The 144,179-nt window shown below is 33.7% G+C and overlaps 6 protein-coding genes across 21 annotated transcripts; 5 read left to right on the plus strand and 1 right to left on the minus strand.

The window, feature by feature from the left end:
* The first annotated feature begins 3,508 nt into the window (after positions 1-3,508).
* On the plus strand, positions 3,509-19,595 carry LOC110007746 (beta-glucosidase 12). 9 transcript variants are annotated; one of them, XM_088862893.1, is made up of 13 exons: positions 3,509-3,790; positions 3,877-3,946; positions 4,061-4,119; positions 8,039-8,114; positions 9,932-10,009; positions 10,242-10,329; positions 11,456-11,711; positions 12,955-13,070; positions 13,474-13,691; positions 13,860-13,891; positions 13,959-14,061; positions 19,066-19,174; positions 19,270-19,595. In XM_088862893.1, the coding sequence occupies exons 1-13, from the start codon at positions 3,668-3,670 to the stop codon at positions 19,436-19,438; spliced, it is 1,497 nt and encodes a 498-aa protein (XP_088719019.1). In that variant the 5' UTR covers positions 3,509-3,667; the 3' UTR covers positions 19,439-19,595. The 9 variants fall into 9 exon arrangements, 8 of the variants coding, with proteins under 8 accessions (XP_088719019.1, XP_088719020.1, XP_088719023.1 ...); XR_016052747.1 differs by having other exon boundaries at positions 3,514-3,790; positions 13,993-14,061; XM_088862894.1 differs by lacking the exons at positions 19,066-19,174; positions 19,270-19,595 and adding an exon at positions 17,970-18,363 and having other exon boundaries at positions 3,514-3,790.
* An 8,546-nt stretch (positions 19,596-28,141) lies between these two features.
* LOC18439831 (beta-glucosidase 12) lies at positions 28,142-52,938 on the plus strand. The gene is made up of 13 exons (XM_020670610.2): positions 28,142-28,630; positions 28,712-28,781; positions 28,892-28,950; positions 32,607-32,682; positions 38,311-38,388; positions 38,531-38,618; positions 39,696-39,948; positions 41,432-41,547; positions 42,074-42,291; positions 49,083-49,114; positions 49,221-49,323; positions 52,267-52,375; positions 52,614-52,938. Exons 1-13 carry the CDS (start codon positions 28,499-28,501, stop codon positions 52,780-52,782), a joined length of 1,503 nt encoding a protein of 500 aa, XP_020526269.2. The 5' UTR covers positions 28,142-28,498; the 3' UTR covers positions 52,783-52,938.
* Positions 52,939-59,722: 6,784 nt separating this feature from the next.
* Positions 59,723-72,050, plus strand: LOC18439833 (beta-glucosidase 12). 2 transcript variants are annotated; one of them, XM_011627216.3, is made up of 13 exons: positions 59,723-59,949; positions 63,796-63,865; positions 65,422-65,480; positions 65,621-65,696; positions 65,826-65,903; positions 65,976-66,063; positions 66,720-66,972; positions 67,697-67,812; positions 67,968-68,182; positions 68,273-68,304; positions 69,124-69,226; positions 69,418-69,526; positions 71,650-72,050. In XM_011627216.3, exons 1-13 carry the CDS (start codon positions 59,815-59,817, stop codon positions 71,813-71,815), a joined length of 1,500 nt encoding a protein of 499 aa, XP_011625518.2. In that variant the 5' UTR covers positions 59,723-59,814; the 3' UTR covers positions 71,816-72,050. The 2 variants fall into 2 exon arrangements, with proteins under 2 accessions (XP_011625518.2, XP_088719031.1); XM_088862905.1 differs by lacking the exon at positions 65,826-65,903.
* A 5,003-nt stretch (positions 72,051-77,053) lies between these two features.
* On the plus strand, positions 77,054-89,088 carry LOC18439835 (beta-glucosidase 12). Of its 4 annotated transcripts, none has more exons than XM_011627217.3 (13): positions 77,054-77,220; positions 79,346-79,415; positions 81,172-81,230; positions 81,762-81,837; positions 82,803-82,880; positions 83,406-83,493; positions 84,536-84,788; positions 85,667-85,782; positions 85,956-86,170; positions 86,316-86,347; positions 87,311-87,413; positions 87,551-87,659; positions 88,741-89,088. In XM_011627217.3, the coding sequence occupies exons 1-13, from the start codon at positions 77,086-77,088 to the stop codon at positions 88,904-88,906; spliced, it is 1,500 nt and encodes a 499-aa protein (XP_011625519.2). In that variant the 5' UTR covers positions 77,054-77,085; the 3' UTR covers positions 88,907-89,088. The 4 variants fall into 4 exon arrangements, with proteins under 4 accessions (XP_011625519.2, XP_088719032.1, XP_088719033.1 ...); XM_088862906.1 differs by having other exon boundaries at positions 82,806-82,880; XM_088862907.1 differs by lacking the exons at positions 87,311-87,413; positions 87,551-87,659.
* Positions 89,089-100,083: 10,995 nt separating this feature from the next.
* Positions 100,084-112,178, plus strand: LOC18439836 (beta-glucosidase 12). The gene is made up of 13 exons (XM_011627137.3): positions 100,084-100,250; positions 101,986-102,055; positions 105,217-105,275; positions 105,375-105,450; positions 105,619-105,696; positions 106,297-106,384; positions 107,290-107,542; positions 108,709-108,824; positions 109,081-109,295; positions 109,418-109,449; positions 110,426-110,528; positions 110,682-110,790; positions 111,786-112,178. Exons 1-13 carry the CDS (start codon positions 100,128-100,130, stop codon positions 111,949-111,951), a joined length of 1,488 nt encoding a protein of 495 aa, XP_011625439.1. The 5' UTR covers positions 100,084-100,127; the 3' UTR covers positions 111,952-112,178.
* A 7,170-nt stretch (positions 112,179-119,348) lies between these two features.
* On the minus strand, positions 119,349-134,690 carry LOC18439837 (CDK5RAP3 protein homolog). 4 transcript variants are annotated; one of them, XM_088862902.1, is made up of 10 exons: positions 134,552-134,690; positions 134,304-134,438; positions 131,181-131,275; positions 130,983-131,077; positions 130,707-130,832; positions 130,428-130,577; positions 129,513-130,088; positions 126,733-126,941; positions 121,087-121,219; positions 119,349-119,860 (listed from the first exon to the last, which is right to left on the minus strand). In XM_088862902.1, exons 6-10 carry the CDS (start codon positions 130,560-130,562, stop codon positions 119,738-119,740), a joined length of 1,176 nt encoding a protein of 391 aa, XP_088719028.1. In that variant the 5' UTR covers positions 130,563-130,577; positions 130,707-130,832; positions 130,983-131,077; positions 131,181-131,275; positions 134,304-134,438; positions 134,552-134,690; the 3' UTR covers positions 119,349-119,737. The 4 variants fall into 4 exon arrangements, with proteins under 4 accessions (XP_088719028.1, XP_006850057.1, XP_088719029.1 ...); XM_006849994.4 differs by having other exon boundaries at positions 130,707-130,842; XM_088862904.1 differs by lacking the exons at positions 119,349-119,860; positions 121,087-121,219; positions 126,733-126,941; positions 129,513-130,088 and adding an exon at positions 130,216-130,329 and having other exon boundaries at positions 130,707-130,842.
* Between the last annotated feature and the right edge of the window lie 9,489 nt (positions 134,691-144,179).

Here is a 144,179-nt window from a genome sequence, read left to right on the forward strand (position 1 = left end):
TCTCTTTGAATGTCACTTGCCCCGTCTCTCTCTCTCCCCTAGAGGCTTTTTTTTATTTTAGTCTCTCTCTTTCTCTCTCCCTTAAAGGTTTTTTTTTTATTTTAGTCCCTTGAACCTGATTGATTTTTTTATAACATTTTTTTTTAAATACAAATGGGGGATGGTGTTAGTGGTGGGAATGGAAACCATAATACGATGAATAGGGTTGTGGGGTGCTACGACCGGCTCATTTCTCGTATTTTTGTAGTGTTTATTTACGGTACAAGTTTTCATTTTTTTTGACGTAATTTATAGCCGTATTCCCTCCTCGTGTAATACGGATTTGTGTGTTCTAAGATGGAAAGAATACTAGAATTAATTTCCTCGGTTCCTTTCGCACGAGTTTGTGATGGCGTCAAACGTTGAGAGAGAGGGGCATGTGGCGTGCATGGAGGACATTGAGTGAGAGAGATAGATTTGTCTTGTAGGATGAAATTTCCAATTGATGTTCTATTTTTCATTAAAAAATGACTTTTTTATCCTAAATTATATTGAAAAATACCCGGGGTAGAGGAAAAAAATCCCCTATACCACAAAATTTTTTTGGTGAGGTTAGTCAAATATAGCAGTGTTAGGAGTGCTACTCAGGTAGCGGTATACGGCGGCTTGCAGAGAATGATATGAGCCACATCTTACGGACTTATGATGCAAATAAAAAAGTGAGGTTATTTAATTTAGTTTTATATCATATTTCTTTTAATTTTAGGAATAGGAAGTCTGTTGAGGGAAGTTAGGTGTAGCATGAGTTTTATGTCGTGAGTTTTAGTAGGGCTTGAGTTGTGGTTTAGGAAATGGGTAGTGATTTCATGCAACGGTTGTATCATCGTATAATGCAACAATTTTCAAAAATCATGTTAGGCCCATTCGTTTGATCTAACTTTTGAAATATACACTCCTTTCACTTTAATGAACAATCAATTAAAAAGAAAAGAAAAGAAAAAAAAAAAAAAAAACAAAAGAAAAGAAAAGAAAATGAAACTTAAAAAGTATTTTTTTAGTCCAATTAACATAGGCTGTCCATTTTGATAAGATGCTTAGATCTAGGCCTTAGAAGGATTTTTTTTCTTTTCCATTTTTTTAGATGGATTTATTATTATTAGATGAACAATGTTAAAAAAGAAAAAAATGATTTTGAGTTTGTAATGACTAAGATCTTGAAATTCACCAAATGATGGTCTCTCGTTGTTGGAGGGGTTTAATTTTGACCATATCTAGGGTTCAAATTGAACTTCTTTTTTTCTTTTGGATTGATTATTGAGATGAAGAGAGTGTATGTGCAAAATTTTGAATTATACAAATACCACAAACATGGTTTTTTTGCATTATACTTCAATACAACCGTTGTATGAAATCATTGCCCGAAGGAAATTAGGAAATAGCTTATCTTTTAAGATAAGTGGAAATTGGTTTTTATTATCTTTTAAAAAGAGAAGTTGCGGAGATGAGGATGTTGAGATGGATGAATAGTAAAACAAGAAAGGATAGAATTTGAAATGAATAAATTCGGGAGAATTTAGGATTGACACCAATAGACGATGGGATAAGATAGAGCAGACTTAGGTGTGCCAGTCCTGTGTGGTACTTACCAAGTACAATACCTGTTATGGGATGCGATTGACACCAATAGACGATGGGATAAGAGAGAGTAGACTTAGGTGAGCCTGTCATGTGTGGCACTTACCAAGTACAATACATGTTATGGGGTGCGAGTTAGTTCAAGTGGAAAGACTTAAAAGTGAGGCCCAAAAGTCTGTGGCTAGAAGTAGTTCGAAAAGTGGAAAGAATTAAAAGTGAGGCCCAAAAGTCTGTCACTGAAAGTAGTTCAAAAAGATATGGGGATTTATGACCTAAGATATGGGGGACTTCACGGAGGGTATGACGATGACAGACCAAGTTTCGTGTAACTGACCTCAATTAATTGGGAAAAAGCTATGATGATGATGATCTTTTAGATCGAGAAGATAACATGAGATTTAAAGAAATAGATATGAGATTTATATGGAGAATAGGAAGATATAGATTTCATATTTTGTGGGTTTTATTTATTTATTTATCTTCTAAGTATATTTAAAGAAAAGAGTCGCTCATTGTAAGTAACAGAGAATAGAATTAAATAAAATTAATATTGGGAAAAGATATTTTTGGGCTTGTAAAAAGATATTTTTGGGGTGGATTCCCTTACAAATTTAGAAAGATGTTATATTCTCTGGACTATTTTTATTTTATATTTCTATTTTTCGGATTTATTATTTCTCCCTGCATCAACTTACGAGATGCTGGGATTCATGTGGGACTAACGAAGCAGAATTAATGGCCCTAAAATTTAGAGTTGTCAAGAACTGCAATGATATTCTACTTATGTCATTAGGTGGTGTAAAGACCCTCAATCCACCTTTGGAAATGGAGATACGTCATGGATGAGAACTCCTATTTAACTTTTGGGGCAAGTCTTCCAACATGTAAACATGGAATGCAACTCCCTAGGCTGATAACCTTGCTAAATCTCTGACAGCTTCCTACCTTCAGTAGTGTCCCCCATTTTCCCCTTTTTTTGCTTTTTTTTTTTTTACGTGTTTCTTTCATTGTCCTTTTTGTTTTTGTGGTCCTTGGACCTCTCTTATATTTCCCTCCTGTATCTTTTTCATTCTCTTAATGAAATAGCATCAAAGTTAGAAAAAAAAAAAAAAAAAAAAAAAGCTAAAGCTGGCTTGTCTGTGCAAAGGAGAGTAGAGCCAAGATTTCGATTCGGGTCAAAAGGATTTGTCTTATATGTATAGGCTTAATTTTATATAGCACTTAGTATATCATTTTTTACAACATTAGTGAAAGGAAGTGCTAACATTCAAGAAAATAAAGATTTGAACTTTGGTTTGAGGAAGCCTTTAAAATTTGAAATTTGGCTTCAAACAAGTTTAATTGAATGTTGACACTTTAGAGAGACGCAAGGAAAAAGGGAAAGAAAATAAATAACTAAGAAATAATATAGAAAAATAGAAAGTTCAATTCTTAGAATGTTAGACCTTTTTATTATTTATTAGATGGTTTCTATTTCAAATTGTAAATCCCTACAAGTTGATATTCAGTTTACAGTGGAATTCAAAACTCTTCGACTTAATCTTGATTTCTCCTTGAGAGAGAGTGAGAGTGTGTGCGTCTTAGTTTAGTGGTTTGAGACCTTTCAAAGGTGTTGGGCAACTGTCAAGTTGCATTAGACCTTTTCCAAGCTAGCCAGCAATAAAAATTGACAAATTTATGATTTTTTTTGGAAAAAAATATATAATTACAGTAGTATTGGAGATTGAAATATAGTCTTGGAAAGGCCAGAGCCACAACCTTATAAAAATCACAACCTTCCAATTAAGACGAGAGCCAAATCCTAATTTTGGACAAGGACAGTTAGGGCCCATGCTTTTGACAAAAGTGACAAAAAGAATCTGAAATTCATTGAAATATGAACCCTGACACAGAAGGCACAAGAATAGTTGATAATATGATGAAATAATTTAAGGACAAAGTTGTCATTCTTGATAAAGTAAGGGTCCTCAGCATCTTATCTAGAGGGTGGCCTTCTTATATATGAGGGCCAATAATACTGGTAGAGAGCAAACCCCAAATTACCCCTCTCCAAATGGATTCAAAAAATATATTCTTTCTCTTCTCTTTCTTCTTCTTTCAATTCTCAGTGGCTGCTATTCATAGGAGTAGCTTCCCAAAAGACTTCATTTTTGGCACTGCATCAGCTTCCTACCAGGTTGGTATTACTACTTTTTTTTGCTTTTTGTCTACTTTCAAAAGATTTTTAGTTTCTCAAAATAAAAATAATCTCTGTTGCTTTAGTATGAAGGAGGAGCCAATGAAGGTAGAAGAGGACCAAGTATCTGGGATGTTTACACCCATGAACACCCAGGTATTATGCATGCAATAATACATACATAAGCACATGCATACATGCTGTATGCTACACATACATACATACATACATGGATACTTTGGTGCATGTGAATTTAGTTGTTGTGTGCAGAGAGGATCCAAGATCGTAGCAATGGAGATGTGGCAGATGATTCGTATCATCGATATAAGGTTCGGTCTCTTTTTTTTTCTTCTTTTCTTTCCCTTTTTGTGAATTTTGAGAGACCACATGTAACGTGTGGCCATGAGAATCCAATCAATGTGTTGGATGGTGATGGAGATGGACTGAGAAGTACAGTAGTATCGATGTCCTATGCGACTGGTTACACACTCTCTCTCTCCATCATCGTTCAAATCAATGACCGGAAGATGATGGGCATAGATCATAGTATAAGTATGTTTTTTCAATGGATCATTGTATAATTTTCCTTTTCCATTTATTCTTGATTGTAGTAGTCTTGTAACCAGTAAAAAACGAATCATATGAAGCCCTTTGAATTTTTGAAATTATTAGTACCCTAAATGAACAGGAGTTTTATTTTAAAGTTTTTTTTTGGCTTCTTATCAGTTCTGTTTATTTGCTATTTTTTTGGTTACTTTTATTGATACTTTATTTTTGTCGTTTTCATGGTCTGGTCAATTAAATTATTTTTCATATAAATTTGGATTGTAGTAGTCAGTCATTTATGAGAAGGACAAGTATGGGGAGCTTGAATTTTTCTGAAATTTCTTTCATAGAAAAGAACATCAGCTCATCTTATTTGGGTAAAGCATCTGCTTTACAAAAGGATACTGTTCTTATGAGTTGTTGACTTTTACATGTTGTGCATCCCTCTTGATATATTTTTTAGATGGATTTCGGACTTAATTTTTTTTAGGCATAATAATCTTTAACTTAAAATATATTAAAAAAATTAGAAATTAAAAACAAAAAGATTTTGAAAAAAACTTTTATTACATTGATTTTTTATCTTTCTGGAAGGGCCATCATTCTACGCCTATCTTTCAAGATGGATGTGTGATGCCTCGAGGACGCAAATGTAGTTTTGCGTCGCCCATAAAGAACTTTTCCTTTAAAAAAATTAGGATACTTCGTTAATCATGGAGAACTTTATGTGCCGTGACTTTTGAAAATTGGAAAAGACAAGGAATTAGTCAACCGTCACAACAGGTGGTCCGATTCGATCTTGGTAACTGTAATACAAAAAAATTGATTTAGAGTTGAAAAAAAGAAGAAGTTTATATAAGGTTGCAACTTTAAAATGTAGAAATGAAGATCCACCTAAAAAATTTATTGAAAAAGGTTTTTTTAACATTGAAAAACCCTTTAATTGATCATCTCGATATCGATATGGATGAATATGAAAAAAGAAAATGTTTTTTTGAGTATTAGAAATAGTGCATCTTGCAACACATTATCTAGATCATCCATTTTCAAGATTTTCATAGGCTTATAAATGTACTTGATTTTAACCATTTTTGAAATTTAAAATTTTCTAATTAGATATAAAAATAGATTTTTATATAATATTAAAAATTCTTTACACGAAAATTACATGTTATGATAAAATTTAGATGTGCACCTCAATTGGATTGTTTAAGGTTCAACTTTATAGAAACTACACCCAATTATAAATACCCCTAGATTGTACTTTTTTGGTATATGCCCCTTAATATTTTTTATACCACACTATTAATATATTCTTGCATCCACTCCCCACAAGTGAAAACAACGAGTTCGTCGGTCGCAGAGCGAGACCTGAAAAAGTATTATGGGACTCAGACCTGAAGTCATAGGACCCGGACCCACACCCAAAAAATAAAATGTAGGACTAGGACTTGGACCCATACCCTGGATCAGGTCCTAGGTCGGGTCTAGGTCCATTACCACCCTTATGAAAAAGTTAATTTTTTAAGCCAAAATACCCCATAGAGATCATTTATCTTTTATACATGGAGGGCATAATCAATTCCACTTATTAGATGTCAAATTTGATGGCTTAGGGTGAATCACGAAGTCAAGAATTATATTTTTGAAACTTTGTATCTATTCAATGACACTCTTACAACCACCTAAATTTGAAATTTAAGAGGATATGAATAATTGTGACCTTCATGTACAAAAGATAAATGATCTTTTCGAACGCAATCTCATATTTCAATCAATATTTCTCTCCAAAATGTGATGCTCAACATTTGCTGGTCTGGCATACGTTTTTGGCTTATGATGCTCAAAATGTGCTGTCCAATCTGACAACATGAATGTGCCGAACCGACTTTAGATATTAAACTTGTATCGCTCAGGCACAAAATGTGTTAGAAAGGTTCATATTAAAATTGTACCGGTCTAGTAGAAAATATGCTAGATTGGTGTCTATATTCAAGTTGGCGTATTGGCACATTTTGTTTTAGACTAGCTTAGAGAGATAAAGTAGGAGCATGGTAAGAAAAAGAAAAACATGTATTAAAATAGGGGAATTTTAGTAAAAAAATTGACTTTTTTTACTTTAGAGTGGATGCAAAAAGCTATAGCCCATGTATACCACCAGGCGTTTAAGTAGGGGTGGAATAGGTGTGTCCAACACTCTTACAAAAGGGAGAGATGCAACTTGTTTTTGCGAGTGGAAGGACCCTTTGGAAGGTATTTTTGAATAGGGGGGGGGGCGGGCAAGGGGTAAGAATTTTGAATAGGGGGTGAAAGCAAAGCACTAAGCACTTGAGAAAGAGCACTAGCACTAGCATTAGCACTTGCTAGTGCTGTCGCCGCTTAGCGACAGACTAGAAAGCCGCTAGAGCAGAGCTGTAGCCTTATGAGGTACCGCTCAAGCCAAATAGCGTGGTCTTCGGGAACATGATTTTCTCTTTCAAAAGAAAAGCTAATAAACCATGTTAGAGGTTAATAACATTTTATTAGAACCTTAAAAGTATGCATGCCTTCCACATGGTAAATGCATAGAATTACTTTTAATCATTAGATTTCAAGTTGGATGTTTGGAACTGTGCTATTCATCAGTAAACGCAAATCTAACTTATTTATTGACGCATCTTTGGCCATGCAATTTCACAATTGACCACCAACAGTGATTGTGGCATTGTTGTATAAAAAATAAACATTCTAGTAATATACAATTTCTATAATAGTATTATATATAATAAGATTTCTACTTTCTAATCTGACGCATAATCTTTCATAAAGTGTTGGGAGAAAGTGCTCTTTGACGAAAGGGTGCGGTTTGTATAGAGCCGAAGCTGTAAACAATCAAATTAGAGCCCACCTACAAATAATATTGAGTAATGTGGTTTCAATACTAGAAAGTTTTGTGATAGCTTTAAATTATATTTTTATTTTTAGTTATAAAATTTAAAGCTTCAAAAATAGTGTGGACCGAGCATATCTATGAAAACTGAAAATCTTGAAAATTGATGGTCCAAAAATGCGTTTTCAAAACTTAAAATCCATTTTTTTTCTCATGTCCATGCATCTTGATGTCATGATGATCAATTTGATGACATTTGAGCATCAAAACAACCTCATGCTCTAATTTGATTGTTTAGAGCCTAAGCTCTATATCCCTTGACTAAATAGTAATGTCTATTGAGTATCCTTCCTTATAAATCTTTGCGATTATTTAATAGATGCGGTTTGTATAGAGCCTAGGCTCTAAACAATCAAATTAGAGCCTATCTTCAAATAGTGTGGAGAAATGTGGTTTCAATTATGGAAATCTTTGTGATAGCCTTAAAATATATTTTCATATTTATTTATGAAGTTTAAAACTTAAAAAATAGTGTAGATCGGCAGATCTTTGAAAACTTGAAAATCTTGAAAATTGAAGGACCAAGAATGCGTTACAAAATATATTACTTCCAAAATTTGAAATCTATTTTTTTCTCATGTTTCTGTATCTTGATGTCGAGATGATCGATATTTAAGCATCAAAACTACCTCTTCTAGTGAAATTTTTGAGATAGGTTCAAATTTGATTGTTTAGATCCTTGGCTCTAAATAAACTTTTCTCTTATTTAATTATTTATTTATTTTGTAAAAGTAATATTTTTTTTATTTATTGGAGAATGTTTTTATTTGTAGGAGGACATAAAACTTATGAAAGACATGGGGATGGACGCCTATAGATTCTCCATTTCCTGGTCAAGAGTATTGCCGAGTAAGGAAACCAATTACCTTTGGTTAGGTGGTCTTGGAGGACCAAATTGTTCACACTGCTTCTATGGATTAGTATCAAAGCAGCGGTTTCAAGAAATAAAAAACAAATCAAAATTCACATTGTCTTGGAAATCGCTGGAAGCTGGTGCTTCCAAAACGCATCACACTTGTCGCAAAAAAACATATCTGAAATGCTACGGTTGTGGATGTCATGGCTTTTGGCTGCCACAACTTGTATGAAACAAACATACCCTAAATTACCATAAATAGAAGAAACAGATGGAGCTCAAAAATTTCCAAAAAATCAAAATGGGGTCAAAGACTCAACATCCGGGGGTCTGATCTCAAGTCCTGGAAATTTCAAACTCAAATTCATTTTCTTTAGTTGACATCAAAGATGATCAATGTTACTTCTGTAGCACAATGTCATGCCCCTAGTCGAAGCCCGCCCCGTGCGGCACTCGAAACTTGGGGTCGTTACTTCTATAGCACAATGTCATGCCCCTAGTTGAAGCCCGCCCCATGCGGCACTCGAAACTTGGGGTCGTTACTTCTATAGCACAATGTCATGCCCCTAGTTGAAGCCCGCCCCATGCGGCACTCGAAACTTGGGGTCGTTACTTCTATAGCACAATGTCATGCCCCTAGTTGAAGCCCGCCCCATGCGGCACTCGAAACTTGGGGTCGTTACTTCTATAGCACAATGTCATGCCCCTAGTTGAAGCCCGCCCCGTGCTTCTGACCGTGCGGCACTCGAAACTTGGGGCATGAGAATAAGGTAACTTTCTGGTGATGTTTAGAGAAGGTTTCAGGCCACAAAGATGCCCAGTATTCCAGTAACATATAATACCACTTGGTCCCACCATATACCCTCTCTCTCTTAAACAGAATTATAATTGGTTGAGTTTCAGGGTGAAGTACAAGCAAGAAAGACGCATTGGAAGTAGTTGCAGTCGATGCTTTTTTCTTACTAACTGTATTTCATTACACATCGAGGATTTTTTTTTTAGAAATTGCTAAAATAATAAAATACATATACCAATCACATAACCAAATGTTCTGCATTTCTTTCTTTCTTTCCAAATGTCCCATCTAACAATTCAATCCAATTTCGAAATCGGAAGAAAGCTCCAATGAAGAACAAGATGCCTCACTGATTGCGGCCACACCCAATTGAAATAAAAAACAGCAAGAATCCAATTTCCAAAACTTCTAGGAGCATGGGTAATAGAGAAAGAGATGGTTATTGGTTTCTTCAATTGGTCAGCAAATAGTGTTCTATTCCCCGAAGAAAGCCAAGAGAAAGCTTTTTTGCAAGGAATTTCTACTTTTTGCTGCATGCTCAATCAATAAGAACAATGTTTTTAAACTTGCCTCGGGCCTTGGACTCAGCCCTGGCCCTAATCGAGTAGTATTGATGGATTCAGTCGAGTAGCGTACGGGTGCCAAAAAAGCCCTAAAAAGTAAAACCAGGGCTCAGCCGTAGTGTGCAGGGGCCAACTTGGTCGAACCTTGTTCTGATTTTGTCAAATTGGACTGAGTGAATCGGGGCCCGAGGAGTCCCAACCCTAGTCCTAGTTCTTAAACACTAGTACAAACAAACTAGGGGTAGAATTGCGAATCTAACAGAGTAAGTGTTCTTTATACGTGTTAATATCATCTACTGGCCACTTCACAATTATCCGGAGGGGAGGATTTCTTGTTAGGATCAAGGATGTTTTGTGCTCAATGTTCTATATTTGTTGTAACATTGGAATTATTCATTAATAACTAATACATGAATCTTTCTGGTTCATATTCTTAACGTAAAAATTGCAGAGGGAAGTTTGAAAGGTGGGGTGAACGAGGAAGGGATTGCTTATTACAACAACCTAATCAACGGCCTTATTTCCAAAGGTCGCTCTCTCAACACATTCGGTGTGTGGATATATATATATATATATATATATATATATATATATATATATATATATATATATATATATATATATATATATATAAAAGTTATGTTAGGGTGCTCAAACTATGGAGTAATCCGAAAGTCATTTGTGCTCTTTCTTCGTTACAGATAGGTTACATCTCAACTTTCTTTGCACATGAACTCATTTTACACTTCTCTCTCTCTCAGGCTTGAAACCTTTTGTCACGATGTTTCATTGGGACCTCCCACAAGCACTTGAAGATGAGTACGAAGGGTTCTTGAGTCCAAAGATAGTGTAATTATTGCTGTTTTCCCCCTTGATTAATATTCTATACTGTAACATTTTCAACCTAATGACCAACCTCGAAAAGAAACCTCGAAAAGTTTTTTTTTTTTTACCTCCTTATAATGCATGTGCCTAAAATGGATAACATTCTAGGATTGAACAAAGGTGCCAACTTTTGGACAGTCAGTTTTTTGTGTTTAAGATGTTAAAATCTATTGTTTTTAAGAAAAATAACCATTTGTTGATTTTTAGGTGGATTTCCAAATTTAAAATCCAAGTCCTCATAAGTAGCTCTTTTTTTTTTTTTGATAAGTCTCATAAGTAGCTATTTTTCCCCAAGGGAGTATGCATATTGTATGTAGAGTATGCTATACAAGTTCAAAAAGGCAAAAAAAAAAAAAAAAAAAAAAGAAGAAAACTAACATTTTTCATGGAACAATGCTACTTCTACACAATGCGGCTGGTAATGGGCAGCTTGGGCTAGGCCAACCTTTGCCCTAGCCTGACTCTAATCCCTATAAGGCCAATCTTAGCCTAGCCTTGCCTGACTTGATTGAGGAGGCCCGAGCCCTGTTAGGGTTGGGCTGGGTTAAATCTAGTCCAAGAAAAATAAAGAAAAAAAGAATAAGGAAAAAAGGTATGGGCTGGGCTGAACTTGCCAGCCTAGTGGTGGCCTTGGCCCTACCCAAACCTGCCCCTCAGGCCGTGGTGGTTCAGCCCTAGCCTAGCCCTGCTCTCACGCCACATCTTGTTGCCCATGTCCTAGTTTTTTAGGGTAGGGCCGATCGGTTTGGTCGCTGCTTGGTCCATTGCCACCCTATTCCACAATAGCAAGGGCACTTACATTGTGGCATAGTAGTAATACTGAAGGAAAATGTTTATATAAGCCAACAACCTTGTAGAAGCAACTTTGTAGAAGTAAGGTTCAGGTAATTTATGTCATCCATTTTATATAGATGGTGTAGATTTTACAATATCTTAAAATGCATGTCACTTTTTAATAATGTATGAAAAGACATGTCAAATGTGCATCATTGCAACCTCGCCTTGCTTCTACAAGTAAAGTTGCTACTTTATACAAACCACATCCATATCTAATGCACATGATGGTTTTTTGAAATTTTTTTTGTTTCAGGGCAGACTTTGCCGATTACGCAGACCTTTGCTTTAGTGAATTTGGAGACAGGGTTAAGCATTGGATCACATTAAATGAGCCATGGAGCTATAGTGACGGGGGTTACGGCATTGGATTACTGGCTCCTGGCCGTTGCTCTTCTTGGATGGCAAATAATTGTAGCAAAGGAAACTCAGGAACCGAGCCTTACGTCGTTGCTCATAACCTGCTTCACGCTCATGCTACTGCCGTGAAATTGTACAAGGAGAAATACCAGGTTTGTTCAACAGCTTTGCGCTTTTGAATTGGAAGAATTATCTAAGGTCTTTCTAATTGTTGAGAAAAATGAAAAGTAAACCGGCCATGAAGCTGGTTTCAGAAGAAAAGAACCGTTAGTTTTCTTTACCAAATGAATTTTAAAGCGACAATTTAATTCACGCATTGAATGTTCGATATGTCGACTTGGGCTCAAACTGCTATAACGGAGTCCTCCCAGGCCCTACACAGGCAGATTGGGAATATTTAGAAAAAAAATCTAAAATAGGGGATCAAAATTGGTAAATCGGGTCTGGGTCCACCAAGATCCGGATTTTGATCCAAATATATATGGAATTTGGATCCGTATATACATGGGATTATTCACCTCTGGATCCGGATCCAAGAAGTATACATGCGATCCGGACCAGGATCCCAACCGAATCAGATTTAAAAATATTTTATATTTTCTTTTACATCTACAAAATAATATACAACAAAAAATTCTACATAATATATATATATATATATATATATATAATACTATATAATATATTAATAACTAGATTAGATCCGAATCAGATCTACCTGTACCCAAATTTGATCTGAATTACTATTCAGACCCAAATTTTGGATCCAGATCCAACCCGTCGGATCCAAATATTGGATCCATACCTGGATCCTATCAAGATCCAAAATTAGGGTTTTAAATCCAAACTGGGTAAATTTTTAGCCTATTCTAAAATATACCGGAAACCTAGAGAAATAGGCAATTTTGGGGTTTTCTGGAATAGAAAGGCTAGATTTCGAATCTGATTTGACTCAGGCAAGTCCTGAGTAGGACAGGAAACGGAGCATACATATGGTGCACTACACACGTGTAGTGCATATGTACATACCTATTTCTTGTAAAATATTTAAAACTTTATTCTATTGTCTAATTTATCAAGAGTTTCAATAAAATTAGTGAGAGTTGAGCCTTCACATCTGTCATACAATTTGGATGCCACAATACAAGACTAGAGGCCACGAAATTGGACTATAATGCATGAGAAATGGAAACAAAGTATTTTGCTTTATAGGTGGGAAGAATTGAAATGCTACAAGTGCACTAATTATTGTTTATTTTTCTCTTTAAAATTATTTTGCTATATTATGATGTCATAAATACCCATCCATTTGCTGTTTTCTTCTAAAATACACATTATTTTATTTTCTCTTTTAAAATTTCTGTGATATAAGAGATGAAATATTGTGCTGTGTAGGAATCTCAAAAGGGAGTGATAGGCATAACCCTGGTGTCTCATTGGATGCTAGCCCATTCACTAACTAATTCCAACAATGCAGCTGCTCAAAGAGCCATAGACTTCATGTTTGGATGGTATTCAATAAACCTATAAGGCTTCATTTACAGTTGTGGGGATTAGTTACCGCACAAATTCAATAATTCATAATTTAGTTGAAATCAAGAATATGAGCAATTCTACCATGGCAAAGTATTTTGTTGGGCAATCACGTTGAACATGCATTTACTGTGCAAAAAAGCATGCAAATCGATTTTCTCGATCTCCACATACATGGATCTTTAAAAAATTTGATATCAATCCCAATACTTTTCTTATAAAACATTTTTTAGATCATCCGTTTCAAGTGTTCATAGATCTACGAAATCTGCATCAATTTTCATAGCTTCAAATCCTAGAGTGGGGGTGCAATTCTTTATGTATACATTCAATAATTCAATTACTAAAATAAGTATATATTTATTTATTTTTATATAATAGGTACATGGATCCATTGACCAGAGGAGATTATCCAATTAGCATGAAGTCCTTGGTTAGGAAAAGGTTACCGAAATTCACAAAAGAGGAGTCAAAACTGGTTAAAGGGTCATTTGACTTCATTGGATTGAATTATTACACGGCTAGATATGCAGCTAGTGTTCCATCAAATAATGGGCTTCCTCCCACTTATGATACTGATTCTCGTGCCAACCTCACAAGTAAGCCTTAGGCCTAATATGTGCAAAGAATGCTTCTCTCTCTCTCTCTCTCTAGTTTTTGTCCCTTTGAAACTTATTAATGAGAAATTGAAATTTTCTACTTTTTTTTTTTATTGTCCCCCCTTGGAATTTACTAATAAATGGGATATTTGTGCTGGTTCGTTACAGCTGAGAGGAATGGAGTTTCCATAGGACCTCAGGTATGTCCTCTCTCTCTCTCTCTCTCTCATTTGTTAACAGCACTTCTTTAACTTCATTTTTCAACAGGCGGCCTCAGCTTGGCTCTATGTTTATCCCCCAGGAATCAAAGATCTATTGGTCTATATAAAGGAAAGATACAATAACCCAGTAATTTACATTACTGAAAATGGTAAGTCGGCATTTTTTTTTTTTTGAAGATAGTGTATTATGTTTATGGGTAGCATGCTTTAAACCAAGGTTTAAAAAAATGCTAACCCAAATTGGAATTGGCCAATTTGAATGGAGAATCGTTAAGAGGAAATTGGCCCCTTGAAATATCAGGAACCGACTTGTTCCCCTGACATGGTCAGTTTGCTAGTTCTTTGACAGAAACAACAGGTTTTGTCAGAGAACCAGCTAGGACTGGCCCCAGTATTTTTTTTATTTTTATTTTTCAATTTTCAGTTTTGAATTGACCAGTTTGGGAAATTGGATTGTTGATATGCCAAATCAGGTAAAAAAAATCTAGATGTCTAATTTAGATCATCGATCCATTTTTTTCAAAACTTTGCTTAAAACATTTATGAGACACATTAAATGTCAAATAATAGGTTTTGATATATGCTTAAAAAAAAGGAAGGAAAAGTATATAATAATATGAGAAATTTATTAAAATATACAAAAGAGATGAAACTATTTAATGCTTTACCATATCTTACGAGTTAATTATAAAATACTCATAAAAAAAACACATAATCATGAGTTGTAATAGTTGTCCGGTACCAAATTAAATACTTCAACCCTTGCAATTGTTTTGATAAATTATCTGAATTATCCAATAAACAAGAAAAAAAACATGTGCCTTCAGTTTTTGCCTTCTTATTAGTCGATGAATAAACCCTTATGGCATCAAGGCAACTACCATTCATCATGACCCAAAGAGCAACTTAAGAGATTCTCAGCATTTAAATTTCTTTGCTCCACCATAAAATCACCATGTTAAGTATGTTAAAAGCAATCAATTTTGAGTTTCTAACCTTCTAAATTTGGTTGTAAAAAGCTCGGATTATCTTTGTTTCATAAGGTTATTTTACTTTTTCTAGCACATTTAAAGAGCATAATGTTTATTTTTTCTTTATTATTTCCCTCAAAATTAAAGAATTCACATCCCCAAAATCGTGGTCCTAACGATACTCCTTTATGCAATCTTCAATCTTGTAGAAATTTTACGAGAACTAAATGGACGACATGCTCTGGCAGGCGCATGAAATATTTTAGCTTATATTACACTGTCACCTTTTTTAAATTCTATTGCATCAAGATGTACATGTACTTTGGGAAAGGGACTAGGTAATTGTTATAGGACCCACCACCCCCCCTTCCCCCCTAGTCACCTGGTTTTCATTTCCACGTCGATATCATCCCATTAACACTTTCAAAAAAGCTAACTTCTATGTTATTTGAAAAATTGGTTTTCTCCATTGAATTATTAAGAAAAAAAAATACTTGCACCAGTCATTCAAATAGAAATGACAAAATTTAAATAAACTGAAAAAATAGAAATTAAATAAAAATTTCATGAACTGTAAATTCAATGAAGAATAATAGATATTCAATTGATTAATTTATTAAATCTATTTTCCATAGTTTTTATAGAATTTCATTGATTTTTTAACTAATTAAGGAGGAAGTTTCTATAAGGCCTAGGCTTCATCAAATCCTTGTCCAAAAAACACTTCAGGTAATGGAAACCTTTATGATGGATCTAAACCCAATTTCCAACATCAACAATAAGATTTGAAACGAAAAAAACCGTATAAATGTTGTGGATCTATGAACACTCATTTTTAGGGGTGAAATAAACAGTCTAGATATTTGCCACAATATACATTATGTTTAGAGCTTAAAATCCTTTTTTTTTTTACAACCCTAACGTTCATGCCGAGATGATTGATGTAATGTTTTTCAATGCTTGAACTATAAATTTCGATGAGTTATGAGGTGAGGTTTTAATTATTTTGATAGGGCTGCGGCCCTATCAAACCATCTTCCATTAGTTAATTCAATTAATTAGGATATTGTAAGCGAATTATCTAACTTGCAGAAACATAACAAAGTATCTATCCAGTTAGCATTATCTCATGAACAGACCTAGAAATGGAGACATCGACGGTCTGATGTTCCCAAATGATTGATGTACTATAAACCAAAGTGCTTAAGTAGTTGTATATCGTCCATCAAATGTGATGGATCTCATCTATAGGCATGCACATGATGTACTTGCTTGTGTGCACCATATTAAAACCCGGTGATCTGGATTAGAATCACCTGACCTAGATTAGGTTGGGCTAGTGGTAACTAGGTATTTGTAAGAATTCGTAATAAAAGAAATAGAATCGAAGAAGAGAGATATCTTGAGACCAATCATCAATAAAAGTAACAAAATATTTAAAACCAACATAAGAATCAACAGGGGCTGGTTCCCACACATCAAAATGTATCAAATAGTTCATTTGAAACATGCATAGAAGATTGAAAATGACGTCTTGTTTATTTTGAGAATTTACAAACTTTACAAAATGATAGTTTAAAGATAGAGAGAGCATTAAGATTTTCAAAACTTTATGGTGTCTAAATATCCAATGCCATAATTTATTAATATCGAAATTATCTTGACGGGCAACCAAATACTTATTCTCTTGATTTAAAAAATACTGCATATGCCATAATCTTCATTCACCAATCTTCTACCCCGTAGCCCAGTCTTGAAAAATTATAGAATTAGGTGAAAAAAATAACATTACAATTCATGCTCTGAGTAATTCTACTAATGGATATCTAGTTATAGGAAAATGATGGCATAAAACAAACCTTAGATTTATGAGGCTTGGATGAATTTGGTCTTACCACTATCATGAATAAGAATAAATGAACTATTAGCAATAGTCACATAATTCATATTTTCATTATTTTAAAGGTTGGATAGACACTGTACGTTACTAATCATATGACCTATGGCCCCTGAGTCTATTATCTAAGACAAACTGTCACAAGGAAAAGTGTCACAGGATGACATAGAGGCATAAGAGTTACATGTGTCTGGGAGTGAAGAAGAAGGATCATGTGTGGAGGAAACACAAGTGTTGTTACTTGGTTGTTGATAATGATCACGGTTGCAACGATGGATTTGAGTTTGAGTTGTTGCAGTCTGAGCGATAAATCCGTTGGTTGTTCTGTTATTAATGGGCATTAAGTATGGGTATAATACCAACACATATCCTTCATATGTCTTATATTATTGCAATGATCACATCTAAGATGTCATCTATTATTATGATCCCTTTCACCCTCGCGATAGTTGTTAGGGCTTTTACCTCAAACATTATTTTGAGGCCTTTTTGTAGCATACTTATCATTATTTGCAACTAAGGGAGATTTTAAATACTTTTTTCAGAAGTTTTGAAATCAAGATTCATGATTTTCTTCTTAGTTATGTGTCCAAGTTTAGATTTTTCAAAAACAGAACAAGAAATTGATTTTGACCAAACAAGATAATTAAGTTTATTCAATGAAACAATAATAAATTTCATGCTGCAGTTATTTTCTAAATGAGCCATTTACAAGGAGCTAAAGGGAACTAGAAGCCTGACCTGATCAGCGTAGAAGACGCCTCAATCAGAAACAACTGAAGACCCAAATGAACGTCATTGTTTCTCTCTCTAAAAATTGCCAATTTGTATCCAACAATTTGTGAACTAAATACTCACCATCACAATAACAAGTTACTTTCCGGCAAACTAAATCTTAAAAGTATTGGACCAGTAAATGTTCCGAGAAAACAAGTGCTATCAAAATTGCAAGCCAAGAGCCAATAATTTGCAAACCAAAACAGTTTGTAAAAACACCATTTCAAAGACGAGGGAAGGAACGTATTGTATTGGGTTAGCAAAAAATACATTTCAAAGATGAAGGAAGGGTTGCTTTTTTCTTTATCTTTGTAAACACGTTAAACAACCCAAAAAGATATACCTGAAGATGGTCGTCAGTGTTGAATATTAATTTCTTTTATTGACTATGCTCATTCATTCTCTTTAAAAGATTCATAAGTGGCGGTTTAATTGAACCGATGGGGTGCTTGGTGAAAAGTGGCGTACAATGCGATGGGGTGCTTGGTGAAAAGAGGTGTACATTGTGAAGGGTTGCTTGGTGAAAAAGAGGCTTACAATGTCAAGGGGTGCTTGATAAAAAGAGGTGTACAATGTGATGGACCATGTGGCTCTTCGTAGACCATATGTATAGGCGGTTAATTGAGTCTATAAATAGTAAGACATTATTGTGATGTAGCGTGTGTGTTGAGATAGAAAGGGTGAGTTAGGCGTAAGTGAAAGGTTGTGGTTGCTCTATTGTACTACAACCTTGTGTTCTATTCTAAAGTAATAGTAAAAGTGCCGATTGATTCAATCCAAGTTTCCTATATATTTTTGAGTTGAAACTCTTCTATTTTATATTTTGATTTCTTTTTTGTTGCAACAAATTTCTATTAGTCAGTTCTTGTGACATAATGGTGAGTCACTAAAAAATGGTGAACAAATAGTAATATCTTTTTTGGGTAATTCAACCGAGGAATTAAAGTTGAGATATATAAGATGTAGTGGACTTTCTCTTTTTATCAACGGCCAAGGATTGATCGTGATGCTCTGATACTATATAACAATTTGTAATAATAGAAATAAAGATGGAAAAGATAGAGAGAGAGAAAGAATCAACAAGATATACATGGTTCGATAATGTTGCCTACATCATAAACTAGATTCTTATTTATAGGGATTATTTTGGTTTACCAAATATTTATAAAGTTATAATTCTTGTATTTTAGGGAATGAATCTCACTGTAACGGTCTTATTACGAAATAGGAAACTCAACATCTTGTAATCCATAAGATATGAAACTTCATATCCTGTTGTTATAATCTTCAACAGTCTCACTCCAATCTCCACCAATCTGGGTCGCTACTCGACTTGATGTCAACCGGTAGAGCGGTAGCCAGTTCAACATGTCTATCTGGATTTTGAAACACTGTGTGCTTGCAATTCTTTCACTTCATTTCATCTTCATCAATTCTTTGCTTGAGACGAAAAATAAAGAAAAAAAGAGAAAAAATAACTCAATCTATGGAAAATTTGAACTTTGCAGGGATTGATGAGTTCAATAATGCGAGTTTAAGTCTGAAGGAACAGCTCAATGATAAGATGAGAATTAAGTACTATTCCAAGCATCTGGCCTTTGTTCGCTCTGCCATCAGGTAAATCCAAATGTACATTTGTCTTTGTGTTTGGTCGAGACAGAGATGCAAAATTTTGAAGTCTCACATCAACTTTTCATATTTACTTTTGGCAGGGAAGGTGTTAATGTGAAGGGATACTTTGCATGGTCACTGTTAGATAATTTCGAGTGGGTAAATGGTTACACAGTTAGATTTGGCATATGTTACGTTGATTACAAGAACGGGTTGAAGAGATATCCCAAGAAATCATTTCACTGGTTCAAGAAATTCCTCACAACATAGATTAATCTAAAGAAACATTCACCATTTGTCTCTCTCTGTCTCTCTCACACACATATACACTCGTGGGAGAAAATAAATAAATGGTTTGAAGGATTTACATTATGTTGGAGCTGCAATGAGAACTTGATATAGAATTATATGGAATTTCCATTTCTTATTTGGTTTGGGTTTGCACCCATGTGAGTGATAGGTTTGATATGTGCCACAAAAGGGGCTAAGCTCATCAATTTCGTCCTGTTGCATTTTGCTAGCCGTAATTATATTTAAAAAGTTTTGGAGCTTCAAAATCATTTTTAATGTTAATTTTGGTGATGGTCTATTATGCTTTTTTGGTATTCTTGGACCACCACTTCTTCCCCCTACTTTTTTTTATCTCATTTGCTTCCTTTTTTTTTTAGTTGTTGCTTAGTCATGATGACCTCACCTCTTTACCCTCATGGGGGACAAGTGTCCATGCACTTGGCATTACATATTCTCTATGTGTGTCTCTCTCTCTTTAGTTGCAATTTCTCTACTCTCCCTACATTATATTATTTCTCTACTCTCCCTACATTATATTATTTCTCTACTATATAAGCCTTGGGCAAGAGAGAGAAAGCCTATGGAGATGTATGAATTTGGGAGAGTGAAGGGAGTTAACGGCACTTTTCTTCAACATTTTGAAGGGGGATTTGGTGTATTTTCCATGAAAAATAAACTCAGAGAATTTTTTTGTGATGTTTTATTTTCCTTTAAGTAAGATTGATTTTTTAGAGTAAGATTAATTTAATTGTTGTGTTTTTAGAGAGTTTTCTGAGCATGCAACTTGGAAACTCTGATTGTTTATGATATGGCTGTATCCTGGTGGTGTGCTCACCAGATACCTTATTGCATCTCGATTTTGTACTGGGTAGAGGGTTATCAACACTTCGAAGAAAACATGCTCCTCTCGTCCCTCTAGATCCCGATCTTTTGCTGCCCCATTGTATAACTTCCGAATCTAGATTTCGATTCCTACGGGAGTCTAACTAGCACTAGGAGGGTTTTGTTTTTCCAAGAATAACATCAGAATCCAGATTCCGACTCCTACGGGAGTCCGACTGGCACTAGGAGTGTTTCTTTTTCATGTATAACCTTTGAATCTAGATTTTGACTCATACGGGAGTCTGACTGGCACTAGGAGTGTTTCCTTGTTTCCTTTTCAGTTATAACCTCCAAATCCAGATTCCGACTCCTACGGCAGTCCGATTGGCACTAGGAGTGTTTCATTTTTCAGATATAACCTCTGAATCCAGATTCCGATTGCTACCGAAGTCCGGCTGGTACTATGACGCTCTAGTACAATCCAAGCTTTATCTCGGTCTAGAGGAGGTGCTGCCAAAATTTTTTCCTAGGATAAGAGTTATTGAAAGGCTTATCGAGCTTAAGTTCCACTTATGAGAGGGTCTATCCGTCGTGAGTTGAAGCTATTGACCATGGATTCAAGCTATCGTAAGTTCAAGCTATCGGTTGTGAGTTCAAACTATCGACCATGTGCTATTGGTTGTCAATTCAAGCATTCGGTCATGAATTGAAGCTATCGATAGTGAGGTCAAGCTATCGGTCGTGCGTTCCAGCTATCGACAATCTGTTAATTTTCCACCATGCAACAACCACCACCACTACCCAAAAAGGTAACAAAAAAGCCCCAATAACTTCCTTTTGATATTTGGCGAAGTTAGACCGTGAAAACGGACGGAAAAATTGTAGTTCTAACACTAGAAAACCTGTAGATGATAATTTGCTTTCAACTCTATATATGAAATTTGACCTCCAAACGTAATGCAGATTTGTTAGATATATAAACACTTCAATGGACAATATGGGCATCTTGTTACGTCCAGTTTTAGGGATTGAGGCCTTTTTTCTTTTTTTGGAAACCATGATTGTCGAGGTCACAAACCTCAATTTATGGATTTCTTAAGCATGGGAACCACATTTTTCACCATATTTGAGGTGCAGCTTTATAAGGCAACCTTACTAAATCCTTCTCCTAAAACAGAAGCGGAAACCCTGCCTCAAGTCCGAAAAGATTTTCCAAGAGGCATTTATCAATATAATTCAGGCTGACCACCTTGATGAGTTTGGACGGACGGAGTGGATGTATCATTAACCAGAATTATTCATGATTAAAAGCATAATAAGCCTTTTTTTAGTCTCTTGGTGAGGTTAATAAAACATAGCAGCAATTTCAGATTTTTTCGAACAGTGTGTTGGAAAAAGGGATAAAGATAGATATGTTTTGGAATAGTTCCCAACCTAGTGTATTAAGCAGCGTTTTAAAAATCGCCGAGTCGAACCGGACTCGCCCGGTTCGACTCGGAATTCACGAAAAAGGTACCGGATCGGTTCAAAAACAGGGAATCGTCCGGTTCTAGAGAGAACCGGACGATTCCGCACAGTGACTCGCCGATTCACTGTGCGGAATCGGCGAGTCCGTGAAGAACACGGGTTGCACAGTGTTCTTCACGGATTTTTTCAAATTTGTCATTTTTTGATCATTTTTTTTGTTTTTTTCGGCATGTGATCTGTTTTGCAGGCTGTAAACAGCTTTATTCAGCTTTTTCAAGGATTAAATGGTGAAAAAATTGGTTGTTTTTGGATCAAGAAAAATTCGGGGTTTAGGGTTTCCGCCATTTCTGAAATTTCATGCCAAATAGGGCATGAATCTTTCAAAATTTGTAGGCATAATGATCTTAAAGCTGTGAATCAAAAGCTTTTGTTACTAATTTGTGATAATCGTTGAGAAAAACAGAGTTTTTTGGAGATTGAAGGCTTCGGTTCACAAAAACAAGTAAGAACTTTGGGTTTTTTTTTTTTTCCGCCATTTGATTTATTTCACGGCATATTTTAAACAAAATGAGTTCAAGAATTAGGGTTTTTAATCTTTATTGTGTCTAGTATGATTTAAAATTTTTAATTTTACGTAATCTGGTCAATTACAGCAAGAAATTTGATATGAACAGTGAGATGTCTGCGGAACCAAATTCCGCTGTTTTTTTTTTTTTTTTTCCGCCTTTTGATTTTGTTTTCATGATATATTAGAAATAATGTGTTAAAAATTTAGGTTTTTGATTCCTTATATTGTTGTTTATCAGAAAATATAGTCAATTGGATGTAATTTATTCACTTGGAGGTGAATTTTTGAGTTAAAATCGCTTATGTAAAACGACTGGGTGAAGAACAAATTTTTTTTTTTTTTTTTGTGTGTAGCCCATGATAGAATTTTTTGTAATCTATGATCGAATTTTTTGTAATCCATGATCAAAATGTTTGTTTTTTTTCTTGTAATCCATGATCTAATTTTATTTTTTATTTTTTATTTTTGTAACCCATGATAGAATTTTTTGTAATCCATGATCGAATGTTTTGTAATCTATGATCGAAATGTTTGTTTTTTTTTGTAATCCATGATCGATTTTTTGTTTTTTGTTTTTTATGTAACCCATGATAGAGTTTTTTGTAATCTATGATTGAAGTTTTTGTTTTCCATGATGTAATTGTTTTTTTCTTTTTTTGTAATCCACGATCGAATTTTTTGTTTTTTTTTTATTTTTTTTTTGTAATGCATGATCGAATTTTATGTAATCCATGAACGAATTTTTTGTAATCCATGATAGAATTTTCTGTAATCCATGATCGACTTTTTTGTAATCCATGATCGAATTTTATGTAATCCATGATCGAATTTTTTGTAATCCATGAGTGAATTTTCTGTAATCCTTGATCGACTTTTTGTAGTCCATGATCGAAATGTTTGTTTTTTTTACTTGTAATCCATGATCGAATTTTTTGTGTTTTTTTTTTTTTTGTAACCCATGATTGAATTTTTTGTAATCCATGATCGAATTGTTTTTTTCTGTTCTTGTAATCCACGATCGAATTTTTTGTTTTTTTATGTTTTTTTTTTTTTTTGTAATCCATGATCGAATTTTATGTAATCCATTATCGAATTTTATGTAATCCATGATCGAATTTTTTGTAATCCATGATCGAATTTTTAGAAAATTTATGATTTTTTTTTTTTAATCCATGATCGAACTTTTTGAAAATTTGTTAATTTTTTTTTTTAATCCGTGATCGAATTTTTTGAAAATTTGCTGTACTTTTTTTTTTTTATTTCTTTTTATCCATGATCGAAATTTTTGAAAAATGATGATTTTTCTAAAAGATGTGAAAATCGTGATAAAGTTTTGATTATCATGATGTATTAAACATTTAAACCCAATTTTTAATTTTTATTGTTTGAGTTTGCTGTAAATTTTTTTTTTTTTTTTCCATGATCGAATTTTTTGAAAAATGATGATTTTCCGAAAAGATGTGAAAATCGTGACAAGGTTTTAATTATCATGAGGTATTAAACCATATTTTAAATTTTTATTGTTAAAGTTTTTGTTGAAAAAATTGTATGTTGATGGATTATTTATGCAAAAAAATGCATGTTATTATATTTTCAATACAAAACTGTATTTTTTTTATCTGTTGTTCATGGGTTTTTTAGTTGGAATGACTGATGTTAGCCGGCTCTTTGAAGAATTGTTTTTATTATTAATTTTTTAATGCAAAAAATGTATGTTCTTGATAATTGAGTTGTAGCCATGTTTGGAGCTTGCATTTTGTATTATTCTAAATGTTTGTAATTGATATGTACGAAAATATTATTGTCCTTTTGCAATAACAAATAACAACGAATATGACTACATGAACTACCGCAACATATTATCACTACATATGGTGATTATTTTTCTTTTTGAACTGTCAGGTTAATTTAAACTTTTTACATCTTAATTTAGATCGTATGTTACTAATTTTATGCTTTATTGTAGTCCATGTATGTTGATATACTTATTCCATGATAATTCTATGTTTATCCTTTTGTGTGATGTAAATTAAATGTTGAATGGCGGTTCATGCAGGGGAAGAACATATCAATATTCGCATATTCATTCAAAAAACATGAAAATTCTTAATGGAGTACCCTCATTTTTTATTGAATTCCTAAAAAATAATATTTATAATGAATTTTAATAATTTTTTCGAATTTTTTTTAAGCTTTATTCTGACCGATTCACCTGATTCCGATCCGGATCGCCGATTCGCCGATCCGGATCGCCGATTCGCCGATCCGGATCGCCGATTCGCCGATCCAGATCGCCGATTCGTCGATCCGGATCGGTTTTTGGAAAGCCCGATCCGGGTCACCGATCCGGTTTTTAAACCATTGGTATTAAGAAAATAGAACTAATCATGTTTAAGAAAACAGAACTAATCATGTTTAGCCATCCAAATAGTTCTTAAGTTGATAATGTTAGAAAACTTGTATTTTTGGATATTTGGTCCTTAAGCCCCTACAAATTTGTATTTCAAAACAATAGATAACTTGTATTTCTGGATATTTGGTCCTTAAGCCCCTACAAATTTGTATTTAAAAATAATAGATGTGTTTATAATACCCTATTTTATAGTGTATTTAAAAAGTCACAATTGATGTGTCTATAATACCCTATTTTATAGGATTGCAAAGATGTATACTGCTTCTGACTCTTCCTCTATGGACTCTTCTATTCATGATATATCTTCTTCTTTTTTTTTTTAGGTTATTTTTATATCATGTATTTAAGATGAGTTGGGACATCCCTTGAACCTAGGCTTGTGTTTTTGTAGAGTGTCTATTTATGATAGAAGTTTTTTTCCTTTTGGCATAATTTATAGCCGTACTTGTGGGGTTTTTGGGCACCTCTAGCTTGTGGAATCGGGAATCTCAAATACCAGGATGCCATCCAAGATCGTGCACTCAATTGGTCAAATACAAAGTAGATGAATACAACTATAAATCGAGTGCGAGAAATAAAGCAAATATAAAAAGCATACCACAACAACATACAATTTATGTGGTTTACTCTGTAGGGCTACATCCACGGCCTCGGCAACTAGAAATCCACTATCACAATGAAGATTACAGTTTTGGGTTACAAGAAATAATACCTATCTCTAAACATCGGTAAAAGACCATAACCGATCTTCCCTTCTAAACGCGCTCTCAAGACCGAACAACATCATCTTTCCCACCACAATACTGTTACTTAAAAAATAACATTGAGAGCAACCGAGAGACTTTATACTGTTACCTGAAAAATAACATTGAGAGCAACCGAGATACTTTCTCTCTCGAGAAGTGAAAGTTAACTAACTCAAAACTTATGGAAATAACGCATCTCTCTCGGAGGCCATGTTTTTCTCTCTTGGAGACTCATCTTCATATTGGAGATCCATTCCTATAACCCCCAAAGAGGTGACTCTCAAAGGATGAGTATTATGTCATCATTCACTCACTTATAAAAGATATCACTTCTTGCTTCTCAAGTAAATTAATTTTCTATTCCTATAGTACCTTAATCTTTAGAAGAAAATATGGATACGGTGATTCAGATATCATGAAACCCAATACTACTCTCTCATCTTGCGATACGGAAATATCACTTCTTGCTTCTCAAGTAAATTAATTTTCTATTCCCATAGTACCTTAATCTTTAAAAGAAAATATGAATATGGTGATTTAGATATCATGAAACCCAATAGTACTCTCTCATCTTGCGATACGGATTCATGTATGTTCAAAGACCGAAAGATGACTAGAACTAATCTCCTTGGCTCATATCCCATCAGTTTGAGAGGGAGGGGCGATCAAACATGTGGCGTGCATGGAGGAGGTTGTCGCATGTGTGGCCCTTGCGGCGGCGATGGATACAAGCATGGACGCCTGCAGGTTGCTTTAGCAGAAGCTCAAAGAAAGAGCTTTGTCCATAGACACAAGTCTCACGATAATAACAAGGATATGAGAGGAGCTTCCTCTTCTCTCTTTTTTTTCCTTTTGGTTGGTTGTTTGTGGTTTGGATTGGTGTTTTCTCTTCTCTTCCTTTCTTATTTTATTCCTTTTCGTTGGTTGTTTGTGGTTTGGATTGGCGTGTTTATGTATATCCTTTACATCCTCTTAATGCAATAGCATCAAAATTTTAAAAAAATTAAAAATAGAAAAAAAAAATAAAAAATAAAAAATTTGGGGGTTGGGGCAAGAAGGAAAAGCGACAAGGTTTTGAAAGAGCCACTAAAAGCTGACTCGTCTGTGCAAAGGAGAGTAGAGCGAAGATTTCGCTTTGGGTCAAAAGGTTTGTATTGTAAAAGCGTCTTATACGTATAGGCTTATTTTTATTTAGCACTTAATATATCATTTTTTACAACATTAGTGAAAGAAAATAAATGATTCGAACTTTGATTTGAGAGAGCGTCCGTAATTTGAAGTTCGGCTTCAAACGAGTTTATTTGAATGTTGAGACTTTAAAGAGAGATGTAGGGAGAAATAGGGGCGGCAACTGGTCGGATACGGGTTGGACCCGGTTGGAACGAGTTTATTTGAATGTTGAGACTTTAAAGAGAGATGTAGGGAGAAATAGGGGCGGCAACCGGTCTGATACGGGTTGGACCCGGTTGGACTCGGATATGGACGCCAATAGTAGTTAGTGTCCAAAATTTGGAACCATACCCGGATTTGTCAAGTCCCGAGTTTAGTCGGATCCATTGCCACCTTATGATTATGAATTTTTTTTTTACCTTTTTATTTACCATTATATACCTATGTCTACGAGCTTTTTTTTTTGGCCAATAGGACTATAAATCTTGTCAATATTTTGATAATATGAACACCTAATGCGGGCCTAAAAATACATGTTTGTCATCATATACCCTATAACTACAGGTACGGGTCGGGTCTAATTGGATCCAGACTCAGATTGGAATAATATTTGGTTCCAAAATTTGGACCCATGCCCAAACTTGAGGTTGGGTCTACCCCTCGGATCCGGTTTGGTCGGATCTAATGCCACCCCTAGAGAGAATAGGAAAGAAAATAAATAAATTAAAACTGATATAGGAAAAATAAAAAGTTTAATTCCTAGAGGGTTAGCAACTGATACTAAGTAGACTTGCATCTCGAGTTCAATTCCTAATACTGAACTACAAAAAAAAACATAAAAATAAAATATGAGCAACTATATCCCCTAGAGAATTCACCAAAAAATGATCTCTTTAAAACACCAAAAAAAAAAAAAAAATCTCCTTAAGAAACCCAAAATAAACTCTTATTATTATTATTGCTAGTTACATATAAAAATATAAGAAAAGAACCTAAAACGTCACTTGTTCACTGACACATCTCTCTCTCTAACCCATGAATCTCTCCAACAAAAAAAAAAGACAAAAAATAAACCTAAAGCAAAATAAAAATCCAAAAGAAATGAAAACCTAAATCTAAAAAATAATAAAATACAAATATCTCATAAGCTTTTACAACAACAAAAAAAAAAGATAAAAAATAATCCTAAAGAAACTAGAAACCCAAATAACCCTAATACCTAAAACTGAAAAATATAAAATAAAAATATTAAAAAAGCCATAAATCATCCTCCTGAAGCTTGGAGAAGCTTGACCTTGAGCTTTTTGAACTTATCATTTCAATAATTGATGTTGTACTCATTTACTCGGGTGCTTTACTTTTTTTATAAAACAATTGATCATACACTTGATATCGAGCTTATAGTGGAACTCTAAAATACTCGACTTAATTTTGATTTCTCCTTTAGTGAGAGAGAGAGAGAGAGTGTGAGTTTTATTAGTTTAGTGCTTGAGACCTTTCAAAGGTGTTGGGTCAAAGCCAGCCAATTCAAATTCATAGCAATGAAAAATTGAAAAATTTGGGATTTTTTTGGAAAAAATATAGTTACAATGGTATTCGAAATTGAAACATGTGCTGAAAAGGACAACGGCTTTCTAATTATGACCAGAGCCAAATCCTAATTTGGGACAAGGATAGCAAGGGCCCTTGCTTTCGAGAAAAGTAGCCAAAAGATTCATTCTCATATTCATTGAGAATGCTGTCATTCTGAAGAAAATAAGGGTCCTAGCCATCTTATATGGAGGGTGGGCCTTCTTATAAATAAGGCCCAATGATACTGGTTGAAGATAGCAAACCCCAAATTCCCCCTCCAAATGGCTCTCAAAAATCCTTTCTTCTTCCTCTTCTCTTTCTTCTTCTTCTTCTTTCAATTCTCAGTGGATGCTATTCGTAGGAGTAGCTTCCCAAAAGACTTCATTTTTGGCACCGCATCAGCTTCCTACCAGGTTGGTATTACTACTTTTTTTTTTGTCAACTTTTAAAAAATTTTTAGTTTCTCAAAATAAAAATAATTTCTGTTGCTTTAGTATGAAGGAGGAGCCAATGAAGGTGGAAGAGGACCAAGTATATGGGATGTTTACACCCATGAACACCCAGGTATTATGCATGCAACAACACATACATAAGCACATGCATACAGGCTATATGCTACACATACATACATATATGGATACTTTGGTGCATGTGAATTCAGTTGTTGTGTGCAGAGAGGATCCAAGATCATAGCAATGGAGATGTTGCAGATGATTCGTATCATCGATATAAGGTTCGGTCTCTTTTTTTTTCTTCTTTTCTTTCTCTTTTCGTGGATTTTGAGAGTGCGCTATTATCCATAGGACCACATGTAATGTGTGGCCATGAGGATCCAATCAATGTGTTGGATGGTGATGGAGATGGACTGAGAAGTACAATAGTATCGATGTCGTATGTGGCTGGTTACACACTCTCTCTCTCCATCATCGTTCAAATCAATGACTGGAAGATGATGGGCATGGATCATATGAGTTTTTTTTTTTTTAATGGATCGTCGTATAATTTTCCTTTTCCATTTATTCTTGATTGCAGTGATCTTGTAACTAGTCAAAATGAATCATGTAAAGCCTCTTGAATTATGGAAATTATTAATACCCCAAATGAACGGGAGTTTCATTTTGAAGTTTTTCTTTGAGCTCTTCTCAGTTCTGTTATCTATGCTATTTCTTTTGGTTACTTATGGAAAATTGTTTCAGACGGCGGGGACTGCATTTCTACATTTGTAGTCCCCGAGGTATAAAGCATCCATTTTAAAGATAGATGCAAATAGGCCGTCCTTCTAAAAACATTTGGACTGTTAAAAACAATTGAAACTAATGGTCCAAATGTTTTCTTTAAAGAATATTATTTTTAGTTTTTACTTTTTCATATTCATGATCTCCATGTAAAGGATTACATGTCCTTAAAATTAAGTCTAAAAATCCATTTCAAAAATAGATTTTAAGAGGTGACTCATTTCTACATGGACTCATAGAAGCCTGTCCTACTTTTATGCAAGAACCTTAATAATTTATTTTTTATAGTAGATTTGATCCGAATTTTTATGAAATAAATAATTTTTAACATTGAGATTATTAATCTGTCAAAATAAATAAATTTTATAAACTAGAAATGATATTTTCTTGAAGAAAATATTTGACGCATTGATTTTATTTTTTCTTTGGAGGACAATTACTTAAGGGACCCGGCTTTGGTGGATGGTGTAGATCTCCGGCCCGCATCATAATAGGTGTGGGCTTGACCGTACCAAACAATTTTCCTACTTATATTGATACTTTATTTTTGTTTTTTTGTTGCCTGGTCAACTAAATATTTTCATATTAATTTGGATTGTAGCAGTCCGTCATTTCCGGTAAAGACGAGATGGGGAGCTTGGATTTTTTTGCGAAATATCTTTCATAGAAAAGAACCTCGGCTCACTGTTACTTGGAGACGGCATGTGCTTTACAAAAGGACACGGTTCTTATGAGTCATGGGAGTTTTATATAATTTGCGTCCCTCTTGATATATTTTTTAGGTGGATTTTGAACTCAAGTTGTTTAGCATGTAGAATATCTAACATGGAGATTATCAATATACTAAAAAAATTACAAACTAAAAATAAATTTTTTATTTTTTATTTTGAAGATAAAAGGACTTTTCCTTTGTAAAGAATAGGGTACTTTGGTAATCATGGAGAACTTTCTACGCCATGACTTTTGGAAATAGGACAAGACAAGGAACCAATCAACAATCATGACGAGTGGTCGGAGAGAGTGGTTCGATTCGATCTTAATAACTGTAGCATACCCTATATTTCTAGGAGTTTTTACTACTGAAAATTATCAAATCAAGTTTATTATCTCAAAATTATTCTTAAAAAGAAAAAGAAATTGATTTGGCGTTAAAAAAAGGGAAAATTATAAATACCTCTAAATTGTATAATCTAGGCATATGCCCATTTAGTTTTTTTTTTGTACTATACTATTAACCCCACACTGTTTATTCTTGTATCCACCCCCACAAGTGAAAAATAGGGGTGGCAATGAGTAGGGTCATGTCCGGGTTTGATCGAAAAATATTATGAGACCCGGACCCGGACTCAAACCCAAAACATATTGTGGGACCAGTACCTGGACCCGGACTCAAACCCAAAACATATTGTGGGACCAGTACCTGGACCCGGACCTAAATAGTATTCGGGTCCAAGATTTGGACCCAGACCCCACCCAGTCAGGACTAAATTTTTGACCCATACCCAGACCAGGTCCAGTCTCAAGTCAAGTCCGGGTCCATTGCCGCCCATATAAAAAAAGTTATTTTTTGGATACTTAATATCTCTCGCTCAAAATGTGGTTCAATTGTGCTGGTTCAACACAATCTTTTGGCTTTTGATCATCAAAATGTGTTGTCCAAACCGGTTTCTAACAAAAAGGTGCCGAACCAACTTTTGATATTAAAGTTGTGTCGCTCTGACAAAAAAATGTGTAAAAAAGGTTCATATTGAAATTGTGCCGGTCTAGGAGAAAATGTGCTAGACCAACTTCTATATTTAAGTCGGGCCAGTTTGGCATATTTCATGCTAGACCAGCTTAGAGTGAGAAGTGGGAGCATGATAAAAAAAAGAGAAGCATCGGTTAAAATGGAGGTATTTTAATAAAAAAATCGACTTTTTACTTAAACAATGTTTGGAGTTAATAGCATTTTATTTGAACTGTAAAAGCCTATACACAACCTTCCACATGGTAAATGCATAGAATCACTTTTAACCATTAGATTTTAAATTGGATGGTTGGAATGTGCTCTTCAACTAGTAAAAACAATTCTTACCGAATTGAATGACACATCCTTGGCCCCGAAATTTCTCAATTGACAGCCACCGGTGATTGTAGTACTCTTGTGTCAATAGTAAATAGTCTTGTAATATACATTATCTATAATTATATTATGGAAAAATTTTATATAAAGTTGCAACCTTAAAATGTAGAATTATAGTTGCACCACAAAAATCCACCAGGCAAGGTTGTTTTAATGTTGAAAAACCTCTAATTGATAATGTGGACATTGAGATGTATGAATATGAATAAAAATCAATTTTGAGTTTCAAAAATAGTGCACCTTACAACATATTATCTTGACCATCCATTTTTAAAATTTTCATATGTTTATAGATCTACTTGATTTTAATTATTTTTAAAATTTAAAATTTTATATTTAAATATGAAAATAGATTTTGGGATATTCCTAAGAATTATTTTATCAAAATTAATGTTATGATAAAATTTAAAAGTGCGTTTTAATTGGATTGTTTAAAATTGCAACCTCATAAAAACTAGACCCTTATATTATATAATCATTTCTATGTTTCAATTTTTTTAATATGCATCAACGGGTAAGCATTAGCCACGCACCAGTTGTTGAGCTATGCTAACGCAACTACATCCATTCGTGTAGTCATTGCACAAAATTTGAAAAAACTAGGGTGGGCTGCCGTCATTTTTATTAAAATAATTTAAAAATTACATAACTTCTTAAAAAAAAAAAACGTTAAAAAACCCCATACAACATGGGGTGGCTATCTTAGGCTGATTATGGTATGACAGAAACGGTCATTTACTGGCAGGACCAGCTGGTGGCATCATAGAGCTAGCCGGTTCAATATATGATGGGAATCCGATCGGCTGTAATAATTTTTAATTTAGATTGGACAATTTCAATTCAGATCGGTGATTTTTAAAATTTTAATAATGATTATTGAGTCTTTCACAAATAAATATTAAGAATTATTTGTTTATTTATTTTACTTATCTATTTTTTGAAAGTAATATTTATATGTTTATTCATCTATTTCTTTTAAAGTAATATTTATGTAATATTTATTTATTTATTGGAAAATGTTTTTATTTGTAGGAGGACATAAAGCTGATGAAAGACATGGGGATGGACGCGTATAGATTTTCCATTTCCTGGTCAAGAATATTGCCGAGTAAGGAAACCAAGTACTTTGGGTTAGGTGGTCTTGTAGGAACATTGCTTCTATGGATTAGCATCAAAGCAGCAGTTTCCAAAAACAAAAACACAAACGCGTCAAAATTCACATTGTTTTGGAAATCGCTGGAAGAGCAGCTTTCAAAACACATCGCACTTCCTGAAAAAAAAAAAAAAAATGTGGGAAATGCTACGGTTGTGGAAGTCACAACTTTTGGCTGCTACACTTCCACGAAACAAACACACCCTAAGATTACCATGAATAAAAATAGATGGAACTAAAAAATTTCAACCAAATCAAAGTAGACCCAAGCCTTATCATCTGAGGGTCCATCTTATTAGACCTCAAGTCCTCGAAATTTCAAACTCAAATTCATTTAATTTATTTAGTTGACAACTAAGATGTTACTGCTGATGTTTAGTGAAGGTTTCAGGCCACAAAGATACCGTATCTAGGTGTTCCTGTGGCCGGACCCAAAAAAATAATAATACCACTTGGTCCCACCAGACCAGACCACCGTATACATTCTATTTTTTACAGAGAATTATAATTAGTTGAGTTACACTTATACGGTGAAGTACGAGAAAGTAAGACGGATTGGAAGTAGTTGCAGTTAATGATTTTCTCTTAGTAACTGTATTTCATTTTAGATAGAGGATTATTTTTTCTTAGAAAGTGCTAAAATAATAAACTATATGTACCAATCGCACTACCAAATGTTATGCATTTCTTTCTTTTCCCTAATGTCCCACATAATTGCTAGCTCTACGTACGCAAATAACAATTCAACCCAATTTCAAAATCAGGGGAAAGCTCCAATGAAGAACAAGATGCCTCGGTGATTGCGGCCACACCCATTGGAAATAAAAAAACAATGGGAATCCAATTTCCAGAACTTCTGATAGCGGGGTTAATAGAGAAAGATGTTGGGGTGTCCCACATCTGAGGGGGGATACCAGTAGTATTTTCAATTTGTTGGGAGCTTTTCATGTAAAGTTAGGAGGAGGAGTTGATGAAAGTCATCATCCAATGTAAATAGGATATGACGTGACGGTTTTGGATGGAGATATCATCTTTTACTCTTAGTGAAAAAAGAACCCACTTTTTTTTGGAGGTTATGAGGTACTTGACCCACAAAGCCAATCGCGATGGTCTTGTATGCTCTTTAGTTGGTTGTCTTCCCCTTGGGCTATTTTTTTGGGCGTACTTCTCTTGGATTATCAGAGAAATTTCTTTGGGCTTATCTCTATTGGATTATCAGAGAAACAGAAAACTATCGTTTAGAGAGAAAAAGAATGAGATTTTTTTAAAGAGAAAAATAGGGATAAAGTTATCATTTTTTGAGAGAGAAGAGAAAGAGAGAGAGTTACTATCTCTTTTTTGAGAGAGAAGAAAAAGAAAGAAAAGAGAGAGAAGCTGTTATAGAAAAAGAAAGAGTATTTATGTGGGTTTATCATAGTGCCTCCTAAAGAGAAAAACCTTAGAAGAGAGATAAATCCAGATAGAAAAAAAGCTTTTAAGAGAGAAAAGAACCTTAGTGAGGAAAAACCTAGAAAGAGAAAAGCCTTTACATGAAATCAGATAGCTCAAGAAAGCTTGTTTCTTGGAAGAATATTGTAATAATTATTTTAATAGTGGATCTGTCTCTTTCTCTGGTAGACATATACCTCAAAAGATAAACCACGTAAATCTTGATGCCAATAAGTTATTTGTTTATAGCATGTTTTCCCACTCGTACACACATCGGTTTTGGCATGATTTTTATGTTCCATAAAGTTGGGTTTCATTGTGCGCATCTACATTTGTGAGAGAGGGTTTGACTGGGTGACCCCAACATGTGGTATAAGAGCGTGTTTCTCTTGACTCTGAGACACCGCTCAGTCCTCCTTATCACTGCTCTTAGGTGTAGCAAACCTAACAGTAATAGGACGAGCAAGGAAGAAAAAAACATTGTATACTGACTTATATTTGATCGTCGAACAAGATATTTTGGCATATGTCATTAGTCAGAGACTATCGGTGAGTGGCTACTATGCAAAGAAAGTCTTGACCGACGGATCGTCGGTCACCACCTTGACCAATATTGAATAATTTTAACTACTGTAAACTCACATCGACTGACGATCACACCTTGATAGCCGGTGAGTGTTTGACTGTCGATGGATACTTGACCGCGAATTGACAGCCGATGAGTGCTTGACCGCCGATGAATACTTGACCAACGACATATACTTGACTGGCGACAAATACTTGGCAGACGACGGATCCTTGACTACTGAGGAATCCTAGACCAACAATGGGAGCTTGACAGACATTAAATCTCATTGACCGTTGATGAATAGAAGAGAGGGGAGTGAAAGACATGTAGATTAAAGATGGATTTCAGTATTGGGAGTAGGTTGATATTGCTCAACATGAATAACTTGATCATCTGGAAGCCAAAGATTGAAGATCTACTATAATCTAGGGACTTGAGTAGAAGAGACTTGACCGAAATGCTCTCAGAACTATCCCACAATGATTGGAAAAAATATGTTCCACCATGTGAGAAATCCTTTAAGTCATTATAGGATAAGCTACATGACTTGTACGAGAGGAAGGCGGTTAGAAATAACTCGTTCTTAATCAAAAAATTGGTAAACATGAATTTTAGGGATGAAGGATCCATTGTAGAGTACCTGAATGAGGTGTAAAACATTGTTAACCAACTCGCAACAATGAAGTTGTTCCTAGAAGATGAAGTATAAGCTCTATTTTTGCTCAATTCACTACCAGAGAGTTAGGAGACCTTGATAGTCTTTGTGAGTAACTTAGCCCTGATGGAATAGTGGTCACGAGTCAGGTCACTAGCAGCATGTTGAATAAGGTGATGAGAAGAAGATCCTCTGACACATCCAACTCGTAAGCCCCTGTCACAAGTCGAGGAAGGTTTGGGAATGGGGTGCAAAATTGATTAAACCAATTAATGATAAAGTTAGCTTGAAGATGAGAAAGGGGATTGCGTGTTTTCATTGTGGCAGAGAAGGGCAATCAAGAAAGGTTGTCGGAAGCTCACGAAAAAGCTAAATGAGGACAATGTCAAAAATAGTGGCAGGGAAACTATTGCAGTGGCTATAGATATTGGTGTGGTCGGAAACTATAGTGATGGGTGCATCAATATTGCATCATGTTCATGCAACTCAAATTGGGTTGTAGAAGTTGGGAGCATGCTATCCACCGTTAAGTTACCAAAGTCATATTGGGGTGAAGCAGTCCTCACAACATGTTACGTAATAAATCGATACCCATCATTTCCTTTGGTTGGTCAGAGCCAAGAGATAGTCAGGAACAAAAACAAACAAAAACTATCTCTTATTCACATTTGAGGGTGTTCGGGTGCCAGGCATTGATGCATGAACCTGAGGAACAAGATCCAAGTTGGATGAGAAAGTACTCCAATGCATCTTTCTAAGGTACTCAGATGAAGAGTTCGACTATAGGCTGTGGGATCCTGAGAATAGGAAGGTGATCAGGAGTAGGGATGTGGTCTTTCAAGAAGACATTACCGTTGGAGAAGTGAAGAAGTAAGAAAAGCCATGAATCTTCAATGGTTCTGAACCGGTCATCATTCCTCCTATTGTGGTAAATGAAGATCGGGGAGAAGTGAAACAAGAGGATGGGTTCCAAGAGTTTGACATGCCAGTTCCAGGTGATGTGGAACAGGGGGAGCAGCCTCTTTAAGTAGTGCCACATACAACTGAACAGAGAAGATCCTCTAGGGGATATAAACCCTCTACCAAATAGCGTTAATTGGAGTATGCCATATACACTGAAAGGGGCTAATAAACACAAATGGTTGTGGGTTAAAGCTCAAGAAGAGAAAGAATCCTTACATACGAATCACACCTATGACCTGGTAAAGTTGCCTAAAGGCAAGAAAGCATGAAACTTAAGTGTAGGACAGATCCCTTCAACCAAGAGGGAGAAGGAAGACATACAAAAAGGTACCCTATGGGTCGGTCCTAGGAAGTTTGTTTTACTCCATATTGTGCATGGTGTCATATGTCACACATACAGTTGGTGTAGTGAGCAGATTCATTGCCAATCTTGACAAGGTATACTGAGTAATAGTCCATTAGATATTCAGATATCTCAGAGAAATAACCAAAGTGTGGTTGTGTTTTGGGGGAGGTAAACCTGTGTTATATATATATACATATGAAGATATAGAAGTCAATCTTGAGATACATGCTTACTTTTGCAGGGAGAGCTGTTTCATGGCAGTCCAAGCTGTAGAAGGGTGAGAAACTATTGCAACTAGAGAAAATCCAAACTGACAGTAGGATATGATGTTGAAGACCTTAGTCAGAAACAAACAAGAGCGGTGCAAAAGCATGATTGGAATGTGTGCCATTTGAGCACTTGGTTGATCTGCGAAGATAAATCTGCCTCTTAAGACTGAAGGGAAAGATTGTTGGGTGTCCCGTCCCATGAGGGAGGGGCACCGATGGAATTCTCCATTTGTAGGGGCTTCTCATTGAAAGTCAGAATGATGATTTGTTGACCAAGTTACCATCCCATGGAAATAGGATGTCACATGATGGTTTTGGGTAGAGATATCATCTTATCTTTTAATTGAAAATAGATAGAGATTAGCCACTTTTTAAGAGGTTATCAAGTGCTCTCTTGATTGTCTTTCCCCACTTTGTGCTATTTCTTTAGGTGTACCTCTCTTGGTGTATCGGAAATACTGATAACCTTCTCTTAGAGAGAAAAAGAAGATATGACTTCTATTAAGAAGAGAGAGAAAATTATCTTTCTCTGAGCAAGAAGTAAAAAGAGGAAGTTACACTTTCTTCTTTGAGAGAGAAGAAGAAGAAAGAAGAGAGAGCGAGAAGCACGTTAGAGAAAGAGTGTTTATGTGGGTTTATCATAGTGCCTCATAGAAAGAAAAGCCTAGGAGAGAAATCTACCGAGAGAAAGAGTTTGAGAGAGAAGAACTTTAGAGAGGGAAAACTTAGAAAGAGGAAAGCCTCTAGAAGAAATTTGATAGCCTAAAAAAGCTTGTTTATTAGAACATTGTAACCATTATTTTAATAGTGCATTTGTCTTTTTTTTCTATGGACGTAACCTAAAAAGGCAAACCACTTTAATCTCGGTGCCAGTAAGTTCTTCACCTTATTGCATGTTTTCATACTCATACACACATGTTGGTTTTAACATATTTTTTTGTTCCATAAATTTGGTTTCCACTGCTCACATCTGCATTGGTGCGATAGGGCTTGACTGGATGAGCGCAACAAAAGAGATGGTCATTGACAAATTGATCGAATCTTGTTCTGATTTTGCTAAATCAAACTGCGTGAATCGAGCCTAAGGTGTCCCAACCCAAGTCCTAGTTCTTGAATATTGGTACAAATCCACGGTAGAATTGCGAATCTAACGTAGTAAGTGTTCTTATAGCCGTTAGTATCATCTGCTGATCACTTCACAATTATCCGTGCGGGAGGGTTTCTTGTTAAGATGAAGGACGTTTTGTACTCGATGTCCTATATTTGTTATCTTCATAGAATTTTGGCATTACTCATTAACATAAATTAACCAATATATGAATCTTTAAGGTCCTTATTAACGTAAAAATTGCAGAGGGAAGTTTGAAAGGTGGGGTAAACAAGGAAGGGATTGCATATTACAACAACCTAATCAACGGCCTCATTTCCGAAGGTCTCTCTCTATATATACTATTTTATTTATGCTCTTTCTTTCTTATAAATAAGTTACATCTCACCTTTATTTGCACATTAACTCATTTCATACCTCTCTCTCTCTCTCTCTTTCTCTTTCTCTTTCTCTGTGTCTCTCTCAGGCTTGAAACCTTTTGTCACGTTGTTTCATTGGGACCTCCCACAAGCACTCGAAGATGAGTATGAAGGGTTCTTGAGTCCAAAGATTGTGTAATTATTGCTCCTTCCCCTCTTTAAGACTAGATATCCTATATTCTCGAAAAAGTTTATTTATTTATTTATTTTGTCTTTCTCCCTCAAAATACTTGTGCCTGAAATGAATAACATTCTAGGATTGAATAAAGGTTCTACTTTTTAACAGTCAGTTTAAAGTGTTTAAGAACTTAAAATCTTTCTTTTAAAAGGAAATGAACATTTGGTGGTGATTTTTAGGTAGATTTCAGAATTTCAAATCCAGGCCCTCATAGGTAGCAATATTGCCCAAGGGAGTATGTATATTGTATGCTCTTGGAGTATGCTATACAAGTTCAATAAGGGAGAAAAAGAAGAAGAACGAAACCAACATTTTTAATGGAACACGCTACTACTTCTCCACAATAGGGCTGGAAATGGGCTGGGCTTGGGACATGACCACCGTGGTCATAGCACGGCCCTGCCTTGACTTGGCTGAGGAGGCCCAAGCTCGGTTCCCGCCCTATTAGGGCTGGGGTAGGCTAGGCCAAATATGATCCAACAAAAATAAAGAGAAAAATAACAAGGAAAAAAAGGATGGGATGGGCTTAACCAGCCATTGTGGTGGTCCTATCCTTGGCCTGAGCCGTGGCTGAACCTGCCCTCAGGCCATACTGGCCCGGTTCTAGCTCAGCCCTTCCCTCAAGCCATGGTGACCGGCCCTAGCCCCGAACTCTTGCCACATCTTGTTGCCAAGGCCCTCTTTTTTTAGGGCAGGGCCAGTCAATTTTGTCACTGATTGGCCTATTGCTCGATAATAACAAGGGACGCTTGTATTGTAGTGTAGTAGTAATAGTAAAGTTCATGTAGGCATGCAACCTTGTAGAAGTAAGGTTAGACTACACCATTCATTTTGTTTAGATGGTGTAGATTTTCACAATGTCTTAAAATGCATGCTACTTTTCAATATTGCGTGAAAAGATATGTCAAATTTACATCATTCAACTAAATTGAATAGTATAGAGCATCACATCCTCGCTTTTATAAGTACAGTTGTTACCTTATACAAACTGCACCCATACCTAACACATACAACGGTTTTTTAATTTTTTTCAGGGCAGACTTTGCCGATTACGCAAACCTTTGCTTTAGTGAATTTGGAGATAGGGTCAAGCATTGGATCACAATAAATGAGCCATTGAGCTATAGCGCAGGTGGTTACGCCTTTGGAATATCTGCTCCTGGCCGTTGCTCTTCTTGGGTTGGAAATTGTAGCAAAGGAAACTCAGGAACTGAGCCTTACATCGTGGGCCATAACCTCATTCTCGCTCATGCTACTGCTGTAAAATCGTACAAGGACAAATACCAGGTTTGAGTGCTACAGCATTACTCTTTTTCATTGGAAGAGTTGAGCAAAGTAAACCGACCATGAAGCTGGTTTCAAAGAAAAAAATTATATGTTGTTGGTTTTCTTTCCCAAATGAATTTTATAGTGACAATTTAACTCATACATTGAGTGTTCAAAAAGTCGAGTTGGGCTCAAGCTCAAACTACCTAGAAGGGAGTCCCCCCAGGCCCTACACACGCTGACCAGGAATATTTAGAAAAAAAAATCTAAAATAGGGCTAAGAATGAGTCGGACAGGGTCCGGATCCACTAGGATTTGAATTTGGATCCAAAACATATGCATGGGCTTCGGATACAGATCCGGATGTGGTTCCGGACCCAATCAAATCTAAAAAAAATGTTTTAGATAAAATAACATGTAACAAAAAAATGCTATACAATATATGGGTGTGGTTTCTATAAGGTTGCAACTTTAAACAATCCAATTAAGGTGCACCTCCAAATTTTATATTAACATGTAATTTAATTGTAAACAATTCTTAGGATTATCTCAAAATATAATTTCATTTCTAATTATAAAATTTTAAACTAAAAAAATTGTTAAAGTCAAGTAGAACTATAAACATATGAAAATCTTGAAAATGGATGATCCAGATAATGTATTTCAAGATGTACTATTTCTAGGACTCAAATTTTTTTTTTTTCTTTCATATTATACATCTCGATGTCGAGATGATCAATTGGAGGTTTATCAACATTAAAACAACTTTTTCCGATAGGGTTTTGAGGCGCATATGTAATTCTACATTTTAAGGTTGCAACCTTATATAAATTCTTTTCAAAATATATACATACATATAAAATACTATATAATATAATATAATAATAACTAGGTCGGATTCAGATCAAATCCACCTGTACCCAGATTTGATCGAAATTACTATTTAGATCAAAAATTTGGATCCGAATCCGATCTGTCGGATCTAAAAAATCGGTTTTGGATCCAAACTGGGTAATTCTTAGCCCTATCAGAAAATATACTGGAAACGAAGATAAAGGGGCAATTATTGGTTTTCTAGAATAGAAAGGCCAGATTACTAATCTGATCCGAGTCAGGGAAACCTGAGTGGGGCAGGAAACGGAGCATACATAGGGTGCACTGCACACATTTAGTGCATGTGCACTTACCTATTTCTTGTAAAAAAGTTTAAACCTTTATTCCATTATGTAATTCATCAAGAGCCTTCACCTTAGTCATATAAATTGGATGTCACAAAATAAGACTATAGGCCACGAAATTGGACTATAATGCATAGGAAATGGAAACACAGCATTTTGCTCTATAAAATTGAAATGCTACAAGTGCACTAATTATTGTTTATAGTTTCTCTTTAAAATTATTGTAATAAATACCCATCCATTTTGCTGTTTTCTTTTAAATACATATTATTTGATTTGCTCTTTTAAATTTTTGCGAAATGAGAGATGAAAATTGAGCTGTGTAGGCATCTCAAAAGGGAGTGATAGGCATAACCCTGGTGTCTATTTGGATGTTAGCCCATTCACCAACTAAATCCAACAATGCTGCTGCTCAAAGAGCCATAGACTTCTTGTTTGGATGGTATGTAATAAATCTATAAGGCTTCATTTACAGTTGTTTGCACATATTCAATAATTCATAATTTACTAAAAATCAAGAATATAAGCAATTCTACTATGGCAAAGTATTTTGTAGGGCAATCACATCGAACATGCAGTTACTGTGCGAAAAAGTATGCAAAAATTGATTTTCTTGACGTCCGCATACATGGATCTTTAAAGAATCGATTTCAATCCCAATACTTTTTTATATTAGAAAATATTTTCTAGATCATCCGTTTCAAGGGTTCATAGAACTACAAAATCTGCATCAATTTTCCTAGCTTCAAATGCTAGAGTCAAGGGCAGAAATAAATTGCATGCCATCATAAAGAACACATTCTCTAGTTGGGCATTACGTTACCAAGTATCATGGAACCGCTGCCCTACAAAAACCTCACCCATTTACCATTTTTGAGTTGAAAGTAAAGTGGTGCAATTCTTTATTTACATATTCAATCATCCAATTACTAAAATAAGTATATATTTATTTATTTTTTATATATTAGGTACATGGATCCATTGACAAGAGGAGATTATCCAATTAGCATGAGGTCCTTGGTGAGGAAAAGGCTGCCCAAATTCACAAAAGAGGAGTCCGAACTGGTGAAAGGGTCATTTGATTTCATTGGATTGAATTATTATACGGCTAGATATGCAGCTAGTGTTGTTCCAAACAATAAGCTTCCTCCCACTTATGCCACTGATTCTCGTGCCAACCTTACAAGTAAGCCTTAGGCCTAATACGTAGGAAGAATGCCTCTCTCTCTCTCTCTCCCCCCTTTCTCTCTCTCTATTTTTTTTTTTTTTTTTGACAAGGTTAAGAAATTTAATTTGATGGATTGCTGAAATAGAATCGTAGTACACATTTGGAATCAAAAACATTAGATACAAACAAAGTGGACAAGGTAACTCCGTATTTGGTTAAGCTATCGGCGGAATTTCAGAGGTAAAACAAATCTCATAGATTTTTATCCAAACGACATGAAGACACCATGAAGTTCCTTGCTCATGCTTACGCCATTTTATAACATTGAAGGACTCACCTTCAATTATTATTATGACTCCCACAATTCTTTTATTAACAATAATTTCGAGTCCTTGAAGCAACGAGCAAATTTCTGCTTGATTTGCTAAGGTGGAGCCACATGGCCAACATAAGAGAAGATAATCGTCCCTTCATGGTCTCTTAACACACCCCAATTTTAGCTGGCCTGGGTTTGCAAAGGAACTTCTATCGAAATTGAGTTTGAGAGAGCCTTCCTGAGGTGGCTTCCAAAGTAGAGTGAGGGTAATATCTGGAGGAAAAAAGAGAGCTAGATTCTTCAAATTAACAAACATGTCTACCCTCAAAAACTCCTCTGCTTTCAGTAGTGATAGAGAACCAATCCCAGAGAGTTTGTAAAATTTTGTCCTTAATGTGTTCCAAATCTAAAGAAACCCCTTCAAAAATTCTCCTATTGCGCTCCAGCCATATATGCCAAAAAAAGACATTCTATATACCTTCCAAATACAAATTCGTTTAGAAGGTAAACAAACAAATTGAGATGGTTAACAATACTAATTAAATTTTTAGGAAGCATAAGAGAGAAACCCATATAACAAAAGGCCCAGTTCCAAATATATCAAGCAAAAGGGCAAGTGTAAGAAAATGTGACAATCAGTCTCTTCCTCTTGTTTACACATCAGGAAGATATTAGGAAGAATTCTACCCCTCTTGAGAAGATTATCAATTGTGAGACATTTATCTTATAGAGCTATCCAAAGGAATGCTTGGACTTTCAACAGAATAGACCATCTCCAAACGACATTAAAGAGACTATTGGACCATCTAACCCGATCAAGGAAGAGTAATAGACTTGACTGAGAAAATATTGTCACCCTCACTTTCCCAAACAACCTCATTTGAAACTAGAAGGAGAGATGTAGACGTCTTTAAGTAGCAACAACAGATTTTGAACCAGAAGGGGAGAGAGGTGATAACAGATTTTGTTATAGGTCTGGAATTTTGTTATAACTACAAGCTATGTTCCAAACCATACCCGAGGGAGAAAAGGATACTAATTTGAAATTTTAGCTACAGGAGAAGACACTCTAGCAAAAAAATCCGGAAAGTGGTCTATCTCCTAGCCACTTATTAAACCAAAAGAAGAGATCTTCCCCATTGCCAATCTGATATTTGCTTATAATCACATTTTTGCAGTTGTAAATGCCTTTCTAGATTTGCAAAGAATGCTTACCACCTTTTCCTTTTTTGATCAAATGAGAAATATGATAAAAAACGTATTTGGCAGCTAGGACTTCTTTCCACAAGATCCAGGCTACAGGAAACCCCGACCATCGAAATCTTATGAAAATTGACATTAAGGCCAAGGGATAGTTGGCAACAATTAAGGAAGACACTGAGATTCTTAATCTGAATGGAATCTGCACTACTAAAAATTAAAGTATCATCAGCATATTGTAAGTGGAAATAATAGACCCATTTGATGCCACTTGAAATCCTGACAATCTTCCTTTTCTTTCCACATTTTTTAGCATCTACTGAAACCCACTGCAACCAAAGTAAATACGGATAGAGAGAGGGCATCCCCCCATCTAATTTCCCTAGGATCCTTCAAAAGCCTTGAGGACATCCATGGATAAGAATAGAGAAGTGAGCCGAAGACAAACAACTCATAATCCATGAAATCCACTTTGAGCTATACATCTTATAATTTCATGTAAAACTTGCTAATCAACTCTATCAAAGGCTTTTTTCCATGTCTAATTTGATCACTACCCCAGCTCTGCCTTCAAGGGACTTAGAATGAAGATATTCTTGAGCAACGAGAATGCTATCAGAAATTATTCTCTCTTGGATGTAGGCAAGTTGTTCATTAGAGATAACAAATGGGAGGACAACCTTGAATCTTTCGGCAAGGACTTCAATAATAATTTTATAAAGGCTTAAGAAGAAGCAGATAGGTCTAATATCACCTATCTCTGCAATGCTATCTTCTTAGGAATAAGAAAGATATAGGTTAAGTTAATGCTCTTAAGCTTCCTTCCAATATATATGAATTCTTTGACAAAGAGTAAAAGATCAAATTTCAACAAATTAAAAAATCTTTTAAAAAAGATAAAGAGGAAACCCATCTGGCCTAAGAGCCTTGTCGACTGGAAGAGTAAAAACTGCATTATTTGAAACTTCCTTTTTAAGCTACTCAACTAGATGTGAAAGTAAGATTTGAAAGGAACCCCATCCATTATAACTCCCAACTGGTGGTAACTAGAGAAAGCATCTAAGAAATATTGGATAATAGCATTCTACTTTCCATGAGTATTTTCCTCTGGCTAGGCATATTTAGGGCTGTTATATTATTTTACCTTCTACGAGCATTGGCAATGGTATGAAAATCTTATCACCCTCTTTTAGCCATTTTGCTCAAGACATTTGCCTCCAATATATCTCTTCTAGTCTCAAATAGTGATGTAGATCTCAAATAGTGATGTAGATCAAAACATCAGATTAAGATTTGGTTGTTCAAATTTGTAAATTTTATTTTTGTTATATTTATTTTTAGAGATTGGGTAAAATTTTTATTTTTTATTTTATTAAGGTTAATTTGATAGAGATAGAATTAGTCTAAAATTCTTTGGGTTATTTTGATAAGTTCGTTTTAAAGAGGAGAGTCCGTGATGAGTTATCTTCTATTAGTTTTATCTTTTTTTGTAAGTTGGGTTTTTAAGAAGACAAAGTTGACATGCATGTTTATTGGTAAGAGACGTTTAGGGTCTAGTACAAGACAAAGCTTTTAGTCCTTAGAGAGATAAGGCTTAACTTATTGACGTTAGAGAGGTAAGCTTTTAGTCATTAGAGATATAAAGCTTTTAGCGTGAATAGTTTTTGGTTATCCTTTTTGGGATGGATATAAAAAGAGTCGTACCATTGTATTTGAGAGATAGAATTTGATGAATGAAAAAAGTTATTTGATATCGTAGAGAGAGTTGTTTGTGGGTTTTTTTTTTCCTCTTGAATTTGGTCCGTCGAAATACCTTTATCCGCACATTTTGTTATTTCTTCTTGTGATTTACTTCACGATTATTATTTCTCTCTCTAAATGCAGTTAATTTGTTGGGGTGGTATTCGTTGGTAAATTTTATATTGAGTAAGGTGGTATCAGAACTTACTCGATTCCTATGGATCGTGGTGTTTGTCGATTGGCCTCATGGCTCGTGGACAAGGTGTATGGCTGAGCATCATGACTCAAGTCATCCAACGAGAACGAAACCTTCGAGTTCTCCATAAGATAAAGTTCGAAAATTTAAGAAGTCAAGTAAAAGAACTGATTCAGCGCTTGGCTCAAAATCCAACCCCGACACACTATGATGACGGTAGTGAGTCGGAAGCTGTTTTTGAGAACCTGTTCCATGCGCACGATCTGCGGTGGGAGCCCCATATTTGGGATAATAGATCTTGGGATCTAAGTATTAAAGTTGATATTTGGGAGCCCCATATTTGGGATAATAGATCTTGGGATCTAGGTATTAAAGTTGATATTCCAGAGTTTGCAGAAGGATTGCGAGCAAAAGAATTTACTGATTGGATTGATGAACGTATCTTCAAATACACGGATGTGCCCGATGATAGGAAGGTCAAGCTCATGGCTATTAAGCTTAAGGGCCATGCATCAGCATGGTGGGAGCAATTGAAAAAGACTGGTGAAAAAGACTGGAGAAAGACAGGGAAAAAAAAAAAAATCTAATTGGAAAAAGATGAAGAAAAAGTTAAGGGAACAATTGTTGCCCTTTAACTATACCTAGATGGTGTTTCAGTGACTTCATACCTTTTGGCAATCGGGGTGGTCCATTGGTGATTATACTGAGGAGTTCCTTCAATTAGTTGTACAGAACAACTTGTCTAAAACTAAAGAGCAGCTAGTTGCTTGATATATAGTGGAACTGCGACAATCAATTCAAGACGTCCTAAGTTTACACCCTCTATGGATTGTATCAAAAGCCTATCAACAAGCTTTAACAATAGAGAAGCAACAATCTAGGAGCAGGGTGACTGCAATCACGAGAGAAGATTTGGGTCTTCGAACAAGTCAGTTTCAAGATCGTGGTGCTAGTCCTGAAGAAGTACCATATGGGGGGCATAGAGATGTTGTTGCATCACCTATTAATCGCTCAAATAATGTTGGTCAAGGTACTAGAGTTCAGGGCAGCAGCTCAAGTCTCCGTTATTTCAAGTGCGGGGAGGTGGGTCACAAGGTCGGAGACTGTAGAAAGCCAAATAGCCGTTCTGATAAAAGCAAACAACTCATAATTGTGGATGAGTACCTAGATGATGCTAATGGAGATGATATATGATCCAGTTTGTGACGAAGAGCCCGATGAGGATGATCTTTTCTATGGAGATGTTGGAGAGTCCTTAGTTGTTCGAAAGAGCCTACTAACGCCTAATCAGGAAACCCAGGAGGTTTGGTTAATGACAAATATTTTTTACACCACCTGTAGCATTGGAGGTAGTATTGAAGGCAAGGTGTTCGAGCTTATTATCGATAGTAGGAGTTGTGAGAATGTAATCTCACAAGACGCGGTTAAAAAACTCAATCTCAACACAGAGAAGCACCCCCAACCATACAAGCTTACTTGGTTAAAAAAGGGCAATGAGGTACGAGTAGAAAGTAGATGCAATGTTTTTTTATCTATTCGAAAGAAATATTGTGATGATGTATAGTGTGATGTGGTTGCCATGGATGTTTGTCATCTATTATTGGGTAAACCATGACAATATGATCGGAGAGGTATACATGATGGGAGGAGGAATACATATACTATTTATCAAGATAATAATAAAACTCTCATAAAAAAGAAAATTACACCTAAGCTTAAACTAGAGGAGGTTGTAAATTTACTCTCAATGGTTAACTCTATAGAGGAGATTCAACTCTCATAAAAAATAAAATTACACCTAAACCTAAACCAGGGGAGGTTGTAAATTTACTCTCAATGGTTAATTCTATAGAGGAGGTTTAGAAGACTTGGTTAATGTTTGCTTTAGTGGGTCTTGTAGAGGATTTATATTCTATTATTCCAGAGGAAGTCGAGCCTATAGAATTATTTGATGAAAAAAAAGAGGGAAGCACTCAAAGGAGAATCTATAAGTGAGGTTAAATAAGTCCTCTAACATTCTCAGCTCAAAGATGTTAGGGCTGAGCCTAAACAATTCCTATGGCTCTATAATGACTCATTTCTCGAGGGTTTATCAGTTTTGTTACACGATTTTTTTTCTTTTGAATAGTGATTTAACCCATAGGTTCCAGTATTATGTTTACAACATTTCGATCGCAGAAGGTGATAGGAATAATACAACTTTCATCTTAGTGCAATTTAAAACTCGATGATGAGTTTTTTCTAACTAGCGGAGAATGATTCAGATAAAAAAAGGTGACAGGAATAATACAGCTTTCATCTTAGTGCAATTTAAAACTCGATGATGAGTTTTTTCTAACTAGCAGAGAATGATTCAGATAAAAAAAATACAGATCAAGATTTGGTTGTTTAAAATTTTAAATTTTATTTTTAGAGATTGGATAGACTTTTTATTTTTATTAAGGTTAATTTGTTAGAGATAGGATTAGTTTAAAAATCTTTCGGTTATTTTAATAAGTTTATTTTGAAGAGGTGAGCCTGGAGCAGTTGAGTTATCTTTTAGTAGGTTTATCGTTTTTTTGGAAGTTGGGTTTTTAAAAAGATGGAGTTGACCTGCATGTTTATTGGTAGGAGAAGTTTAGGGTCTATTACAAGATAAAGCTTTTAGTCTTTAGAGAGATAAGGCTTAGCTTTTAGACGGTAGAGAGATAGGCTTTTACTAGTTAGAGAGATAAAGCCTTTAGTGTGAGTAGGTTTTGGTTGTCCTTTTCGATGTGGATATAAAAACAGTCGAGCCATTGAATTTGAGAGATGGAATTTGATGAATGAAAAATAAGTGGATATTTGAGATTGTAGAGAGAGAGAGAGCGCCTTTTGTAGGTTTTTTTTTTTATTGAATTGTTCTGTGTGGGAATACTTTGTGTTTTGTTTTTTTCTCTTGTGTTTTTTTTCACAATTATTATTTTTGTTTATAAACGTGGTTAATTTGTCGAATACTTGACGTTTTGTTTTTTCTTCTTGTGATTTTTTTCACAATTATTATTTCTCTATCTAAATGTGGTTAATTTGCTGGGTGGTATTTGCCAAATTTTGTACTGCATCAAAAAGTCATGCAACTTATTGAGCAAGCAATTTTTATTAATCAGTACAGCTTCTGAAAGTTGTTGATGATCTTGGACCTGATTTTTCCAGCAACTCATGACCTATTAGAGTGGTCTCAATTTTCCCTTTAAGTTGATAACTACTCTCTCTCTCGCGTTTTTTATGTCCCTTAGAAACTTACGTATGAGAATTCGAAATTGGTTTCTCTCTCTATTTTCTTTTTTTATCCCTCGTGGAATTCAATAACAAATGTGAAATTTGTTCTTGCTGTGACAGCTGAGAGGAATGGGGTTCCCATAGGACCTCAGGTATGCCCCCTCTCTCTCTCTCTCTCTCTCTCTCTCTCTCTCTCTCTCTTTGACTAAAGGCCACCACATTTGTTAACACCACTTCTTTTAACTTATTTTTCAACAGGCGGCCTCAGCCTGGCTCTATGTTTATCCCCCTGGAATTAAGGACTTATTGGTCTATACAAAGGAAAGATACAATAACCCAGTGATTTACATAACTGAAAATGGTAAGACTGCTTTTTTTTTTTTGTTTTTTTGAAGCTAGTGTATTTTGTTCATGGGTTGCATGCTTTAAGCTAAGGTTTAAAAAAAGGGTGTGGTTTTTCTAAGGTTCCAACTTTAAACAATCTAATTAAAGCACACCTCCAAATTTCATTCTAACATGTAATTTTGGTGTAAAAATTCTTAGGATTATCTCAAAATCTATGTAATTTTGGTGTAAAAAATTCTTAAGATTATCTCAAAATCTATTTCCATATGTAATTATAACAATTTAAATTCCAAAAATGGTTAAATCCAATATATCTATAAACATATGAAAATCTTGGAAATAGACAGTCTAGATAATGTACTGCAAGATGTACTATTTTTAATACTCAATTTTTTTTTTTATTTTGATCTTTTCAACATTAAAACAATATTTTCCGATAAATTTTTTAGGTGCATATTTAGTTCTACATTTTAAGTTTACAATTTTATATAAACTTTTTTCTTTAAAAAAATGTAGGAACCGGTCAATTTCGATGGAGAATGATTCAAAGCAAATTGCCCCGATAAAATATCGAGACCGGTCTGTTCCCCAATTACATGGCCGATTTGCTACGTACCTAAAAGAACTAATTGGTTCTGGCTAGAACTGGTCCCACTATTTTTATTTGAACTTTTTAAATTTTTATTGACCAGTTCAAGAAACGGATAGGTTGGGATATATGCTAACAAAAAAGAAAGAGGAAAAATATATAGTAATATGAGAAACTAATTAAAATACATGTAAGAGATGAAACTATTTAATGTTTTACCCCTATCTTTTGATTTAGTATAAAATATGCATAAAAAAGACACATAATTATGAGTTGTAATTGTTGTGAACGGATAAAAAGTTAAATAATTCAGCCCTTGTAAGTATTTTGATAAATTATCTGAATAATCCCAAGGGTGCAGTTGGCATACGGATGCATCCGTAGTCGTAGAGGTAAGGTGCACCTTCAAAATTGATCATGGTATATAATTTTGATGTAAAATGTTCTTAGGATTATCTCACAATCTATTTTTATATCTAATTATAAAATTTTAAATTTCAAAAAAGGTTAAATTCATGTAGATTTATAAACATATGAAAATCTTGAAAATAGACGATGTAGATAATATGTTGTAAAATGCACTATTGTTTAGACTTAAAATCTTTTTATTTTTCATTGTCGTACATCTTCGAGATGATCAATCAAAAGGTTTTTCAACATTAAAACTAACTTTTATGATGAATTTTTGAGGTGTATCCGTAGTTCTATATTATAAGGTTGCATCCTTATATAAACTTTTTTCCATAATCCAATAGAGAAGAAAAAACGCGTTCCTTCAGTTTTTGCCTTCGAATTAATGGGTGAATAGACCCTTATGGCATGAAGGAAACTACCATCATTACTTTGATTGGACGGCGATGACCTAACAGCAACTTAAGAGATTCTTGGTATTTAAATTTCTTTGCTCCACCTTAAAATGTAAGTATTTTAAAAGAAATCATTTTTATTGTATAAAGCATGGATTGTCTTTGTTCGCTAACTTTATTTTATTTCTTCAACCACATATAAAGAGCATGGGGTTCTTTTTTCTTATTTTTTATTCATTTTTAATTTTTATTTCTCTCAATTAATACAATTTCGGGTCGTAAAGATAGAGAGAGTTTACAAGAAGTAAAATGACGATATGCTCTGGCAGGCGCCTGAAATCATGTAGCTTTTATTACACCGCCCTCTTTTTTTAGATTCTATTACGTCAACATGTACATGTACCAGTCATTTAAATAGACATGATAAAAATTAAATAAATTGAAACAGAGATGGTAATTAAATAGAAATTCCATGAATTTGTAAATTCAACGAATAATAATAGATATTCAATTGATGAGTTTATCAAATCAAATTGTCATAGTTTTTTCATAGAATTTCATTGATTTTTGACTAATTAGTCCATTCAATTAATTAGGAAATTATCTGACTTGCGGAAACATATCAAAGTATATTCACATGGGAAAGGTTTCTATACTTCCCCTACGGCATAGAAGATCTATGCTTCCCCTACCATCCAGCCGCCCAATTTTGATCAAGATAGCCACTCACCGTTTGATTTTAGATTCGGCGTATCAAAGTATTTTATTTTTATTTTTTTTTATACAAATTGTATGAATATGAAATTTTGTACGTGTCATCTTCTCATTGGGGCGAACCTATTAAAAATATTAAAAATAAAATAAAATATAATAACCAAAATACCCCTTGAAATTTTCAGTGGTATTTTGATCATTTTATTTTATTGAAAATATGTTTTTATATTTTTTTTCTTGTGCGAGTTTAATAGAGGATTAGATGTTCAAAATCTGATGTCAAAATAGTTTATAAAAAAAAAATTAAAATAAAATAGTGTAGAGACGTGACATTGTGATTGGGGTTAATCTTAAGCCCCCATTCAAAATTGACAGTTGGATAAGAGAAAAAATATAAGTTTTATGTTGTAGAGGAAGCATAAGGGGAAATATATAAGTTTTATGTTGTAGAAAAAACACAAAAAGCTTTCACTATTTACATTTGGCACTATCTCATGAACAGACCTAGAAATGGAAACATTCGCGATGCTTCATGTACTATAAACCAAGCGCTTAAGTAGTTTTACATCGTCCATCAAAGCGATGGATTTCATTGATGAGCATGATGTAGTTGCTTGTGTGAATCACATTAAAACCGGGTAATTTGGATCAGAATCGCCCGACCTAAATCAGGTTGGGCGAGTGGGGACAAGGTCTCACTCCTATAATCACGCGATCTCCACCTATCTTGATCGTTATTGACCTTCTGCGAACCAGTACGGCTAGTAGCCAATTCAGCTTGTCTATCCGGTTTTTAAAACAAAGTGTACTTGCAATTCTTTCACTTCATTTCATCTTTTAAATGTTGCAGGGGTTGATGAGTTCAATAATGCGAGTTTAAGTCTAGATGAACAGCTCAATGATAAGATGAGAATTAAGTATCATTCCAAGCATCTCGCCTTTGTTCGCTCCGCCATCAGGTAGATCAAAATGTATATGTGTTTGTGTTTCGTTTCTAGAGAAAGACAGAGAGATGCAAAAATTTATACCTTAAGAGAGTGCTAAATTACATATTTCTCTTGAGTGATTTGCTAAATCTTATAGTTTTCAGAGAGTTCAATTTTACAAAAATTTCTTCAAAGAATATACAAGACTCACATCAACTTTTTATTTTCTTTTCTTTTTCTTTTTTCTCTTTTTTCTTTTTTCTTTTGGCAGGGAAGGTGTTAATGTAAAAGGATACTTTGCATGGTCACTGTTAGATAATTTCGAGTGGACAAATGGTTACACAGTTAGATTTGGCATATGTTACGTTGATTACAAGAACGGGTTGAAGAGATATCCCAAGAAATCATTTCACTGGTTCAAGAAATTCCTCACAACATAGATTAATCTAAAGAAACATTCAACATCTCTCTCTCTCTCTCTCTTATACACACTCATGGGAGACGAGAAATAAATGGTTTGAAGGATTTACATTCAAATGTTGGACTTGCAATGAGAACTTAATATCGAATTATATGGAATTTCCATTCCTTATTTTGGAGGTATGTATTTGCACCCATGTGAGTTGTAAACTGATAGGTTTGGTATGAGCCACAAAAGGTCTGCCCCGTGGCCCCCGCCCAGCCCGAAATCAGTTTCCATCCGGACCATTAACAGCCCTAGTTCCCAACCTATCGCATTCGGAAAATAGAACTAATCATGTTTGGTGGTCCATCCAAACTGGTTCTTAAGTTGATAACAAGCCACGTGCCCATGACTTTCACCACCATGATTGAAAGTCTAGTTCCATATCAGTAATTTTGCATGTTAAGGCTTGAGAGAGCCACTAAGGGTTACGTAGAGACGAGATTTCGCTTTGGGTTGCATGACTTTTAATTTTTTAAAACGACTTACATGTCTAGACTGAAATTTGCATAGCACTTATGCATCACTTTTTACAACAATTTTGAAACATTCAATTATTGCAAAGTCTGGCATCATGAGGCCACTTTAATAATTGTAAAGTACTCTATAAAGCTTAATTTAATGTTGTGTATCGAGTGTAAAACAATTAAATATATATAAGTCCATGTAGAAGTGAGTCACCTTTTAAAAATCTTTTTTGAGATGGATTTTTTGACTTAATTTTTAGAAAAAATTACATATATATTTATTATAGTTTTTGTTATTACGGTTCTACGTAATATTCCGTTATTACCACCGTGTCTGTTTTTTTCATGTCAAAATGGAAATCTAAAAAACAGACGACTTTACCTTTTTTCGGTTGTTGAATAACCGAATTCAAAGTATTTTCGGTTGTTGAATAACCGAATTCAAAGTATTTTCGGTTGTTGAATAGCCGAATTCAAAGTATTTTCGGTTGTTCAACCACTGGAAACGAGATCAATTTCGGTTTTTGAATAACCAAAAATTTAAAATTTTTGCCCTCTTTTTGATATTCTATTACATCAACATGTACATGTATCAGTCATTTAAATAGATTAAAACAGAAATAGAAATTAAATAGAAATTCCATGACTTTGTAAATTCAATGAAAATAATAGATATTCAATTGATTGATTTATTAAATCAATTTTTCATTTTTTTTTTTTACAGAATTTCATTGATTTTTTTGAATATTTAAGCAACTCAATTAAGGGTTTTGTTAGGCTACTTCTACACATAGAGTATATACTTAATGTACTCAATAGTTTTGGACACTTGATACTCTTATTCTATAATGTAGTAACTTTTTGTTCAGGGGTATTTTAAATAATTATTCAAGGGTAAAGTAGAAATTATTAATAAAAACAACAATATGACATCACCGACACGATGTGTGACATCATCCATTCTATCCATCATAATGACAAAAAATACTTTTACTTGAAAAATTTTGCATTACAAATCAAACATTTCTAAGTGTCTAAAATATTGAGGGCTTTAAGGGTCTACGCTACAAATGGTGTAGCAAAACAACAACCCTTCAATTAATTAAGAATTATAACTAAACAATCTGACTAGCAAAAACATATCAAAGTATATTTACAGTTGGCACTATCTCATGAACTGACCTAGAAATGGGAAGATTGTCTAATGTTCCCAAACGCTTCATGTTTAATAAACCAAAGCGATTAAGTAGTTGTATATCACCCGTCGAATGTCATGGATCTAGGAATGGGGTTGAGGTAGCAGTAGTAGCACCACTTGAGCCTCAACTTTCAGTATAAGTTTTCAATCCCATTGACACATTTGAAAAACCACTAGTTATTTCTAAAAATAGGTACGGACCTGTATTCCCCATTGATTGACCCAAAAAAATATGCGATGGATCTCATCAATAAGCATGCACATGATGTAGTTGCTTGTGTGCACCATATTAAAACTTGGTGATTTGGATAAGAATCCCCCATCTAATTTAGGTGACAAGGTCTCACTCCCATGATCTCCAGCAATAAGGATCGCCAATTGACCTGGTGCCAACCGGTACAGCCGGTAGCCAGTTCAACTTGTCCATCTGGTTTTTAAAATACTGTGTGCTACCGATTCTTTCACTTCATTTCATCTTCATCAGTTCTTCGCTTACAGAGAGGAAGAATAAATGGGAAAAAGAAACGAAAAACACATCGGGCCTTTGTTCTCTCTGCCATCAGGTAAATCCAAATGTACATGTGTGTTGAGAGTGAGAGATGAAAAATTTTATAACTTAAAGAGTGAGTGCAAAATCTTTTAGTTTTAAGAGAGTTCAATTTTACAAAAATTTCTCTAAAGAATATACAAGTCTCAAATAAACTTTTCATTTTTTTTCTTTTGGCAGGGAAAGTGTTAATGTAATGGGATACTTCGCATGGTCCCTATAATTTCGAGTGGGCAAATGGTTACACAGTTAGGTTTGACATATGTTAGGTTGATTACAATAACGGATTGAAGAGATATCCCATGAAATCATTTCACCGGTTCAAGAAATTCCTCACAACATAGATTAATATTCTCGCTATCTAAAGCAACATTCACCATCTCTCTCTCATTCATGGGAGAAGACATAAATGGTTTGAAGGATTTACATTCAAATGTTGGAGTTGTAATAAGAACTTAATCTAGAATAATATGGGATTTCCATTTGTTATTTTGGAGGTCTGGGTTTGAACCCAAGTGAATTGTCGAGTTATAGGTTTGGTATGGGCCTTAAAAGGCCCGTTAAATACTGCTTTGCGAGGTGGCCCCGCTAGCTGGAAAATAAGCCCGATAGCCTCCAGAAATCAGGCCTCACCCGGACCATTAACTCCCCTAACTCCCAATAAGGTTGGGAATTTACCCTATCCGGATCCGAAACCGGAATTTCGGATCTCATTTGGATCCGGTTATGGATCCTTGATCCAAATTCAGATTCGGATCTAAATTTTGGATCCGAATGGTAATTTGCATCAGATCTGGGTTGGGTTGGATCCGATCCATATCCAACCCGAATTTATATATATATATCACTTTTATAATTTTTAAAACCGTATCTCTACCGTTCTTCTAAGTTTATAAAACTAATCCCCATTTGATTTGAAAAACCTTAATCTTTCCTCCCGTATCTCTCTCGATATTGAAATCAAAATTGGGGTTTCTCTCCATGCTCTCTCTGAATCTCCCTAAGACTGTAAACCCATCCCTCTCACATCTCTCTCTGTTGAAACCCTCTCTCTTTTATCTCTCGGTATTCTCTCTCATCAGTCTTTGCGCCATTGTTCTTGACCCTTGATCAAATTTGCTTGTGTTTTTTATAATAAAGAACTGAGTCGATCGAAAGAGGCATGGAGCAGAGTTTATTTCAATCCATGAAAACCTGGAGTGTGAGGTTGTCGCACCCCAAGAATTTACAATACTGATATTCCTGAGATGTGACATACAGTCAAAACATATATACATCTTTTGATAGGACAAATTTACACTGACGAATTCTTACAAAGTAACAAAAAAAAAGCTTAGACACAACTACAATATCTTCCAAAGTTGCCCTTGACGAGTACTCAAAATGAAGCCGCAGTTATCCTGAAAAATGTTTACCATAGTTTGATGAGTTTGGCTACTCAGTAAGTGATCATCATAATCTTAAAAATAATCATGGTTGAAAGATATCAATATTTTCCAAAAGGAGATATATTAACAGAAATGCATCAACAGTTTCTCTTTCAATAAATGCATAATTAAGTATAATCCGAATAATTGAAATGCATATAACACTTTAACGGTAGTGCATAATTCAAAGGATTTCACAAAATACCCTACTGGCGTCCCAAGTAGGTCACCTATATACCCCATCAGCGTCTTGATGGGTCCACTTAATCCCTATCGGCGTCCCAGATAGGTCCACTTAATCCTTGCAGGTCCACTTATACCTCACCGGCGTACCGGATGAGTCCACTTAATCCCTACCGGCGTCCCAGATAGGTCCACTTATACCTCACCGGCGAACCGGATGAGTCTACTTGCATACTTAAATTATTTCTAAATCTCTTTAAACATTCGAAAGCAGCAATATCATGTACCCAACATATCACTGAAATCATTAATATGAATTTCACTTAAACCATTAATAATAGTCACTCTCTATAACATTTCAAAAATAACCAATCAAATATTTTGGGCTCAAATTTAGAAAGGTAGCAGTTTGTAAAGGCATTCTAGCATAATTGCCAATTTAATATGTATAGAAAAACTCTTATAGAAATTCAAGAATACGGAATTATCACAATTTATGGGATATCAATCCACAAATTAACATTTCACAACAATACTATAATCAATTGCAAAAATGTCAATTTTTAAATAATAAGCAGTCATTTGCACATGAATTTTACAATGTCTAAATATTCAAAACAGTAGAAAGAAATATCACAATTTTACTAAAAGCAGAAATATCACATTTATTTCTAACAATAGACAAGAAAAATAAATAAATTTATTTTTCTAATTTACAGCATTCAAAATTTCTAACATAGATAAAATATCACAATTTTTATTAAAAAGATTATTTTTCAAGATAATGAGGTCACGTGCGCATAAAATTTATCGTGCCTAAAATTCGTGATAAAAAGCAGAAATAATTATTTCATTTTATTTTTAAAAAGAATGGATTATTTTTCGAGACAATGAGGTCACTTACACACAAAACTTATAAAATAAAGATCCTAGACGGAAATATCACTATTTATTAAAAACAGACTATTTTTCAGAAAGACGATGTCACTTACACACAAAACTGATAAAATAAATATCCTAGACGGAAATATCACTATTTATTAAAAATAGACTAATTTTCGGAAAGACGATGTCACTTACACACAAAACTGATAAAATAAAGATCCTAGACGGAAATATCACTATTTATTAAAAACAGACTATTTTTCAGGAAGACGATGTCACTTACCTAAAATATTTGAGAGGGAGCTTCCGATAAAAATTCGGCTAGGGAGAGGAGCTCACTGTGTTTCGACCAGAAAGGAAAAGATTTCAAAAGTTTTCTAGGGTGGGAGTCTTCACCTCTCGTATTTAAACTCTTACGACTCCTTATTATAATATTTTATTAAGTGACACCTCATAAACGAGGTGTAACCATTACAATACCCCTTATATGCTTAAAGCCCACGTCCACTTGACGTGGCAAGGCAGGAGCAAACAAAAGAAACTTAACCAAAAGATTTTGAAAACAGTGATGGTCCCTAAGGACCATCATGCTCATATAGACCATCATTTATTAAGAGTTTCTTTCATTTTTTTTAGTTTTTTATTTTTTATTTCTTACTTTTACTTTTTTTTAAATTTTAGAATTATTACAGAGGTGGTTTATGAGGAAGTGGAAGTCTTCAATTAGAGAAAGAAAGAGCAGAAGGTGGTTTTTGTCCTTCCACCCTCTTGTAACATGTTATTTTACGCTTTTCCTTGTTCAATAATTGGAAGTTGTCGGATTAAATTTTGTTTCTTTGTTGTTTCACGAAATGTAGATTGTACTAATAAAGGTTCCTTCTGTGAAACAATAAGATCAGGTTAACAAATTTCAAGATACGGGGACTTATAGCTTCAGTAAGGATAAGGCTTTTAATAAAGCAGAATAAAAAATCAAACTTCATGCAGTCGATTTTAATTAATTGAAAAAAGGTTAAAATAATGATGTTGATGAACAAAAACTTAGAATTTGAAACTTAATTTTAAAATGAAAAAGATGTTTAGAATTTAAGTTGAAAACATATATTTTTTTTGTTAAAATTTAAGTTTTGAACTTTAAGCTTTTGACACAAATGAATAAGGCCAGCAGGTCGATCCAGAGCTTGGACTTCCGAACCCGAGTATGTTGAAGATAATTAAAATGGGAAAAAAAAGACATTCACATAAACTTAGAAATTTTTAAAATATGGTTAAATATTCTAAAATAAAGAAACATTTACACTTCTTCCCCTTGATATTATTTAGTTATTTAAAATGGACACTAAAAAGTCCACTCTTCCTTATTAAGATACCACGAGGAAAGAAGAACAGGACACACCAACGGACAACGTTTAAAATAAATAATTTATAGGAGACGTGTTGATAAATATCAAATAAAAATTCAAACCTCTAAATTATTTGAAGATCAAAAGATTTGTTGTTATAATAAGGGAAAAATTTATATAGAATCGAGGCTCTAAAAATTCAAATTAGACCCTACCTCAAAATTTTCATTAGAAGAGGTTGTTTTGATGTTCAAATATTTTCAAATTGATCATCTTGACATCAAGATGCATGGACATGAGACAAAAATGGATTTCAAGTTTTGAAAATAGTGCATCTCGTAACACATTTTTTGATCGTCTATTTTCAAGATTTTTAAGTTTTTATAGATCTGCTTGATCTACACTATTTTAAAAGCTTTACATTTTATAATTCAACATAAAAATATGGTTTGAGGCTATTACAAAGATTTCCAATATTGAAACCACATTTCTCGACATTATTTGAAGGTGCATTTTACTTTGATTGTTTAGAGCCTCAGCTCTATACAAACCACACCCTTATAATAATTAGAGTAATGATCTTATAGGCATCCCACACTCATAGGTGTCGGACCCCAAAGGATCACCAGTCAAATTGGTATGGATCTTTATAAAAGTTATCACATGGGTGTGGGATTTGATTTTTCTATAGATCTATGCTAAATTTAATGGTAATCTTTTGGGTTCCTACACATATGGGTGGAAGAGGGTCCTATAAGATCATTTCTCTGGTAATCCTAATAGGTAAAATTAAAATAATAGTGAATGAGGAGGATAATGGATGTGGACTTTTTCCGGTTTTTTACTTTTTTGGACAAACGACTTTTTGCCCTCGTTTGGTAGGCCATCGGCCATGGTTATATAAGGAGCCATGATGCTGGGGTGCAAATCATACCGAGGACTTGGACTCAGGTTTTGCAATGGCCTTGCACCTTTCTCTCCTCGCCTTCATCTTTCTCTCCCTTATTGTCATTGCCTTCCCTTTTTCTGAGGCTTTAAATCGAAGCAGTTTCCCACCTGGTTTCATCTTTGGAGCTGCATCCTCAGCTTATCAGGTACATTTCTTCTTGTTGATATTGTCGTGATTGTTGTTGTTGCAAGTGTGGCAACACCGCATCTATTATATTGCTTATAGGGTTAGGAATTGAGAATGGGCTGGGGCCTTCGTAGTAGTACCAACGAGTTATGTGACGAAGTCTTAGACTCTATTATCATCAAAGGGTGGGGCTCCAATCCCCAATGACTTGGGTCAACTTCTGGTTTTGAACTAAATCAGCCAACCCGATACTATTTTTTCAAAATAAAGAACAAAGTTTTCACATGTTTGGGCTTGAAATTCCATTTGATTATCAATTTAACTCTAAATGCACTCCAAAAATACTGATAATGTTCAAATCTCATTAAAAAATTGTTTTTTAGGGAGAATCAATTGCGACCTTGATTATTTGGGGGAGTCATACCAGTCCGTTCAGAGCCAGCTTGTCGATTTTAAAACATTGGAAGTAAAAGGGATTACATACTATTATAGCATAGGCATTTTAAATAGTATACTAGCAGCTCATCAACCATTAACCACGACTGGTTGAGTTGTGATGTTTTGCGACTCAATGTTTGTCTAAAATAGTTTTGTCGACTATCAATCACAACCTCAGTTGTCCATTATTGAAAGGGATTGTATACAATGAGACCATTTACTTTTAGTACATGGAGGTCACAATTACTTATAACCATCCGAGGTGAAATTTGATAGCTTAGGCGTGTCACAAAGTTCAAAAAAATTCCTTTTGAACTTTGAGCTTTGTCAATAAAATAAATGCAGCCACATAATTTCACATCCAATGGCCATGATTAGTTGTGACCACCTTGTACCAAAAGTAAATAGTCTCATTATATATTTTCTCTTATTGAAAATGGAGGTTTTCTTTCTTTGTTGTGGAAAAATTATTACTATTACTTCTAGTCTACTAATATTGTTGACATTGTTGTTGTTAGTTGGGTTTTTCATTAAGGGATTTGCGACCTACAAGCACTTAAAAAGAAACAAAAATGTATTTTGATTTAGTTGTTAGGAAGCACCATTAAGGCTTGTGGTTTGTTAATTTCCAGTTGAATTTCTTTCCATGCTGTATTTGTAGTTGAATAGAGAATTCGTCATCTCTGATGCCATAATAAAATATTTTTTATGAATAATTTTATTTCTTATGAATAATGTTTTGACCTGAAATGAATACATTTCATCATCTCCCAATCTATTATTTTTTGTGGATTAAATAATTCTGAATATCCAGTCCTTTTCCCTCCTAGGCACAATTTTTTAGATGGTGGACCTTTTAAATGCTGATTTTCTTAAGGAAAATTGTTTCACGAGTCACCGGATGCATTGCTGCATTTGTGTCCCCAGAGGTATAAAGCACTCGTTTTAAAGATGGATGCAAATGGGCAATCCATCTAAAAATAAATGAAACTAACAATTTAAATGTTTTATTTATAAAACTGTTATTTTTATTTTAAAAAATCATTTAATTATCCATATTCATTATCTCCAATTATATCTCCATAAAAATTGGGTCCAAAAGTCCGTCTCAAAAATAGATTAAGTTGGGACTCATTTCTACATGGACTCATAAAAACCGTCTCTTTTTCTTAATAGTTTTGCTCTTTTTCTAAATATTTACTTTGAAGAAATGTTGGGAAGGCCTTTCATTTATTTCAAACTCCACTATTAAGACTATATAAAAATTGGGAAAGTTTTCTATACTTCCCCTACCATATAACTTACATGCTTCCCCCAATCACAATGTCATGCATTTACACTATTTTTTTTTTTTTTTTAAACATTTTGACACCAATTTTGGTCATCCACTCCTATCTTAAACTCACACCTACCAAAAATATGAAAACATTTATCAATGAAAAAGAAACTAAAATACCTCTAAAAATTTTATAGGTCTTTTGATTATTTTATTTTTTTACAAATATTTTTTACAATTTTTTTTAAAATGTAGCCCATTGAGATGATAGCACATATCAAATTTCATATTCATATAATTTTCAAAAATAATTTATAATAAAATAATCTAAAACGGGCTGATCTAGATCAAATGGTCAATGACTTGCTTGAACTAATTTGGATGGATGGATGAGAGAGGGCAGCAGGGGGATATATAACTTATATGTAGTAGGAGTTATATACAGTAGGGTAGGGGAAGTACAAAAAGCTTTTAATTAAAATTCAATCATTTTGGTTACATTCACATTCAATAATTGTAATAATTGTAATATGCAAAAGCTTGGAAACTTTTTAATAATGGTTTTTATTTTATGTATGGGTATGGTTTGTATAAAGCATCAACCTCAGACAATGCAGGTAACGGCAATAATGGGTAGCCATTGTAATGCGTGATAGGTGAAGAAATTCAATGAATTATTCCAGCACTTTTAATCAATACTACCGACAAGACCATTTTATATATGATTTTATATTTATAATCACTACAACACGATATATTATGAAAATAGTACAGGATGACACCCAAAACGAGGCTGTTGCCATGTTTTCTTAATGACTATAAACAAAATAAAAAGATAAACAAACCATGAGAAATGCTTTTCATTAACTCCAAGGACTTAATACACTACTAAGTGGCACAACCATCATCAATGCAAAGTATAACTTAGGCAAAGTTCTCTGTCAAACTTCGTTTGAGGAGGATCTGATGAGGATGGAGAAGAAAATTTCATCCTTGTCATTATGTGTTTTTCCTTCTCCTCTAGGGTTTCTCCCAGTATTCTATGATCTTCTCTTTTCTCACATGTGCACCCCTTTGTAGATATCAGTCTTACCATTGTTTTTTTTTAAAAAAAAAGAGAGAAAACAAAACAAAAAGAGAAAAGAAAAAAAAAGATATCAGTCCGCTCAATCCAAATTGAGAGACAGAGAGGCTTTAAAAATTCATGTGAAGGTCACATGGTCAGTGGACCCATCTGATTCTCATCTTCCTCTGTTCGGTAGTTGGGCACACATTATCACTTCGTTTCATGCATGCACTACAAGTGCCTAATCAAGCTAAACCCATTGATTAAAAATTTATATTTCTGTAGAGGACATACCATTTTGTTAATTCCAAAATTGTTCCTTGAAAAGTGAAAATTATAATTCCAAAAACAATCCTCCTCTTCATTGAGAATACAAAAAATCACAAACTCTTTGGAAAATAAAAATAATCTATTCTCCTCAAAACGTTGGTTGAAATATTGAAAAAAATATTAAAGGGTCCGGTATGCCATGGGATTATGTACTAACTTATAACACTCCTCACTTATCAAAATGTAACACTCCTCATTTATCAAAATGTATCTTGTACAAAATGATTGATCTATCAAAGTTAACAAATAAATAAATGGATTACTAATGGATTTCAAGTGCCCCCAAGAGATAGGTTATGCCAATTTCATTATGTACACTTTTTCAGATGTGAAAATCCTCTCTGAACACATGTACATGGAGAGCATGCCAACCCCACCTTAAAGGTGGTATGTGGAGGTTTTCCCCTTGCACTAGCAAGCCTTCATCTCCTATGTAGAGCTCTTGCAATTATTATTAGGAAACAAGTGGATGATCCATATCACATGGTTGTCATGATAACATTGTGACCATGTTATAATTATTATTTTGTTGAATCGTTGTTTTGCAATTAAATGATATAGCTGGTTCATGCATGCACCTCTTTCTAATGATTATCAAAGTCTATTTTCAATTAATTGTGGTCGGCTACATAAAATTTGACCTGCCATTTTGCTTTATTAAGATCCATATCTTTAGTGAGACCATAAATCCCCATATTTAAACTTTTCAGATTTTTAACTTAACACATTTTGCTTTTGTTATTGTCGTATAATAGTATGAAGGGGCAGTGAGAGAAGGAGGCAGAGGCTTGAGCCAGTGGGATGTCTTTGCTCACACACACCCAGGTCTACACATTACAATCTTTTTATTTATCCTTCTTGGATGTATCTATTCGTGACCCTTTGGAAAATATGAATTGAAAAGCAATTGGGTATTGTTAATTATGTCTTAATTAGAATTATTTGTTAATTTTTTGCTATGAATTATTTAAATAAAGTTACATCGACCCACTAATGGCGTTCCACTTTAAATCTATTTTCCTAAAAATAAACCTTTGGCCATAATGGGAAGCTTATTATCCCTTGAAATTTGCAACAAGTTTCTAAAAACGTGTGAGAGACTCATCAACAGTTTTCAATTCCGAACCTGTTTCAATTGTAGTTAACATGTGACTGTCAGTTGAATTTCTATCCACATAATGCACAAGGAAACCTTAATCAAATCCTTCTGATTTTTTTTCATGAGAATGACCTTTAGTCCATGGCTCTATAGTCCATACATTAAGCATATTTGCCAATGGGATGCTACAGCATCCACATCACATCATACATGGACACTAAAATGGTGGACAATCATGCCCAATTAGTCATATTATAACGAAAGAAAATGGACGGCTATGATTGTATGATGATTTTTATATAAATTATTATTTCATATTTTTTATGCGCACCTGATTGAGAAGTGTGAACGTTGGAAATTTTAGATATTTTAATTTGTATAAAAAACAAATTATTATTCTATATTTTTAATGTGCCCCTGATTGAGAAGTATGGACCTTTCAAATTTTAAACATTTCAATTTATATAAAAAATTAAATTTAGAAAATACATACAATTACGGTCTTCTTTTTGCTCCACTGTAATTTGAACCGAGGATGGTTGTCATTGACAAGGTCTACATGATGTGAACGATATACCGAAAGATATGGTTGAGAATGATAAAATCTAGATGCAAATATCAAATACTAATATATAATACAGCTAAACCAAATGACAAAAATGCCCTTTGCATAAAAAATATGAAAAAAATAAAGTAACTATGTTAAAAGTAAAATAAAACCAAAAAGAACTTTAAAGTCAAGTAAAACAAAAAGTGACCTTAAAAAATCCAAATAAGATTAAAAATTATAAAAAATAGATCTAAAAAAATTGATTTATAGTGGGTGTTATTTTAAAAAATGTAAAAAATAGGTAAAATATGGATTATGGTAAAAAGCATTCATCAATCTTTGGAAATTGCGCCATATTCTCCTATATTTTACCGTTTGAGGTTTTTGTTAATTTTTTTTATATACCCCGAGTTTTGTACAACTTGAGGCTACTTGGCCTCTGCACTATACAAGTTTGCCAACCTCTCATTTTTGTGTTATTATTATTATCGGTCCATTTTTTGTGCAAACGTCCTTTTGCTGCTAGTGTCCAAATTAAAAAAAATAAAAAATAAAAAATAAAAAATAAAAATAAAAATAAAAATAAAAATAAAAATAAAAATAGACGAAGTTTTAAAAGGAATCCTATGAGGAATTTTGGAAAGAGGACATAAGGTGCGTTGTGTTTGGTAAGAAGGGGTGGGGGTATAGGCGCTTGCCGTTGGATATAACATCCTGGCAATCCTGTTGCAGAAAATATTTTGAACGGAAGCAACGCGGACGTTGCCATTGACCAATATCACCGTTACAAGGTTTGTTTTTCTTTTCTACCATAGTTTTTTTATATTTACAAAACAAGCTGCTTTTTTGTTTTGACAATAAACACGCTACTATATATTACTTGTTTTGCAGGATTTCTTTAAATATTAATTGAATCTGCATGATGTTGCAGGATGATATTAAACTGATGAAATATATTGGGCTCGATTCATATCGAATGTCAATTGGTTGGCCTAGAATTCTACCAAGTGAGTCCTTAGAGCTTCAAATGTTTTTCATTTGTTTTTGGTTTTGGTGGATAATAGAAAGCTAGAAAGTGTGTAGCTATTTAATTTTGCTTTTCAAAAGGTAAATAATTATTTATTTTTCTAAATCAGAGGGTTCCTTGAAAGGAGGTGTGAACAGGGAAGGGATCGACCATTACAACATTGTCATCAATGAACTCCTAGCCAATGGTTCTGTCTCTCTCTCTGTGTATGTGATATTGTGTGATTCATTTGAAATGCAATGCATGTGATATGTTGCAGGTATTCAACCGTTTGTGACACTTTACCATTGGGATCTTCCCCAAGCTCTAGAGGATGCCTACGGCGGATTCTTGAGCCCCAACATTGTGTAAACCTCTCTCTCGCTCTCTACCATCTAATTTACTGAGCTTGGGGTTTACCATTGAGTAATATCGCAATTAGCAAAAGCAATGTTTGAAAAATCGGTAATTCAGATTGGAATTGCGCGATTTAGATTAGATTTTTCCATGCTCAATCCGGATCCCATAATATATCGCGGTGGAGTCCCCATAAAACTGGCCAGTTCTGGACCGGTATTGGACGCTTCAACCGGTTGCGATGTTTTCAATTTTTAAATTTGCAATCTTTAACTATTTTCAATTAAAAAGCATAATGATGGCCCAAATCTTTATCGTCTCTTATATTATAATGAATAAACTTCATTGTCTCTTGTATTATAGCTCATGACATTAATATTAGGCAATTAACTCATTGGGATTAAAAATAGAAGAAGTAATATCTTATGGGATATTAAAAAAAGGAAAAATGATACCAATACTACTTTATTGAACAATAAAAAAAATAATATAATATAAAGTTCACAACTCTTCAAATTACATAGATAATGATAGAATAAGTTGTAAATAGTGGATTTATTAATTTTGTGGTTTATTTTTAAAAAAAAATATTATTTTTGTAATATATTAATCATTGAGTAATAGTAACTCATACCACTTCAGAATCTATTTGTTTTGATCTAAACAGCAAAGATTACATAGACTACATCGACATATGCTTTAGAGAATTTGGAGACAGAGTGAAACATTGGATTACTTTCAATGAACCACATATCTATTCGTTTGGAGGTTATGCAGCCGGGATTTTTGCGCCGGGGCGTTGCTCGTACCCTGATGGGAACTGTACGGAAGGAAATTCCGGTACTGAACCGTATGTCGTTGGCCATCACCTTCTCCTTTCACATGCATCAGCGGTGAAGTTGTACAAAGAGAAATATCAAGTAAGCATTTTAGTGTGTATTCGAAAATTATGTTTTTATATACTGCAAATACTACTGGCTTATAATATATTTTTCATATCAGAAATAAGAAAGTATAAAAAATAGCCGTTTTCCATAAAAAAAATACATAAAAGGGAAATTTATCAAACTACCCATTTGCAACTATTCCAACTCATAATCATGTGTCATTTGATGGGTATATTGAAATTAAGTTGAAGTGTAGGAAGGGAGAAACATTAAATAATTCATCTTTCATGGGTATTTTGATAAAAAATTTCTAAATAAAAAAAGGGAATTAAAGCCATCATTAACATATTCAATATTAACATACTATTAGTTCATCTTCCCTTGATCTCACTATTAATAAGTTCTATAAGTAACATAAGATTCATAACAATGATTTAAGTTGTAAATCTTATATAAACTTTTTTTATAAGTCTATTCTATGAATTGAGCTATTTATCATTTTTAATTGGGATTGTATACAAATAGACCTTTTACCTTTGATACAAAGAAGACACAATTATTTACAACCATTCAATATGAAATCTGATAGTTTGGGTATGTCACAAAGTTCGAGAATTTTTTTTTTTTGACGTCTGAGGTTAGTCAATAGAATAAATGCAATCATCTAATCTCACATCTAATGGTCAAGATTAATTGTTCTGTATGCTTTTCCTTTGTAATTTCACACCCATTATTTTTTATTAATTTGACTGTGTAGGCCCACCAAAAGGGGGTGATTGGCATAACCCTCGATACCAGTTGGATGATTCCTTACTCTTCTTCAAGATCCAATAAGGATGCTGCACAAAGAGCCCTTGATTTTGAGTTTGGATGGTTTGATTTCTCTTGTCAATGCATTTGATTATGGATTTGCCTAGAAAATAATTTAGCCTTACAAGGACAATAAAAATTAACATTCAAAAAATGAAATAAAGTAATAAAACTATCTTTTCAATATATTTCCAATATAAGTTTTTGTTTTTATTTAGGTTTTGGGATCCAATTAACATGGGTGATTATCCTTTGAGCATGAGAGCTTTGGTTGGAGGAAGGTTGCCCAGATTCACTAATGAGCAGTCAATGATGTTGAAGGGATCATATGATTTCTTGGGGATAAATTACTACACTTCCAATTATGTGCTCAATGCTCCCCGTAAGAGTAATATACTAAGCTACAACACTGACTCTCAAAGTAACCAAACGGGTATCTCTCTCTCTCTCTCTCTCTCTCTCTCCAACTTATTATACGAAAAAGAAATAGATATTCAAAGTTTCATTTCTTTTGTGTGAACAGCGGTGAGGAATGGCAAATTAATTGGCCCTCAGGTGAGGTCTCTAATCTTACAAAGATTCGTTTAAGGCATTTTTAGATAGGGGTGGGAATCTGGGTCCGTGTTCATATATATATATATATATATATATATATATATATATATTATTTTTTAAATATTATAAAATAAATGATGCATATGTGTGTTTGAATCTTTTTTTTTTTTTTTAAATCATCATCATCAAAGCTTTTTTCCAACTATTTGGTGTGTGTTATATAAACTTTGATTCGCCATTCAGCTCTACTAAGCGTTATATCTTCAGTATGGTCATAAGTCCCCATAACTTTCTCACTGCTTCTAACTATATCCTTTTGGACCCACCACTTGTCCTTTGTGAGCCTAAACATTTTTTTTTTTTGATTTATAAATATGAGAAATGATCCTACAGAACCCTCCCCCACTTATGTGGATAGGACCCCAAAAGATCACCATTAAATTTGGCATAGATCTATAAAAAAGTCTAAGTCTCACACCCATGTGATAACTTTCTAGAGACCCGTACCAACTTTAATGGTAATCCTTTAAAGTCCTACACAAATGGGTGGGGGAAGGTCCTATAGGATCATTACTCATGTAACATATAAACATATTTTTTATATTTTTTTATTGTGTTTTCAAAATGTTTTTGTTCGGTTCTAGACCTGGGTTCGGCAAAGTGTTTACAATACGATGATCTAATTCAAATTTTGAGCAAAATGCTTGTATTATTTTCCAAATATTAGTTTTCTTAGCATTTTTTTTTTTTGGTGAATTTGTTAAGTGATATACTTCGATAAAAAAAACATGCTAATAGGTAGGGGGGTAAAATTTTCAGGCGGCTGCCTCTTTTATACATGTATATCCAAAGGGACTCGAAAAACTTCTACTTTACATTAAGAAGAGATACAACAGTCCTGCCATTTACATCACAGAAAATGGTACCATCTCTGTCTCTCTCACCCTAATGTTATCTCTTCGATTTTTGTCGTTAGCCCTTTTTTTCTCACTTTTATTTTTTATTTTTTTTCTCTGTCCCCCCTTTTTGGTTCTGGTTCATTTCTTTGTATCTCTTAGTTTTGTATTTTATATGTTGTTCAGTTGTAAATATGTATGATCCTTCTGTGAACAGGCACAGCTGAGCGTAACAATGCGTCAATTCCTCTTAAGGAGGCTCTTAACGACCAAAAGAGAATAGATTACTTAAGAGGCCATACTTACTACCTTCATCGGGCCATCCAGTTAAGTATAGACAAACGTGTATATATATATATATATAAAAGAAAATTTTGGGATTAGCCCACTAGTTCATATGAACATATAAGCTTAACGGTTTAGATTGAATCTGCGTCGATCTGACTGTCACGATCTCATTTTGTATTTTATTTTTATTTTTTTTCTACCAATCAAAATAACTTAAAATTTTATTCGTGTGTTCTTCAAAAATAGGATAATCTAATAAATATATCAATTTTTTTTGAAGAAATAAATTGACCAAAATGCCCCTAAAATGTTTCGAAGGTATTTTGGTCTTTTTATATATATATATATATATATATATATATATATATATATATCAACCCACCAACTGATGGAATAGTATAAGCCCAATTGGGCCAATCTAACAGTCAGGACTGTATTTTGGTACTATAATTTTAATATTTTTTAGATAAATCTAAATAATATGAAATTTAGAGCATCAATACTTCTCATTAAGGAACACCTAACAAAAATATTTTTAAAAATAATTTACATAAAATAAATTGACCAAAATGCCTTTGAAAATTTTACGGGGTATTTTAATTAATTTATTTTATACAAATTATTTTTTTGATATTTTTATTAGATTTCACTATTTTTGAAAAATGTACGCTCCAAATTTCAAGTGATTTGGATTTGTAGAAAAAAATTAAAATTCAATTAAAAAATACAACCGTGATCACTGGATCGACCTAAATTCAATATAGGCTGTTGGACTTATACTGGGCTGATAGAAGCTTTTTTCATATATATATATATATATATATATATATATATATATATATATGTTGCTAATCTCAAATAATTTGGACAAAGCTTGGTTCTTATTATGATATACATAATCACAATTGCTCTTTGTTAAATATGTGCATCCCAACCGGACACTCTATTAAGGGCCCGATTCAACGATCCCAATGTCAATCCAATAAATAAAAGGTCTATATAAGGTTATAACTTTAGTAGTAGAAGTAAGGTTGTAGTGATCCTCGTCTAATTTTTTTAATTATGTGGATTAACCATAAATCTTAAAAGATGTGTCGCTTTTGTTACGTTATTTTAAAAGACGTGTTAAAATATATATTATCCAACTAAAATAGAAAGTGTACATAGGACCTTATTTCTAACCACTAACGTTTGTTTTTTCTCTAACTATTCTTCAACCATGTTTTGTAAGTGGTTACATGGTTGCAAAGCCCAATGGAAACTATTTTAAGGGATTGCATACTATGTAACCACTTACCTTTATGTTTTTTTTTTTTTTTAACTTTGAATTTAATCAATAATACTCTTACAACCACTTGAGTAATTCTAACCTTCTAATTTATCTCTTTAAGTCATAATTGCTATCCTAATATATTATATACACTCCTGAAAATCTTGTAAGACACAAGATGCTTGTAAAAAATTACTAAACCATTCTTATTTAATGAAAGTGATGAAAAGACCTTGAATTTCTTAGATCTACTAATAATAATTTTCTTACTGTGATCACTAAAAAAAAAAAAAAGTGAATATGAACCCATAAGATTTTATACACCCATAGGAGTATGCTGTTCACATATTCCTCTAGGTAAAACCCTATATAGGAGTAATTCAATAGGCTAGCCTTAGTTTATAAATAAATAAATAAATAAAAATCCAAATTGAAATCTCTATATACTAAAAAAATAAAAATCTCAAAATTGAACAAAGACTGCCCAATTTTTGCAAGACGAGATCTCAAAAAAGCCAAAATTTATTATTATTATCATCGTCATCATCATTATTATTATTAGTTTTAAAACAGGCCTTATGAATGAGAGAGTAGATGCATAGTATTGCTCCCATGGGAGCATAGTATATGTACCATGTGAAAAAATAAAAAATAATAATAATAATTAAAAAAATTTTAAAAAAGGGAAATAACCTGTTTTTTTTTTTTCTTTTTTTAATGATAAACGTGAATACCCTTACATTCTTGGGTACAATCACTACTTATGATGATGATGATCAAAAAATTACAGGATACCTCTTATTTCTCTTATGCAATATGCAATTTGAATTTTACCGAAAAATATGCAATTTAAATCGAGCTGGATAATAAGGGGATAATTGTGTGTCTCAGGCAAGGAGTGAGTGTGAAAGGCTACTTCCCTTGGACATTAATGGATGATTTCGAATGGAACTCTGGTTTCACTCTTCGTTTTGGCCTCATTTTCGTGGACTACAAGACTTTGAATAGGTACCCCAAACGCTCTGCTTATTGGTACAAGAACTTCCTCAAGGCCTAGATCCACCATTAATGGAGCTCAAATAAATAAAATGATATGCTGATTCAAACACAAGTTATTGACTTGGTGAAATAGGAACTTCTAGTTCCAATTTCTCTTGTTTTTCTCTCTCTTTTTTGGGCTTGTTTATATTCTGTCTCCTGTTCTTAATCTCAAATATAAATTAATGTCTTGTGAAGGACATGTCATTTTAGTTTTTTGATTGATAATAAAATGCCTTTGAGCATTACGAAAACTAGGGAAATCCCCATAACCGAATTTTTTAAACATAAGTTCCCTGATAGTCTTATATTTAGAGAGGGGAAAAGTTTATATAAGGTTGCAACTGTAAAATGTAGAATTACAAATGCACCTCAAAAATCTATCTGAAATGTTGTTTTCATGTTGAAAACTAATTGATCATCTCGACATTGAGATTTATAAATATAAAAAAAAAAAGGTTTTTGAGTCCCGAAAATAGTGCATCTTGCAACACATTATCTAGACTGTCTATTTTTAAGATTTTCATATATTTATAGTTCTACTTGATTTTAACCATTTTTGGAATTTAAAATTTGCTAATTAGGTATGAAAATGGATTTTAAGATACTACTAAGAATTTTTTATAACCAAATTACTTGTTATGATAAAATTTTAAGGTGCGCCTTAATTGGATTGTTTAAAGTTGCAACCTTATAGAAACCACACCTTTTAGAGAATGAATTTCGGCACTAATTTTTCTTTGCATTCACTATCGAGGTGAGATTTTTAAGTCGTTTTAGATGAAAATACCCCTCTCAGTGAAATTATATATATTTTGTATTTTACAATCAACTGCAATTATTTCATATCATAGAGTGTATTTTAATTGTATCGCTTGTTTTTTATGATACCTCAGAATAAGCACAAATTGTGTATGTCAATACTTCTCACAATCATTCACTGATAAAAGATATTTAAAAGTAAATTTTAAAATTACAAAACTATCCCTATACTATTTAGGGTAGTTTGATAATTTTATTATTTAATTTTTTAAAAATATTTATAGGTGCAAGATGGTACCAAACTTGAGCTTAATCCGTCTATTGGAAAAAAAAAGATACAATTAAAGGGTGAGGTTTGTATGAGGTGCCCACCTATACTATATCAATAAGGTGCACATCTAAATTTTGCCAGAAGACATAGTTTTGTTATTGAAAAATTTATGAGGGCTTGAAAATCCATATTCAATTCTAATTATGAAAATTGAAAATCTAAAAATGACGTGTATCGATAAAATCTATAAACAATTGCAATATTAAAAATATACAGTCCAGATAACTTGTTACAAGGTGCATTATTTTTAGGACTTGAAATTTATTTTTTATTTATATTTATATATCTTGAGGTCGAGATAATCAAGTGGAAGGTTTTCCAACTTCAAAATGCTCTCTTTTACTAGATTGTTGAGGTGCACCCTATTTTATTAGAGATAGGACTTGATTGTAAAATTTAAAATATATAAGACTATTTTTTAATATATAAAAAAATAACCGGTCTATAAATTTCCCAAAAACTTTTTATATTAAGTGGGCACTGTCATCCAAAATGATCTCCAAATTTTACTCAAGGGAGTAAATGCAAATAAAAATAGTAACAAGGTTAAAGTAAATAAAAAAGAATCAGGGTTTCTATATGTATGAAATTCCAGAAAAAGAGGTTCATGTAATGTCCCCAAAAAACTAGTATTTTCGCCCTAGAAGAAAATGTTGGATGGAATTCTAACTAGTGTAGGTTGCCGCATTGAGAGAGCTGCCTTTAAAAATCAAACAACAAAATATTGTGCAAATCATACAAACAGGCCATTTTACAATAAAGGTTTTATAAGGTTTTATCATGCAAATCATTCGAGAAAAAGGCGAAAAATGACATTATAATAAAAGTTTTATAAGGCCTATGCCTTATGGAACAAAATAAGCCTACGCTCAAAACTCATAAAAAATTGAGTTTTGGTACTGGAAAACCTTAAAGCGATCGTCTCGACTTCGATCATTGCGGTTGTTAAAAAAACTTCGGACTTTAAGCCCTATAAATAGTATATATATAACAAATTATTTAGACTAGCCATTTTCAGTTGTTCATGGATCCACAAGATCTGTAGCAATTTTTGAAATATAAATTTTATAACCGGTAGTGGAAATGGATTTTAGATCTATCCTAGAGATATTACATGCCGGAAACGAGGTCTCAAGGTGAGGCTTTAACTTTTGTTTTTATAAGGCTTAAGGCTTATAGAACTGCATTCCTAACAACGGGAAATTTGTGACTTTTATTTTATTTTATTTTAGGAACATTATTGTGATAAGTTTGATGGGAGAGCAAAATCGTTGACTTTGTTCCATTTTACATACAACCAACCCCCAACTTGTCAACAAGCACCGAAATTCAAGGAAATGCATCCAAATACAATAGTAGTATCCAAGACAACAAGTGTGCGGTTTTCTAATAAGGAAATGTAGTTGCAAAGGTAGGTATTGGGAAAAAGCTAAAATGCTGATGATGATGATGATGATGATGAGTTGCAAAGATAGTCCTAAGATCTAAGATAATCAACAATTCAATCGAGTAATTAACACATGCATGTCAAAACATGATATGAATATAAATACAAAAGTTGTAGTTTGTATAAAGTTGCAACTTTAAACAATTCAATTAAAGGCACACCTCCAAATTTTATCATGAGATGTAAAGATGTACTTGTGGTGTAAAAAATTCTTAAGATTGCCTGATAATCTATTTCCAATTATAATTATAAAAATTTTAAACTCCAAAAATAGTTCAAACCAAGTAGATTTATAAACATATGAAAGTCTTGAAAATTGACGGTTTAGATAATGTGTTGCAAGTGCAATATTTATGGTATTCAAAATCTTTTTCGTTTTCATATTCAAATGTCTTGATGTTGAGATAATCAATTAGAGGCTTTATATCATTAAAACAAAAATTTCCAATAGATTTTTGAGGCAACCTTAATTCTATAGTTGTGTTAGGATTTAAGAACCCTCTTAGAAGGGAAAACAAGAACCCCAAAGTTGGATGCTACCAAGATCGTGTACTTATCCAAAAAGAAACAAAATAAGAGAGAGTACGAGTCAAAATACGAGAAATAAAGCCTGTAACACACACATACTACAATGACAGAAAAATTTACATGGCTCACCCTAAGAGGGTTACATCCACGGGAATGGCACACTAAAATCTACTATACAAAGTTTCATCACAGATTTTGGGACATAGAGTTACCTATCTAACCCTCGACAAAACCCTAAAATCCATCGTACAATGGAAGTTACATCACATATTTTAGTACATACAGTTACCTCTCTAACCCTCAACAAAACGCAGTAGAGCAAATCCTTTTAGACCCGCTCTCTCGATTGACATGACCTGCCGATCTCTCGATCGACATGACCTACCGATCTTTCATCTTTATTTCACAGTTAAGTCACTGTCTAGGAAGAGACCCATCTCTATTCCATGACTAAACTGTTGTCCGGAAGAGACCCTTAAAAGCAACCAAAACTCTCTCACTAAAAGGGAAAACCATCCAAAATCTTCATGAGAACCACTTCTCTATAAGAAATCTGCCTCTCAAACTATAAGAGGCGCATCCATGGTGTTTCTCTCTATAAAAAGCTCTCTCTTCTCTCTAAGATGAGGCCTTGCTTCTGATGCAAAGGAGGAGGCATTGCCTCTCTCTTTAGAGGAAGCTACCATTCCCATATGGTGGCCTAAATAGGGCACACATATTTTTTCATCTCTCATCTCCTATATATATAAAGTTAGAACTCTATATTAAATAGGAAACTTCCTATAGATGTTATATATATCTCAAGAACCAAGAGATATCCCAGATTCTCCATCTTTTTAGATATTTATTTCCTTTAGGTAATTTATCAATATCAATCACAATCCCACAAAATATGATATTTTCTTATGTCGGTGCTTTTTGGATATCACTACATACAACAAGTCTAAGGTTCTATATACGCTTTCCTATATATATGGCAAATGATCTCATACTGCCATGTCATTGTAGCATGATGAAACCATACTTATAAAAAACCATGTGTGTGACATTATCATGGCCCCAAATTTTACATACATACTTTCTTCATCCCAATAATCAATCTTACAAAAGGTTTGTATGCTCCAGGATAAACATTTTATACCAGCAATCCATGAGGCACAATCTTATGCCGCAGCACTTTTAGGAGTGATATTTCATGGATGCATCGTCCTCAATTTAGCTTACCAACTTCAAAAGAAAAACAATTGCCTCCATAGTGACTTTTATTTTTCAGGATACTGATCTGGTGATTCAATTGTGAATCCCAAAATTTTACACCATAAAAAAACTAAATAAATTAAAGGATGAAATTTCTATACAGCCTAGGATTTATGAAAACAAAATAAAGCATCACCTCAAATCCTCGTCTGGAAAGCACTTCTGACAACAGAAATGTTCAGGATGGATCTAAAATCAATTTCCAACACCTACAAGAAAATTTAGAACTTAAAAAATGGTAAAAAACTTGTGGATCTATGAACAATTAATTTTTGGGTGAAATGGACGGTCTAGATAATTGGTTATAATATGCACGATTTTTAGACCTTAAAATCCTATCTTTTTGCATAACTAATATGTTCAAGCCAAGATGATCGCTGTAAAGGTTTTTCAATGCTTTTATTGTGATTTTTTTTTGATGAATTATGCCGTGAGGCTTTACTTGTTTAGATAGGGCTGCAGCCCTATCAAACCATTTTCCTAGATAAAATTCTTAAATAAGTGTGCTACTTGAGGGAGTAAATGTACAATATGCTCCTAGGAGAGCATGGTAAACACGCTCGATACATATTCTTGCGTTGGTTGTGATTGTCGTACGATTTACTGCTTTAGCGGTTTTGGCTGGCTAAATTGCTTAGATAATTCAAAAAGTAAAAATGCATCTTCCATAGCAATCAACATGGTCAACTTTAATCTAAAAAAAGGAGCAATTGCTTCGATAGCAATGAACACAGTCAACTTTAATCTAAGAAAAAGAGCAATTGCTTCGATAGCAATAAACATAAAGTCAACTTTAATTGCTTTAAAAAAAGTCAATGGTATTCTAACTGGCAAAATTAAAATAATAGTGAGAAAAGGGAATAATGTAATGATACTATTTGCATTTTTGTACTAGGCCACCCTTATATAAGGGTCATGATATTTTGCTTCTAGGAAAGCTCCATACTTAGGGTTAGGTTCCCCAATGGCCCTCCACCCTTCTCTCTTCTCCTTCATCTTTCTCTTACTTATTGCCTCAGCTTTCCATTTTGTTGAGGCTTTAAACAGGAGGAGTTTCCCACCCAATTTTATTTTTGGAGTTGCCTCTTCAGCTTATCAGGTCCATTATTATTATTGTTGTTATTGTTCTTGTTATTGTTACTATTACTATTACTATTAGAACAAGCTTTTTATGTTTCTCCTACCACATAAAACTTATATACTTCCCCTTATCTAACTTTCTATTATGAATAGAAGGCTAAGATTGCTCCAATCACAATATCATGTTTCTATACTATTTTATTTTAAATTTTTTTTCTATAAACTATTTTGGCATCAAATTTTGGACGTCCAATCCTTTATTAAATTCGCACTAGCGAAAAATATAAACAAAATATTTTCAATAAAATAAAATGGCTAAAATACTACTGAAAGATTCAAGGGATTTTTTGGTCATATTTTATCGAAAAATTATTTTTAATATTTTTTATAGGTGCGTCCCAATAAACAGATAGCATGTACCAAATTTCATATTCATATAATTTAAATAAAGAAAACTAAAAATAAAATAATTTGAGACATCGGATCTAAGGTCAAATGGTGAGTGGCTATCTTGATCAAAATTAGACGGCTGGATGGTAAAGGAAGCATAGATCTTCTATTATGTAGAGGAAGTATAGAAACCTTTCCCTTACTATTATTGTTTCCTTTATTTTATTTTTAAAGAGATTGTATATTATGATATCATTTGGTTTCCAATAGCATGCGAGTTGCTCATCAACCAATAATGGTTAAGGTGTGATGTTCCACTGCTCGAAATTTGCATTGATTGTCGAATTTGGATGACAAATCTAAAATCGGAAGGTTGAGGAAATGCTAAACATATTGTTTAAAGCCTGAATATTGTCATAATTGATTTTTTTTTCCCTATTGAAAAGAAAAGATATGCTATTCGACAATATGAGAGAGACATAGTAGAGGGAGAGGAAGGAAGAGGTCCATGGGTGAGGAAGAAAGAGAAAGAGGGAGAATGAGAGCCTTTCCATATCCATGGGAATTAAATAAATAGAAGAGTAAATTTTGTAATTTGGATAATAAAAAAAAGTAAGGTGTGGACTAAAAGTCCATTATTATTTAGGAAAAATAACTTTTTATTTTTTATTTTTAACTTCCATATTTCATGATACTCAAGAATTAAAAATATTATTTGTAAACAAAAAGCCTTCATTCTTTTTATCTTACAATCTCTTGGACCTATTTGATCATAAACTTTTTATCCAAACAAACACTAAAATGACTCCCTATTCAAACTCCATCTCTCTCTCTTCACTTATCGGTGAGTTTTCCAGCCAAGGGGTTTGCTTGAGCTCGAACACGAGCGCACATTCTTATGTGTGTGAGAGAGATGGAGTTTTAGAGAGAGAGAGAGAAATGGAATTTGGGTTTTAGAGAGATGGAGTTTTAGAAAAAAGAGATGGAGTTTTAGAGAGAGAAAGAGATGAGTTTGAGTTTTAAGGAGAGAGATGGAGTTTTGAGAGAGAGAGAGAAACGATGATGTGTGAGAGAAAAATGAAGTTTGGGTTTTATAGAGAGATGGAGTTTTGAGAGAGAGAGACGATGATATGAGAGAGAGATGGAGTTTCAGAGAGACGGAGATATAGAATCATTTTAGAAGTTGTTGAGGTCAATAATATATGATCAAAAGGGTTTAGGAAGTTGGAAGATTGAAAGATTGAGTCTTTTTACTTACAAGTAATATTTTCAATTCTTGGGTATGATGAGATATAGAAGTTAAAAATAGAGAATAATAAGATATTTTTCCTATTATTTAATATGAGAGGTCTTATGAGATATTTATAAGACTAGGAGGATATTTGAGATTGAAGTTTTTGAGATATGGTTTTTGCCTTTTTCCCTTATTATTAAAGCACACACCAAAAATAACCCTGACTAAAACCTTACCATGTTACTTTTGTCATGTTATTGAGTAGTCGCTTGCAATTAATTAACTTGTTGGTGCCTATGTGGCATCTTGTTAGCCCCTACCGTCATTTTGTGAATGGTTCCTTTTGCAATTAAATTAATTAGATGCTCCATGCATCATGCATTATTATTGGGCATCTCAAGATTGAAAATTACAGGCACATTATTTTTGTTTATTGGATTTTTTGGGTTTTTTCTTTGCTTTATTTTTATTTTTATTTTTATTTTTTTTATTACTAACTAATTTTGTTGTTGAATAAAAGTATGAAGGGGCCGTAAGAGAAGGAGGCAGAGGCTTGACCAATTGGGATGTCTTTTCTCACACACACCCAGGTCTACAACCTACCCTCTTCTCATTTATTTTCGTTTGCATGGATGTATCCATGTAGGTGGTTATAAAAAATATTTTTTAACAAACTTAAAAAATATTCAAATTATTCAAAAACTAGGTGTATATCTAGTTTTTAAATTTTTAAAATATTTTTATCAAAAACACCTTTCATGGTTCCATTAGAATCATAATGGTTTGAACACCGAATTCTCATTCCTGAAGTTGTCTTATAAACCATCACAAGACTAAGAGCACTAAGATGATCCCCGTGATGGTCTATAAAATAGGGTATTGAACCATCATAATACTATTAATACAGTGATGGTCCATAAAACCTTAAATCATTGCAGCACTAATAATTCCACAATGTTCATATTAGGATTTTGAACTATCGCGGTGTTAATAGTACTATGATGGTCTATAAAACAACTTCACCGGTGATGGTTGGGCGTTGGAATATTGCGCTTCTAATAGAACCACAAAAGACGTTTTTAGTAAAAGACAAATATACAGAGAATTAAATAATAGGTAGACACATTTTCCAAAAAAGTTGTTTATTTTCCAAATTTATTGGAAAAACTAATATTTCTTGGTAAATACGGATATGTGATATTTAGGGGAAAAAAATACAAATTGAAAAGCATATGAATAATGTTAATTATGTTTTTGCTGCCATAAAATGAGTTAGTATTTTGAAACTATTTGTCTACGTTTTCAATACAAATTATGAATAAAAATTTGTACCACAAAATGGGAAGCTTAGTTGTTTGCATTATTTTTCGAGAAGCATGAACTTATGAAAAGTTTTCAATTTCCAATCGTACTAATAGCTGTCAACCAAAATGACAAACACGCCCTTCTATGCGTTACTTTTAGGCAACACCAGGGCGAATTGAGAGTTTTTTAGTCCAACTTTTTGTCACAAATGATTCCAACAAATCAAAAAATTACAATAATAATCACTTGTTTGAAAATTTTACAAGGGAGTGATTTTTGTTCACCGTGTCCTTATCATAGAATGAAATCACTGTTCTAGAAAATCATGTTTCATTTGTCTGAACTCAAATTTGCATTCTAGATATAGTAAAAATGAGTTTCTCTCCAAACAATGAATCTAAACCAATCATTCGGTAAATTTTAAGATCTAGCGTTTATGAACTTAAAATCGTTTTTTTCTCGTTTAATATTTGTTCATATCAAATGATAATAATGCCATTTACAAAATTTGGGAAAGAAAAAAAAAATCCCACTAAATCCTATTATCTAAAAGTCCCACAAAAAGAAAACCCATTTCGGTTAAAAATAATACTTTAGTGCATAGTGATATTTGTTTTTCTTGTTAATTGTTCTTCATATTGGAAAGAGTGCATGTTTAAAAAAATTGGGATCAAACAAATAGGCCTTAGGTGGTTTTTAAAAATTGTTTCATTATATAATTATAAATATGTTGCATGAAACCATTCCCATATTTTATGTGAATGTATAAAATATGAGCCGTTTACTTTTGGCACAAGGAAAGCATTATTCACCATTATATTTCAAATTGGGTGGCTGAGGATGTGTCACTGATTGGGTACAAAGTTCAAACTAAAATTTATCGATTGTAGTAAAAAACTTAAATCCATTGGATTTCACATCAAATAAATAATAATGATTGTGACCTCTTTGTATAAAAAACAAATAGTCTCATACTATATATATGTATGTAATTTATGTTCCTTGACTATTGGATCTAACATCCCAAAAATTGTCTTGCAGAGAAGATTCGTGATGGCAGTAATGGGGACACTGCAGTTGATCAATACCACCGTTACAAGGTTAATTTCCTCTCCTTCCATAATTTATTAAATTGGAAAACCTGTTTGTATATTTTATTAATAATGTGGAGAAAACCAGAAGTCACAATATCAAAACAATTTGATTCTCAATTAGTGTAACATGTCACACTAGCCCAAGACTCACAACCAAAAAGATAGAAAAACAATCAAGATGAGGTGGAAGAAAAACTTTCATTCAGAGAGAAAAAATAGGCTACACAAAAATATTACAATGTTAATATAAGTGACCCTATTTTCCAAAAATGCACCTCTCTTAAAAATAGAGGTTCTTACAACCATATTTACGACAATAACTACCTATTTATAATAATAGGCACTAATTTACAATAATCACTACTAATCACCTAGTAATATCTATTACGTAAAATTATAAATACAACCCCACTATATCACTCAAAATCAATAATGTGATTCTAAAAAACACACTTTAACAATTTTAACAAATACAAGTTGAATTTTTGTTTTGTAGAACGTCTTCCAATATTAATTTGAATTTGCTTCATGTTGCAGGGCGACATTAAACTAATGAAATACCTTGGGATCGATGCTTATAGAATGTCAATAGAATGGTCCAGAATCTTACCCGGTAACCCTTCAAAGATCCAAAATATTATAGTCTTTTAGAATTTTCCCAATTTTTTGTATTATTTATTTTTATTTGTTTTGGGATTTTCGAGTATAGACCGGTAAAATTATTTAATTTATTAATAAAAGCTTAATCTTGTCAAAAACTTTTTATTGAATTTATCACTTGATCTATAAATTTGGTAAATTTTATCACGAGATTCTAGGCCCCCTTAACTTTTATTATTTTGTCAATTTTAACCCCAATTTAATGTTTCATACAATAAACTACTCAATTTTTTTATATTTTTCTTGACATTTGTAGGGTAGTCTAAGGTCTATATCGAACTGCCCTATTTGTAGGGTGGTTATCTAACTGCAGCATCGGACTGACCTACATTTTTGGCCCATCCTTCTTTACATGACAATATAATATTGCCAACGGTAGACCCATATTTCTCTTTTTTTTTTTTTTGGTATGTTTTAACTGGCTGAGCTTTCAAACATGGAACCATATAAATAAAAAAGAAGCTATGAAAAGGACAATTTGATATTTATAACATCGGACTACCCTATAGATAATGCTAGGCAAAAATTATAGCGTTGTCGGATGTTGTAGTTATCAGATTACCCTATAGATGGGATGGTTCAATACGACATCAGATAGACCCAAGAATATCAAAAAATTAAAATTTTAAACAATAATCAATTTGATGTTTGAAACATCCACCCTAAGAGTAAAATAAAAAAATAAAAAAATAAAAAATAAAAAGAGAAGAAGAAGGGGGAGTAAGACCTCGCTTCAAAATTATCGAACTTATGAACAAATGGATAAATTTGATAATTTTAGCCGATCCATACATAAAAATCCGATTTGCTTACATTTTTAGTTGGTAGAAGATGAAATACTTGGAGGCTGTCATCGATATTTACTCTTTTAATAGTGAATATTAATTTTATTTTATTTTTTTAAATGTCATAAATCAGAAGGTTCCTTGGAAGGAGGTGTGAACAGGGAAGGGATCGACCATTATAACAATGTCATCAATGAACTCCTTGCCAATGGTTCTCTCTCACTCTCTCTTTTATATATATATATATAGAAATTCTGGCATAGATTTACTAGCCTACAGTTATATAAGGCCCAACGGTCCAAATTCAATCTGGGCTGATCCAATGATCACGATTACATTTCGTATTTTAATTTTAATTTTTTTATATAAATTCAAAACATTTTAAAATTTGGACGTGTGTTTTTTAAGAATATTAGAATCCAATAAAAATATCAAACAAATATTTCGTGAAAAATAAATTGACCAAAATACCCTCGAAACATTTCAGGGATATTTTGGTCAATTTATGTTTTACGAATTATTTTTTAAATATTTTTATTAGGTACACGTTGATGAGAAGAATAGATTGTTAGAATTTCACATGATTTGGAGTTGTAGAAAAAATATTAAAATTCAAATACAAAATGACGTCGTATTCGTCAGATAGGCCCATATTGAATCTGAGCCGTTGAGCCTATATATGTGTGTTTATTTATTGGGTAGCTCATTTTAAATGCAATGCATGTAATGTGTGTAGGTATTCAACCATTTGTGACAATTTTCCATTGGGATCTCCCCCAAGCACTAGAGGATGCCTATGGAGGATTCTTGAGTCCCAATATAGTGTAAACTTCTCTCTCCTATTTCCACACTGAAGAGCTTTGTGTTTATAACCATTAAGATTACATTTAGAACTGCAAATCAACCATAAAAACTAACAAACTTGTAAAAAACCTGTGGGCATTGAGTCTTTTGTTAAGAGGACAACTTGATCGATCGTCTATGGCCATTATTTTTTATTTCTTTGACAACGCTTCCTCCCGCAAAAAGTGCCCATTCTATTAATTTTGAAAGACTACATTATTTCTTTTTAAAAAATGGGGCAGATATACACTTGTTATATCTTTTTTCTCATAAGATGAGCAGTTATAACTCATAATTCATAAAGGCAAAAGTTTATAAAAGGTTGCAACCTTAAACAAATTTTAAAAAAGTGATCATGGAAAACACACTCACCGATCTTTATCAAATACATCTAAATCATATAAGAAAAAAGGGTATAATATAAATTTATTTTCTTACCATTTTTCATTTTTCCTTAGATGTTTTAAATACCCCAATTTGGGTACTTGGCCTCACCCACAGAGCGGGCCAAGCGGGGCGAGTACCTGTAGATTGACTGGTCTTTTGCCCCTTCATAAGTAATTCTCTTAAGGGTTTTCCTTATAAACATTTCTCCTATAATTTCCCCATCATCTCTCGCTTCAATGCGAAAATGGCTTTATCATTTCCATCATTTTCTAATAAGTTTTATGTGGGAACATTCAATTTATCGAGGAAAACTTTATTCACAATGCAAGTACAAACTCAGCTATAATTTACAACATATTTTTCTTTATTGAGTAGAAGTATGATTTTACAAAGCCTATGATTCTCCTCATGGCTTCATTCAAATATTATCTGTTTCATCCTATGGTACCAAAGAACTTACCGATCAAAGTCATCTTCCAACGGTTGTTTACATAAAAAATTCCGTTTTAGTTTGTTTTCCTTCTCGCTTCTCAATAAAATTAATATTGACTATTCACCATTATGATTTTTTTTATGAATTTTTTCATCATACCCAATTCTCTGGCTCATTATAATAAGATTATGTGATCTAAACAGGAAAGACTACACTGACTATGTCGACATTTGCTTTAGAGAATTTGGAGACAGAGTGAAACATTGGATTACATTAAATGAACCATTCTCTTATGCATATGGAGGTTATGTGGCTGGGTCTTATGCGCCGGGGCATTGCTCGTACCCCGATGGAAACTGTACTATAGGAAATTCCGGTACTGAGCCTTACATTGTTGCCCATCACCTTCTCCTTTCACATGCGGCGGCAGTGAAGTTGTACAGGGAGAGATATCAAGTAAGCTCTAACATGTGTGTTAGAAATTTTTTTGTTTATTTATTACAAACAATATTTGCTCATATTAGTTTTTTCCCTGTCAAAAAGAGGCAAGAAAGGAAAACGAACTAGAAATGTTTTAGGGAATTATATTAGTTTTAACTGTCAAAATTAAATAAATAAATAATGACTATGACTCGCATACTCAAATTTATTGGGAATCTTGAATGAAGATTTAGGCATCCATGACCTTTACAGAAAGGGAGTTAGATTCTTGTTTGACTGCTTTGGTTTCAATCTAATGGGATTGTTTAGGTATTAGAAGCTTGAGCTGGGGATTGTTTGGACAGTGAATAATTTTATTTGGACTAGGCTATTTTATCTAAAATTAATACATTCTCGATAATATTATCTTGTTAGTTGTTTGGTACTTATTGTATATTATGTATAATATGATTTAGCTATTAAAATTTTTGAAAATTTTCAGATTTTTTTTAGCTATTTCTTACCAAAACCATAATGATCTTCAATAAATTTTCATAAATACAATAAAATAATTTAAAAAAAGATAAACTTGTATATAAAGCCGCTTTAAATTTATATCAAATAATTTTATGATGGACACAACCAAATATTGGGAAATTCATTATTAATAGTAATTTTATTGAAATACTGAATTATCATTGATAACGAATGCATCGAAAAAGTCAAAAAGGGGATGAGTATCTAAAATTCCTTGTTTATCATGAGATTCAACTCATCAAAACATTCAAAAAACAAAGGTAGAAACTTGGTATGGTAATGGCAAGCTTTGTGTCCAATCTCACAATTGCAACATTTATTCCTTTTTCAATTTTATCCTATTTATTTTACGAATAACAAAATATAAATATGTGCAGGCGTACCAAAAGGGAGTGTTGGGCATAAGCCTTATCACCAATTGGATGATTCCTTCCACTTCTTCGAAGTCCAATGATGATGCTGCCCAAAGAGCCATTGACTTTATGTTTGGATGGTTAGATTTCCATTTCCAAAGCATTTTATTTGGAATTTACCAAAATGGATTTCATTTAGCCTTACAAAGACAATAAAAAATAACTTTTAAAATAGAAAATAAAGGAACAAAATTATTCTTTTCAATAGATCTCCAAGGGAAATATTTCTAATTTATATTTTGATATTTTTTAGGTTTTGGGATCCAATTGCTTTGGGTGATTATCCATTGAGCATGAGGGCTTTAGTGGGAGAAAGGTTGCCTAAATTTACTAAGGAGCAGTCAATAATGTTGAAGGGATCATATGATTTCTTGGGGCTGAATTACTACACCACCAATTATGTGCACAATGCTCCAAGTAAAAGTAATATAGTTAGCTATAAGACTGACTCACAAGCGAACCAGACAGGTAATTCTCTCTCACTCTCTCTCTCTCTCTCTCTCTCTCTCTCCTTCAGTAATTCCAAATTTATCCTGTGTCTCTGGTCTACACAATCATTGTTTAAGAAGACGCTAAAAGAGTTAGAAGTTCTTATTGTTTTTGGTTTGAACAGCGGTGAAGAATGGCAAATTAATCGGCCCACAGGTGAAGTCTATAATCATACAACCGTTTCATTCTAGCCTCCTTTAAATTCTATTTATCTTGATTTTTCATCTCATATGTTTTTCATTTCTATTAATTATTGTCTCAAATGAATCATTTCCATTGACAATATTTTATTATTTTTTCTTCCAATTTCTCAAAACAACCTTCATGTTTAAAAAATTTACAAAAATCTATAAAGATTAAGTATGGCTGTAATTCTTTACCTAATAATCATTTTTTATTATTATTCACTACTTTGTAGTCTAGTATATTTTTCTATATAACAGGTTCCTTAATTAGCAAGAAAACATAGACATCAGCACAATGTTTTCCATTAGCTCTTTTCCTTTCATTTGAGAATGTTAACTTGAGATCTAGTTACGTGCGGATATTGGGTCGGGTCCAGCTCCAATTGACCTGGACCCGACCTGGGTCAAGGTCCAACCTATAAGTAGTCAGATTGGGTTTGGATCTGGATCAATCAAAACCTGACCCGACCTATTCCCACCCTCAAATCTCCTGGGTCAAGGTCCAACGTATAAGTAGTCAGGTTGGATTTGGATCAATCAAAACCTGACCCGACCTATTCCCACCCTTAGATCTAGTGAAAACTGACTCTAGGCACCATGTTGTTGCACCACGACCGTGACCATCTCTATCTAGAGCTTATTCTCTTGTTTTACATTGGTTTGTTTATTTTTTATATTTGGAAATTTGCTTGTTGGTTTGGGCAGTCTAGCCACAATATAACCTCAATAGTTCCATTCCCACCACTTACCTACCAAAAAATTTATTTTTATATCATTGCCTACATATTTTCTTTGGTAAAATTGATGTTTCTTTTTTTAGGGTTATTTCCTTTATTTTCAAATATTAGATTTCTGAGGGTGTTTTCTGGGTGAAATTTTATGGAAATATAAATCAACCAAAAGTGTGTTAATTAGTTGGAGGTGAAATTTTCAGGAGGCTATTGATTTTCTCCATGTATATCCAAAGGGTCTCGAAGAACTACTCGTTTATATTAAGAAAAGATACAACAATCCCCTCATTTATGTTACTGAAAATGGTACCATCTCTTTCTCTGATCAATCCTTCACCTTTAGCTTTTTATCAAATTTTTTTTTTGAAGTTTTCTCTCTCTGTTATTTTGGTTATATTTATATATAATGTAAGTGAAATTAAAATGTTCACTTGTTTGAACAGGCGTTTGTGAGTTTAACAATGCGTCGATTCCTCTTAAAGAGGCCCTTAATGATCAAATGAGAGTAGATTTCTACAAAGGACACACTTACTACCTTCACCGGGCCATCCAGTAAGTTCGTCATATAAAGACCACTATTGTGTAAATACTTGCCCGATCGATAGGGCTGGGATGGGGCTAGGGCAAAGAGGCCTGCCCTAGCCCTGTCAGGGCCATGCTAAGCCGGGCCGGGGCGAAATATTAAAAGAAAAAGTAAATTAAGCGTAAAAGGACTGGTCATGGTCAAACTACTCATTGCCCAGCCTCGCCCTCAAACGGTGGTAGCTTGATCCTAGGCAAAAATTCCTTTAGCCACATTTTGTGGCCTAGGTCTAGCTTTTTACGGCCTAGTCACCCGGACCATTGAAAAAAAAAAAAGAAAAAAAAATTACAAAAGCCCTCGATTTAACCTTTTTTACAACCTCCTCCTACCAATTTTTTATTACAACTTTTACGCCATAACAAACTTTAATAACAAATACTCCCCAAATCAAAAAGTCATAGTTATTTGAATCAAAATATCCTCTCTTTGGTCATTGAATGTGTCGGTCCGATACTTATAAATGCCGTCCAACAGTTATGATGCCTCGGTTCGGCACTTGTAAATGTGGTCCGACATATTGTTGTCACGATCGGATAGCTATGATGCCTCAATCATGCATAAGTTGCATGCGATCCTACACATTGTCGTTGTGGTTTGACATCTATGATGCCTCGGTCCAACATAAGTTGCATGCGGTCCGATAGATTTGTTGTTGTGGTTCGGTATTAATGTGGTATGCATTTCGATCCGACAGTAATATGTGCCAGACTGTTTATGGAAGTGTGGCGCCTTCATGTATGGACAAAGGCATTTTCATTCTCCAAACTATGACTTTTTGACTTTGGGAAGTCTTTGTTGTAAAAGTTAGTTTTAGAATAAAAATTACCCTAAAAAATTGATTGGGGGAAGTTATAAGGCTTTTTTTTTGCTTTTTCTTTTTTTTTTTTTTGGTAACAAATCAATAAATATTACGAAATGAAGACAAGAAAAACACAAAATCATTATAAAAAAAAATACTACATTGACGGAAAAATTACAAAAAGTACCCTTTCATTCCTCCTAAGCAATTTGGATAGAGCCGGAGAATAAGGGGGAAATTGTGGGTTTCAGGCAAGGAGTGAATGTGAAAGGCTACTTCCCTTGGACATTAATGGATGATTTCGAATGGGACTTTGGTTTCTCTGTTCGTTTTGGCCTCATTTTTGTGGATTACAAGACTTTGAAGAGGTACCCCAAACGCTCTGCTTATTGGTACAAGAACTTCCTCAAAGGCTAGATCCACCATTAATGGAGCTCAGAGAAATTACATGAATCCTGAATTGATGTTTTAAACACAAGTTAGTCACTTCGTGAACTAGTGGCTTTCTTTTCAGAGTTTCTCTGGTATCTCTCTTTCTTACTGGACTTGTATATCGTTTTTATTAATCTTTGCTATAATAAATGCTTGATGATTGAAGCCATTGTCTCTTTGGTTGTATATTCTTTGATAGAAATGGTAAGTAATTTCAGAGAATCAGCCCCACTTTATTTTTATTTTTTATTTTATTTTAATTTTTTTGATCCCGGTGAACCAATCCCACTTTATTGTTTATTATTTTTCAAATTATTTGTTCCCTAATTTTTTAAAATTTTTTATCCGCTTGTTCACTAGGCTGGATCACTAATCCAGATTGATTTTTTTGAATGGGCGATCTGGATCGCTAAATTGTGTTTTTAAACCTTGGAGTGAACAAATAGCTTAATTATCAAACTCTTAAGTCTTGCCAATGTCAAAAGTCATCCAGTGTTTGACCCACTTTGCTACAATTTTAAAAGCAAGTGTACTATTTGGTACTGATTGTACTATCTAAAACTCTTAATTTGAACACAAGGGAAAAGCAACTGTACTATTTGGTACTGATTGTACTACCTAAAACTCTTAATTTGAACACAAGGGAAAACTTTCGATGTCCCCCCTACAACATAGAAGTTTTATTCTCCCACTTATCAGACCGTCTATTTTTTTAACGGAGGGTTAAGATTGCTCCAATCACAATGTCACATCTGTACATTATTTTATTTTTAATTTTTTTTCTATAGGCTATTTTGACACCAAATTTTGGATGTTCATTCCTCTATTAAACTCACACTAACGAAAAATATAAAAAAATATTTTCGATAAAATAAAATAATCATAATATCCCTGAAAATTTCAAGGGGTATTTTGGTCATTATTTTTTATCAAAAAATTATTATTAATATTTTTTATTGGTGCGCCCCAATGAGAAGATGGTATGTACCAAATTTCATATTCAGAAAATTTGTATTAAGAAAACTAAAAATAAAATACTTTGAGACATCGAATCTAAGATAAAACGGTGAGTGGTTCTCTTGATAAAACATGGATGGTAGGGGGAGGATAAAATTTCTATGTTGTCAGAAGAACATAGAAAGCTTTCCCCCCAACATAATCCCCTTATTGGCTTTTGTAATCCATCTCTCAATTAGTAGGCTGGCAATGGGCCTGGCCAACCCTGGCGTGAATCCACGGAGGACCAGGGCGATGACAAGCCCAACCCCGACCCTAGCCCTGGCCCTATAAGGGCTGAACCGGGCTAGATAAAATCAAAGAAAAACAAGGGAAAAAAAGATAAAGAAATAAGTGCCGGGCCGGTGCTGTCTTGGCCTAGCCCATGCCCTTTGGCCAAATTTTCGTAGCACAAGCCCTAATTTTTTGAGCCACCTAGCTCATTGGGACCCTTATCAAGCAAAAAAAAATGTAGTACAACATCTTTTTCTTTTGTCAAAAAAAAAAGAAGATAATCAACAAGTATCATATTTTTCTTGTTAAAAAAAAAAAAAAGATAACACAATAAGTATTTCTTGTCAAAAAAATAAAAGGTATTTCTTAATACAACTAAAGAATAAATGGTCTAATTATATTTTTTATTTTTATAACATGATGGTCTTTAATATAAATTTAGTAATATTAATTTAAACATAAGATTCATACAATGAGGCCATTTGAAATCTCTCTCTTTCTACTAACAATCTATTCCACTAATTTATTCTAAAAACCTAAAAAATTAAAGAAAATTGGTACGTATTTTAATAACTTCTACATTGATAACCAAATCTTTGATTTTATTTATTAATTTTTATATTATAAATCGTGTAGTGTACTATGTTTCTTACAGTTGTCAATAATATATTTTAAATTAATATTATAAAATATTTTGGATTTGTTATTATTTATATAATAAAATAATTATAAAATATTGTTGGTATATAATATTATAGTTAGTTAGGTTGTAATAATTTGGGTTTTTTTAACGAATTAGGGTTTTCCGTCAATTCGAGATTTTAGTGGCCAATTTTTCTTCGATTTAGTCAACTCTTTATTGTAGTCCATATATGATTATATACTTAATCCATAATAATTCTATGATTTATTTTGTGTGATGTAAATTTAATGGTCAACATAAGTTCATACAAGGAAAGAACATCTCAATATTCATAAATTGATGAAAACAATGAAAGTTAATAATATAGTACCCTCATTTCTTACTAGATTCCTAAAAAGTAACATTTATAATGAATTTTAATAATATTTTCGAATTTTTTTGAAACTTTAACTCGACCGATTTAACCGATTTCTGATCTCGATGGCCGATTCACCGATCCGAATCGATTTTTGAAGCGTCCGATCCGGATCACCGATCTACTTTTTAAACCATTGATTTAAAACATGTGCTCAACGTAGATAAACCCAAAATGGGAAAATCTAGTGTTTTCGTACCATGGAAAAAATCCAATCTCTCTCTCTCTCTCATTCTCATTCACGTGGTGATGTCGTGGCTCTCAAATAGCATTATTAAATGCGTGAATCTTGGTTGGTGTGTTGAATATTTTCTGGCTTTTATCTTGGAATGGATTGTATTGACTGTGGATGGATAATATATTACCATAACCATCTATTTGATAACCACATAATATCTATGGAAAAAGTTTATGTATGGATGCAACTTTATAATGTAGAACTACAGAGGCACCTCAAAAATTCATCGGTAAAGGTAATTTTAATATAGAAAAACCCTTTGATTGATCATCTCGACATTGAGGTGTATGATCATGAAAAATAAAAAAATTTTAAGCCTTAGAAATAGTACATTTTACAACATATTATCTACCATGTCCATTTTCAAGATTTTCATATGTTTATAAATCTACTTGATTTTAACCATTTTTAAAATTTAAAATTTTATAATTAGATATAAAAATAGATTTTGATATAATCCTAAGAACATTTTACATCACAATTATATACCATGATAAAATTTGAAAGGGCACCTTACCTCTGGACCTACGGATGTATCCGTATGCCAACTGCACCCAATATCTATTGGATGCAGTTTCTATAAAGCCTGGGCTTTATGAAAAGGAAAATGGTTTGATAGGGTTGTAGCTCTGTCAAAATAAGTAAAGCCTCACCTAATAACTCATCAAAAATGCCAATTCAAGTGTTCAAAAACCTTTAAATCAATCATCTCCGCTTGACCATTATGGTTGCTCAAAAAAAATAAGATTTTAGATTTTCAAAATAGTGTATATTGCAACGAATCATCTAGACCATCCATTTTTCTCTTAAAACAAATGATCATAGATCCACAAGTTCTTTACCGTTTTTTTAATTTCAAATTTCATTGTCGTTGTTGGAAATTAATTTTAGAGCCATCATGAAAATTTATGATGCCAAAAGTGCTTTTCGAATGAGGATTTGAGGTGAAGCTTTATTTTGTTTTCATAAAGCGTTTGTTTTCATAAAGCGTAGCTTGTAGAAACCACATCTTTATGAAAATAAAGTAAAGTTCCACCTCGAATCCTCATTTGGAAACCACTTTGAGTATGGAAAATCTTTGTCATATCTCTAAAATCAATTATAATAATAACTATGAAATTTTAGCCTAAAAAACTGGTACAAATCCCTGTAGTCTCCTTCTTTTTCTTTTACCTCCCTCTTTCTTGTTTTCTTTTCCTGTTTTTCTTTCTGTTGTACCTTTTTTTTATTAATTAATAAAAACTGTCACTTGTTCAATAAAAACAAAAATGGTACAAATCTTGTGGATCTATGAACATTTATTTTTAAGACACAATATACGATTTAGATAATGTATTACTATATAAAGTATTTTTAGGGCTTCAAATCTTAATTTTCTTATGGTTAGGCCAAAATGATCAATTTGAAGGTTTGTCGATGCCAAAGTTGTAATTTTTAATGAGTTTTGAGGTGAGGTTTTTTTATTGCAGCCCTATCAAAACATTATTCATATCTATATTGTCCCAAATGTAAGAAGAGTTTTAAAAGGCGATGCATAGTGATGAAGACAAGAGTTTGTGAAGAGCATCATTTGAAGACAAAATATTTGGCCCCTAGTGATTAAAATCAGTTACATTATATTAACATACTTGAAAGTTGAGGGTTTATATCTCATCTTTCGCCTGTCCGGTGAACTTTACCTTTATGATCTCAATGCATCAGCGTTTCCTGAAATTTAGAAAGAAAAAGTAAATAAAGAGAGAAACCCGATGTAATAGTTGTGTTTTGAAAGTAAACAATGAGATCATATTTATAGAGTGAGAAAGAACCACTACATGCGGAGAGTCGTGACCGTAGGCTTCTTACTGTTCATTTGATTGTTTAGAATTAACAGTTATTAGCTGCCCCACGGTCAATTAGGGCTAGGATGGGAACTAGACCCGACCCGATCCGATCCAACTAGGTTTTTGGTCAGACTTGGTCTGAAATGGGGCATGAGTAGTCTCCTCATGAAAAATCTATGCCTATGCAGACATAGGAAAAATGAAAATATTTTTTTGGAAAGAAAAGAAAAACAAGACACCGCAATCCCGGTATGTCGTGCCATGAAAAAGTATGATGGGAAATTCATACCTAGTGTAGGCATAGGAAAAATGATTTTTGAAAAAGAAAAATAGGACATTTCAGTCCTAGTTTGTCGTCTCATAGAAAGGTGTGATACTGCAATGAAAATACATGAGGGTGCCTAATGAAAAGGCATAAAAAAATATTGTGTTTAAAAAGAAATAGGACATCGTTGTCCTAGTTTGTTATGTCATGAAAAGGCATGATGATGCCATGAGAATGCATAAAAAACATTTTTTAAAAAAAGAACTGCTGTCCTAGAGCGTTATGGCATGAGAAAGCATAAAAAAAATAGGAGAAAAATGTTTAGAAAAAAGAGAATTAAAAAGACAACTAATTACTGCAATCTGTTTTTGTAAAAAAAACATCAAAAAAATATGGCAATTGCTACTCCAAAAAGTAAGTTGAATAAATTTTTTTAAAAGCAAAAAATTGAAAAACCAATTTACAAAATTATCAAAGGGACCCGACCATAGCCCTATTTTTATGTATGAGGTAGAATTCATAGGAAAAAAGTTTTTAGGATCCTATATGGATAAAAAAGAAGAAGCAGAACATAGTGCAACCTATTATGCCGCGTTGCAATTGGCAAAAACCAAAATGATGATGATGAAAAGATGAAGATCGAAGAAATATGTGAAATAAAGATGAAGATGGTAAAGGAAGAAGAAATATGAAGAAGCATATTGAAAAACTGGAAGCCGTTATTTCTGCATTAAAGAGGAAAATGAAGAACTTCATAATTCCATGGAAAATCTCTATATAAAATTAAAAAGAAAAATATGAAATATTACATCAAGGGGAAGTGTTAAAAATGATGCAAAATAATAGGAGTTATGGGGTTGGTGACTATCTTATCTCTCCCTTAGTAGATATGATCAATCATGGGTAAGTATCTCTCTTTATGGTAATTGGTAGTTGGAATTATCTAATCACGTAGGGGAGTTATCTAATCCTATAGACTTAGTAAAAATATAAAATTTTGTATCAAGGGGAAGTGTTAAAAAAGATGCAAAATAATAAGAGTTATGGGGTTGGTGCCTATCTTATCTCTCTCTTAGTAGATGTGATCAATCATGAGTATCTCTCTCTTTATAGGTAATTGGTAGTTGGAGTTATCTAATCATGTAGACTTAGTAGATAGTTATCTAATCTGGTTTGTGAGTTGTGTCTCTCTCTTTATGGGTAATTAGTAGTTGGAGTTATCTAATCATGTAGACTTAGTAGATAGTTATCTAATCTGGTTTGAGAGTTGTAGGTTGTGAGTCGTGGGTACCTGGTGTAGACACTTATATATGGGCATCATACAATGAGATATGTACAACCAACAGATTTCACTTGTGTGTAATATGTGGATGAATATGTGAAAATGAGATACATGTGAAAAACTTTGAGTGTTTGTGTTTATCTCTCCAAGAAAGAAAGAGTGTGTATTTTTTTAAAGTGACCAAATATTTTTAAAATACCCGGATGCATCTTTCGAAAAAAGATACCAACAATGGTATCAGCCTTTATCCAAAAATTATTACATGGTATCAGAGCGTCCATAAAAAATTTTCAAAATAAAAAACTAGCCTCTCAATCTACAAGGGGTACAATTCCTATATGGTGACTCAAATAAGGCACATATATTTTCTTTCCTCTTTTATCCCATATATATAATATTAGGGATCCACATTAAATAAGAAACTTCCTTACATATATCTCAAAAACCAAGAGATATATCTAAGTGTCTTAATCTTTTTTTATTTTTATTTCTTTTAAGAAACTTATTAATATCAATCTATATCCCGCATAATATAGGATTTTCTTACGTGGGTGATCTTGAATATCATCATATCCAACAATCTCCACTTTGATATCAAAATCACCTCCTCACTATGCCAACATCCAGAGGATGGCTTTACCAATTCATCATATTTTGCAAGATAAATTCTTTCATCATTCTTATTGGATAAAAAAACTTCTTGCCATCATATTTTTCCACCTCAAATAAAACACCCACATACTTTATCATGTACATTTCTTCAACCGAATGCATAAACACCAGCCGTGTACTGAACTATGCACTCTGATACCACTTATTATTCGCGGAAGCTCTAAACCCAACTGCTTTATTCTTCTCGCTCGTTAATGGTTCTATTTTTTTGGTACTTTATTTTTTAAAAAAATTAAAATGTTGGATTTAGAGCTTCCATGCACAATAGGGTGTGCGTGTTGGTGTTAACAGTGACAAGGTGAGGACAATATAATTATAATTCATAGTTGTAATCTTTTCATTATGTACCACTGGTATATTTCTTTTTTCGCCATTGTAATTCATGGCTCATTATCCCAACTAATGGAATTATAGATTTGTACATATACCCTACATCAAGAGAAAAAAAGAAGAAGAAAAGAAACATTAAATAGTTTATTTTATCTCTGTAAGTCTTGTGATAAGAGGAAGCGACAACGTTCTGGTGCTAGCTGTAAAGAAAAAAGTGTTGTGATAAGAGAAAGCGACAAGGTAGTCGTGCTAGCTGTAAAGAAACCTACGTGGAGTAGAGTAGAGTAGAGTAGAGTAGCGCACGTTGGCTTTCAAGCCTTCAAAGACAAGCCAGTAAAACGTGCTACGATTAAAAATTAAGTTGTGCATCACGTCGATCGCTTTTGGAATTTTTTTTTTTTTTTTTTGAAGGTTGATTGGCTTTTGGATATTTCTTTTATTTTTATTTTTTTGAGAAAGATTGCTTTTGGATATTTGTTAGTTATATAAATGGAAAGCATTTTACAGACCACAAAAGAAATGCATTATTTGAGCATTATGGCTTACTAAACACACAGGGTAGGTAAGGTGATGTGAACATGGCATTACTAAATATAAAGTGATGTGAAACTTACTTCAAAAAAGAAATGCATTATTTTAGGGGAATGACCATTCTTGTTATTTTTATAGTGTCATTTTTGGCATTTGGTTCATGTTGACAAAATGGGGCATCCAAAAGTAGAAAAAGAAAGATTTTGCTTTCCATGTATCTTTTAATAGAATTTTTCAGTTGCAAGTTACATGAATAGAAAGAAATGGCAGTTGGTTCTTAATCTTTTTTTTTTGTTCTTATCATTTCCATTTCCATTTTCATATATATATATATATATATATATATATATATATATATATATATTGGTCTGGTTACATAATTATCTTTCTTAACGGGGCTCTACTTTCATGTCATGTACCAATAACGATTATTTGTTGCTTTTTTTTTTTTTTTTTTTTGACCTTTTGCATCTTTTGGTCACCTTCACTTTATTTTTATCAATTATTTGAATTTCTTTTGCTGACGATTCCATTAGCAAAATAAGATATAAAAATATTTGTTATGTAAAGGTATACATAAAATAATTAGCAAACCATTGACTTCAAGCGGATTCTCTGTCTGTGGGGAAAAATCTCAAGCAATCTTGCACTATGAGGTTTGAACCCCCCTCCCCCTCTCTCTCTCTTTCTCTCTCTCTCTCTCATAAATCGAATCTCTCTTTCTTTCTTTTTTCTTTTTTTCTTTTTGATCTTTTTTTTTCTCCCTCTCTCATAATTCGAATCTCTGTTTCGTTCTTTTCTTTTTTAATGTCCACTTGATATTTTAATTAAAAAAAATCATCTTTTCCATTTGTTTTTCTTCTTGAATGTCAAACTTGACATTTTATTTCAAAAAATATCACGTATCTCTCATTCCCTCTGTCTTTTCTTTTTGGATGTCCACTTGATATTTTATTTCAAAAAAAATCATGTCTGACAAGTGTATTTTACCCGAATATACAAAAGGAAAAAGTTTATATAAGGTATCAACCTTCTATTGTACAAGTGCACCTCAAAAATCTACCAAAAAACGATTATTTTAATGCTAGAAAATCCTCCAATTGATTATATCAGCCTCAAAATATATGGATATGAAAAAAAAAAAAAAAAAAAAATTTAAGTCATGAAAATAGTACATCTTATAACGCAATATCTGGACCATCAATTTTCAAGGTCTTCAAGTATTTATCAATCTGATCGTCAGCAAAAATTTTGAAGCTTTCAATTTCATTGGACAAAAAATGGAGCTTTTGTAATTCATTGGAAAAAAATTAGAGCCTACCTTCAAATAGTATTGAGAAATATGGTTTCAATACTGAGAAGATTTTTTATAGCCTTAAATTATATTTCCATCTTTAGTTATAAAATTTAAAGCTTAAAAAATGGTGCCGATCGTACAGATTTATGAAAACATGAAAATTTTGAAAATTGACGGTCACAAAATACGTTAAAAGATGCATTATTTCCAAACTTTGAAATTCATTTTATTTTTTTTATGTCTATGCATCTTGATATCGAGATGATCAATTGGATGATTTCTTGGCATCAAAACAATCTCTTCGGATGGAAGTTTTGAGGTGGGCTCTAATTTGATTGTTTAGAGCCTAAGCTCTATGCGAACTTTTCCCTTTTGTTTTTTATAACCATGCGTATGTAACTTATTGATTTTCTTTGCACACTCTATAAAAAAATCCGCATATTCTCTTACATGTCCTTGCAAAAAAAATAAAAATGGAGTAAGACAATTAATCAAAACTGGGCCACCCTTGACCCCCACTTTCACCACATTATTGTACTACGATATCTCATCCAAAATCTACGCCCCTAACCTTCGAATCTCTCTCTCCCTCTCTTAATTCCAAGAAGAACAAACTTGTCACTTTCACATCCAACCAAATAAAAGAAAAAGTATATATAAGGATGAGGCCATCAACAATCAAATTATCGAACACCTCAAAAATCAGTAGAAGAAGTTGTTTCAATGTCAATAACCCTCAAATCCAATCATCTTGATCTTGAGATTCATGGACATAATAAAAATAAATTTCTTGAAATCAGTGCATCTTGTAATGTATTATTTGGCCATAAATTTTCAAGATTTTCAACTGTTTATAGATCTGCCAGATACAATATTTTTTAAGCTAGAAATTTCATAATTTGAGATGAAAATAAATTTTCAAGTATTTTTTATACTAGAAATTTCATAATTTGAGATGAAAATAAATTTTCAATCTACCAAAAAAATTTCCAATGTTTAAACGACATCTTTCAATACTGTTTAAAGACTTTGATTGTTTGGGCCTCCAAAAGAAGTGTTGGTCTTACAAGGAATGGTAGTTGCCATTGTAGCAGATAAGATTCGCATATCATTTTCAAATATTATAAATAAAACTAAATTTATTAATTATGTGGAAGTTGTGGCCATTCTTGCGCCGTGGTCATAGGCATCACACACGTCAAATAGTTGAAATAGTCAATACATCCAAAACAACAGTAATAAGCACGTGCATTAGAAAAATAATATAATTTAAAAATAAAAAAAATGGTCGTGATATCCAAATTTTAAATTGTAACACATTATCTAAACTATCCATTTCGCCTTAAAAGTTTATATTGTAACACATTATCTAAACTATCCATTTCGCCTTAAAAATAAGTGTTCATAGATCTACAGGATCTATGCCATTTTTTAGGTTTCAAATTTCATGCTCGGAGTTGAAAATTGATTTTAGCCATCAAGGAGATGTCCAACACCTAAAGCGCTTTATGGACGAGGCTTTGAGGTGAGGCTTTACTTTGTTTTCATAAAGCCTAGGACTTATAAAAATATATCCACTTGTATTATTAATGCAAAATGGTTTGATAGGGCTCCAAACCTATCAAAATAAGTGAAGCGTCACCTCATAATCCCTCAAAAATTGTACTTCAAGCATTGGAAAACCTTTATATGGATCATCTCGACTTGAACATTATGGTTGTGAAGAAAAATTAGGACTTCAAACGTAAAATTAGTGTATATTGTAACAAATTACCTAGACCATCCATTTCTCCCTAAAATAAGTGTTCACAAATCTGAAGAACTATACATTTTTTTACTTTCAACTTTTTTTGTCGGTGTTGAAAATTGATTTTAAAGCCATCATAAAGATTTCCGTCGTCGAAAATGGGACAAGGATTTGAGGTGAGGCTTTATTTTGTTTTCATAAAGCCTGCGCGTTATAGAAACTTCGGCCATTATTGGAGTTGGTACCTAAAATCAAGTGCTCAAGATAATGTACATTAATGCTGCCTACCTATATCGAATCTCCAGTTGACCTCAACCCATACAAACAATTCAGTGATTTAAAATTATTTAGGAGTTTAAAATCTGAAACTCGCCATTCCCTGTCCTCAACAACAAGAACAGAAAAAACAAAGAAAGGAATCGGACTCTCCAACGGATTGTCACGTTTTAAGACAACAAAAAAATCTGAACTAAAAGAAATTATTGGAGATGTGTGAGATAAGAATGTATTCATGATAACTTTCAACCACCAAGTTATTTGAAGACTTCAAGTTTTAATAGCATTATTGAGCAATGTACATGTAAGTCTCACCAACAAAACTACAATAATAGAAATAAATAAATAAAGGATAATGGAAAGGGACACTTTTGTCATTTTCTACTTGTTATCCTTATTAAATGAGTCATGATGTGGGTTTTGTAAGCAAGTCCAAGGCTTGGGCTTAAGTTTCCCAATGGCTTTGAGCCCTTCTCTCCTGGTGTTAATTGTTGCCTTAGTCTTCCCTTTCGCTGAGGCTTTAAATCGCAGCAGCTTCCCCCCTGGTTTTATCTTTGGAGTTGCATCCTCAGCTTATCAGGTCAATATTTTTACTACCACTATTGTGATTATTATTATTATTATTACTAGTAGGAGGAGTAGTAGTACTATTTTGAAATTACGTCTAGTGTTTTTCTTGAAAGGGATTGTATACTATGAGACTATCTATTTCTGGCATGGAATAGCTGAACATTATGTGTAATTAATGGCACATTAATTTCACATCTATCGACTAAAAATGATTATGACTTCTTTGTGTCATAAATAAATGGTGTCCTTTCTATATGTACGCTTTTTTAAAAAGAGAGAGGAGGGAAAAGGAATTGGACACTATGATAATATTTTTGGTTTCAAATAATTTGCTAGAAGCATATTATCCAGCACAATGATGGTTTAAGTTGTGCTCTTTCATCACTCTAAGTTTGTCTAAAATGATTTGTTCACTTTGGATACAAACCCAACCCTCCCGGTGTTGAAATTCGATGTTAAAACATTTTGTTTGAAACCGATTACTATCATGGTATATTTTTCCTTGTCGCCCTTTTAAAAGAAAAGTCGAGGTCATTGGTGGGTCGAGCCGGTTACCCACCTATTCTGATCCTACACGGAAGCGCCTGAGTACTCTCATAGGTGCTTAAGGCATTTTTGTATAAATAGATAAAGTAACAAGCAATAAGTAAGAACTTCGGCAAAACTACGGAGTCTAGGACCCTAAACTATCGATTTTGAACCAGCTCAACAATTCTAAAAAATGTTGATTCTACTTAATCTAGAGCTTGATATTGCTCCCCTTAAATGTCACTCTCAAGCAATATTGGCATCATTTTAGCCATTATTAGTATTGTAATCATATGGAAAACCTTTAAAAATGCTACAGTGTTTTCAGCCCCAACGGCTCTCGTAGAGACATTGCGGTTTTGCCTGAAAAGTCGCAACGACTCTCATAGAGCAGTTGCGGGTCTTATATCTTTTGCATGAAAAATCGACTGTAGTGGCTCTACTGCCTCCATTGCGGTACCGCAACAGAAATAGTAGAGCCATTGCGGTAGATTTATCCACGCCATCCAAAAAAATCGGCGCTGCTTAGTGGCGTCGTAATCATATATATGTTTGTTGTTGACTTAGTTATTAGGAAGCACCCATATTGCTTGTGCTTTGTGAATTTCCAAATCAATTTTTTCCAATGGTATATTTTATCTTGAATAGAGACTTTGTCAACTTTGATGCCATAGTAAAATATTTTATGGATTATTTATTCAGTTTAAATTAATAAACTTCATCATCATCCAATTTCTCGCAAATAGAGACTTTGTCAACTTTGATGCCATACTAAAATATCTTATGGATTATTTATTCAATTGAAATTAATAAACTTCATCACCATTGAATTTCTCGCAATAGTGTATTCTACTAAAAGATTCAATTTCCAAGAATCCATCCCATTATCTTCTTATATACGATATCTTTATTTTAAGTGCAGTTTTAGGGAGTTGAATCAATATTTTTATTTGAGAAATGTTGTGAAAGCCGTCCATTCTTTTATACACCACTATTATGACCATATAGCAATTTACTCATTTATGTGATATTTCCTTTGACAATTATAATATGCAAAGCCTAAGCCTTTTATAGTTGTTCCCTTGAGTTATTTTGCTCAATTCTAACTTTGCAATTATATGACTTAGATTCTCCATTTATGCACTTTAATGAGATTAATAGACTTTGAAATTTTGGAATTTAACATAGTTTTTGTTGTTGTTTTCCTTGTGTAATAGTATGAAGGGGCAGCAAAAGAAGGTGGGAGAGGCTTGAGCAATTGGGATGTCTTTACTCACACACAGCCAGGTCTACAACTCAAATTCTTCTTTCATTTATTTGTTTGCAATGATGTATTCATCTGTCACCGTTCGGTAAAATAAATTGAAAAGGCAAGTGGATATTCTTAATTATGTATGGGAAAATATATAATGAGATCATTTATCTCGTACCAAAGGTGATCACAATAAATCTTGGCCATTAGATGTGAAATTGAGTGGTTGTATTTATTTCATTGACCAATATCAAAGTTCAAAAGAATTTTTTTTCGACGTGTGACACACCCATGCTATCAGATTTCACATCGGATGGTTATAAATAATTATAACCTCCCTATTTCAAAGGTTAATGGTCTCATTGTATACGTTTTCATTCTTTACTCCCGCCAAAAATAAGTTAGTATTTTCCCGCCAAAAGTGAGTTAGTATTTTAGTTTATATTTTATTTGCTAAATTACGTAAATGAAATTAGGCAATAAAATGGGAAGGCCATCTTTTGGAGTTTGCAATAGGTTTCTAAAGACTTGTAAAAGTAGTTATTGTGTAACTGTCGTTTCGATTTTTAACAAGAAAAACAAAAGATGACGTTTTATATGGTGGCCACCTTATATTATTCAAGTAACGCGCTTTTCTAAATTTTACCAAAAAAAGATAATTGCCACGTGGGAAATCTTACGGTGATTTGAAAATCCGAGTTCAACTCTAATTATAAAATTTAAAATTTAAAATTTAAAAAGGTGCAAATTCGGCAGATCTATAAACGATTGAAATATTGAAAATAGACTGCACAAAAAACTTGTTACAAGATATATTATTTTTAAGATTTGAAATTTTTTTATTTTTTTATCATTATTTTTCAATTTCATAATACTCTTTTTTACTAAATTTTTTATAATATGAAAAAAATAATTTATATATTATCATTTCAACTTTTTGCCACATAATGTGGACAAAAAAAGCTTGGTGAGATTCTTCCCATTGACTCACCTGTCTAATATCAATGGCTTTTGAAAACTTTGCTTTGTGATCATAGGAAAAAGTTTATATAAGGATGCGACGAACTACATATGCACCTCAAAAATTCATTAGAACATGTAGTTTTAATATTGAAAAACCCTTTGATTGATCATTTCAATATCGAGATGCATGACTATAAAAAATAAAAGGATTTTAAGTCTCAAAAATAGTGAATTTTACAACATACTATCTACACGGTCCATTTTCAAAATTTTCATATGTTTATAGATCTACTTGATTTTAACCATTTTTTAAATTTAAAATTTTATAATTAGATATAAAAATAAATTTTGAAACAATCCTAAAAACATTTTACATCAAAATTATATATCATGATAAAATTTGAAAGTGCACCTTACCTCTACAGCTACGGATGCATCCGTATGCCAACTACACCCGTGATCATATGACACACTTAGTTCACTTTGCAACCTACTGTGGTCTGTGGACGCCTTTTTCATTCAACAAAAGTTTTCAAACAGTGTTTTGAAAACTTGCAAGGGTTGGTATTGTCCACAAGCCGTGCACGCTTAAATGGCGTCAGTGTGTGCACCTTTCAATTGCTGAGATTGAACCAGGATGGAAAAAATCAAACCTCAACGGTTAACTGGACAATGGGATTGGATTATTGGAAGCGCTTACTTGGTATTAACCGGTAAATCGGCTGGTTCAACCAGCCTAATTGTCGTAGATAGTCAAAAAAATGTTAAAAAAAATACATAAAAATATAATAAAATATATTTAAATCACTATTAAACTAAACACACCCAAATAATGTTGAATCTATTTGTGTTCAACGGTATTTTTGAAATTTTAAAAAAGGGAAAAATGTAAAAAATAAGTATTAATGACCAAACCAATTTTCAATCTTTACCAAAATAATCAAAAACATTAAAAAATATATTATAAATAAAATCCCTTATTTTTTGAGATTTTATATAATTTATTTTTAATGCTTTTAAAATACCAAACAGGTTCACCAAAACCAACTGACACCAGAACCGGACAATGGCTGGGCGGTTAGAATTTGAACAGCCCGATTTTTCGGGCACTGGATTGAACCAACCTCATCCAAGGGCTAAAAACCTTTATTTTTTTATTTTTTTATTTTTACTAGAAAATGATATTAGTCTAAAATTTGGGATTTAGTTTATTTTTATAATTAGAATTGAATAAAATTCATAAAAACATTTTAAAAAAAAAGTATTGATCAAAATACATTATTTTTATTTAATTATATTTATAAAAATAAAAACCACACCAGATAAATAAGTTTTTAAATAAAAAGTATTGATCAAAATACATTATTTTTATTTATTTATATTTATAAAAATAAAAATTTAAATAAAATAATAAAAAATTGATAAATGTGATTTTTTTGCCATTAGATGTGGTCTTGTGAGATCTCAATTATTAGAAAAATGTTTGTACATGCTTTTCCAACCTGACTAAGAACGGTTGGATGCACAACACAGTCTAGAATTCCTTTTGTTTCGTCAGTTTTCCGCATAGGTTTTCCTTCTTTTCGAAAAGGTTAAAATAAGGATAAGGATTTGCAAAAAAAAAAAAAAAAAGTAAAGCAACTGTTATAAGAAAACGTTCAAATTCATCATCCCAATTTTGATCATTATAGTTGTGAGAAAAAAAAAATGAATTTCAAGCTTTAAAAATAGTATATATTATAATACTTGTTTATTATAATCAGTGGTGAAAATAGATTTTAGAGCCATCTTAAAGATTATTTATGCGCCAAGTGCTACTTTTTTTTTTTTTTTTTTTATTTTTTCATAGAACCTAGGCCTAATAGAAACTGTATCCCTTTTCTTTTAAGTCTTTTAATTTTTTAACACAAAAACCCAAGAGAAGTGGTGGACGGGCAGCAACAGTTCCCATGTAGTAGGTGACCAGTTTGATCCATTGATTTGGTTTTTAAATGTTAGTTACAGGCTCAGATTTGAGAATGGCAAAATCTAACTTCTCAAATTCTATACATCTATCCTTAATTACCAAAACTACAATGATGAAAATGCCCCTTATGTCTTTTTTATTGCTAACGGGTAGAAAGATAGTGAAGTACGATATGCTTTGACATTATTTTAAAAGATGTGTCAAATCTATCTAGAATAGAAGTATATTTCTTCTCGAAAGTTAGATCTAATATCCTGACAATCACAGGAAAGATTTTCGACGGCAGCAATGGGGACGTTGCAATTGACCAATATCACCTTTACAAGGTTCTTTTTCCTTTCCTACCATAGTTTTTTATACTTACATATTTTACTTGTTTTGCATGATTTATTTAAATATTTAGTTGAATCTGCATCATGTTGCAGGATGATGTTAAACTCATGAAATATCTTGGGCTCGATGCATATCGACTGTCAATTGCTTGGCCTAGAATTCTACCTAGTAAGTCTTTAGGCCTTCAAGTATTTTAAATTTTCTGATTTTTTCCTTTCTTTTTGTTATTTCTTCTTGGTTTTGGTGGAGAATAGAGAGCTGGAAGAGTGTAGCTATTTAGTTTTGCTTTGCAAATGGTAAATAATTATTTATTTTTTTCTAAATGTGATAAATCAGAGGGTACCTTGGAAGGAGGTGTGAACAGAGCAGGGATCGACCATTACAACAGCCTCATCAATGAACTCCTTGCCAATGGTTCTCTCTCTCTTCCATGAGTTCTTTGTTTACATTGTTCATGGAGGCACCTGCTCTTTAATCTATGTTTATTTTATTTAGAGATACAATTTAATTCATGCGTTCTTAGTATAGGAGCACTTGTACTATACACCTGTAGGAGCAATACTGTGCATCTACTCGCCCAGTCAAAAGACCTATTTAGGAGGATTTTTCAATCATTTTTAGGAAGCACCTAAAAATCACTAGATGACTATTTTCAAAAGAAAAAAGATTCGAGTTTTTGTCACCTAGGTCTCGTCCTCCTACAATGGGCGTTCAATCTTGAGACATTATCTTTTTAGAGTTTGATTCAGAAATTTAGTTCTTTTTTTTTTTTTTTTTGTTTACTGAGGTTAGTATATGATTTGAAGAGGTTACCTTCTAACAGTTGTGGGCTCTAAAGATACTCTTAAATTGGGCTTTACCCAAGGGCGTAAATAGACAGTATACTCCTATGGAAGTATAAAATCATCCGGCCTTAGTTTATATTGCTGCATATTTCTGTCTCGCACACACACACTCATATTTGTCTCTCTCACATCCATTTATGTGAAATGCAATGCATGTGATGTCTTGCAGGTATTCAACCGTTTGTGACACTTTTTCATTGGGATCTTCCCCAAGCTCTAGAGGACGCCTATGGAGGATTCCTCAGTCCCAATATAGTGTAAACCCCTCTCTCTCTCTCTCTCTCTCTCTCTATCTTAACCGTCTATTCTATTGAGCTTTTGCTTCAGCATTGAGTGAGACATCATTTAGAAAAGCAAAAGGCAACATAAAAATTTACAAACGTACATAACGTATCATGATTTTTTGTGTTTGTCACTAAAAAAGAAAAATTTTTGCTGGATCCTTAGGTAAGAATAGTAACCTGATGCATGTTCTACCCCTTTTTCTTTTACTTTGTCTGTTGCCTTACTCTACGCCTTTTTTTAATGAAAAGGTTTATATAAGGGTGAGGCTCTAAACAATTAAATTAAGACGCACTTTAAAAATTCACAGTTGGTTCGATGCTGAGAAACCTTCAAATCGATCATCTCAACTTCAAGATTTATGGATATGAAGAAAAATAGATTTCAAGTCTTGAAAATCGTGTATCTTGTAATGTGTTATCTAGACCATCAATTTTAAAGTTTTTAAAGTGTTTATAGATCTTAAAACTGACATGCTTGATAGTTAAGCAAAAATAGTTAATTTTTTTAAAGAATCATTGCTAATATAGCCAACTGTTACATATAACAGAAGGAAACTTATGTACTTTTAGTACAAAGAGGTTACAATCACTTTTGACTGTTCGATATAAATCAGACAACCAAATCCAAATAAAAATTTTACATACTCGGTGAGATATCTCTAGTACTTTGATTTCATATCCGATGGCTAGAGATCATTCTGACCTCCTTATAACCAAATAAATAACCTTATAGCATACAATTCCTCAACAAAGAACCATCCTCTTTGTTCTCCTTGATAACGGAAGTAATACCAATAAAACATCATTATGATTTTGTTCAAGCATTTCTTATCATTGTAAGCTACCTGGCTCATTATATGAATATGTGATCTAAACAGGAAAGACTACACAGACTACGTTGACGTTTGCTTTAGAGAATTTGGAGACAGAGTGAAACATTGGATTACTTTGAATGAACCATATTCTTATGCATTTGGAGGTTATGTGGCCGGGATTTTCGCACCCGGGCGTTGCTCGAAACCGGACGGAAACTGTACTGCAGGAAATTCTGGTACCGAAGGTTATGTTGTTGCCCATCACCTTCTCCTCTCGCACGCATCTGCAGTGAAGTTGTACAGGGAAAAATATAAAGTAAGCTATAACGTATATTTGGATTTCATGTTTTTTTCTCTATAAAAAAGAGTTAAGAAAGCGAATGGAAAAAAGAATTCAAGAACTATTTCTAGATTTCCCCAATCAATTTAAAAAACAAATAAAGAAATAAGGGGAGTTAGATTCTTTTTCAACTTCCTTTCATTTTAATGAAGGTTTAGGGGTTCAAGTCCATCATTGATCTAAAAGGCAAGGGTTTCGACTTCCCTTAGTCTCACTATTAATAAGTTCATTGCATATCATCATCGTCAAAGCTTTTAATCAATTAATTGTGGTTGGTTACATGAATTCTAGTCTGTCATTCTACTCTATTAAAAATTATACCCTCAGTTAGGGCATAAGTTCTCGTATCGTTTTTCATGACTTCCAATCACGTCCTTTTGGGCCTACCCCTTGTCATTTTTTTAGTCTTCCACTTGAACTAACTCGCACCTCCTAACAGGTGTTATACTAGATTTACGTTACTCATGGTCAACCCACCTAAGTTTACTTTCTCTCATATTAATACCTATTGGTGCTACACGTAAATTCTCCTGAATGTGTTCATTTCAAATTCTATCCCTTGCCGTCTTACCACTCATCCATCTCAACATCATCATCTCAGCTACAATCATTCTATGGGTATGTTGTTTCTTGACTGCTCAATATTTCATCCATAAAATAAGCCAGTCTCACAGTTGTGTTATAGAACTTGTCATTAAGCTTCAGTGGTGTTCACATAAAACTCCGATTGCACATTTCCACTTCACCCACCCAGCTCTAATATTATGTGCAACATCTTTTTCGATCTCTCCATTTTCATTAATTATCAACCCAAGATATCAAAAGTGCTATCTTTTTTGTATTTCTTGGCCGTCAATCTTAACTACGTCATCATCTCTACTCTTATTAATATGCATTTCATATACTATGTCTTAATTCGGCTAATTTTAAAAACTTTAATTCAGCTACTAAATTCCTTGATTATCATAAGATCCAAAAGATAGAAAACTTATCACAATATTAATAATAAAAATAGAAAACATACCAAATATAGACACTTGGTATCTCCCAAGTAGCTATTCTAACAATTGAACCATTTATTAGTTTAAAACATCACCTCTTTTATTTTGTGCATAACGTATTATAAATTGGTCCATGTGCAGGCTTACCAGAAGGGAGTGATAGGCGTAACCCTTGTTACCCATTGGATGATTCCTTACTCTTCTTCAAGATCCAATGATGATGCTGCCCAACGAGCTCTTGATTTTATGTTTGGATGGTAAGATTTCTCTGACGAAAGCATTAACCTGTGAATGTAGACCAAATAGAACTAAAAAAAGAAGCAGAAATCATTAGAGGTCTAAAAAATAAAAAAAACTCTATAAAAGATGGATTATTGAAAATTTGATTTAGATTTTGAATATTTCTGAAAATTTTAAAAAGAAAGAAAAAAATTATGAAAATTCCAAAATCACCTTCAAAACTATCGAAATTATCCAAAAAATTAATTATAAGTAATATGGCGTATTTTTTAGGTTTTGGGATCCAATTGCCCTGGGTGATTATCCATTCAGCATGAGAGCTTTAGTGGGAGGAAGATTGCCCAAATTCACTAAGGAGCAATCACTGTTGTTGAAGGGATCATATGATTTCTTGGGGCTGAATTACTACACCACCAATTATGTGCTCCATGCCACCAGTAAGAGTAATGTAGTAAGCTACAGCACTGACTCTCAAACTAACCAGACAGGTAAATCCCTCTCTCTCTCTCTCTCTCTCTCTCTCTCTCTCTCTCTCTCTGGTCTATTTTATTGGTATTACAAGAGGAGTATAAAACTATTGTAAGCTTTTTATTGCTTTTGGTGTGTACAGCTGTGAGGAATGGCAAATTAATCGGCCCCGAGGTAATGTCTCTAACCCCTTTTAAATTCGATTTGATTATTCTTCTTGTAAAGCCTTGCATTTGCACTCTTCTTTATTTGGGCTAGATTTTTTCCATATGAACTTTAATCTCTTGTGTCAAATGAATCGTTTCCATTGACAATGTTTTGTTAACTATAGTTGGAATATGTAAAAGCAGCTTTCATGATTAAAAAATGTCTAAAAGTATAGTGACATTCCTAGAATATTTCGTTTTTTATTCAAAGATATAGATAAACAATTAAAATTTTAATTTGTAAAATACCATACTTTGGTAATGAACTTAAGTCTCTCTCATCATCATTTATTATTATTATTATTATTATTATTATTATTATTATTATTATTATTATTATTATTATTATTATTATTATTATTATTATTATTTGTTATTTTATAGTATGGGAAGTTTTTTTTTTGTATATACCTACCTGCTTAATTGGTAAAAGAAAAACTCATTAGTTGCTAGGTTGTCTTCCATCAATTGTTTTTAGGGAAATTTATCAAAATACACATAAGAGATTAACTATTTAACATTTTAACCCATATTTCTTGTTTGATTTCTAAATACCTATAAAAATATATATGACATGTGTTGGAATAGTTGAAAATAGATAAATTATTACAAAGTTAAATTCATTTTGATAAATTTCCCCTGTTTTTATGAGATCATTTTCATGCATCCGATGCATCTTTGCATCTCGGAGCGGGCCACTTGCCTACTGAAAAAAAAACTGATTCCATTGCTTGCCTACCCCTCAAAAGAAGTCTCTTTATGTCTAATTGTTTCTATGATTGTTTTGTTTAATTCAATAATAGCATCCACATTAGATTTTTTTGCATTTTTGTAGTGAAATTTCCAAGTAGCCGACAAGAATTAATTGGAAAGAGGTTAAAATGATGATAATGATGAATCATGAATCAAGAGTATACTAATAAGTAGGAAATGAAATTTTTCAGGCAGCTTCCGATTTTCTCCATGTATACCCAAAGGGACTTGAAGATCTTCTACTCTATATTAAGAAAAGATACAACAGTCCTGTCATTTACATCACAGAAAATGGTAGCATATCTCTCTCTCTCTCTTTTCCATTCTCTGAAAGCCTTCACCTTCAGCTTTTTATCTCTCTATTCGGGTTTGTTTCTCTCTCTTATATCTTATATGCAGTACATATTGATGTTCCTTAATTTCAACTATGTTCCATGGTTTGAACAGGCATAGATGAGTTTAACAATGCGTCAGTGCCTCTTAAGGAGTCTCTTAACGACCCGATGAGAGTAGATTTCTACAAAGGCCACACTTACTACCTACATCGAGCCATCCAGTAAGTTCACACCATCACCCAAACAATTGTGTGCATAAAACGGATCAGACAAGCTTGGAATCGCTTAGAAGTGTTGTCCAGTAAAATTTGGTCCGACTAATGGTTAAATCAGTTTGACCAGAATTTCAAAATATTAATAAAAATATGAATAATAGTTTAAAAAATAAGTAACATATGATTAAAAAGTGCAACCCATTTTGTTTGGAACAAGTTAAGACCGACCAGAACCCAGTATTTATTTTGACAAGTTGTTTACCAAATGTATTTCTTACTTTGAACCAGACCCAGGTCCAGGTTTAGTTGGACCGCCAGGTCCAATATTGATAACTATGCATAAAAACCACTATCATATAGTATGAAACAACCATATTGCACCCGTAAGCCGTATTTGGGCCCAATATGGATGATTCCATATTTTTATTCATGTATTATGTATAATTCGAAAGTAACAGGTTTCCTTAAAAATCAGCTGGGGAACATTTTGCGGAATCCTCCCTTTAAAGAAGTATAATATAATATTTTGTTTTAATTCAAACGACACACTAGTGGGTCCTTATATATCTACTTGTATTTTTGTCGAACTTTTAATAAAGGAAGGGCACATCTCAACTTTCCATTGTTGACATCCGATGGTTGAGAAATAAGTTAGCTTATTGTTCGAAACCGAAATGTTATCATAGTATAGTGTACACTCCTAAACTCTGTTATGACACAGCAAGCTTGTTTAAAATTATACACATTATTATTTCACAAAAATGACTAAAAGACATTGAATTTCTTAGAAACATTAACAAAATCCATATATATAAAAAACTTAAAACCAGTAGTAGAGCACTAGGCTTAAGCAAAATGAAAAAAGTGCCTAAACACCCTTGTCATTCATAGCTGGAGTCACGACGTAGGACACTGTTGATGAGAAATTACAAGAGTACCATTTCATTCTCTTGAGAAATTTGGATAAAGGTGGAGAATAAGGGGAAAATTGTGGGTTTCAGGAAAGGAGTGAATGTGAAAGGCTACTTCCCATGGACATTCTTGGATGACTTTGAATGGAACTCTGGTTTCACTGTTCGTTTCGGCTTCGTTTTCGTTGACTATAAGACTTTGAAGAGGTACCCAAAGCGCTCTGCTTATTGGTACAAGAACTTCCTCAAGGGCTAGATCCACCATTAATGGAGCTCAGAGAAATAAAATGACTTAATCGTTCAAACACGTTAGACACCTGGTGAACGTGCTTCTCCCCTTTGCGAGTTGTTGAGTGTTTTTCTCTTACTTCGGCTTGCTTATCTATTTGTTTCCTTTCTTGTATTCCTGTTATAATAAATGTATGGTGATTGAAGACATTGAGGATTTTAGTGATAATAAAATGCCTTGGAGGTTTTAGTTGAGCGGAATTCTACTTTTGATTCTACTTTGGTGGAATTCTAATGAATGTGGATTGCCATTTTTTCTTTCTTTTTATTTAGTTGAGGTGTAGGAATCTGAGAGATATAGTGTTGCTTAGTGGGGATGACAGGTATCTACCCGTTTTTTAATTAGTAAATAAAAAGACTACCCTTTTTCTTTTTTCTTTTTTTTTTTTGTAATTTAGTGGGGATGACAAGTATCTACGCGTTTTACCCTTCTTCCTTTCTGTTTTTTTGTCATTTAGTGGGGATGACAGGTATCTACCCGTTTTTTAATTAGTTAATAGTTTTCAAAACTGTCAAAGGAAATGGAACCCACTAAAGAATTTTAAAGAGAGAAATGAACTTTTGAAAAAATAATTGTACCCCACACAGATTTATGGTGCTTCTTGTATTGTATATATAATGCTGATACAATAGTATAATACACACTTTCTTAACTTATTGAAGACAGTATACAATGTCCTATCTTGTGTCATTCTCCTCTCAAAAAAAAAGAGTGATACACTTTCCTTTCTTGTCACTTTCTTATCTTGTTCGAATTTTGTTTCTATTACTCCCCCTCAAACTCGATTGAGAATGCATTTGAATCACAAGTTTGAAGAAAAGATCTCGAAAAACACCTCGTGGCACATGCTTGGTGAAGATATCAGCTATTTGATTGCGAGAGGAAACAAATCGAGTGATAAGCAATCCAAGAGCAATTTTTTCACTTACAAATGATAGTCTAACTCAATGTGCTTTGTCAATTTCACTGCTTAACGTCAATTTCTAATCACCAAGGCCCAAAAATGAAAAGACTATCATTCTTCCCTTTTTTTTTGTAATTTAGTGGGGATGACAAGTATCTACCCGTTTTTTAATTAGTAAATAGTTTTCAAAACTGTCAAAGGAAATGGAACCCACTAAAGAATTTTAAAGAAATAAATAAACTTTTGAAAAAATAATTGTGCCCCACACAGATTTATGGTAGTTCTTGCATTGTATATATATAATGGTGATACAATAGTATAATACACACTTTCTTAACTTGTTGAAGACAATATATACTTTCCTAACTTATGTCTTCTCCTCTCAAAAAGAAAGAGTAATACACTTTCCTATCTTGTTCAAATTTTATTTCTATTATTCCCCCTCAAACTCTGTTGAGAATGCATTCGAATCATAAGTTTGAAGCAAAGATCTCGACAAACATCTCATGGCAAATGCTCGGTGAAGATATCAGATATTTGATTGCGAGATAAAACAAATCGAGTGATAAGCAATCCAAGAGCAACTTTTTCACGTACAAATTGATAGTCTAACTCAATGTACTTTGTCCGTGCATGAAAAACAAGGGTAAATGTTAAATAAATAGCACTAATATTTTCACAAAAAAGTGTTGGTGGCTGAGGAAGAGGCACCTCAATATCCCGAAAAATAAAAGAAAGTCATGTCAATTATGCAGTAGTGAATGTCATAGATCGGTATTCCGCTTCAGCATTTGAACGAGCCACAATCGATTGTTTCTTAGCACTCCAAGATATGTAGTTGGAACCAAGATAGGTGTAGAAACCAGTGGTTGAATGGTGAGTGTTTGGACACTCAACCCAGTTTGCATCGGATGAAGCATATACTCAAGGGAATTATCAGATAAGATTCTGATACCGCATAATTGTGTACCATTGAGATAATGAATAATCCGCTTCGCTGCCTGAAATTGTGCAATTATAGGGGCATGCATAAATTGACACACTGTATTAACACTATAAAAAAGGTCAAATACTGTTATGGTAATGTATTGGAGTGCACCAACAATGCTCTAATAGGGATGGATCATGAAATGGATTAGAATTCTTATGAATATTATTCTTTATTGCTATTGGTATTGAAAGAAATTTGGCACCGAGCATCTGATCATGATCAAAAAGATCCTGAGCATATTTGCTTTGCCATAGAAAAATTCCACCTGAAAAATAAGATACCTTTATTCCAAGAAAGTAATGAAGAGGTCCAAGATCTTTCATTACAAATTTCATTCCAAGTTGGGAAATGAACCACTCTAGAAAATCCGAATTATCACCGGCAACAATAATCTCATCAACATAAAGGAGATGGATAATAATTCCTTGAGTAGTGTGAGAAACAAATATAGATGAATCAGCTATACTGCAATAAAAACCCAATGATAATAAATAGATACTAAATATATCAAACCAGGCCCGTGGTACTTACTTGAGACCATATAAAGCTTTTCTTAATTTATAGACATAATTTGGGTATTTTGAGCTTATAAATCCAAAGGTTATTCCATGAATACAGGTTCTTTAAGAAAGCCATGCAGTAAAGCATTTTTCACATCAAACTGTTTGATATGCCAATGGCCCACAATAGCTATGGTGAGCTCAATCCAAATATTAGCATGCTTAACAACAGGACTAAATATTTCAGATAAATCAATTTTAGCAACCTGAATATATCCTTTAGCAACTATTCTGGCATTAAGTCTCTCTAGACTACCATCAGACTTTGATCTAATCTTATAAACCCAACGACAGCCAGCAATATTTATACCTGGAAGATGTGGAACTAGCTCCCAAGTGGAGTTAACATGTAAGGCTTCAATTTCTTCTTCTATTGGTAGTTTTAGGTTCAGAAGGGATAACGTCAAAAGCATGAGGACTTGAGATTGCTATCATGGATGGGAGAATCCAAGGTTTTCGAGTAACATCTTGAGATCTTATTATCATGTAATGGCGAGGATGCTCAAAGGCTGATAAAAAATTAGAGTGGTTGGTTGCTTGAGTGGTAGCATTTTCGTCACGATGATTGTGTGTTACATCATCCTGGATATCTTAGATTGGTGTTGCAGCGGTGATATCCCCCTCTATAAGAGAAGTTGGAGAGCTATCATCAATGATGGCCAAAGTAGGACCAAAGGGACTAGATACATCAAGGGCGTCATGTATGGGTGATTTATGTGGAGGTGATGAATTAGAAGAGGAAGCAGTCAATATGTCAGACTGACCATTCTACACAGGTGGATAGCTCCCCCTGAACCAGAGCAATATCAAACAAAGAATTGGGGTTAGCATAAGGATATAAATACAACATGTTTAGAGATATAGACTCGTCCTGTGGGTGAATGTAGATATCTGCAGCCCTTATGCTAGATATTATAGCCCAACAATACACATGGAAGAGGGCGATGACATAATTTATCTGCAGCATAGTCTCGAAGGTATAGAAAACATCGACAACCAAAGACCCATAGTGAATAATAGTCTGATAAGCAACCAAACAACAAAGAATATGATGAATCCATTTGCAAATTGCCTAAGGGAATCCTGTTTATTACAAAGACTACAGTATGAAAAACTTCAACCCAAAACCGTTTGGAAATTCATGCATGAAACATCATTATAAGATTCAATTTTATAATATTTCAATATTTTCTTTCAGCTATTCCGTTTGTTCAAGTGTTCCCAGACATCATAATTGTTGCACAAAGCTATTCTCAATAAATGAGCAATGAATTCTTTCTTAACAAAGTCCATCACATTGAAAAATTCGAATTCGTTTCTCAAATTCCCTTTCAACCATGCGATGAAATTTTACAAATGCAAAGAAAAAATTCAAATGTTTTTTTCAAATGATAAATCCAAAAAAAACGAGTGTAATCATCCATCCACAAACATCACATAATTATGTTACCCTTGATTAGATAAAACGGAAGTAAGACCCTATAAATGTAAATGAATATTAAAAAGAGGTTCTATAGAGGCCTTATCAGTACTACTAAACGGAAGTTTGCAACAAGCACAAACAAAATGAGATTTATTTCATGCATCAATATTAATCCATTGTTTACATTCTAAGTAACGGCCTACTTTATTTTGAGGATGTCTGAGTCGTTGATGTCGCACATCTTCTGATGTTATCTTATTTTCATTAGAAAATAAAGCTTCTTTCACATTAATAAGTACATAAAGTTCGTATTTTCTACTCCCATGGGCTAAAATTCTCCATGTGCTCATTTCCTTAATAAAAAAACCATTTGTTGAGAACTCAAAAATACAAGGAAAATCTGTTGTAAACTAGCTAACAAATAATAAATAATTTTTCATCTTTGGCACCAAAAGAACATTAAAAATATTCAATTTTTCAGATCTGATATCAATATTTGCATCACCAACATGTGAAATAGTCAGCTGCTCTTCATTGCCAACCATGACCGTATCTCTACCACTATAAAGGCGAAGGTTTTACCGTTTACTTGGTTCTTCTATCATATGAGTTGAGGCACCAGTGTTTGAGAACCATTCTGAGTCTTGGGATTTTGCTATAGTCACTGCAACCAAAGCTTGAAGAATGTCTTTTTCTTGGTACATATGATTGAATCGGTACCAGCACTTTGATGCCGTATATCCAAATTTTTCACAAATTTGACATTTTTTCTGCATTGTCTGAGCTGATTGTGGCATTTGTGATTCTTGTTGGAACCTTTGATTCACGTATTGCATAGATGTACCACCACTTTCTTGGTTTATCTTAGGCACTCCATGTCCCCCATTATTGTTCTGGTATGTTTGAGCAAATCAACGCCCCCGATAATCGAAAAACTGTTGATCACCAAAGTTATGTCTGCCTCTATCTCTGTTAGGTCCATAATTTCTCTGTTGTCCAATAAGAGCCATATTTTGATTTAGATATGAGTGTTCTATAGAGACATGAGGCCAATTTCTAATCCCTGTGATCCAGCCTTTAAGAAACCAGTCGGACTTTAACCATGATTTGTAGTCTGGGTTTTTTATTTCACTCTTACCATCACTAGAGGAAATCTTTTGAGTTGTTGTTGGGCAATTACCATTAATAAATCGAGAAAGTTCTTGACTCTCAATCGGTGATAGCATTTAGGTTTCCCACAATAAATAGTTGTTTTGTATCAAATTAATTGACACAAAATTTCCTATGTTAGCGTGGAGAGATATGGATATTTGGATATTGGAGTGTCCATTGGATCCAAGGGATCTTTGAGGATTAGTGAATGGTACACAACGGAACTTCAATTTACTAAAGATAGAATGGGTTTTAGTGGGCGTTGGAAGGCTTCTTCTTTTTTCTTTATTTTTTTTTTTTTTGAAAGAAGACGTGAGAAAGATAAAAGACATAAGAGGGTAACGGCTTGAAGGTTTTTCTGTTTGAAAAAGTGAGAGAATATTATGGTTAAAGAGGATGTAAAAAAAAAAGTGGGACGTGAGATAGATGGAGGTAATGGCTTGAATTAAAGAGTTTGGAAGAAGGAATGAGAGCACTTGAAGGTAAGGATTGATGGCATGAAGGGGATGGCTTACGAAGAAAACAAGACCTGAAAACAAAAAACAAATACCGTGAGTGAAGGTTGCTGGTTGAAGCGCCGAGGAAAGAAAAATATCGTTAGTGAAAGTTGCTGGTTGAAGCGCCGAGGAAAGAAAAATATCGTGAAAGAAATGAATTTTTGAAAAAATAATTGTACCCCTTACAGATTAATAGTGGTGCTTGCATTGTATATATACTGATGATATAAGAGTATAATATACAATTTTTTTAACTTGTTGAAGATAATATATATTTTCCTATCTTATGTCATTCTTCTCTTAAAAAAAAAAAATAATACACTTTCCTATCTTATTTGAATTTTGTTTCTATTAGCCGGAGCCCTTAATTTCCCTCTATCTACAAGCCAAATGACAATTGTTAGGAGGTCGACAATTGTTAGGAGGTCCCATGGGGCTAAATTATTCATTTGTTTCTACAAGTCAAAACATTAGTTAGGGGAAATTCATATGCCCCAAAACACTCAATGGTGTTTATTAGACTCTAAGATCAAACTCTCGGGAAAACAAAAATGGATTTACCGCTCAAAATTTTACCCTAAATCGAAATCAGTTCTATAGCTAAATTTGGAATGTCTATTTTGATGGATCTCATTATGCTGGAATTTTGAAACAAAAAAAATTCACCTTTTTTTTAAATCGATCTATGGATGCAATAAATGTTTCAATAGAAAGTTTATGCCACGCTCATTCCCCTAACTGTGAGAACATACGTAAGATTTGATCCCATAGGACCACCATATTCGCTCCCATTAAAGTTAAAACAAAAATAGCATGCGAGGAAAAGGAAGATATTATCTTAAGTAAATGGGATTGTTTAGGGGAGATTAGTTATCTTTTTATACATGATGGTCAAAATCATTTTCACTCTTTAAATATCAAATTGGATTGTCTAGGGTGTCATGAAATTCGAGAATTATTTTTTAAAAAAACTATGTCTATTCAATGACACTCTTATAACTACTCATTTTGTAATTTAAAAGACAAGAATGATTGTGACCTCCATATATAAAAAAATAAATAGTCCCTTTTATAGATAATCTCCTAGTAAATAAAAAATAATGCACGATCTAAGACCCATGCAGCCCCTCAGGTTTTTGTATGAGTTCATTGAAACCAGAAGAGGATCCATGCAACCCCTCAGGTTTTTGTACGAGTTCATTGAAACCAGGAGAGGTTGTTGAACGTTAAATTGTGTTCACATATATCTCATTTAAGAGTCTTTAAGGGAAAAAAAAACAAAGAAAATAAATTCCCACAAGGAAATTGACCTCCCATTTTCAGCGCAGACGCAAGCACAAACATGTCTCAATTCTAAGCTGCTGCAATTGACAGTTCGACATGCATCAAATCTGGATTCTAGGTGGCATTTTTATTTTTTATTTTCTGACGCGACAATGGTGGTGGGAATGAAGGACGGGACGTTATGCTCAGACATCAGCACTAGGTAGCATCCTTTAAAACTAACATTTTGGATGCACCTGTCGTTTATTAAATCAATGTCAAAATTCTATATTTTTAAAAGATTTCAAAACCCCCTCAATTGAAAATAAAATAACTTTCAGCATGCTAACAGAGGCCCTAATTTAAGGGTGAACAAGGCTGCATTTTCAGTAAAGAATTAACATTTTGTGCATATTATTATTAGGCAAAAGAAACACACCAATGTTAAGAATTAGATTATCTTTCAATCCCATCCAAAGTTTGAATCTTAATGGATCGAGAGTAAACTAGTCAATCATGACTGAGCAGGTACCATATATCCCTTCATTCAACCAAACGATCAGTAAGTAAGACATCATCTAAATGACATCCATCCCTTCATTCAACCAAAGATACTGAGACATCATCTAAATGAATCATGTTCCTGGATTTCAACATATTAACTTGAACTTTATGAGTTGCATCCATTTTCCAGCAAAATAAGATAAAATCAAAACTTCAATTTTGGATTTCAGCTGAAAATTTCTAATGTGACGGTTGCTTTGGAAAGTGAAGCTGAGAGTCGAATCTGAAGCCTGCTGATTTGTACGAGAACCAAAACACTAGGTCATGGTGTTGATCCCTGCTGTTATCTAGATTTTTCAATCCTCAAGGAGGTTTGCCAAATTTCCAATTAGTCTTAATCAAATCGTTCCACTTTATTCCAAATTTCGAATCAGTCTCGAGTCCTGATCGGTCGACAGTTCAGATGCTACTCAATATGGTGTTGATTTCTCCAATGATATTAACAGGCCTTCCATCAAACATGGATGACAGCGTTGTTTCACACAGTTTCTTCAACTCCCTGGTTTTCAACAGCATTGCTTCCTACAAAGGAGATGAAAATTTTCTTGAATAACCATGAACACCAAATGTTATATATCCATGGAAAGAACCATATTCCTGATCATCAATGGTAGAAGCACAAATTTAAAATGCATACTCAATGTGTTTTTTGATGTTTCAGGTTCATGTATGAAATGAAAGACTTGACTTACCAGGAATACAAATAAGTGCAATGAGAAACACAAACTTCCTCAATACCATGCCCGTATCAAATAGGAAAGTATATAACAAGGACAGTTTACCTTTGGTCGAAAAAGATCACAATCACCCCAATATATCAGATGTGAAATAGGACGGCTGGGGGTGTTCCATTGGCGGTACCCAAAGTCTGAGCAAATTTTTCTCAAACGTTGTGTGAAGTAGTGACACATGTGACGATAGATTTCCCACAAAAATGAACATACTGACTGTGGTAGTTTATTATTTTCTTGTGAAACCAAAACACATAGGCTTTAAAGTTTTTTTTTCAGAATTTTTTTTTCTAAATATTAGATGACACTCACCAAGTCTGATTTCTCATTATTTCAGCATGGGGCTCATCAGAACCCCACACCAAGCCCAAGTTTCAAGACATTGTATTAAAAACAAACCATAAAGCTGTCGCGAATATGACACCAATGCCAAGACAAACACGAGACTAAAACCAGCTTCTATCTACCAGTCATAATGTTGAAGATAGTCCGGAAAAAAGAACTAGCTGAAGGCTAGGTGTTCAAGATGGTAGGGCATGGGCATTACAATATAACATCTTGAATTCTATTTCTACCATGTGTATGGGACCCCTTCCCCCTTGAACAAACCCAAAGGGTAACAAAAAACCCACCCCCAAAAAAACAAAAACAAAAAACCAAAAACACTCAAAAAAAATAGGAAAATATACGGAAGAAAAATGATAAACAACACAAAATATATATAAACAAATACAATAAAAATGTTTTCAAAAATAGTAGAAAGCTTAAAGATCATCCTCTCAAAAATAAATAAGAAGAAATAGAATAATCATAAAGAATCACGACAACCTAAAAAGTACATACAAAGTTAATTATCAATCAATTATAATTGATTTGTTCAAAGATTAAATCAATAAATATCAGGTATAATAAATTTTAATCAATTATATATACCCCCGAAGCTGGGGTGTTCTAGGCTCGTGAGTCGGGCAAGAGGAAGTCGACTTGCCTAGTTGACAAACACTGGAATGAACTCACCTGCTTGGGCCATGACAAAGAAAGCATGTTGTTCAGCTCCATACGTCTAGCTGACAAATCCTTTAAGCTCTCTTTCAGCTTCACTTCATGGCTCTTCCTTTGTTCCAACATGGACACTAATCTGTCTAGGAATCTGAAAAGTCAACAAGAAACATAATATAAGCAACATGGCCCAATCACATTTGCAAAAGTAAACAGACACATGAGGTACGTTTTGCTTGGCCTTCCAGCTTTGAATAAGCAGAAAATACTGCAACAATACATGCCAGGCCATGATGTGAATGACTTGCATTGAACACAGCACTTACTTTGATGAGCAGACATAGAAAACCTAGAATTTGTGTAAATTATAGAAGAACATCACATGCCTTTTGGTTCAAGCATTAAGAAACCAATTTTATATGAGGGAGGTTTCAGGGTTGAAAATGAAAATAAAAATTAACCTACAGTAGTTCTATACGTATTATGTGCATGTGTGTGTAAGCACAAACATTAAGATATATAAGAACTTAAGATGTATAAGAACTAAAACCAGTATTTCCTTGGCGTTAAGAAGCACCCATACCTCAACACCCTCAGCAGAAATGGCTTTAAATGGGAGACTATATCTGTTCCAAAGGGTTCATTCCTATATGTTTCAAAAGCTCCATCCGCCAAGTGAGAGACTAAAGTGGAAGAATGCAGGTATGAAGTAAGAAAAGGGAAACGGATCATGGTACGGGGGGATGTGATTGTTACAAGGAGAAAGGGGGAACTCAAGGCCTCTCTACTGGGAAGATTTGAACCAACTATAAGAGTTATAAACCTTGCTGACGTTACCAAATGGGCTGGAAGGCTTGGAACACACTGCTTCCAGTTGGTGTAAGGTATCTTGAGAATGGTGTCTACCTCATCAAGTCTCCATCTGAGATCCAGAGGACATGTTCTTATTTCTTAGGGAGCGGCGACCAGGCATGGAAGCACAGCCCGAAGCACACTGATCTGGCTTGGAATCATAATTATTCCTCTGCATGCCAAGGTCAGATCTACTTTTCTTGTGATAGGTCCACTAGATGGCATGGTGAAAGATAATAAATATAGCTGTAATGTCATGGAGACCAGAATCTCAGTTGAGGTGCCTGAAAGAAAACAGTACCCTGAGCAGGTCAACATGGACGTGCCAGGTGACCTACTCTCTGTATCAATAAATTGATTATGACGGGACACCTAATCAAAGACCAGATCCCCTGAGGATGACGTTCAATTCAATGAAAAGTTTCAGGTTCTACCCCAAATAAAGGAGAATAAAAAACCAGATGAAAATACAGTGGAATCTCATACTTCAGATATGACGAAACGGCGGCATGGCAGAAAGGGGAAGCAAGAGCGAAGGCAGCAAAGAAGGGCTGCTATAAGGAAGAAAAAAGGATCACGGAAGGGTAGAAAAGGGGGAATAGTTTCTAAAGAAAATGAGAAACTTAGACAAATTTCATCAAGTCACAGAGAAAGGAATGGTTTATTGTGCATTGAAGCACCAAGCCCAAGCAACATAAAAGTGGGGCAGCCTCCTCTCTATGCTAGATCAGCAAAATCACAGCAGGAGGATGCAACTAGAGATGCTCCTAATCGAAGAGGTATGCCTGCATTAGATAAGTCTCATCCATCAGGCTGGACATTGCTGGAAACTGAAGATAAGCTGGAGGACTGGCCAAAAGATGAGCACAGAGACATGGGAGTTGTCCAGAAGGGAGAAACACAGAATAAAGAGGCAAAGGCTCCACCAATTGTTCATGTGGCTGCAGACCTGACAAATGGCGAACATAGGTTGGAACATAGTAAGGAGACCTGTCATCACATGAGTGACAGTGAGGGCACCTGGTACGTGTTAAAGAGTAGCACACACTTGAGACATGAGGGTCCCATGAAATAGCTATCACTCGGGTTCAAAAAAGAAGCAGATGTGGTGATTAACGAATACTGCAAAATACTTGTGTAGTTTATATTAGCACCTGTCTCCCCAGAGTGCACCGAGCCAAGTACGAGATAGGACGAGGTCATTTTATTAGCAGGAGAACATGACCATCCCCATGATCACACGGACCAAATACTTCTCCAGCCCCCCTCCCCCAGTATGGATGCTATGAGATGAACACACATGGGAAGTAGATCCTACCCCCATAAATACAATTATATTCAATTGGGTCTCTCTTCCTCTCTTATCATTCCAAATAACTACTGCCCATATCCCTCCCTATGAATTTTCAGAAACAAACTACCAGCTAGAGGGTAACATTGAGAATTCCTACTCAAGGGTATTTTGAAAGGTTGAGCAAAAGGAAGGCATGGTACCCTCTCTTTCAAAATCATGTCCAGCTAGAGGATTCTTGTTGTTGGAATTCGACGTCCTTATAAGAGGAATCGTGGGAAACGAGATTCTTGTGTTATAGGAATCTAGATTCAACCAAAATGGAATCGAGATCCCCACATACATGGAATCGAGATTCCTAGCTCTATACAATCGAACTTCCGACCTATTTGGAATCGAGATTCCCTCATTTGTGGAATTCAGATTCAGACATCTTCGAAATCTCAATTTCTAGACATTTCAAAACGACATTCATACCAGTCTGGAATTGAGATTCAACGATTGGAATCAAGACTCAAAGCAGTTTGGATTCGAGTTTCCACCCAATAGGCAATCAAGATTTGTAACCTCATTATAACCAAGCATCAAGCAAATACATGGATAGATAGAGACAAATTTAGAAGTTAGTAGGAGATTACATATTGGATCAACACAATGCATACTAAAAGAATTAAGTAGAGAACGTGAAGCACCACTTTGGTTTCTATTAGTAATTTCATGCCAAAAATATGACTACACCTTGTAGGTTGCGACTGGGTGTCTAGCACGAGTAGTTTGATGCCTTGAAAAACTTCTAAACATCACTTCTCAGAAGAAGAAAAAAAAGAAAGGGACAAAAAAAGGAAATGGTAGAATTCTGGTAAGCATTAAGTGGTATGTGCCTTTGATACCAGCGGTGAAGGTGTGGAGTATTTATTTTTTAATGTTGCAAGGGCAAGCTATTTTAATACACCAAATACCTGCGAAAGAAGTTGTGCTTGCCATTGTTACTTGCAAAAGACATTAGAATGAAACTTGTAAAGAACTTAACACCAGACTTTTCCGTTTGAATATTGATTTATGGAACCAAAAATTCGGCAATGCATTCATCGGATTATTGTTTGGAGCACACATGAACTATAGAAGATAATCATCTCTAGCTTCGGTTTCTAAATAACTCAAATCAGAATCCATAAATATTTCGGCCAATTTATAAGCCACATATTTATGCTCATAGAATATAAGTGTTTTACGGCATTACCATGAAAAAAAAAAACAGATCAAGGTTCTATGAGGGTGGAAATAAGATTAGATGCTTGATTAGTTCGTTGTTGCTTGCATCTACGAAACACGGTAATTGTTGTTCAAGAATCTGGATTCAAAAACAATCAAATTGAGTATTGTTATATGTGGAAACAAGTTTCAACAAGTGTAGAAATCAAGATTCACCAAGTGCGGAATCGAGAATCAGTAAATATTGGAAACGAGATTCTGTAAGTGTTGGAATCAATATTCCTAAAATAAGGAATCGAGATTCCAGACTTCACGGAAATAAGTTCCATGAAAGTTCTTTGTCAGAATCGCCAAATCGGGGTTCCGAATTGCAATCGCGATCTTTGGTGAGAAATTCGGGTAACTATAGGCCAAATTCATATTTCATACCTTAGAGGTGCACAAACAAACTGATTTGGACACCTGAAATGAAAGGAAACTTTTAGGTCAAATTACTGGCTAAATACCACATAAGACATGTGCTACCCTCTAATATACGTTTGATATGGGAAATCCCTGCAGCTCCCAAACATTTGTTTAATGTGTCACGAAGATGAACAATCAGTAACCACCTATTGCATTATAAGTTAGTTTGGGACATATGGGGTTGCGTGTTGAGTTTATTTTGAGTGGATTGGGTTTTCCTGCGTACAATATTGGAGCTTCTAAGAACTTGGAGAGGCACCGTTGACTCAAGCAGGTCATACCTTATGATTTTTGAGTAGCACTGCTGTTGTGTGGGGATTGTATAGAACTTTTGAAGGTAAGCATTCTAGAGTAGCCATAGTGGGGATAAGAGATATAATTACTCAGTGGGCCTATTACAGAGGAGTTTCATGGTTTAGGGGGCACAAGACAATAATGAGCAAGTGGAAGGAGGTAGTGAATAGCAAGCTCCCCGAGTCTCGGACACATTCAGCGAAAATTACCTATGCTGTGTACTGAATTTAAATTTCGGTGGAAGTGCATTTGGAAACCCGGGCCCCTCGGGCGGCAGAAATCATTAAAGATTACACAGGCCAGATTCTCCTAACGTATAAAGGGCAAGCTGGTGTTGGTGATGCTAATATGGCAACAAGTAAAGCCTTGGTTACAGGGTCAAAATTATACTTTCAAAACTCCTTAAACCCTATAATAGTGGAGGGGAACTTCTTAAAGGTTGCTTGATGGGCCTGCAAAGAAGGCCCTTATCCATGGAGATTGGATTTGTATAGGAAATCCAATAGTTATGTTATTGGAGAGAGGAGAGTTTAGAGCATACCTTCAGAGAGGTAAATACCATGGTTGATGCGCTAGCTAGAACCAGAAATAGGAGAGGCTCCATATATGTGGGATCTGACATCCTTCCCTCTTGACTCTATCCCATCTAATTTCATTCCCTTTGTCCCTGAGGTTGTCCATGTTTGTCGGCTCTTATGAGAAAATGGATGAAACCAATTTCCTCCCTAATGCTCAGAGAAAAAGGAACTCACACCAACCTAGTAGATTATTTTACTTTAACAAAAACAAGGACAACTAAGTACATCTGAATTTATGGATTAATACATAGTAGCATTGGCATAATTTTTTATCACTATCATGCTCCAACTTATATACAAGGAACCGATTACATTTTAAGAGTACACTAGGAAGGAGACCGGATAGTCTCTAAAACCAAAATATGGTCCCAAACTTGGGGCACAATAACAAGTTCTTCACAATCAATTTGCAGCAGTAAATTCTCAAGGAAGCCACTGAAGGAATGTACCTCCTGTAAATACCATCATAATATGCATAATATTACAGCCTATCACTCTTCCCTAGATTTCTAACCACGAAAACTCAAAGCTCGCTTGTTCTGCTCAAACTAAGGTCAACTTTTCACAATTCATGTAAACACTAAGGACCACAAAATGTTCCATGAAATAGAAAAATAGCACGAAGGACGAATGCATTATTCCCAAAAATCATTTTGACAATTTTTTTTTTTTTTTAAACTGGTTAACTCATTTTGAAATATTTAAAAAGAAATCCAGCAGTATCCACTTTCTTCAGCATTCACTGATGCAAAAAATCTCAAATAAAATAAATATAGACTGCAGGAAGATATATCTGTGTGATTTAAGTTGCCTACGAAAAAACCCCACACCTGAAATTAAGATCAAAATAACAATTATCAAGAGGTGAAAGATCTAGCACTAGCAAACCCCAGATTGCATCAGCAATGTTACAAACTCAGCAAACACCAGAAGAAACATAAAGAGCAGGAGAAGCAATGGATGGAGCATCACCTTTTCGAGTTGAGGATCATGATCAAATCTTGCATCTTTCTGTTGGTAAGCATTGAAATTGCCGAGGAAATCCGAGATGACATTAACTGAATGGCATCAACTGTATACTGCTGTAATACAAAAGGGCAAACTGCCTGAACATGATGTTGCAAAGATGAAGTCTCTTCACTCTTCATCTCGAACAACCTTTGACTCAGGAAACATTTAACCTGCAGAAACTACATTGGTAAGGAGCCAATAAACTGCATTTAAAGAATACAAACAGTTGAAGAAATCCACAATTTGTCAGTCAAGCATCAAAATTGAGAGGAGAAGGGGGGCGAAAGGGTTGATCACCCTAGGGTGCATTTCTAGGGCATCCACCATCCTAATTTTTAACCATTTTAGGGCATTGGCATACATTCTCTTCATCCTGGCCAACAATATAAAAAGACACACATGCATGCACACACAAGCACACATGCAAGTGTACATGTGCACAAAGACACACAGAGAAAGGAAGAGAGAAAGAGAGGGCAAGAGAAAGCACAAAATCTATTGACAATTACTAAATGACTTCTAGTTGAGCAATGCCCAAAATGTTAACTGACTTCTTATAGGGTTTGAATCAAGTTTCTATGCAAGATATAAATAGAGGACAATGATGAGTTTAAGCATACATACATACATTATATATGTGTGTGTGTGAGTGTGTGTGTATAATTCTAGAATGCACCATCGCGACGGTGATTTTAGAAACTCCTACTTCATTTAATTTAACAAGATGTTGCCCTTACAATAAAATTACGATAATTTCTTCTTTTTTTTCAAATTAGTGGGATGGTTGGGATCTTGTAGATTTTAATTTATTTTATAAATCATATAAATCTGAAAGTTGCAGCATGCGTACATCTCATCATCATGCACCCAAAAGATATAAAAGAAATAATTTCAAAATAAAATAACCGAGATACCCCTGAAATATTTGTAAGGGTGTTTTAGCCATCCTCCTATTTGAACTATTCTTTTATATTCATTTCGGTGCACCCTACTAAGGCGTGCACACTTTCAAATTTTCAGGTAAATCCGACATTAAAAAAATCATAAGTTCTGAAGTTAGAAGTTTTAGAGCTTTCACAATTGCACTCATACCCTCCATTGATTTGATGAAAAGGGAAAGATATGGTTAATTTAATTAATATATATAAGACCATTTATGTGACGAAAAACTGAGCGGCCAAGAAAACAATATATCCATAGAATGAGTGTAACTAAGATGAGGACGTTGAGATGGAACCACATACACTCACGTGTATATGTGTATATATGGGGCGAAATACTGAGCAGCCAAGAAACAACATATCCATAGAATGAGTGTAACTAAGATGAGCATGTTGAGATGGATGAGAAGCAAGGAAAAACAGGATAGAGTCCAGAATTAATACATCTAAGAGAACTTATGGGTGGCTCCAATAGGCAATAAGATGAAAGTAGAATAAGCAGTCTGGTCATGTGCAATGTCAACCTATAACAGCACCGGTTATGAAGGGCAATTTAGTTCAAGTGGAAGGCTCTAAAAAGGTAAGGAAAAGGCCCAAAAGGATATGGATGGAATTAGTGAGAAGAAATATGGTGACTTATGGTATGATTGAGGGTATGGCCCTTGATAGAGCAAAATGGCAGAACAGATTCATATAGCTGACACCAAATAGTTAGAAAAATGCTCGGATACTATAATGGTATATAAATATATTTATCTTTGGTACAAGGCGGTCATAATCAATCTTAGACATTGGATGTGAAAGCAAGTGGTTGAGACTGTCCTATCGGCCGGGCTCAAAGTCCAAAAAAAAACGAATTAAAATTTTGTGACACCCAATCTGCTAGATGTCACATAATGTCAGCTATAGATTAACATTACCTCATTGAACCAAAGGTAAATAGTATACAATCCTTGAACCATCAGATCTTGATCTAAAGGTAAAAAATGTATGTTGTTATTTGAATTTTAATCTTTTCTTTATAAATCAAATTAAGGTAAAATGTTAGGCATATATACTTGTCAGCAGCACACACCATCAAAAAAATATATATTTTCAAGAATATATAATGACCAAATTACCCCTGTCATTTTCCAGGGGTAGTTTGGCCACTTTCCAAAACCAAGGGTAATTTGGTCATTTTAAGTTATAGAAAATATTTGTTTTTACATTTTTTTGTCCGACCTAATATGAAGGACACATGCCCAAAATTTCATCTTCATCCATTTTGTAAAAGAATAAAATATATAAAAATTTAAATAGTAACATGCATTTCAAAATCTGACTGTTTGGAGCATAACCTAAATTACTATTCATTTTGGGTAACAACCCATGAAATCTATTGATAATGACTAAAATAATTTCTAGTTGAGCAATACCCGGCTTGTCATAGGGTTTATGTCAAGTTTCTATCCAGGACATAAATGGAGCAAGATAATGTGTTTAAGCATGACAGAAGTCATCTATACACAATCTTAAGGGATCAAACATAGTGGGGGAAAAAAATTAATCATATAAACTCCAAAACATTTACCAAATCCAGTACTGTACATTGGTATGCATATCCAACCAATACTCAAAATGACAAGATGCATGCATGTAACTTTTCTTCCATCAATGCATGCATGTTGTACTTTTGTTGCTTGGTTTGTGCAACAAAGCAAATAAGGGCATGGCTTAGCGTAAAACATCAAGTTGAATGAAGTAAAAATCAAGTGCATTAACAAGTACCTCAAACAAACATTCACCAAAAAAAAGTACCTCAAATAAATCATCCAAAAGCTTATTTCTATACTCTGTATCCAAAATCTGGCTTCTTTCTTCCGCATCACCCTCTGATGATGCCAACATATTTACATCAAACTGATCATCAGAGGGAACATCTTGAACTGCAGCTTCTTCAAGTATATCCATTGAAGAATTTTCAATGCTTATATCCCAACATATTTCTTCATTAGAATTCTGTAAACCAGTGTCTTCATCCAATATCTTTGGCAATTTATTTTCAGGGGGAATGGCCTTATCCATGACCTGCACCTGCAGTTCATCAGTTGCGTTCGGTATTTCATCTTTACCAACCTCACCAATAGACACCTCTGTCTCCTCAACAGTACCAATATCCCAGTCAATCTGAGAGGTCTCCACTGAAACATCCCAGTCAATTTGATCCATAGACACATCAACATCACATAATTGGTTTCCATCCACAGAGTAAGATGATTTTGTTTTGGACGAAACCTCAGAGGATGCTAAAGCCTCGTGACGCACAGAAATGTTAAGAGAAGGAGGGTTTGCATAAAGGTTCGTCAAATTTGGCAGCACAACACCTGCTGTTTTCTGTATAAATCAATTGACATAAGCAAAAAATGATTAACAATGTAACCCCATGGACTTTGGAGAAATCAGTTGAAACATTGCAAACTATTAATATTAAGTTCGGCAATGGTGAGAGAGTGGAACCCACCAGAACAGGCATGTGCACGTTGGTGGGTTGTGGTTCTCTCCAACACCATCAATAAGTCCACTCTTTATTTATATCACACTTACCCTCATCCCAGAAAACAATAAACCGCATTAGCTGCAATATGCACCATTTTCAGGCAGTCTAGGTCCCAGGTTATTAATGAAAAATTGAAGAATTATTTCATTCAACAGTTAGGATAGCAGCATGCATACCTCTTTTTCTGTATGAGCAACTGCCACAAAATTCTTGTAATATTCGATAGCTTGCAAGACAGAGTCATCATTCAAAACTTCCAAGATCTTCCTGAATGTGGCTGGAAGAGACTTTGCAGTCTCAACAAGTTCCATTCTCACATTTATCCCCTGGAAAAGAAAAATACTAAGGATACAAAAAAATATTTTTTCTCTCTAATGTAATGACAATTAAGCAAGTATGAATGACAGATATCCTCTAAAGCAACCAAAGTTCAATAGAGGGTTATGGATCCCTACCTGCAATCCAAGCTCTTGACAAGCATCTGCATACTTTGCCGCAGATATATTTGCAGTTCTTTTAATATCGGCTTCTTTGCGTTCCAAATCTGCTAGTTGTTGCCGAACTTTCTGTACCTGCTTTTTCTGATAAGGGCTTCAAATGATAGAGCACAAAGGTCAACATTCATGGAAATGGAATAAATGAATATGGAACTTCTAAGTCTTCAAAATACTACAGAGAATCTTGATGATAACAAAGTTGGTGAGCACAAACTACTCGAAGGAATGACATACATCTCATAATTGACGTTTTGAACCATAATTTGAGCAGCTTCCCCAAGAAAAATATAGTCTTTTTCAAAAGCTCGCACTATGGACTCCCATTCGCCCTGCCGATAAATGACAACAACATTATACCAAAAACATTCAACAAGCAATGCTTATATATATATATATATATATATATATATACATAAAAGACAGAGAGCTTACAGCAGAACCAGATAGTCGACCAAATATATTCCGTGTTTGCGGTGTTGATCTTAGCAGTATCTCGTATATTTTCTTTGCTTCCAAGTATCCAATTGCTGACAAAAGTATAGGCACTATTAGAAGAAGTTCTTCTATCAAATACCAGAGCTACAATCTAATTGAAATCAATTCTTCCCAGGCACTTCCAAGTTCAAAATAAAAAACAAGGAAGGTCAGTATGCTTTCAAAATAATTTTTAGATTCATTGTAGAATCCAAATATGCCATCATATTTTCAAAAATCTAGCCCAGTTTAGATATGTACATGCTATTGTCAAGAAGGAATCAACCAATCATGGTGATTACTTATAATATCCATTCAATGAATTAAAACTCAGACCAGGACTTGCCCATTCTGGAATTTTAATTGACTAAGCCAAAGTGGAATCCAGGTATTCTAGCCCTCGTTGGAACTTGGGACCAGGCCAGGTAGACAATGGCCAAGCCAACATTGAGCAGTGCCCAAGTTTATCAAAGCCAGGAAAAGAATTAGCTAAGTCCCAACAGAAACAATGCTAGACTGTCGGAGTTTGAGAGAGTGAGCTTAACCTAACATCTTGAGGGTCCAATAGAGAGGGACTTCTACAGAGAGAATTGCTTCAACCAATCCCATTTTGAAAGAGATTAAAGCCTTGACTCCACCCTGGGGAATGAAATTCTCAACCTAAGGGAGTGTGATCAATACACTAGGATTAGGAGACTACCAAGAACCCAAGAGGCCAAGTTCAAGAATGACTGGACCCACGCTTCCATCAAATCGTCAAACCAAGTGGAGGCTAAGGAAAGTGCACAACCCCCTTACCCCTATATTGCAAGGTAAACAAGATTATAGAACTTGTTGGGTATAACTTTGTGCTTCCTTTACTTGAATTTATTCTTTGTTCTGAAATTTGCAGGTCAATCAGAGATATCTCCCTGCCATAATGTAGGAGAGTGTAAATCAAAACTTGGGGTCAAGTCCTGAACCCTATGCATATATTTAAATTTCTTTTGATCTAAAGTTTATGCGTGTTCTCTGGTTGAATTGAAGTATGGGATCTCAAAGTTCCTTCAAAAAACACCATCCACGCACACAACGTGCAACTCAAAAATCAGTCCAACCAAGTTGCATGGCTAGTCGAATACATGTAAGAATAGATCTTGTCTCAGCTGTACTAAACTCTTAGAAGTCTAGTAGAGAGGAAACTGCCAAACTTGTCATCCTTAAATGAAAAGAATCCTCAAAACCTGAAGGGCCCAGGTTTCCCTAAAAATCCATCAAAATAGGAGTTTCAAAATGCCCATTGGAGGTCTAGTCCATCTCCCTCCCTAGCAAGGCTTCATTGGGCAGGATAAAGTATAACCACATTTCTTCAAACACTTAAAAGATCCAGCACTTCAAAAATATGGAATCCAGACCAAATTAGTGCCCATAAGATATGCATTCTACTTATCTTCTCCTTCACAGCATCAAAAGATGCACTTTCATGCACAAAAGCTCACTCATCCCTCTTCCTTCATAAGCTCTAACCAATGGCTAAGGAGGAAAGCTTTCAAAGAGTCTTACCTCTCTCTGGTAGATGAAGAAAGTTCATCCATGTACTAGCCCAGAGACTGATTGAGGCCTGCCCAATGAAATCCACAAGCCTTGATCATCAAAGGCCATGGAGCACTTGCCCCAGGACCATGTCCTTGTTTTCCTCACATATGTAAAATCTATGTGTATCCCAAAAGATATCCAAGTTCTATTACCCACCGAAAACCCAATACCTCCGATAAAATCCACCCACCAGCCTCATCACCCTCCATATAGCAGAGGGACTATAACTCTTGCAATGAACCCCACACACCAATCTAAAGTCTCTTCACCGTATCTGCTCTTAACGACCTCCATACATGAGCCCCCTTCCTCTTCCCTTTGCTTCAACCATCATTTATGCACCCAGCACTGCCTTTTTAATGTCTTTTAGCCTTTTGAGATCTAAGTTTCCCATAGTTTTCAGTAAATAACAGAACTTGCGACCCTTACTGCCTCCTTGGCAAAGGAATTCTCTCTGCAAATTTTCTAATTTAAGGCACCATGTTTTTTTCAAGAGTAATTTAAGGCACCATGTTTTGCTTGTAAAACTAAACAGTGGTCTCTAACCCCCTTATCTCATTCTTACTCAAAAAAAAAAAAAAAACAAACCTTTATCTCATTCAATATGACGCTTAGGGTTGCCAACTTCGTCCCTTCTGCATCTAGTTTTTCATGTGCGCTTCTGTTGTGGGTGAACCGGTGAAGGATCTTGTTTTGTTTGGTTTTATATTTTAAAGCACTGATCATAGGTTCTCTTTTCAACAAAGTATCCACAATCTAAAAAATATATGTTTCTCCCACTAGAAGAAGACAGAGAAGATTCGCTCGAATAGGGCATTGGAAACTTTACCAACTAAAATTTGAAGAAACGGACCTAACTATAACTACAGCCTATAGGTGAATGAATTCCTAAAGCAAGCCTAAAATCACCCCATAAACACCAAAGCTCAATAAACTCACAAGCTTAGACACACCCCTTAAATTCAAAGTTCCTTATAATCAATCAAAGAATCACTTCAAAATGAAGAAGTGTCTCCAGCAATCCACTATAGAAAGTGAAATGAGCTAACTAGCAAAATAGTGAAACAATCAGTGAGAGCTCTTATAAGCCCTCCGAAACTACCCAGTCAATGAAAAGGCACCCATTGATGTTTACACTGACACACTACCAAATTTTACGAGAGAACAGCTAACATGTGGCATGAGACAGACTTTACATAGTCAAAATTAAAAACAAAATGAATCTCCTATAGTATATTAACCATGGAAATAGATAAAAGTGATCCAAAACATCCTACTTCACAAGACAAATAAACTAACAGATTAACAATTAATGGGATATGAATATTAAAATGAAAGAATAAGACTATGAACCACGAAATCAAACAACTAATCAAAATAAAAACAAACAGAAAGTGTGCCATTCTCATAATATAAACGAATATAGAACTTTGCCGTTCGTACAATCACAAAACAAACGAATAAAACTTCTAAACCTCAACTATATCCAAATTCCCATGAACTTACAATCTGAATCTAGGGTTTGGAAATAGGTATCTAAATCCTTAGGCAGCGATGCAAAGGAAGATGAAATCTGTTTATGATTCGAGCTCAGCCGTTTACGCCAATCTCCCGGAATCTTCTTTCTATCGACGAGCCATTCTTCAAGGCAAAAATAAAATTTTATAGTAATTCATCTGAGAAAGGTTTCATTAAAAAAAACAACAACTCCATGAATTTAGGGTTCAGAAAGTGGGAAATTTGAGTTTGAGTACCTCCAAGACGAGAGAAAGCAATATCGATCGGAAGATTGCGGATTTCAGCTTGATCTTGCATTTTTTAGCCGATTAAAGCTAGTAGGATCATCGACTATACGGAGAGAAGATTGAGAAAGACAACTGACTAAAAATGCGAACAAGAGATTTTGGCTTTACCATGTCATCGTATATAAGGTAAAAAGGCCCCCTGATCGAAGAATCTCTCCGAGAATTCAATTCTCCCTTCGGCTGATAGTTACCATGCGCACCATTATTCTCAGTTATTAGAACGCGGTACACAGTTTGATTTTTTTTTTATGTAGATTCTATAAAGCCTAGGGTTTATGAAAACAAAATAAAACCTCATCTTAAATCCTCGTTCCAAAAGCATTCCAAGATGGCCGTAAAACCAATTTTCACCACCGACAAAAAAAATTTGACATTAAAAAAAAAAAAAAATGTAGGAATCTTATATATTTATGAACTCTCAGTTTTTAGGGCGAAATGGACAGTTTTTAGGGCGAAATGGACAGACTAGATATTTTGTTACAACATACAATAGATAATTTCAATATAAAGATTTTTCAATACTTGAATTACAATTTTCCATAAATTATAAGGTGAGATTTTACCTATTTTTATAAGGCTACAGCCCTATCAAAACCATTTTCCTATTGAAATTCATGTCAATTTAATGATGGTCGTCCCTTGTCTCTCTCCAGCAATCCACTCATTGGATCTTGATGACTACCGTGAGCAAGTAGCAAATATGGCCATGAGGATTACAATATACAAACCATATCCAGAAAATAAAATTATATCAAACATCAAAGCTACTATGTGATACGCCACTGTATTACATAGTGAGACCCCATCATCACCATTGATAATGGACTGTGGTGGAGTTATTGATCATCTTGACTAGCATTTATAAGCCATTTCTGGTAGAGATCAGATCCTGCATGCCACCATAGGCTATAGTTTCCTAAGATCATGGGTCCATATGGTGTACCATGATAATGATATATATCTCATGGAAACAATGTCTTCGGAGAAGGGCTTTTCTTTATTGTTTTTCTTTGTTAGATCAGGAGGTAGAATTCAAACTTCAAATATATTTATGGTTAAAATCAGCAACACCTTAGCCAATCAAACCCAAGCCAAAACCCGATCATCGTAGGGTTGTCACCATCTCATCAATAGATTTAACAGTAAATGACTAAATGTCATGGATTGATCTGTGCACTTTAAATTAAAATAAGTTCATCAAATCCAACCCAAAATCCATTTATCAAGTTACACTGAAAATGTCAACTAACCTACCTCGCGATTATGTGGCATTTGATAGGCCATAACAAAGATCTATGAGGTGAACGATCCACCCACCCATATGGGTTTTGAAGCGCTTCTGTTTAGCCTGACTCGAGATATTTTCGGTTGTCAATTTTGCAGTTCGGGATTATAAGACGTAAAGTACATATTGAGGTAGAATAATGTTTGAGCACCTTCCTTTAGTAATCGATACATAAACACTCTTATGATCTTCAATCATTTACGATTTTTATTTTTGGAGGTTCTCTGTTTACTCTCAACAAAACTCTCAAAATTTTCATTCCTAGGATAACTATTGTAATTTGTGTTCTCCACTTTGAACAGTGGCTTTTACCAGCTAAGGTAGTATTTTTCTCAAATTGTTTCTATAAATTCATATATAATCCATAACTAAATAAAGAAAAGGTATGATGTTCATGAAGAACTAAACGATATTTGAAATAAATTTTAACCATAAATTAGAAATGATGTAGTGCTACCACAGATTTGTGACGAACACAAGATAACCTACCAAAACTATGTTGTACTAGATAATCGAAAATCCCTACTTTCACATTGACGGTTCAAATCTTATACCTTTAGGGATGGTGCTTCCAAAATCCATTTTGGAGATAGATCGAGGATCAAAAGCTTTATAGATCTACCATCTCAGCTATAATGATCATGAATATGAGAAAATGAATTTTGAGCGTTAAACGGTCCATCTTGTGCCATATTTTTCAAGCATTCATTCCAATGCTTCATAAACAATCAATATTGTTTTTGGAGCACTTCGCATGGATTTGAGGCTATGATGGATTTGCAAAGACTTGGGATGTATTTTGAGTCTTAAAATCCTTTGAAAAGATGCACTAAAATATTTTCCCTTTCATGTCAATCCATGTTTCTATAGCAAGTCATGTTCATCATGTACATATTCAGGGAGTATAGTGTTGGATTTATGTGGAATTTAATGGCCTCATGAGTGTCTAATAAAAACATTTTATAATGGAACATAAATTCAGTGGAAGTGTGGTCTCTCGTAGACCATATTAAGCAAATGATATTTACTGATACTAGACTGTGCTTGACGATTTAGGCCAGTCAGGTTGAGAAAAACCCAAGGTACCTGAGCATATAGAATAAACCGAGAAGGGTTTGGGGTTATTCCTTGATGAGGTCGGAGCTTATGTCTAGATGAGTGAGCCGAGGGACTGTGTGACCCTTGTGTGATGGTGGGCCTACAAAGACAAGGGCCAAAACATCATCTATAATTCATCACACGGCATGCATATCGATAGATCGTTTGGGAAAGCCAGAAAGCCACCTTTTAGGGTGACTCGTATGTATGTGCGTGAGATACCTCTATGCACCATATAACTGTAGTCGTATCAGGTCGTGGTGACCTTGAATCGTCTCTAGGGGAGAACCTGCAATCTTCTGACTGGGAGTGCAAGTCCTTGGCTCATCGGCCAAACTTTGGTGACCCGTTAATGAGCCCATACTTGGACTGTAGGTCATGAGAAACACTGGGTCGATTCGATAAAGTAAGTGTGGTCTGTAGTCCACATTTGAAGGTCGAGTGCCGCATGATTGCAAATTAAATTTCTAAACCATATGGATCCATTTTCCATCAAATTAATTTAGAAGTGTTTGTTTTGTGATAAAAATTATTTTAGAACTATTATTTGAATTTTTATGAGTCTTTGATATTTTATTTATAATTTTTAAACTTATAAAAATAAAGTTATTGATTTTACAAAGTTATAAAATTCAAATCATGTTTTAAAATTATTTTGTTAATTTTAAAATATTTATAAAATCTCATGAGGGCTCATAATGCGCATGGGCCCACCATGTGGCAATTGGGTGGGGCCCACACGTGCCACATATGGGTGGCACGCCCCACCCCTTGCATACCCCTTTTGTTACTTTGTGATCAAGTTATTTATATTTGGAAAGTTGATCTTGTTGCATGTGGTCAAATATTATATGGTATATTTTGACCATATCTTATCTAATTGAGTTAGAAAATATTAATTTGATATCTTTTGAAATATTTTTATGGATATCTTTTGAAATATTCTTATGGAATATATGAGATAGATTATGCAATTTTATGGAATGCATGATATTTTAATAGATTTAATTTATTTAAATATATTGATGAGAAATTAGTTTAAAGAAGGGAAATAATGGTCCATGCACCTTCCATAATGTTGATAGCCCATCTATAGAATGAATGACTCAGATCTTTCATCCCACAAGTCACCTTCCTCGGGCTCTTTCTTTCTCTCTCTCCTAAAAACCTAAGGGGAACGCCCCAAACCTATGGCCTCCCATTCTCTCTCATGACCAAAAATCCTAAGGGTTGGAAAAAATTAGGGTTTGAGCCTAATTATTTTGGATTTAGTTCGTAGAGATTTAAAGGTGAATACTTAGTTTAGCCGAAATTAGCTTTCTTAATTCGAGATTAAAGCAAGACCGTTGATCCTGTGCTATCGGATGTTGGTGACTCAGTGTGAGGTATAATAAGCCCAGTTGAGGTAATCTCCGACATCTTTTTTTATTTCATGCAAATTTATCTTTATATTCTAAAGCATAGTGTTTAATTGTGTAAATGGCATCAAGTCATTGAGTTTTGTTTTATTATTATGTTGGTTTTATTTTGAGATATTTATTGATTGTAATAAGACCATCTATAAGTGATCTTTTTTACAAAAACAAAAGAGTTTTAAAAAAAAACAATTTATATTACCCAGCAAAAGGTGACATAAGTCTTCTTTCATATAGGTGTCTCCTGTTTGTTTTCACTTAAAGTGTCAACCCTGGCTTCTGTCTTCTTTCATATAGGCGTCTCTTGTTTGTTTTCACTTAAAGTGTCAACTCTGGCTTCTCTCTTAGTTTTAGTGCAAGATAGGCATTGTATGGATCGGAAGAGCTTTAAAACTATAAACTTCTTAAGTGGCATCAGGCCGTATTGCTCAAGGATTTGTGTTGAACTAAAACATGCTAGGTGTGTAAGGTTCAACTAGTATTAGAGGAGTCTTTCAGTTTTTTTGGATTTCGTCGTTCATGTAAAAAAAACTCTATCATATGATTAGATGTATGAATATTTTTACATCAATTGACTGCCTATTGATGTGAAAAAATGCACTGGGATCACTTTTTGTGAAAAAAACTCCGACACCTAATCACAAAAGGGAGTTTTTCAAGAAGTATTTTCATACGTACTAAACATGCTAGTGAACTTCACATTATGCTATGAGTAAAAATAGTACAGTCATCTTTATCTTAATTTCTTCGTTTCCGTTCTTTCCATATTTTCTTTCACCCCTCATTTTCATATTGCTAGAAACTCTGAAAATGTTTGAGGAATCATTTTGGGAACCAGTGTTCAAAAAAACATATTGGCATTGATAAGTACCTTTGAGTCTCTGACCATTATTTATGTTTCATTAACATTATTTTGATTCCCCTCTTTCATATAAAGGACGGTTGTTATCGACTTTATAATACAATTACAACAGTATTGGTCCTTACAACAGTATTGGTCCTTAGTTATTATTGGTGAATATCTCCTTGTGAACCTTAGCCACCATTTGGTCGCCCAAAAACTCCACTAAGGAGAGAGTTAATTAGAGATATGTGAAAAAAATGGTTTTTTTTTGTCTTTTTTTGTTTTGAGGAACTGGGGTTGTTTTGACAGTGATATCAAGAAGGTGGTCAGCTATGAAAAGCAGAGGGAACCTGGGTTTGGTATTGTTCGCTTTCTTCAATCTATTTTGTTGCAAACTTCCTTTGTTCAATTCTATGCTCTCTTTGTGTGTCATTGGGAATAGACTTTATTACCTATCGCTTAGGAAATAATAGAAGTTAATCATAGCTAGAAAGATGAAGCCATAAAGAAAAAGAGAGTGAAACTCTTAAACGGATAAAGAGATGTAATGTAAATATATGAAAAATATATTTACAAAGCAAGAATTACTAGACTGTTAGGATTTAAGAACCTCTTAAATGTGGTAATAGGAACCTCAAAAGTTGGATCCCACTAGGATCGTGTACTTAACGGTTTTCAATCTCTTAATTTTACAATACGTGGGGTGTATTTTTATGGGGAAAATAGACCCTTGAATTTCAATATTTAGGTTCTTGTATTTTCATTGTATTATGCAGAGAAAGAAGATGTGAGTATGTATTAGGATTTTCCCCCTCTCTGGTTAGAGAAAGAAGATGTGCGTATGTATTAGGATTTCCCCCCTCTCTGGTTTTAGAAACAGAAAGTAAAGAGGTGTTTCTCGAGGTTGATGCTCCTATGCTTCAAGTTTTGTTTCTCAAGGTTGATGCTCCTATGCTTCAAGTTTTTTTATTTACTCTCCCTCGGTATTGGGAGTGGTGATATTTTTGAAAAGTAACTATTGACTGCTCTTTTTTTCAATAAGTTGTAGAACACAAAGGGTATAAATTAATAAAATTAGAAATGAGCTCAAGGCTAGGCAATCAAGATGGCAGGGTGTTGTAATGTGATGTCTTAAGATCCATTTCTAGAGGAGGGAATCCTCGCTTGATTAAAGTGCCTAACAAAAATTAATAAAGTTAACAACTAGAGAAAGATCATAAACTAGACTCCCCTTCGCATTTTGGGTGATAGTTAGACTAAAAATTTGTATATTATCAATCATCGAAGTTTTTTCTCAAATAATTGGGGTCGACAAAAATTTACATATTATCTATGTCGGATAAAAATACTAAAAAACCCTAACTCACTGTAAAAATGGTCCAAATGATGTCCTCTCTAACGAGTCAACCTATGTAGTCGATTTAATGGCTATTCATCACTCAAACTTAACTCATTTTGCCTTTTAATTTTAGTGATATGGTGAATGACATGTTCTATTAAAATTTTAAATATAAATTATTCTTTCTAGCTAGTGCTTTGGCTGTGGGAGTATGTGTACAATATTTTCCATTAAATTATACATGCCCTTAAAAAAAAAAATGTAAAATATCAATAATAAAAGAAAAAGTAAATAGGTGAAACCCTTTAAAATATTAATAAATGGGTCAAAAGATTACAAATTAAAAGTATGATTTTAAATTACTATATCTATTAGGACATTCTCAAAAAAATGTTAAAATGTTTTCAAATTGCTCTTATTCGATATTAGCAACCCAGTATATTAGAGGTACTTTGGCCATTTGATGCTCAATTATGATCTGATTAAAGCCTTTTTGGAGGTAAATTTATCAAAATATAGGCTCTAATCGTTTGGATTTCCCAACACTGAATAGAAGCAATTTGGAAATTTTTCATTATTTTTTATTGAGGTGTATCTGATTGATATATAAATTAAAAAAATAAAAATAATACCTTCAAGTGTAATTTGTTATCTTTTAAAACCTTTAATTTAATAATATTGTAATGAATTTCAATCCTTTTACCATTTTTAGTTTGAGATAACTCTCTCTCACTCTCTCTCAGTGAACTAAGTGTCTCCTCTAACATACCTTTGTCTTCAATTACCCTCAACTCTAATAATCCGGATGATTTAATATATTTTACAGATACGTTCTCTTCTATCAGTGAAGGTCGAGGAGTTTGGCGGGTTAATACCTTACTTAACTTAAAGTGCCTAGCTTTCTCTCACCCTCCTAGATTTTATCCGCTCTCTGTTTATTTGGAAGCCAGTTCTTTTAACCCAGACCCACATTACGAGACCACGAAATGTCCATTATTTTCTCTCTTGTTGGCCCCTGTGATAACACCTCAGCTAATTAGGGTGAATTTTATTCTCTCTTGCAAGGATTTGAAGTTATTGTCAACAAGGTATTACAGGAGTTAATATTGATTAAAGGAGATTCCCTCAATGTTATAAAATGGTGTAAGCATGAACAAAGGATTTCATGGTCCCTTCATATTTTTTAGCTAAAGATCTATGATATTTGCTCTTTCCCTGGGCTTTGGGTTTCCTTCTTTTATGCCTACCGTGAGGCCAATAATGTAGTTGATCTCTTACCTAAATTTGGAATATATTTACCTTCTTTATTTATTTTCTATGATTCTATTCCAAGTCTGATGCTTATTCAACATTCTTTCAATAAAAGATCCTAATATTGTAAAAAAAAAAAGTGCCCCTCTTATACCATACAAGTAAGGTGCGCCTCTCGATTTGGCCAGAAGATGCACCTCTAGTGTCAAAACCATTACTATGGTTTGTATTTCATGTTTAGCCATAATTATAAAATTTAAAACATAAAAAAACACAGATCGAGAAGATCTATAAACATTAGAAAATCTTGAAAATAGATAGTTCATATAACTTGTTAAATAATGTATTATTTTTAGGACGTGCTAATTTTTATTTTCTTTATATCCATACTTGAGGTCAAGTTGATAAATTTGAAGGTTTTTCAACTCCAGAATAATTTAATATTTTAATTATATCTGTTGAATTAATCTCAAAATGCTCATTAAAGAACGCCTGACACTGAGTTTAAATATTTGCAAATGAGTCAATTATTGAAGGGAAAGGTTCATATAAGCTTGCAACCTTAAAATGTAGAATTAAGGGGCACCTCAAAAACCTACCAAAAATGGCTGTTTTAATATTAAAAAACCCTCTAGTTGATCATTTCGATATTGATATATATGAATAAGAAGGGGAAAAAAAAGATTTCAAGTCCCAAAAATAGCTCATATTGCAAGACATTATCTGGATCGTCCATTATCAAGATTTCATATGTTTATAGATTTGAACAATTTTTTAAGTTTAAAATTTTATAATTAGATATGAAAATATATTTTCAACACATCTTAAGAATTTTTTATGCTAAAATTACATGTTTTGATAAATTTTAGAGGTGCACCTTAATTTGATTGTTTTTTGTTGCAACCTTATACAAACCACCTATTGGGTATTTTGATAAATTTCCTTAGTTTATTATATCGAGTATGGTATCTAATTACTCATATTTAGCATTCATTATCCCACTTATTTTTAGACAGTGAAGTTGCGTAAATATTTTTTTTTTAATGTTGAAGTTGAGTATATATATATATATATATATATATATATATATATATATATGAAAAGTCTTTCCAAAGCCTATAGGCGAAAATGAATAGTGATTTCGCCCACCCTCATCACCGTCCAAATTTCATCGTGCGATCACGATTGTCCGGTAGTGTTTTATTTTTCATTTTTTTTTATATTAATTGGAATGATCTGAAATTTGGAAAGTATGTACATCTTGCTGAGATGCATTTAATAAAAATATAAAAAATATTATCCATAAAACTAAATTGACTAAAATACCCTTGAATCTTTTCGGAGGTATTTTGGTCAATGTTTTTCATATAAAATATTTTTTTATAATTTTTGAAGCTTCCCCTATTTTTGATGAATACACTCTCCAAATTTTAGGCCATTCGAATTTGTAGAAAAAAAATAAAAAATAAAATACTATTGAACAACGCTGACCGCACGATAAACTTTGGACGGTGATGGGGGTAGGCAAAATCACTGTTCATTTTCACCTATAAGTGTTGCGTATATATATATATATATATATATATATATATATATATATATATAAGTAATGATCCTATAAGACCTTCCCCCACCCATATGTGTAGAACACTAACGAATCATCATTAAAGTTGGCACAGATTTCTAAAAAAGTTATCACATGAGTGTGGGACTCGACTTTTCTATAGATCCGTACCAAATTTAATGGTGATCCTTTAGGGTCCTACATACATGGGTGGGGGAGGGTCCTATAGGATCATTTCTCTCTCTCTATCTCTCTCTCTCTCTCTCTCTCTCTCTCTTTATATATATATATATATATATATGAGAAATGATCCTATAAAACCCTCCCCCACCCATGTGTGTAGGATCCCAAAGGATCACCATTAAATTTGGCACGGATTTATAAAATAGTCAAGTCTCACACCTATGTGATAAGTTTTCTAGAGATCCATGCCAACTTTAATGGTGATCCTTTGGGGTCCTATACACATGGGTAGGGGATGGTCCTATAGGATCATACTATATAAGATCTAAACTTCACAACCCTTCAAATTACATGGTTTAAGATAGAAGAGTTGTAAATGGTGGATTTATTAATTTTTGTAATCTATTGTTTAGAAAAAGTTACTTTTGTGGGGCAATTTTGTAAATATTACTACAAGATAAATAGTACTTTTGTCATCGCCATAAGGGGTAAAGTTAAAATTTTAACTAAAAGACAATGGCACTCTACAAATAAAGTTTTAGGATATTAACTTCCAAAATGTCACTGTATTTTTGTGAAAAATTCAAATTTGCCCTTG

This window comes from Amborella trichopoda, chromosome 3, assembly GCF_054954075.1.
Source record: "Amborella trichopoda isolate Santa Cruz 75 chromosome 3, AtrichopodaSantaCruz75HAP2 v2.0, whole genome shotgun sequence".
Classification (NCBI taxonomy): domain Eukaryota; kingdom Viridiplantae; phylum Streptophyta; class Magnoliopsida; order Amborellales; family Amborellaceae; genus Amborella; species Amborella trichopoda.

Coding starts and splice junctions, on each gene's coding strand:
- LOC110007746 (XM_088862893.1), top strand. CDS start 3,668: ATGGATTCAAAAAATATATTCTTTCTCTTCTCTTTCTTCTTCTTTCAA. Junction 4,120..8,038: donor ATTCGTATCATCGATATAAG/GTTCGGTCTCTT, acceptor TTTTATTTGTAG/GAGGACATAAAACTTATGAA. Junction 8,115..9,931: donor CTGGTCAAGAGTATTGCCGA/GTAAGGAAACCA, acceptor TAAAAATTGCAG/AGGGAAGTTTGAAAGGTGGG.
- LOC18439837 (XM_006849994.4), bottom strand. CDS start 134,612: ATGCAAGATCAAGCTGAAATCCGCAATCTTCCGATCGATATTGCTTTC. Junction 134,439..134,551: donor TGCTTTCTCTCGTCTTGGAG/GTACTCAAACTC, acceptor TTTGCCTTGAAG/AATGGCTCGTCGATAGAAAG. Junction 131,276..134,303: donor CCAAACCCTAGATTCAGATT/GTAAGTTCATGG, acceptor TACTTTTGTCAG/CAATTGGATACTTGGAAGCA.
- LOC18439835 (XM_011627217.3), top strand. CDS start 77,086: ATGGCCCTCCACCCTTCTCTCTTCTCCTTCATCTTTCTCTTACTTATT. Junction 84,789..85,666: donor TGTACAGGGAGAGATATCAA/GTAAGCTCTAAC, acceptor AAATATGTGCAG/GCGTACCAAAAGGGAGTGTT. Junction 86,171..86,315: donor CTCACAAGCGAACCAGACAG/GTAATTCTCTCT, acceptor TGGTTTGAACAG/CGGTGAAGAATGGCAAATTA.
- LOC18439831 (XM_020670610.2), top strand. CDS start 28,499: ATGGCTCTCAAAAATCCTTTCTTCTTCCTCTTCTCTTTCTTCTTCTTC. Junction 49,115..49,220: donor GGGTTCCCATAGGACCTCAG/GTATGCCCCCTC, acceptor ATTTTTCAACAG/GCGGCCTCAGCCTGGCTCTA. Junction 49,324..52,266: donor GATTTACATAACTGAAAATG/GTAAGACTGCTT, acceptor TAAATGTTGCAG/GGGTTGATGAGTTCAATAAT.
- LOC18439833 (XM_011627216.3), top strand. CDS start 59,815: ATGGCCTTGCACCTTTCTCTCCTCGCCTTCATCTTTCTCTCCCTTATT. Junction 65,697..65,825: donor TTGGCCTAGAATTCTACCAA/GTGAGTCCTTAG, acceptor TTTCTAAATCAG/AGGGTTCCTTGAAAGGAGGT. Junction 66,973..67,696: donor TGTACAAAGAGAAATATCAA/GTAAGCATTTTA, acceptor TTGACTGTGTAG/GCCCACCAAAAGGGGGTGAT.
- LOC18439836 (XM_011627137.3), top strand. CDS start 100,128: ATGGCTTTGAGCCCTTCTCTCCTGGTGTTAATTGTTGCCTTAGTCTTC. Junction 105,276..105,374: donor ACCAATATCACCTTTACAAG/GTTCTTTTTCCT, acceptor ATCATGTTGCAG/GATGATGTTAAACTCATGAA. Junction 105,451..105,618: donor TTGGCCTAGAATTCTACCTA/GTAAGTCTTTAG, acceptor GTGATAAATCAG/AGGGTACCTTGGAAGGAGGT.